General features: G+C 36.5%; 6 protein-coding genes, 1 non-coding gene and 1 pseudogene across 12 annotated transcripts in view; 3 read left to right on the top strand and 5 right to left on the bottom strand.

Moving 5' to 3' along the window:
- Nucleotides 1-24,048: 24,048 nt before the first annotated feature.
- LOC121243441 (protein ASPARTIC PROTEASE IN GUARD CELL 1-like) lies at nt 24,049-26,076 on the top strand. Its single transcript, XM_041141558.1, has one exon. It carries the CDS (start codon nt 24,192-24,194, stop codon nt 25,698-25,700), a length of 1,509 nt encoding a protein of 502 aa, XP_040997492.1. The 5' UTR covers nt 24,049-24,191; the 3' UTR covers nt 25,701-26,076.
- A 16,926-nt stretch (nt 26,077-43,002) lies between these two features.
- LOC121242353 lies at nt 43,003-43,392 on the bottom strand. The gene has a single exon (XM_041140228.1). The coding sequence runs from the start codon at nt 43,390-43,392 to the stop codon at nt 43,003-43,005; it is 390 nt and encodes a 129-aa protein (XP_040996162.1).
- A 10,214-nt stretch (nt 43,393-53,606) lies between these two features.
- Nucleotides 53,607-55,839, top strand: LOC121243442 (protein ASPARTIC PROTEASE IN GUARD CELL 1-like). Its single transcript, XM_041141559.1, has 2 exons — nt 53,607-55,386; nt 55,714-55,839. Exon 1 carries the CDS (start codon nt 53,809-53,811, stop codon nt 55,294-55,296), a length of 1,488 nt encoding a protein of 495 aa, XP_040997493.1. The 5' UTR covers nt 53,607-53,808; the 3' UTR covers nt 55,297-55,386; nt 55,714-55,839.
- Nucleotides 55,840-70,389: 14,550 nt separating this feature from the next.
- TRNAP-UGG lies at nt 70,390-70,461 on the bottom strand. The gene has a single exon. It is a non-coding gene; the product is annotated as a tRNA-Pro (tRNA).
- Nucleotides 70,462-72,074: 1,613 nt separating this feature from the next.
- LOC121242743 (peptidyl-tRNA hydrolase, mitochondrial-like) lies at nt 72,075-109,093 on the bottom strand. 5 transcript variants are annotated; one of them, XM_041140688.1, is made up of 9 exons: nt 108,534-109,084; nt 107,779-107,863; nt 107,175-107,242; nt 107,026-107,076; nt 106,163-106,236; nt 103,868-103,926; nt 103,715-103,791; nt 103,462-103,614; nt 72,075-72,196 (listed from the first exon to the last, which is right to left on the bottom strand). In XM_041140688.1, the coding sequence occupies exons 1-8, from the start codon at nt 108,798-108,800 to the stop codon at nt 103,501-103,503; spliced, it is 795 nt and encodes a 264-aa protein (XP_040996622.1). In that variant the 5' UTR covers nt 108,801-109,084; the 3' UTR covers nt 72,075-72,196; nt 103,462-103,500. The 5 variants fall into 5 exon arrangements, 3 of the variants coding, with proteins under 3 accessions (XP_040996622.1, XP_040996623.1, XP_040996621.1); XR_005935956.1 differs by having other exon boundaries at nt 72,093-72,196; nt 103,445-103,614; nt 108,534-109,085; XR_005935955.1 differs by lacking the exon at nt 72,075-72,196 and adding an exon at nt 103,041-103,341 and having other exon boundaries at nt 103,445-103,614; nt 108,534-109,085.
- Nucleotides 72,326-78,935, bottom strand: LOC121242354 (peptidyl-tRNA hydrolase, mitochondrial-like). The gene is made up of 7 exons (XM_041140230.1): nt 78,905-78,935; nt 77,496-77,563; nt 77,374-77,424; nt 74,985-75,058; nt 72,728-72,786; nt 72,569-72,645; nt 72,326-72,467 (listed from the first exon to the last, which is right to left on the bottom strand). The coding sequence occupies exons 1-7, from the start codon at nt 78,933-78,935 to the stop codon at nt 72,354-72,356; spliced, it is 474 nt and encodes a 157-aa protein (XP_040996164.1). The 3' UTR covers nt 72,326-72,353.
- Nucleotides 86,925-88,586, top strand: LOC121242742 (annotated as a pseudogene).
- Nucleotides 109,094-118,655: 9,562 nt separating the features above from the next.
- Nucleotides 118,656-127,891, bottom strand: part of LOC121242994 (protein CASP) — a 14,184-nt gene continuing 4,948 nt past the window's right edge. The window contains exons 8-19 of one of the 2 annotated variants that reach the window (XM_041141038.1): nt 127,064-127,119; nt 126,268-126,433; nt 125,916-126,008; nt 122,700-122,828; nt 122,328-122,447; nt 121,845-121,925; nt 121,459-121,566; nt 121,206-121,349; nt 121,003-121,104; nt 120,459-120,538; nt 118,982-119,074; nt 118,656-118,901 (exon numbers count right to left, since the gene is read on the bottom strand). In XM_041141038.1, coding sequence (XP_040996972.1) covers nt 118,841-118,901; nt 118,982-119,074; nt 120,459-120,538; nt 121,003-121,104; nt 121,206-121,349; nt 121,459-121,566; nt 121,845-121,925; nt 122,328-122,447; nt 122,700-122,828; nt 125,916-126,008; nt 126,268-126,433; nt 127,064-127,119 — 1,233 coding nt within the window. In that variant the 3' untranslated portion in view covers nt 118,656-118,840. Of the gene's footprint in view, nt 118,902-118,981; nt 119,075-120,458; nt 120,541-121,002; nt 121,105-121,205; nt 121,350-121,458; nt 121,567-121,844; nt 121,926-122,327; nt 122,448-122,699; nt 122,829-125,915; nt 126,009-126,267; nt 126,434-127,063; nt 127,120-127,891 lie in introns of those variants that run through there. The other variant, XM_041141039.1, reaches the window with a different exon arrangement.

Here is a 127,891-nt window from a genome sequence, read left to right on the forward strand (position 1 = left end):
CGCTTTGCATTGGCCGGTACACACTATTACATTCCTGTGTGTTGGGGTTAGCAATCTTTTGAACCTGGACTCCGCCAATGGCCACATGTTGAAAATCTCTTTCAGTTAGGGGCAACACTGGGTGCACTACAAATATTACTTACTTGCAATCTATCCAATCCATTGGTACCATCATCCATTCAGTCATAGCCATTATGTAGTTTCATACATTAAAATATTTATTTTATTTCCTTTTAGTCGTTCATTCATTTCAATTATTTCATTTTCATTCATCAGTCAATTTCATTTCATAACATAAAACATAAACATCAATTGAAACATCATCATTTCATAGTGCCGATCAAAAGATCATCTTTTAAACATCATTTCATAGCATCGATCATAAACATCATCATTTAAACATCCTTTCATAGTGTCAAGCATAAACATCATCATTTCATTTCAAGAAACATAAAGACAATAACTACTATATATAACAATCATTCACATACATACAACTGTTCTTAAGGTACATAAAAAGGGGATTGCCAAATAAGGTTATTACATACATATACTTTAAAACCATTAATATGTTACCATACTTTCATAAACCATCATTTCATTTCTAAGTTAACATTTCATCTTCATTTTCATATCATTTAGAAAACTCTAGAAGAGTATGAACATAATACTTACTTGGATTCTATGCTATTTTCATTTCATATAGTCCATTCATGTTCATGTCATATGGCAACATACATGTATTCGTAACTTTACGTCATTTCCTTTTCAAGTGCATAAGCAACTTGAACATAGAACATGCATAAAACTACCATTTACTTAAACTTCCTTCACTTAGACTCATTCAATTATCCAATCGATCTTCCATATATTCTTTTATCACCGTTTTCTAAATTCTCAAATTTGTAACTTGGGACCTACTTGAGGCCAACTTTTTAACACATTGTATTCAACTTCATTTTAAAGGTTACGATACACTATCACCTTCATCATTCTCTCTCTACATTCGTTTCCATTTTATAACTTTAACCAAGTTATATAACTCATTTTTAATCAATATATACATCCATTCCTCTATTCATGTGTCATATAATCTAATATTTCAATATGGCACATTCTAAAACTTCAACTATTTTCACCATATAACAAAAGACAAGCATAATATACATTTTTAAACCAACTTTGATGCTTAAACATTGTATATTCTTGCATAAGACAGATTATACACTATAAAGTAAATCTTTCCAACACAACCACCGTGCTTTACAAATATCAAACCAACACAATCTCATCTAAGTATACATGTAGAACCAACCAAAACACTCAAAGACATGACTTCTCAAATTCCATATATAAATGAGACATTCAAAGTACACAAAGCTGTCCAATACGTGTAATCAACAAATTACACATGTACCCTACCATTTTTATCACCTAAAATCAACATACAGTTCACCAATCTTGATATACTCAACTTCAGCCATACTTCATTAAAAATCCAGGCCGTGACATCTCACTCCATCTTCACATATGAATACAACTTCTCCATTTAATCCCAACACTTCACACAGCATATAACCACATCACAAACTGTACAATAATCTTGTCACTTCACACAATATACAACCACATCCCAATTACAACACAACTACACCCCACTTCTTCTAAGTCTATCACAACCCATACATCACAATCACATAACTTCACAATCTCAACCACGGCCTCCCTTGAGACATGAAGTCCAACACTACACTATACAATTCTATAAAATCTTCCCACAACATTTACACACCAATCCAAACACAATCACAAAGTTTTATAAGCTTTATATGCACGAACAACAATTGCAACACTTCACATGGCATCTTACTACTTCACAAACTACGCAACCATCCTATCACTTCACACAGTACAACCTCATCACAACTCCACATTTCATCCCACCACTTTACACTACATAGCCACATCACAAGTAATACCATTCACAGTTCACAACACAAAGCACATTACACGTTTTACAATTCACAATTATCAACAACAGAGTACCTTTCACAACACCATTTCAATTTCACAAGCATAATACGTCTTGCTATAAGGAGATAGAGATTTATACCATGATTAGAGGCTGAAATTGTTGCTTGTCGCTTGTCGTCCGGTGGTTTAGCCATGCATAAAGGGGAGTTGAAAAAGTGCTAAGCTTCACGGCAGCTATGACAATAAGGTTGGGTGGTTCCTGATGTGAGGTGGGGGTGGAGGCAGCATTTGCCGTGGCTGGGAGACTCGCGATTAGGGCTGTAATAAGCTAAGTCGAGCTGGTCTTTGGCTTGCCGAGCTCAACTCGACTCAAAATACTCGAGCCCATCCCACAAATGAGCTTGAGTCAAGCCGAGCTCAAGCTCGAGCTCGAATTGTTTATTTATTTATTTTTTAATAAGATTTAATAATTAATAAATTAGATAAATAAGAAAAATCTAATATTGAATTTGTACAAATAACAAGTAGAACCTCTATTGAATTATAAGATTTTAAAAATTTATAAATAATTAATATCTAACAAGTTTATATTTATCCATAATAACAATATATTATATTCCTACATATATTATTAATACATACACATAATATGATAGCATATATCTATTTCATAAATAGTTCCCACATACTAATATATGAAATTATTAAGTCTTATCAACTAATTATTGTACAAATTATAAAATATAGCTATGAAGTATATTCAATATGTAGACATAAGTAATTAGGTTTTATATTATATATTTAATTATAAAAGTGTTATGCTTATATTATTAGCTAATACATATATATATATATATGTATATATACATATGTGTATGTATATATTTATCAATATATGAATGAGCTTTAATCGAGTCAAGCTAACGAGTCAACTCGAGCATAAAGGATAGGGTATTAATGAGATTTAGCCGAGTCGAGTCGAATTTTGTCAAGTATGTGTCATTTACTAATCGAGTGGTTGTCTACTTTCACGGGCGAGTTTTTTTTTCACGAGTTGAATTCAATTCGAGTTTAACCGGGTGAGTACCGAGTGAACTATCGAACAAACTAATTCATTTGCAGCCCTACTCAAGGTGGTGGTGGTTTATGGTGGGGCAGGACTGTTTGAAGGAGAGTTACAGTGGTTCTCCACTGGGTGCAGTGGTTGTAACCGTTGGTGAAAGAGATGGTGGGGGCTGGAGGCTTGAGGCTTGAGGCGTTAGTGTCAGTTCTTCACGGCAGCTAGCGGCAGCAGAGATTGTGGTGGTGTTGGTTGATTGTGGATTGTAGTCGTTAAACTTTCATGGTGGAGGTTTATGCGATGGTGGAAGGTGCTAGTTTTGGGTAGTGGCAACGTCGTGAAGGAGTGCCTCGCAACGATGCTCTGTGGCTGGGGAGATCACAAGGGAGAGGGAGAAATTTAGAGAGAGGGGTTTACTGAGGGGGACACCGGTGGCTGGGGGTTTTCTTGGAAGTTGCTGCAGCGTGATGTGCTCACAGCGACCTGAGGTGGTTGGCGACTGGGTGTGGCTACTAGGTGTTGACAAAGGAGGACGAAAAAGAGGAGGAGGGGCTAGTCATTGGGATGAAGGTGAGGCCGAGAGGGAGGATTGGCTAGTCGCTGGAGAGGCGCGACAACATGCTCGTGGTGGCCTGGGCGGCTACTCACAGTGGTGCCCAATGGCTTGGCATATGGGAGGGCAAGAGAGGGAAGGCGCATGGGGAAGACAGGGAAAGAAAAAGAAAAGAGGAAAGATAAAGGGGAGGGAACTAGGGTTTTGGGCAACACATCCTAATCTTACATATGGGGCTCCTAACTTAAATATGACGGTGTAGATAAACTCAAGCGAAATAAAAAGAAGACTAATAGAAAATAAAGAGTAGAAAATAAATAGAAGGGAAATACACTAAGTGTTAAAACCAAACTTTTTATTCTTGATCTAAAAATAATAATCTTCACCATAAAATAAAATGATAATCTTTAATAAAGATTTTTTAAGGAAATAAAATCATATAAATAAATGAATTACTAAAAATCTATTTAATTTTCGAGGCTCCAAAAATTAAAGAAGCTTAATTTAAAAACTAGGCTAGGTTCAATAACACTAAGAATATCCCATTTAAAATAATTTTAGACTTTTAAAATATTTAAAGGATTTTAAAATACTCGACTCGATTTAAAAATCATCTGCTAAATTTAAAATAAATATTTAAAATTTAAAATTTTTAGGTGAAACTCGTGACCAATCCGAGAGGAAAATGAACAGTTGATCACAATCTCTACTCCTTATAAAAATACCATCCTCAAAATTTGCCTATTCGTCATTCAAATCCATTCATGCCCATCCACACATCATCTTCATGCTTCATTGTTTCAATCACTTCTTGCATAGCACCTTGCATCCTCGCGTTTTGTCAATCCTTCATTGACATGCTCAAGTCACATTTATCTCTAGGGCCACTACACCACCCCTTAAAATTGAGTCGTTGCTTGATTGGTTTCAACTATCAAGTTCACAAAGTTGCTTTGAAATTGTGGGGAGGGACCGTGCCATGTTTAGGTCTCCTTTTTCCCTTGCATGCCATATTATTTTGGAAGCATTACCTATTTCAATGGACCCAAAAGTATTCCTATTTTGTTGGGGAGCATTAGCTATTTCAACTTTCTTTTTATTAAGAATTTGGTTCTATTTTGTAGAAACCTCACATATGGATTGACTTTTGATTGTAATAAGGATATTACAAAGCAATTCGTTATTTCAATCCACAAAAAATGGGATATTCATTTTTTAAGATAAAAAATAATTATGATCCAAAAAAATCAGTAGTGGCATGAAAGGAGGTCCCCAAAAGGAGATTCGTTTACTCATCGCCAATAATCTCATTTGTTCATTTATATAACCAAACACGTCTAAAAAATTATCAATGTAAGGAAAATGATTAATTTTATTTTACAACCCTTTTACAATTTCATATTTTTTTCCCTAAATTGAATATGCCTTTTTGTGGTTTGAAATAACAAGTTACTTATATATATATATATATATATATATATATATATATGTGTGTGTGTGTGTAAGAAAAATGATTAATTTTATTTTACAACCCTTTTACAATTTCATATTTTTTCCCTAAATTGAATATGCCTTTTTGTGGTTTGAAATAACAAGTTACTTATATATATATATATATATATATATATATATATATATATATACACACACACACACACACACATAATTAAGTCTTCATTTATAAATGAATAATACTAAATACAATCATAGATTATGCAAACATCATGCAGTCTTTTTGAAAAAAGAGTGGGATCTATTACTAAAATATTAATTTTTTCATGTGGATTCTATATTTACTCACTTTTTTTTAAAAAGAATGCGGCGTGCTTGTACATTCTATGACTGCAAATATAATTTTTCTTTACGAATATAGAAAATGATATACATACAAACTTTTTTACAATCATTTATACAACTATGTTTTAAATAAGAGTTATTTTTATAAAATAACTTATAAAAATAACATAATTTTCTATAAAATTTCATAAAATTTCCTTATTTTAAAATATAGTCGCATAAATGATTGTAAAAAAGGTTTTGAACGTATCATTATTCAAGAAATATTATATATAGTATTATATAATATATAAAATAATATTTATAATAATATAATATTACAATAACATAAATGCACATGTTACTTTTTTATAATTAATTTTGTTTAATTAACAAATTACTTTTGAATATGCTTAATGCAATAAAAAGTAAAAGCACAAATACCAAGTTTCTACAAATTAGAACCAAACTATTGCTAAGAAAAAGATATGTATTTTAAGGTCTGATTTGGTTTCACAAATCTTTGAAGTCATCTCATCTCATCATCCAAATACTAATTTTCAAATTTTCAAATTTTTATCTTTTTCATCAAATCAATACTTAATTATTACAACTTTCTCAAACTTCAAAACAAAACACAAAAAAGAAATTCAAATTTTTCAAATTTCAAAATAAAAATAACATTAAAAAATTATGTTCTAACATTCTTTTAAATTTATAATTTTTTTTATTCAACTTTTTCTCTCCCTTTTTAAAACTCCATAAAAATCTTAATTCAAACAATTTCACTATTATTTACAAATTATCTTTCTATTGTTTACATATTTTTTTTATCTTATCTCATTTCATATGTGTAACCAAACGATCCATATTTTTTATTTTTATTTCTTGAGCAAGTTGACTACTTTTCATATATAATTAAAAACCATTACATTAGGAACTGTTTCAAGAAAATGAACTTAATTATACATATAAAAAATGTCGATCTTTTCCACTATGAAAATTTAACAGAGAAGATGGAATTTGGATTAATGAAATATTGTCATAGGTTTGCGTCGCCGCTGCCCATTGCGCCAAATTGTGTGCCCATCGATTCATGGAACGATGAATTTTCCTAACTTTCCATTTCTTGAAAGATAGGAGATGATATTTTGTATCACTGATGGTTGGAGCCATGGTCCAATCTTGAACAAAAGTGGAATTGGATATTGCCTCTATGACGGAACTTGAGTCCCCTTCAAGCAATATTTTTTTCAAGCCCAGTCTCTTTGCTTCAGTAATTGCCATCAAGGCTACTTTTGCTTCTCCTAAGTTTGGACTTACACTGCAAATGAAGTCAGTAATGGCATAGATAACTTTTCTTGAGTCGTTCCAACATAGAGTTGCTATTATTGAGCCTTGGTGCCTTACGCCCACATCAAGTCTGATTAGGAAATAGCCAATTGGATGTCTAGGTGTTATCTTTAATACATGATCATTAACATTAACCCAAGCTGCTATGTGATGTTGGAAAACGGTGAGATCAGACTCTACAAAAGACAATGGTGGTGGGGATGAAGGAATCTGGTTGTGGACTTTTTTGTTTCTAAGAAACCAGAGGCAATCCATAGCTATGATGGCAAAGAGTTGAAAGGAATGCTGGTCTTCTTTAGGAATTTTAAGGATAGTTGAAGGATTATGGATGTTTTTTATCCAGAAAAAAAAAGGACTGTCTTGAAAAAAAGGAGATGTCGATTGGCCAATTAGAATGCCTCCAAAGAACTTTAGAATAAATGCAGTTAAAAAAAAGGTGAGGAATGTCTTCTGGTTCAGTATTGCATAGCGGACAAAGAATTTGATCTTCCTCAAGATGAATCACATTGTTGATCTTTGCTTTGGTGGGAAGGATATTGTGACTTATTTTCTAGAGAAATAATTTCAATCTATCCTACACTTACGGTTTCCATAAACTCTTCCAGTTAGGAGATTGATTGTTGAGATTCGAGAGATTGTTTACATTGACAAGAGCAGCATATGCTGATTTCACTGAAAACATTCCAGAGGAGTGATAGATCCAATTGATCTTGTCTTGAACATCTTGGAAATTATGATTGGCCAAATGTATTTTTTGGATTTCTCTTGATGAGTGTTCTGAGACGAGGGTATTGAGGAGAAGAACATTCTATCGTCTTGGTTCTTCAAGAATGAGTTCAGAGACGAACATATTAAAATCAGGCTCTAAATTGTAATTGGGATTTGCATCAGGGATGAGATTGGACATGGTAGAAACCCAAGGATCAGTCCAAACCTTAGTAGAAATGCCATTATTAATCTGATAGCAAATTATAGATCGCAGGAAGTCTCTTTGCTTAAGCAAACTTTTCGAGAACTGAGAGTCATAAGCTTTAGAAGGAACTTCCAGGAAAGATTGAGTTCCAAGGTATTTTTTGGTAATGACTTCCTTCGAAAGGCTTGTTGATCCATTAAGAAGAGACCAGGCATATTTTGTGACCAAAGCAGAATTGAAAGAAGACATGTTTCTGACGCCAAGACCTCCCATGGATTTAGGAAAACAAATGGACTTCCAAGATTTTAGGGTGAATTTCTTTTTTTCTCTGTCCTCAAGCCCCCACCAGAATTTTCGTAAAAGAGAATCCAGATTCTTTATTATTGCCTTCGGGATAAGAGTAGAGGACATAACATAAGAAGGGATAGAACTTGCACCGGCTCTTATGAGAACTGTTCTAGCGGCTTGAGAGTGAATTTTTTATTTCCATCCATGGAGCTTATTTTGGACTTTCTCCATTAATTCCATAAGGAATTTTCTCCTATCAGCTCTATTGGAAAGAGGTAGCCCTAGGTATTTAGAATTTAGGGGGGGAAATTCTAAAATTGAAAGAGCTTTTGACCTCATTGATGGAGGCCCGAGTGGTATTTTTGCTGAAATGAAGAGAAGATTTACTTAGATTGATACTTTGACCAAACCATTGACTGTAAACCTTAAGGCAATCAGAGAATTTTTGTGCATTAAAAGTTGTTACTGACCTAAATAGAAACAGGTCGTCAGCAAAGAGAAGATGGGTAATGAAAGGACCACCTCGAGAGAGCTGATACCCTTAAGACAATTGGAATGTTCCTTTTTTGTGATGAGTCGAGATAGGACCTCAGTGCCTAAGATGAAAAGGAAGAGAGACTACGGGTCCCCTTGACGTAAGCCCCTGGAAGGTTGGAAGTATCCTTGTGGGGAACCATTGATGATAATAGAGTATGTCACCGTGGTGATGCACTCTTGGATCCAATTGATCCATTGTTGTCTGAAACCCACATGTTTAAGGATATCAAGAAGAATGACCATTCCATGGAATCGAAGACCTTTGTCGCGTCAATTTTAATGGCCATTTGACCCATTCTACCATTTCTTTTTTTCATGGAATGAAAAATTTCCTGGACCATGATGGTATTATCTTGAATTAATCGCTCTAGTAGGAATGAAGATTGGCACGGTGAGATGATGTTGGGGAGGATAGTTTTAAACCTGTTAGCAAGGATTTTTGCTATGATTTTGTAACAAACATTCAACAGACTTATGGGTCTGAATTGATTAATGTCATTTGGGTTGCCAACCTTTGGGATTAAGGCAATGTTAGTATGATTGAGCTCTTTTAACAACTTCTCATGGATGAAAAAACTCTTTACTGCAGCAATCAAATCAAGCTTGATTACTTCCCAAAAGGTTTTATAGAAAAGACCCGTGAAACCATTCGAACCACGAGCTTTGGTGGAAGGAAGTTTTTTGATGATGGAAGCAATTTCCTCTTCATTTGAGATTTTACAAAGGAAATCATTTTCCTAATCAGATTTTTTCCTTGGAAACAATAAATCAAAATCCATGGGAACAATAGGGTGAGAGGAAGAAAAAATTGCTTGGAAATTGTCTTGAATCTTGGAAGAAATTATGCTTTGATCAGTCGTCCAATTGTTACTTCCTAGTTTGAGGCAATCAATATTATTACTTCTACATCTGATAGAAGTGGAGACATGGAAAAATTTTGTATTCAGATAAGTGGAAGTAAGCCATGTTATTCTGGATTTTTCTCTCCAAATTGATTCCTTTCTAAGAAGCGACTCATTGATGTTTTCTTTTATGTCTTCTTCTAAAGTGCTTGTTGAGGAATGAGTGTCTTGTTCTTAAAGGGAAGAGAGTTTTAACATCAAAGTTTTGAGATTGGTTTGGATATGGCCAAAGGATTTTTTATTCCACTCCCTAAGGGTTTTCTTGATGGATTGCAATTTCCTAGAGAGGATGAGGGACGGTGTTCCAGTGAAGTGAGAATTCCAAGCTTATTTGATAATTTTGAAAATAGAAAGATCTCAGAGCCAGAATTCTTCAAATTTAAAAGACTTGGATAAAGTCTTCCTATTTGTTGTGTCTAATAGAATGGGAGCATGATCCGAAGCTACCCTTGCAAGGGTTGTAAGGATGGCTTGTGGGAATAGATCATTCCAAGGAATATTAACAATACCTCTTTCTAATCTCTCCTTGATCTGATGAATACCTGATCTATTATTGGTCCAAGTGTATTTTGGGCCCGAGAAACCTAGGTACACGAAGCCAAGATTCTCCATGAAAAGCTTGAGATCTTTTGATTTTGATGATTGAGCAAAAGGGTTTCCACTTGATTTTTCAGATTAGGAGGTGATGGAATTGAAATCTCCTAGAACTAATGATGGACCGGGAAAAGAAGAAATGATGCCTAAAAGAAGGTCCCAAGATATTTGTTTTTTCCTATAAGGTGCAGGGAAGTAAATCAGGTTAAGGAGCCAAGGTTAATGACTAGAATCAAAGTACACCAAAACAAATATTATATTACTAGAGTTATGTACAATTTCAATATCAACACCAGGTCGATATAGAAGCAAAAGCCCCCCCCCCCCCCCCCCCATTTTCCAGTGGGAGGAGAGTACACAAAAGAGGCATAGCCCAACATATTAACAGTACGTACGCATTCATTAAGAGCTAATAAACATTCTGAAAGGGATATAATATTAGGGTTGTGAACACTAATATTTGCCCTGAGTGATCTGATTGCATGAGACTGGGCAATGCCTTAGCAATTCTAGGCAAGAATTTTCATAGTGCTTCTGGTGGCAGTGAAGACCCTGCCACGTCAATCATTGGATTTAAAGCGAATAAATTTGTGGTTTGAGACTGGATTGATTCCAATTTTTCTTTGGCTGTAGAGATTCCAAATTTTCTTTGTTTGCTGGGTTGCTCTTTTCCGGGCGGGGATAATCTTCGAATTGATTGGCCCATCCACTTCCTCTTGATCTTCAATTTTTTTTCGATGAACACTGGAATTGTGGTTCCCAGCATACATTTTTCTAAGGGATTGGGGAATGCGCTCTTCTCTACTAATGGAATTTTCCTCTTCTTCGTAGTATCACCTTGGGTTGGTGTTTGGTATTGAATCTCTACAGTGGAGGAAGGCATTTTCTCTTCAGTTAGGTGTTGAGTCGAGAAGGAGGCAAACTGGGTTAAATTGATTTGAGGATCAGGAAAGGTTGGATGGATAGGAGAAAAGATATTGGTTGGGCTCAGTTGAAAAGTGTTGATTGCAAAACAGGCCTTACCTGATGGGCTGACTAGAAGGGAGGTGTTATGGCTTGGGTTCTGGAAATCATATGGGCGTTTTTTGTCTTTGAGTTGCGAGATGAATTGCTTTATGAGAGCGGAATTGGACTTGGGTTCAATTGAAAGAGGCCTTATGGGATCTTCAGAAGAATTTTGTAAGGCAAGGCTCACAGGGTTAAGAGGTAAATTCACGGGAATTTTGTGTGGGTTTTCTGTGTTCTGAGATGAGGGGTTGTTTAATAATGGTTGGGACACATGGAGTGAGGGGGGATTAATAGGTGATGAGATTGTTGGTGTAGCAGGGATCAAATTATTGAGGGTGAAGTTTTGGCTGCTCACCTTAATTGAATCTGAGCATTTTTCTAGTAAGTTGAAACATTATCACGTGTTGTCTTGCATGAATCCTTGCACAGTGTATTTGGGAGAACAGTGTCACCCTTTAGGGTTTCTCCGTCGCCTGGAATTGCAGAGAAAAGCTTTTTGATGCAAAATTCCTTCTTTTGGCCTTCGTTGGTGTTGATAATGATCGCTTTTCCTTTTCCAAGGTGTTCCACTTTGTTGCTCTTTTTTGTTGGGCCACAAGATCTCGAATTTTTCTGGTACATTGGGATGTCCGGGTTTCTAATACAAACTGGCAGGAGAGAAGGTGGAATGAATTTCGTTTGGTCTAATAGATGTAGCACTTGGGTATTCTGCTGGTCTCTTTGGAGTTCTTCAAAACGTGACTGTCTTCTTGATTCTTGGGATTCCACTCTCATCCAAGGACCAAATGTGGGATCATCGACAGGACTGAGGTAGATGTGGCATGACTGTAGAAGATGACCAATTCTTCTGCAACCATAATAAAATTTCGAGAGCCGTTCGTATTTAAAGCAGACCTTTATGGGTTGCCGATTGGGCCTGGGAGAATGAACCCTTCGTAAAGGGGTTTTTCCATGTTGATTTCTACACGTATTCTGAGATATTGTTTTACCTCATTGGTAGGAAGAAAGGCTTGATCAATTTCAAGTAGATGACCCAGAACGCTACCTATGTTTGCTGCATTAGCTTCAATTATCATTTCAAGAGGTAGCCCGTATATGTGGATCCAAAAAGCAGAGTGGATGAGTTCTATTTCTTGAAGGTTTAAACCTGGAGGCCAACCTTCGAGCACCATGTGGAAGGCCTTAAAGTTCCAAGGCCTTTGTGAAAAAACTTTGTCTTTTACAGTATGTGATGGAAAGGTGAATAGAAAAATGTTGGGACCTAAATCCTCAATAGTAAAAGCATCCTTAATGGATTAGCCAAAGTTAAAGGACATTTTTTATGAATGTAAGAGAAATTTAATTTTTAGCTATTTCATTTACATAAATCTCTACATTGGAATAGTTATTTTTTCATTATATAACAATAAAATAATGTAAGATGAATTTGGTTTTGATTATTCACGTCAAATTTCCACGTTGGATTATCTATTTATTCATTATATAGTAATGAGTAACTAATAATTTCAAAAATATTTAATTTTTTTAATTTTATCATATTTTACTATTCTACCTATTATATATTAATTAATAATCATATTCTAATTAAATTAATATATCACTAACTCAAATTAATATATCAATTGTGATAAAATATGTAATAGAAAGAAAAGGAAAGAGAAATAATTGATAAAATATGTATTTGATGTATGTACAGTAACCTTCAAATTTGAAAAAACTTTTGAAAGTCACTGTAGCTAAATTTCAATTATTTGAAATTTAACTAATCTATTGTGAGCATGTTTTGCTCTCTAATAACTAAATACTCAATAGATTTAGCTTTTAGTTAATCCATTGAAGATGCTCTCCTTGGATAAAGCTCCAAACCGCACAGATTGTAAAGTGGAAGATGTGCTTGTTCAGATTTTTGGAAGAGACTAACTTACCAATCAAAGCTTGGTTTGAGATATTTGCAGCTATATCCGCTTCAAGAACAAGAATGATGCCGTCCCAAGTTAGGGCCGTTGTGTGTTCAATGAGTGATTCCAGGCTTTCTTTTTCTTTTTTTATTGACATTGTTAAAAGGGGATTGGTTGGTCAGGATTTCAGGAAGAATGGTTGGTTGGGTATTGATGGCGATGAGAATCAATTGTGATGGTGAGTTAGGTGAAGGTTCGAAAAGATAGGTATCATAAGGGAGAAAACTACTGTGAGGAGGAAACACCACTGAGAGGAGAAAAAAAAACTCATCATCAAACTATGCCTAAATTAGTTATTAGGTAACTATACATGAGCATGTATTTATATTTTCAACATTTTGATTAGTTAATAGAAAAAACCACCTTCTTTTTCACCCTTGGAAGATCAAATCAGCAATAGCAAAAAGTCAGATCTCCATAAGACACCGTGTAGCACGGTCCCTACTCTCCTTTCATATGTCCTTCATCATAAATAAAAAAGAATAAATCCTTCAATAGAAAAAGTACTTGGGCAAATTCATCCTCACCCTTTTGTACAAAATTTCTTATTAATACATAATATTTGCATTCATTGAAGAAAAAAATTGTACGAAACTAAGGTTATATTTGAATGTTAAGTTGAGCTGAGTTCTTTATAAATAGTAATAAGTTGAGATAGTAGAGTAAATCATGTGGAGTGCATCTAATATGAGTTGAAATATATTTAAATGTTAAGATGAGTTTAGTACTATTTATAGAAAGTTGAAAAAGATATGAGACCCATCAATGATTGGAAAGTTATTGTAATAATTGAATAATTAATTTATTAAATCCTTTATTAATAAATAACAAAAATCAAACATAAATTCTTTCAATGCATGCAAAAAAATTGCAATAAAATAAAAACAAAATATTCCGAGCACTATAAAAAAAATTTCTTACTCCAAATTTATAAAAATAAAATAAAATAATTATCAATAAAATTAAAACAGTATCATACCCACATTTGATTCTATTATTTATTTACATATTATTTAATTAGTAGTAAAAAAATAGATGTAATGCGAGAGGAAAAAAAAAAAAAAAGAAACGCACCTAGACAATTGAGTCATCACTCGATGAAGCGTTCGAGACCCATGTCTCTCGCTCGAGCGGCTCTCGTCTAGACAATTGCCGCTTAAGGCTTTTAATAACCGCTCGAGCGAAATATGCTTATTTCCGTTTTACCCAGTGCCGCTAGATGTCTCCAAATTTTTTTTTTTATCGAAATAAAATAGTTGTCAGTTGTGGTGGGTCCCACTGAGGCAATGAGTTACTTTTGTACTTTTTTTCCCCTTGAATTGAGAAACACCGAATGGGAATTGAGCCTTTTGTTTACTTTTTGTCAATTGTGGGGCCCACAGAGGTTAAAGTTGAAATGCACTCAGCTTCAATTCAACCGTATGTTTGCTGTGTTTAGCATCTAAACGTAAGATGAGATGATTTAAATAAAATATTATTAAAATATTATTTATAAATATTATTTTTATTTTTTTTAATTTAAAAAAATTAAATTATTTATTAAATTTTGTATAAAAATTTAAAAAAATTATAATAATGAGATCATAAAATAAGATAGTTTCTCTATTTAAACAAACCCTTAATATCTAATATGTTCATGAACACATTGAAGAGCAATACTACATTCACCGAGGATATAGCACGAGACCCATTCCGATAAGAGCAAAAATATTTTTTATTTTTTTTCATTTTTTTTTTCATTTTTTTTTTTAAATTACAATATCACTAAAAAATACTCATTAATTTCTAAGTAAAAAAAAAAAAAAAAAGGAATTGTCGGAACCCAACCGGATTGGGTCCCAACATTTGGTGACTCTAGCATTTTCGCGCATTGAACTACCATATGATTGGTACCCTCACAATCAAAGGCACAACGTCAACGACAGAATAATCAGAAGCGTGCTTTATCACTGGGCTAATAATTTAACAAATTTGATTTGATTGATAGAGAAAATCCAAAGCATTCGCACACCATTATCTTTTCATCTAAGAGTAAGGGTGTGGTGGTACCTTTCATTCATCTTAATCACAAAACCTAGTAACGATTCAAAAGTGTGCAAGTTACCTAAAGTTAACATACTCAAGAAACTAACAGATTTGATGCTGTGGTTGATAACACAGCTTGCCCCACCACAGACCAAACTCTTTCCCTCTTTTCAAAATGATTATACCTATAAAAGCTATCTCACTTCCTTTCCTATTTTTTTTTTTAATTAATAATTACTGTACTTGACAAAGAGTCGATGTCTATCATTCTTTTAAGAGTAATACTATATACAATCGTAAAATATATAAATATTTTATAATCATTTTAAAAAATAATAGGATCCACTATTAAAAAATAATTTTTTTTTAATGTAAGTCTTATATTTATTCACTTTTTATAAAGTGATTGTACGGCACTTACATATTTACGATTACAAATATCATTTCTCTTCTTTTAATATCATCTTTTAAAATCTTATCAAATAATTGGTAAATTATGTACTATTCTTTACTTCTTTTGTTTTTAGTATTTAATACCAACTGATCAGATGATGATAAATAATTTTTTTTTTCTAAAATTATAGTTGAAATAAGTGCCAATTTACATGGTCTTGTTAAATTTAATCGGATACAGCCTGTTTAGAAAATGAATGCACGAGATTGTTTTAAATAAAAAATTAAAGTCTATGTGCAGTCATTTTTGTATATTTCTTGCGTGTTTCATTAATATAATTAGCTGCATCACTTTTTTTTAATATAAAATAACTGTTTTTGTCAATTACATTAATAACATACATAAAAAAAAAATATGTAAAAGTAACTATATATAAGATAACTCTAAGACTTTGTTTAGTTCTTAAATTCATCTCAACTCATCATTATAAGTTTTTTAAATTTTAATATAAAATATAATAAATAATTTAATTTTTTTAAATTTTAAAATATTAATAATATTAAAAAATAATATTCTAATAATATTTTATCATTTCAATTTAAGATAATTTAAAAGCGGCCTAAATTTTTAGAAGAATATAAGCCAAAACTCTTTTCAAGTGACTGCTGATTGAGAGAACCAAGTTGTTAAAAAAGAGGGCAACATATTTGTCTGATTTAAATGATGTCTTCTTGACTTTTTGGCTTCCTCGAGCGTGTCTCGTGTTTACACACATAAAGAACTCTTGCTTTCTAAATTGGTACACAGAAAAGAGATCAATCTTGCAATCCCCATGTCCCCACTGATTGGAAGCTATAATTCTATAAAAAGAAAAAAGAAAATGTTTGGATGCCACTATTTGAAGAAAATTATTTCAATCTTTGTCCAAATTTTCTGTTTTCGGAACATATATTAAAAAGAATTAAATTCTTGAATTTAAAATTATTTAAATTTGAAATCCAAATCCAAACGCAATTGCACCCATATAATACAAATGTTCTAAATTTAATTCATTTAGTGCTGTCTTATCACATCTTGTAATAAGAAGTGAAAGATAACATAATATAAATTTATTTTAGTTTTGGCTCATCACTTACTTCAAGGTGTAATGATATATAATATTTTTTTTTAGTAATACTACGTATATTTATGATTTTTATTTATATTTTTATTTATAAGACTCATTTTATCAATTTTTTTTAAATTCAAAATGTGAGTTTCAGATTTTATAATTTTCAATATATCAATAACTGACATGAGGAAAAATAAGTTTTTTATAAGTTTTTCTTAAGTACATTTAGTATTTTTCTATTTTTTTACAAATTTTTATATAATTATATTTATAAATGAGAATATTTTTATAAAATAAGATTATTTTTATAAATTATTTTATCAAAATATCCATCTTTCTTAGATAATGGTAGGCTTATTACCCTCCTACCACTCTTTTACCACTCTATAGTGTATTTGAAATTTTTATTTTTTTATTATTTTCTTTTAAGTATTTTTTTAACATCATTAATCATTAAGAAAAAATTAAAACAATATACAATTTTACCAGTAGTCACTTCCTTAACCATTAAGTAAAAAAATTAAAATAAAATGAAATAAAAAGAGTAGTAAATGGGTGGTAGGAAGTAGTAAGCCTATCATTATTGTTAACATCGTGTTTCGCATACTTTTGACCTAGGCTCCGACAACTCAAGTCTTCAGAAATAGGCCTGCAAAAGATATGATGAAAGACAGCTAGGAGAGGGCGGCCTTGGGGCCAGGGAGTCTCTGATGCCAAAATTAGCAAATTTTTTTAGAAGTTTGTAAAGAAGTGAAAGAGTCTAGGGATCAGAGAGTTTTCTCATACCTGGAGCTCGCTATTTATATTATGGGTTGAGGGAGGTGCAGATCGTGTTTGTCTCCACAGAGTTTCTACCCTCCTACTATTTCTGCTGTAAGAGTTCTTTAATGCGGCGTGGCTCTATAACGGTACCATAAATGTGGTGTGTAACTCGGTAGTGGCGTCATTAATACGGCGTAATTTTCAAGTCTTGCTTTTATCCCTTGTGAGCCTTAGATGTTCTGATATAAATGGATCGAGGGTCTTCCGCATTTTCTGTTGTGTTATGCAAGTTCCCAGATTCAGAACACAGTCGTGGGATGTCAGGCTAATCTATCCAATCGGTTACTCAACTCCTTTCCTTGGTAGACACCTTGCTCCCTATACAGTCCTGATGACCCTTGGGCCGGGCATTAGGCCAAGGCCCAATGGGCTTTATGAAGTGGGGAAGATCCCTTTACAATTACTCCGCCAATTCCTCTTAAGTCTAAGGGAAATTCTTTTTTCATTCCTTTAACCTTTGCTCCACAAGACTACCCGGCCTTTTTTGTTCTAAGCCGAGCAACAGTTTGTCTTCCATTTATGTGGCTATATTGTGATGGTTACGCTTCACATTGAATTGTGTCCCATAGATTCTTTCATCATGACCTCGTGTCAGGCAGTCATTTATTTCACACGTCGTTTCAGTAGATACACTCCGTGGAAGTCACGACAATTGAGGGATTCTGGTACCTTAGGAGACACGTGGAGTTATGTTACCTCGGGAATTCAAACGTCAATCTCGCCTATATAAGGACCCTCCTTCCCTTGCAAAAGTTCCTTACACTCATTCTTTCTTTTGCTTTACTCTCTGCATTTCTTGTTTGCCGCTTGAGTCCTTCATTCATTTATTTTCTTTCAGTTTTCTCCCAAAATTCATTTACTTTTCTCATGATCTTTCATGGTTTCGAAGAAATCTTCACACCATTCTGGACAAGTTGGGTCCTCTGGCGATGCTCAGGCTACCGTTGGCCACGGTGGTGCCACCCCAAAGGAATTGATCGGATTTACTTGGCGATCGTTGAAGGGAACCTATAGCGTCCCTTCAAAAGTAGAGTTCGTGGTGCCTTCCTCCACCGAAGAGGAGGTGGACTTCGAGGGCTTTGGCACCAAGGTTGCGGTGTACCCCGCCATGTTCTTCTGCAGCCTTAAGCTGCCCTTTTGTCAGCTAGTGCGAGAAGTTTTAGCCTTCTTCAAGTTGGCGCATGCCTTGCTTCCTCCCAACTCGTAGTGATGCGTCATCTGGCGTCATGCATTGGAGGAGGCTGGGTCAAACTTCTTGGACCTCACAGCGCGCGAGTTCTTCATTACTCACAACATTTTGAGAAATGGTCGACACCTCTACTACTTCCAGCCAGTCCAAGAGTTGGTTCAGTTAGAGGCGCAACACATTGTCGTGAAGGGGTACAACTGCTGATTCTTCTTCTTGTCGGGCGATGGATGGAAGTTCCCAGTCGGGCAGGTCCTAAAGAGTCGGTTTCCTGTATACGCTGTATGAGACATCCTTGAAGGGGACACGAACTGCCGCCCTAAACTGACCCCGTAGGAGGCACTTAGGCTTAAGGTCGTTTGAGGCTGGTTGGAGGCGCATATGGACATCGTTTCTTCGAAGTCTCTGTTGACCGAGGATAGCCTTTGTTGATATCTGACCCCCCAGCCAACTTGTGTTCCGACATGGGCTTCCCAATAAATCCGGTCACATTGTGTGCCCCTAGTCACTCCCCTAGCCCACCGATAGAGGGGAAAGGAAAGAAGCCCCAAAGGATTTCCTCCATCAGATTTGATTCTAACAATGTTCTCATTCCCCCCGGGGTCCGTTCATTATGGTGCTCGTTATTCGGCCGGAACCGTCGACGCCCAACAAGATGGTGATGATAGAGAATCCTCCTCACGTCGTGTCATCGGTCCAAGGCGTTGTTGCCAAAGCTGCTCTTGTGGTCGAGGTTGTTTCCTCCGATGATGTTGAAGTAATGGGGACTGCTGTTTTGACCGAGGAGGCGATGACACCCGAAGTTCCTGACGAGGGGCAAGGTGAAGAGATCGTCGAAGAAATTTTGACAGATCTTCAGATGATGGCTTTGGCAGGCCAAGCTAACCGAATCTGCGAGATGGAGAGTGGGCTCAAAAGACTATTCACAAGGGTAAAGCCTTAACTTACAAACTCCTCAGACTCTTTGTTTGTTTCCTTTCTTGATCTTGATTTTGACTTGCATGACAACGGTTAGAGCGTCTTGCGGCCTTCATCGTGGACAGCCAAGATGAGGTGATGAGCGAGAATCGGGCACTTTGTTCGCTTGCACAGTTGGCCTTGGACTGTGCGGCGAAGGAGTGGAAGCAAAAGGAAGAAGCCGAGGAGGCCCTTGTCAACTTGATAAGATCCCAAGGCGAAGTCGGCGCTCTTCACATTGAGGCCTTACTTACTTCCGAGGCGAGACAGGTGTTGCAGTAGTCTCTCGAGAACTGACATTTAGAGTTTGAGCGGCTGCAGGCCGAGCACAGGGAGATGTGCCAACAACGAGACTCTGATAGTTGGATGAACAAGCGGTTGACGAAGAGAGTTGAAGACGCCAGCGAGTCTCTGACGAAGAAAAGGTAAACGCTGGAGGGGGAAATGAAGCGAAGGAGAGAAGCAGAGACCGCCAAGGAAGAAACTAGACGGGTTCTAGAAGCTCATGAAGCTACTGTCCATAGTCTGCAGGAGGAGTTATCATTTGTCCATGGTGTTCACGATGACATGTGGCACTTCGGTTATAATGATGACTTAGAGCGGATGAAGACTCACATTTTTCAGAATCCTCAGTTGACCTCAGGGTCCTATGCAAAGCTAGAAACAATTATGGATTGTTCAAACGATACGCACTCCTTTTGAAAAAAGAGTGGGATCTATTTTTTTCATATGACTATTATATTTACTTATTTTTTTCAAAAAGCGTGCAGCGTGCTTACACACTCTATGACTATAAATATGGAAAATGATATACATACAAACTTTTAACAATAATTCGTACAATTATGTTTTAAATAAGTGACATTTTTGTAAAATAACTTATAAAAGTAATGCCATTTTCTATAAAATTTTCTCATTTTAAAATATAGTTATATAAATGATTGTAAAAAGGGTTTTGCATGTATCATTACTCAAGAAATATTATATATAGTATTATATAATATATAAAATAATATTTATAATAACGTAATATTACAATAACACAAATGCACATATTAGTTAAATTGAATCAGGGTCTTGTTAAATTTAATCGGATACATCTTATTTAAAAAATGAATGGACAAGATTGTTTCAAGTGAAAAAATAAGTTATTTTTCTATCAATCTTTCAATTTTATCCATTCACTTTAAACTTATACAATAAATTTTTTAAAAATTCTATGTGTAGTCACTTTTGTATATTCTTTATGTATTCTATTAATGTGATTGGTTGTATCACTTTTTAATATAAAATATCTATTTTGATCAATCACATTAGTAGAGTATATAAAAAATACGCAAAAATAATTATATATAATATAACTTTCAATTTTTACAAAAATATAAGCCAAAACTCTTTTTAAAGTAACTGCTGATTGGTTAGTGAGATAATAATTTTTAGTTTTCGATGAAAGTATAAAATATTATTATTATTTTTTAATTTAAAAATGTTGAATTGAAATTCAAAAAAATTAAATTCTTTATTATATTTTATACGAAAATTTAAAAAAATTATAATAATAAAATAAAATAAGAAAAAAATTTTGCATCTAATGTATCTTGCCAAACATATCATCAAGAACCAATTAGCTTCCCCGATTTCAAGTTGTTAAAAAAGAGGGCAACATATTTGTCTCTACTAATGATGTCTTTTTGACTTTTTGGGTTCCTCTAGCGTGTCTACTCTCGTGTCCGCACACATACAGAACTCTTGCTTTTTAAATTGGTACACAGAAAAGAGGCCAATCTTGCAATCCCCATGTCCCCACTGATTGGAAGCTAGAATTCTATAAAAAATAAATAAAAATAAAAATAAAAAGTTTTGATGCCAATATTTGAATAAAATTATTTGAATCTAGGATTTTATAGTCTAACTTTTCTGTTTTTGGAACATATATTAGTTGTATTTGAATGTTAAATTGAGTTAAGTTGAGTTGAATTGAGTTGAGTTTATAAAATATTATTTTTTAATATTATTATTATTTTAAAATTTGAAAAAGTTGAATTGTTTATTATATTTTGTGTTGAAATTTAAAAAAGTTGTAATGATGAGTTGAGATGAGTTCAATAACCAAACGAAGCAAAAATTCGGATTTAAATTTTCACTATAATCAAAGAAAAATTAATATAGTTTAAAATCTTGAATTGAAAATTATATTAATTTGAAATCCAAATCCAAACGCAATTGCACCCATAAAATATAAAATGTTATAAGTTTAATTCATTTAGTGCAGTCTTATCTTATCTTGTAATAAAAAGCGAAAGATAACATAATATAAACTTATTTTAATTTTGGCCCATCACTTTCAAGGAGTAATGATATATAATATCATTTTTACAAATTTTTATATAATTATATTTAAAAATGAGAATATTTTTATAAATTTTATCACAATATCCATCATTTAAAATATAATTATAAAAAATGTCGTGTACTACAAAACCAACCAACGCACGCTAATTTCACCTTTCTTCAACGGAAAAAATATTAAAAAAATACATGTAAAAAAAATAAAATCTAAAATCTAAAATACACTAATGGTAGCCCCAATTAAAGCTCCATGGCTGTACAGCTGCCCTTCAAATCCAGGGATGTAAAAATAAAAACACATCAACTCGATAATGACAGTTTTGTTCACAATAGTTAATAAAGTAGATAGCACTCTACAGTGGGAGTATTTCATAGGTTTGATGTCATTTGTCATACGATAATGGTACCGATACTCTACTCAATGGGTTTACTTTACTTAATGCAAGGAAGTTATGTGGAAGATACAATAGATATACACATTGATCAAAAGATCAAATGGTGGAAAGTGGAGCACATTAGAGCTTTCTTTAATCCAAAGTTGATATTCTGAAAATTATGTTGTCAACAAATTAGTATGAGGATAAATGGATATAGACTCAAGAAAATAATGGCAACTTCAGGGCTTGTTTGGATGCAGAAAAAATCTTATATCATCTCATTAGTACAACTTTCTTAAATTTTTACACAAAATATAATAAAAAAATTCAAAATTTTCAAATCTCAAAATAATAATAATATTAAAAAATAATATTCTAACAATATTTTATTCAACTCATTTAAAATCATCTTATCTCATCTCATCTCAACAATATTTTATTCTAACATTATTTTCGTGTTTGAAGTGCTTATCGATTCATTCAAGAACAATGCAAAAGAAGTCAAGGGAAAGCTCTAGGTGTACAGATCAGTCTAAACTATGGAGAATGCTTTGGAAGATGCAGGTTTCAAGAAAGATCAAGACTTTTGCATTGAGAGCTTGTAAAGATATTTTGTCTGCACTTAGTAACCTTAAAAAGAAGAAAATTTAGGTGGACAGATATTGTTTCTGTAAGGCAACACCAGAAAATGTTTTATATACCTTAGTTTTTTGTCCTGCCATAAGGGATCTGTGGAAAATTTATGCGTCTATTATGCAGAATATGAATTCAGAAATGGATTTCTTGACTTTGATTACATATGTACCAGAAAAATGAACCAATTCAAACTTCTCTATGTTCTTTCTTATAACTTGGGAAATATGGTTCAGGAGAAACAAAATGCAGATGAATAAAATCTTAATTGAGCCTAGTCAGGTTATTAATCATGTTTTGTCTTTGCAGAAAATACATAAAGATCTCTTGAATTCATTAGGCAATATAGCAAAGAGAATGTGATGTTAGAAGCCACCTCCAATAGATTTTTTTAAGCTAAATGTTGATGGAGTCATGTTTTTCGACTTGAGAAAAGCTAGTGTGGGTGTTGTTCTTAGAGATGACAAAGGAAAGTTGGTGATGGCTGCTAGTAAGATGAAAAATGAGGTAGAGGGTCTTGTACTATGAATTGCTAGATTTACTACAAGGTTTACGACTTTGTGTCCATTTGGATTTCTCCAAAATTGTTATTAAAAATGATTATTTGTTGATGGTTAAAGAAATGAAAAAAGATTAAGATTCCTTCTCAGCAAATAGTAATATGGGGAATGAGTTGGCTCATAGACTAACCCATTATACTTGGAATATTGATAACATTGACATGTGGTGGCACGATATTCCTACATTTGTTGCTCAATCGCGATTGATCAAAATAGTTTGTATTGAATGCTTTATGAATGAATGTTTGGTTATCAAAAAAATAAATAAATAATTTGGTTTTTTCATTTTTGTAAGCCTTCGTTTGTTTTCACAATACATCTCATTTAATCTAATCTCATTATTATAAAATTTTTAAATTCTCACACAAAATAAAATAAATAATTAATTTTTTTTAATCTTAAAATAATGATAACATTAAAAAAATATATTTTAATAATATTTTATTTAAATTTTTATTTTTATTTTAATTTATCTCATCTCTTAAAATCAAAAGACTCCTTAAAATAATATGAAGAGTATATAAAAAATATATATAAAAAATTTAATGTATTTATAATTTTTATTATTTGGATTCTTTTTATTTTAATTTAAAAAATTGAGATCCCAATCCTAGGTTCCTACTTCCAAGGGTTACCGACGCTGAGAAAAATTGATTGCCACTACCGTATATTACGTACGTACCGCCCGATGCCGCATTCGGTTGGATATCAAGCCACCATTTTCCCACTGGTTAATGCCCATTTTGGCCTTGTCTTTATCCTCCCAACATCCGGAGAGAGAGCGAGGTAAATAAAAATTTATAAAAGGCCAACTTCTCGCTTCGTACTCTCTGCCTTTCTTCTCTGTATCTGCTCTGCTCTATGCAGCAGACCTCAAAAATGGCTCCAAACTCGTACCTATGTTTCTTCTTCTCCATCATTTTCGTTGCTTTTTCTGTGATTTCGCTGTTTCCTTTGGCTTTCTCTCGAGACTTACCCGAGATTACTCATACATTCCTTGACGTCTCGGCCTCGCTCGAACAAGCCCGTGCAGTCCTCAACTTCGACCCTGAAACCGTTAAGCCCTTGGTTCAACAAAAAGAGCCCCTGCTACAAGCTCAGGTCGGTAATTCCTCTTCTTTCTCGGTTCAGGTTCACCCACGAGAGGCACTTTATAAGTCCTCGTATGAAGACTACAAGAGCCTTGTTCTTGCTCGACTCGAGCGCGACTCGGCCCGGGTCGAAGCTCTCACCACCAAGCTCCAGCTCGCCCTTGAGGGTGTGAAGAAGTCGGATCTTAAACCTGTGGAGAAGGAGCTTCTCCCCGAGGATCTGTCCACTCCGATCGTGTCCGGATCGAACATGGGCAGCGGTGAGTACTTCTCGCGCATTGGTGTGGGAACCCCCGCCAAGCCTTTCTACATGGTGCTCGACACTGGCAGCGACATCAACTGGCTCCAATGTAAGCCCTGTGCGGACTGCTACCAGCAATCCGATCCTATATTCGACCCAACCTCATCCTCTTCCTACAAGTCCCTTTCCTGCGCTTCCCCGCAATGCCAGGCAGTCCGGGTTCAAGGTTGTAGTGCAGGAAAGTGTCTCTATGAGGTCTCCTATGGCGACGGGTCGTACACCACTGGCAACATGGTGACGGAGACGGTGTCGTTCGGGAGATCTGGCGCAGTGAACAATATCGCTTTGGGCTGCGGCCACGACAACGAGGGTTTGTTCGTTGCGGCAGCCGGATTACTCGGACTCGGTGGGGGTTCACTCTCGTTTCCCTACCAGATCAAAGCGTCGTCGTTCTCATACTGCCTCGTGGACCGTGACTCGAGCAAGTCCTCGACTCTCGAGTTCAACTCGGCTCCACCCGCTGACTCGGTCTATGCCACTATACTTAAAAATGAAAAGCTCGACACGTTCTACTTCATCGGACTCGACGGACTGAGCGTCGGAGGTATGCCCCTCTCCATCCCGGCTTCGGTATTTCAAACGGACGCGTCAGGAAACGGCGGAATCATCGTCGACTCGGGTACGGCCATAACCCGATTGCAGACCCAGGCCTATAACGCGCTCCGCGACGCGTTCGTGAAGTTAACTCGGAACCTGAAATCCACGAGCGGCGTAGCTCTGTTCGACACGTGCTACGATCTGTCATCCCATACCTCTGTGCAAGTTCCAACGGTGTCGTTCCGGTTCTCGGGCGGGAAGTCGCTGTCGCTACCGGCAAAGAACTATCTGATCCCCGTGGACTCGTCGGGAACCTACTGTCTGGCCTTTGCGCCTACATCATCATCTCTCTCAATTATTGGGAACGTACAGCAACAGGGGACACGTGTCAGCTACGATTTGGCAAACTCGCGGGTGGCGTTCTCAGCCAATAAATGTTAGAGCCTTCCGTATGGGGGCAGTTGCAGTTAATTTACCCTTATATCCCCAATAAACTAGGTAATTTACAGGACAGGTAATGTACAAGAAAGTGGGCCCATCTAAATAAATTCCAAAGGAGAGGTTGGCTTTGGCTTGGTGTGGCTCATAGTTATTATTCTCACAAATGTAATATTATTATTGGTATGATCTGGTTGGTTTAGTGGCAGTAAAGAAATTTAGTCGAGTGTTAGGGGCCATTTAAAGTTAGTGTGACTGTGAGTTCACGTTTCGTGCACTGTGTGTTTGGAGAGAGAGTGAAAATAATATTTTACTTTACCTATTTGTCCTTTACCGGAACGGAGGGAAAGAAAATTTATATATATTTTATTTTGTGTAATTTGTTTGGATTGAATTCGACAATTATGATTTAATCAGCAATTTCTCATTTTTTTTTTTTCGGGATACATCTAAGGTATACGGTGATTATCAATCTTGTGTTGCCAACATGGATTTATTTTATTTTTAGAATAAGTGCTTAATTATAAATGAGTAATATTAGATATAAGTTCTAAAATATGTAAGTTTAATGCATTCCTTTAAAAAATAGAGTCTATCATTAAAAATATTAATTTTTTATGTGAATCTTATATTTATACACTTAAATGAGTGTGCAAGACTTGCACGAAATTTATATGAAAAATTATTTTTTTAATAGTAAATTTTTTTTTTTAAAGAGAATGTGTAAGGATTGCACTCTAGCATTACTCTTTATAAATTAAATCATAGGGTTTGAAAAGGAAAGATGGATCTAGGGGTGTAATCGGTCCGATCCAGGGTGGTTACAGCCAAAAATTCCGATCCATCCTTTTTTCAGACCGGACCGTTAGCTATAGGTCTGACACGGTCTCTATGAGCTAGGAACATTTTTTTACTCTTCTTTTTTTGGTAGATAAATTAATGTAAAAATTAATTAAATTAGTAAAATCAAAATTAAATGGGTTCCTTAATGTGGATTATGTAACTAACCCATTAAAAAATAATTAATTATAATTATAATATTAATATTAATAGTTACTAACTTAATACTTTAGTAGAGTATGTATGATATATCTATATGTAATAACATATATTATCATAGGGGTGCTACCAGCATTATGCAGGGTGGGGGCACCCCCTCCCCGCCCCCCATCCCGCACCATGCTGGTGGATGGGTTTCATACCCCACCACAAGAAGGCGGGGGCGGGGGCGGGACTGTTAAGTCTCACATTGCTTAAATATAACTATTGTATTGCTTTAACCTCTTATATACTGATTGACTTAGGAGGTTAAGATAATTCATTAACTTAAATTCAACTTCAAATTACATATATCTATATGCAATATATTTATATAAATATTAAAAATTATAATTTTTTATATTAAAAATGTGAGGTGTGCAGATTGGGGGGTGGGGCCTCGCTGGGGTCAACCCGCCCCCTGCCCCCGCCTGCCCATGCAGGGACAGGGGGCGAGGTAGCGGAGGGCAGGGCCCTACTGCCCACCCCTATATTATCATATGATTTATCGTATAATATATTAGTTAATTAATAACATATATTATTTTACATTTTATATGGTCAAAGATAATAGATTAGAAAAAATTATAGAATTAACTTATACAAATACTATATAAAATAATATATTATATATTTAAAAGATTTATATTAAGTGATTTGGTCGATTTTGGTTTAGTCTGGTTCAAAGAAACTACACTTCGGGACTAGATCAAAAATCAGATTTTGGAGACACCACAGATCAAGATCGAGTAGGAGTGAATTCAATCTGGTCCAATCCAGACCGAACTATTTGGTCTGGTTGGTTTTTTCAGTTGAATAGAAAAATTTACATCCCTAAATAGATCAATGAGGTGGTTTGAGATGAAGTGAATGTAAATGCCTTCAATAATATTTATGAAAATAACCCACTTTGCAACATTGTGCGTAATGAAATTGAGACTTCTTGGCCTTCCAAGAGGCCACATCAAGACGTTGTAGCCCGAAAATATCCTACATTATAGGGACGATATTCCAGTCTGATGTGAGTCGTTCTTTTTACATGGCTGTAATAAGAGAATCACTTTCAATAATTAGGTTGTTAGCAGTTAATTATTGATCTGATTAATATACTTTAAAAAACAACTATATATATATAGTGACATTCGAGGTTTGATATTTTCTTAAACTAATCCGTCAAATCAAAAAAATTGTTTGGCAGTGATAAGGATGCTCCTACATGCATTGCATCGAAAGAGTGTACTCATAGTCCTCCTTCTTTTTTTTTTTTTTTTTTTTTTTTTTTTTTTTTTTTTTTATATTAAAAATAAAATAAAATGAACTATCGGTATAGTCTTTGATGCACTCTTTCGATTTGTTTAGCATTATCTATAGTGATAATACTCATGTATTAAAAGAATAATGTAATTCATCATTTCAACTTCTATCATCATTCTATCATCTTATAATATGATATTTTATTATATTTTACTTCTAAACCTATTATTTAATGCTACATTTGAGATGATGATAGTTAAGATGGAAAATAGATTTTTCCATATCAAAATGATCAAACTTTTTAATATCAGAAAATGTATTTATAAGTCTCATTTTTTACGCACTAACACATTGTTGATGTAGAAGCAATTATGTTAAGAAATTATTAGTGTTTTAGCTTTTTTTAAATCGTAATAGGTCACACTATAAATGATGTGTTAACACATCAATTTGTACGTAGTAAAACTCTTTTCTAAAATGTTATGTATAACACCGGGTAAAATTTGATTCTTTATAGATTTTGCTAAGGGTATGTATTATACTTTATATCTCAAATTAGGTGTTCATATTATATCTTATGAGTAGTAATAGGGTTACTATCCTTTTATTATCTATTAATTACTTATACTGTATTTAAAGTTTTTTATTTTTTTTAACATTTTTTAAGTATTTTTTGACATCCTTAATCGTTAAGAAAAAAATTTTAAAAATATATAATTTTACTAATAGTCACTTCTTTAATTATTAAGTAAAATAAAAAATTAAAAAATTAAATAAAAAAATAGTAAATAGATAGTAAAAGAATAGTAATTTTATCATTTTTTACATCTTATATGTCGAATCATGCTATAAAGTATATTATATTTCTAAATTTTGAAGAAAAAAAAAATTAATAGGATAATTAAGACAAAGGATGGAAATAGCCTACGTGTGTGATACGTGGCATCGAGTGATGAAGTTAATTAACTTAATTTGGATTTTTGTAAGAAGACGCCTTCAGTATTTGTGGAAGCTTTGTCTCTTTCTTGCGAAGTTTTCTTTACGGGTTTTTATTAGGGAAATGATAATTGTATTTATGAGTATAGAAGTGTTGTATAATTATTTTTAAAAAAATAAAAAAATATAAGATTTATATAAAAAATTTAATTTTTTAATAATAAATTTAATTTTTTTTAAAATGATTGTACAACGCTTGTGCACTTTACGACTAGACGTAATATTACACTTTTATTATCATTACAAAACAGAAATGTTATTTATTATTTTACACAACACATCATTTTGTGATTTATTATTTTATTTAAATATATATATATATATCAATATGTATATTTAAATAAAATGAAAAAAATAATAAATTACATATTGATATGTGATGTAAAAGACGATAAATAAAATCTTTCTTACTAAAATCATTAAAATTTGGATTCAAATCATCACTTTTTGTCTTTTTAATAATATATTATGATTTTTATTTTTATTTGAATTTTTAGAAAATAGAAATATAAAATCAAACATATAATTAAAATTTATTTAACAATAAATAATATATGACTGACTTATTACGTGTTTTATATCACTTTATCTTCGTCATCGTAATTAATTTTAGTCCCAACCATCTCTCAATTATTTTTATAGCTTTTTTTTTTTTTTTTTAATTTTAGGACATAAAATAATAATAAATATATAAAATATATTTTACCACATATATTTAAAAATTGAATAATGTTAGATACAATCAAGAATTGTATAAATGTTGCACTCATTTTGAAAAAGAGTAAAATTCACCATTAATTTTTTTATGTTAATCCTATAATTACTTATTTTTTCAAAAGGATTGTGCAGTATTTACGCACACTCTACGACTATAAATATCATTTCTTTTAAAAATCTAATGCCACCAAAGAGATTTATTCAAATAATAATAAATATTACAAAGTTTCATTGCATATATAACTCTTTTTCACGTGAAGATTTGTTAAAAACTCTAATCCGTTTAGTTTAAAAAATGGTCTCAACTCATCTCATATCATTTTATCAACTTCCAAACAACATTTAAATACAAAAACTTTTCAATTTCAATTTTTTTTTAAAATTTTTAACTTTTTCATCTAATTATTATAGCTTTCCAAAACTTTCAAAAAAATAAAATAAAAAATCAATTTTTTCAAATCTCAAATAATATCAAAAAATTATATTTGAATAATATTTTAACTTTATAATATTTTTATTTATTTTTTTCTCTCATATTTTTCAAAATCTCATAAAATATCTAAAATCAAATTATTTTATTATTATTTCCAAATAATTTTACTATTATTTATAAATTTTTTATTTTATCAAACCAGACTTAAGAAAAATCAAACACAATGCAATAATCTAAGTTTTCTTTAAAAAAAAAAAAAAAAAAAATTGTGGTGGGTTTTGTGGGGTCGTTTTTAGGGATGATGAAGAAGAGATCACGTGAATTGTGGTGGCCAGTTTTTGGAATTGGGATTGGAAGACAACCTTTGATTGCACAGAGTGGACAGGGACTGATTCCGTGATTGTCGTTGTGCTTAATGGATTGCTTGATATTTTTCTACTTTCCTTTCATTACTCGACACGTGGCCTTTGAGCTGCCGGGACCCATACTGAGCTGTATTCCTACCATTCCCATTTCCAACTGCTTTTTCTTGACAGCGATTGGGGTTTGGCTTCATTTTATGTGTAGGCGTTTCGGCAGGGCTGTGAGCTGTTGTTTGATTTGTGCTCGATTCAAAATATTTCAAGTTGAGATTTTTTTTTTTTTAAGTTCAATTTGATAAGTTAAATTCTCAACTCGAATTTATTTTACAAATGAGTTCAAATTATTTATTATTTATTTTTTTAAATAAAATTTAATAATTAATAAATTAGATAAATAAAAAAAAAAATCTAATATTAATTTATATAACTAACAAATATAACTTCTATTGAACTATAAGATTTTAAAAATTTATAAATAATTAATATCTAACTAATTGATACTTATCCATAATAACAATATATTATATGCCTACATATATTATTAATACATACACATAATATGATAGAATATATCTATTTCATATATAGTTTCCATATACTAGTATATAAAATTATTAAATCTTATCGATTAATTATTTTACAAATTATAAAATATAATTAGGAAGTATATTCAATATATAGACATAAGTAATTAGGTTACATATTATATATTTAATTATAAAAGTACTATGCTTATATTATTAGCTAATACATATATATATATGTATACATACATATGTATGTATATATTTATCAATATATGAATGAGTTTTAATCGAGTAGAGCTAATAAGTTGACTCGAGCATAAATGAGTGGGTCTTAATGAGTCTTAGCCAAATCGAGTTTTGTCAGGTATGTATCATTTACTAATCGAGCGAGTATTTACTTTCAAGGGCGAATGCTTTTTTTTAACGAGTTAAGTTCGATTTAAATTTAACCGAGTGAGTACTGATCGGACTATCAAATAGATGGGTTCATTTCCAGCCCTAATTAAAGGTACCGTCACGCAATAAAACTTTAGAAATAATATTTAGCATAACCGTCGCGCATTCATTTGAAAAAATAAGTAAATTATATGGGACTCATATGAAAAAATTAATTTTTTAATAGTGAATCATACTCTTTTTTAAAAGAAGTGCATGGTACTTACACAACCCATGCTTGTTTATATTATTGCTCATAAAACTTACATGTAATATAACTTTATTGTCGTGGCACCATTATGTAATATCATATGATTTATTAAAAATTAAAAAAAATATATAAAAATATATTCAAATTAAAAAAATTGTAAATAAAAAAAATGAAATTTTAGTTCCATCTATCCCTTTGTATTTATATTTTTAATAAATCAAGTGACACTGCGTGGTGGTACACATCAAGATGACTATATGAGCGGTAAATTTTAAATGGCCAAAACTACAAGTAGTATTATTCTAACAATAAAAACAATAATGCTAGATGGATGCTGCTAAGTCTACAAATGAATTCCACCGAAAAGAGTATATTTGTTTTTTGTTTTTTTGCTTTTTTTTCATACATTTTTTTATATCTTTAAATATTTTTTTTTAAAAAATTCACAATATCATTTAAAAATACTTCCTTAATCACTAAGTAAAAAAAAAAAAAAAAATCTGTAGTTGCTTTCGGTGGCCTTCATTTGTGGATTAAGCATTATCCAATGCCAGATATAGTTTTAAAGTATGTAAATCTCACACATTTCTTTTGAAAAGAGTAGAGCTCATTATTAAAAGTAAATTTTTTTCATATAAGTCATAAGTTTGCCTACTTTTTTCAAAAGGAATATGTAAGATTTGCACATCCTAAAACTATTCAAATAGTTCCCTATATATATATATATATACACACACTATTCTTTAAACTTTAATCACTGTTTTGAAATTTAATGGTTAAGATTTTGCTTTGCATTTTGAGGAAGATTTAAGGTTTAAATTTTAGAGAGAAAAGAAAACACAACATGTGGGTATTGGGCTATTTAAAACAAAATCAAATATAACTATACATATGACAAGATTTCCGAGAGAGTAATATTGGTCTAAAAATAATATAGATGGAGAGGGAAAATGTATATACAGTTAAATGATAATTATTTAGATTTATACTTATTAAGTTAACTTTTGCCCATTTTTTAGTTACATCTCTCTTAAAAAGGGAAAGAACATCATAGAACGGGTCAAGGTGGAGAGGCCTCCAATATTCTCAAAAAAAGGAAGCTGCAGACCTTTTGAAAAGTACTCTCAATGCAGAGACGATAGAAAGACAAAAGGAAGACAGACAAGATGAGTGGAATAATGTCTTTTTGAGGTACATAAAACTAGTTAAATACCTTGAAAACCTTAATGTCTTGACCATGTGCTTGTCCATAAACCTACACGGTATGTTGGGTATTAAATAATGTGTTATAATATATTATAAAATTTATATATTATTATTTCATTTTATTTCATCAGGGTTGATGCAGCATTGTCTAGATTATTAAGAAATAATATTTGCAGTCTTTAATTGTGTAAACTCTGCACACTTGATAAATAATATTTACAGTCTTAAGGTGCGCAAGCCCCGCACACTTCTTTGAAAAAAGTAGATAAATATGAGACTTATATAAAAAAATATTTTTTAATAGTGGACACCGCATTTTTTTAAAGAAAAAAAATCTATTCATCATCAGTTTTATCATCATCTTCTCATCATCTCATGATGTGGCATTAGATGATAGGTTTGTAAGTAAACTATAATAAATAATTTTCAATCATCTAATACTACATCATGAGAAGACAATGAGAATTGAGATAATGAGTAGCATTACTCTTTTTTTATAATAAGCTCAAGAGTTGATGGATAATATCACATTATCACAATAGATGGTAGGAGTGACATTGAAATGTAATATATAACATATTCCTGAAATAATTAATTAAACATTATTGGCATAACTTTCAAATGAATCAACATTTTCCTAATAAAGAAAGGGCGGATTCTTTAAAATTCTTAGAGAATTTTATCGAGTGAATTTCTTTGAGTTCTAATAATTTATGGATAACGATTTTTCTATATTAACATTTTCGACTTCAAATATTCTATATGTTAATTATTCGACTAATCCGCCATTGAGGTGGGAAAACTCTTACAATTAAGTTTCAAGACAATGGTTGGGGTTTGAAGAAATCCACCTATATAGAGCATTCCAAACATTTTAAAGAATACTAGTTCTATAAGAGTTGTTTTATTTGTAAGTCAGCGTGTATAGTACATCATCTACATCACTCTGATAAAATCTGATTTGTAGGATTCAAATTTTAAAATTTTTGTTATAAATTAAATTACGTCATGTAAGTAATTTACTGAATGTATTATCTACAGTGACTTAAATAGAATTCTCCATTCTAGAATATAGAGTCCCAAAACTTTAGTATTAAAATTTCATGGGATGAGACAAAGGGAGCACTATCTTTAGAATATGAAATTTATCCTCCGACGCTGTCACGCACAAAAAGATTTAAAATATTAAGAATTTGAATTAGAAAAGAAAACGGATTTGATGTGAATCTTTGAAAAAAGCATTAAGTTTTTTGCATGACGACAAACCCTTTCATGTGCAGGGAACCCAAGTGGGGTTGAAAATACAAGTCAAAAAGAAGCACTCTCTTGCATGTTTGTTTGGGCTTGAAGATACAAGTCAACCTTCACAAATTACTGCCAAAGAATGTTTGGCTGCGTTTAGATAGGAAGATATTTTCATGTAATTTATGAATAAAAATAATAAAATAATAATAAAATATTAAATAATAATAAATAATAATAATAATAATATTAATAATAATGAGTACTTGATACTTGAGATATTTGAAGATGGTATTCTCAATATCCAAACTAAACTTTAATCCAAATGAGCCACAGTTTCGCATGTCAAGCCTCTAATCGTGGCAGAAATCTTGGGTATTTTCTTTCTCTTTCTTTCTTACCTGCTTATAATCATAGTGCTAGCTATCTCTTTTCATAAAACACACAATGGTCAAGAGCTTATATTGGAAAATGATTCTTAGAGACTAATGGGACCAAAACTTTTCAATGATTTTAATACATTATGTGGAAAATGGGATATAATAGTCTTCAACCATTTTTAGTCAGCCTAAATCATATCACATGCATGACTTAATTGTAATCTTTTACCTCATTATGTTGACGTGATATTATTCATATATTCGAGATCAATTGTTCTCTACACTACATTTTTGTATTAATTTTATCTTATTGTGGAAATTACTCATAACCTTTGGATCAACTCTAGTTATTTTTTTAAAAAATAAAACTCGATTTATGGATAATCCTGCACCAAGATAATGAGATATAAATATAATATATAACGCAATTCATACATTATTAATGACCCGATTATGAAGATCTTGATTGGGATTGTTTAAAGTTCTTCGATCCTTCCATCACTTCAATATGGTATAGCCTCAAAGTCAAGTACAAGGTTCAAACAAATAGTCAGTCTAAAGTTCCATGCTATTTTCCATGATACCGATCGGCCTACAGGGATAATCATCAAAATTATGACTTTGGGACTTTTGTTATCATCATGAATGTCCTTTTCCACCTAATGGAAAATTTGAACTTCAGTTTCTACGGATCTCATTTAGTAGAAGACACAACGAAAAAGGTCAACTTCCAAAATAAAAAAATTGGAGTTGTTGATGTCGTGTTTTGCGGGCCTGGGCAATTCCACTCGGTCAGTACTCGTGCGATCACCTGCACTGTAACAAAGGGGGACCTCAGGGTCCGTTAATTCTCCGATGCTTAAGCCAGTATGGTGTTGAGGATGAAGATAAATATATTGACGATGATAGTGTTGGATTACTTACCTGTGGGCTGCAGGTAGTGTTATTTATACTTGCCGACCTGATCTCCATGCTAGTGGAGTGTTGCATAACAGGAAATCATATATTCATATTGTCCATTCACTAAGCTATCCTTCTGTTGTCAATTCGTCAAGCTATGAAGTGCTCAGTGTTATCGAGTGCTGTTCGAGCCTTGAACCGCATTGAATGCAGCGTATTTTCTGTCTTGGGCCCTTTCCATCTCATTAATATTGGGTGTGAGCCGCCACAAGTTTTCTTGTCTAGCATTGAATGCTATATCCCTTTCCTCTCAAGCCTTGCCTGCTTTTCCTATCTTGTTTCTTGATGTAAGTAAGATCCGACCTGGGTCTTGTACCCGAGCACTGACCTAGGCACAGTTTGACCCAATCCATATTATGTACCTGGGCTCTAATCTGGGCCTTGCCTCTAGCTCAGACCTTATATATAGGTTTTAATCTAGGCCTTGTCTTTAGCCTAATCCAAGGGATTTTCTCCCTTTACAGTACCTTGAGAAGTTTTAGCACACTCGTGGGCTGGAAATTATAAGTAGTTTTTTTTGGTGGGCGAGTCCCCATGAAGATTTCTAACCAGGGCGAATGCATAGAAGGTGAACGGATTTGCGTGTACTTATCTGCTCTTTCCCCCCATATCTAAGATGATGCGAACCGATCTTTGCCATTAATGAATAATCATTAACTCTGCCTCCATTAACTGAAACTGCTCCCTGGTGTGAACTTCAACGTTACTTGGGATTGGTTCTTTCCACGCACGCGTGTGGTAGTTAAGCATCATTCTGTTTCTCCGTGGCAAATGCATCCCTTCGTACTTCGTGCCGTTGTTTCAGACACCTAACCGTTCCATCGCACTGTTTTTATTCAATTCTTCCCCCTCATTCCTTCCTCTCTTTCTTCTTTGCCATTTCCGTCTCCCCTCTTTCTTCATTTCTCTGAAATTTTAAAAATACGCCAAGCTTTCCATCTACTTTTACCATGACCAAAAGAGGTGAGAATGATCCTCGCTTCAGCTACTTTGCTGGGAAGGGTTGGACGTTGGCCATGACTAGTAATGACCTTCGTACATTTTGCAGAGAGTACCCATCCCTCTAGGAACTGTTCTTGAAATCCCTAGTTCTCGCATTTCGATGGTAGACGAGGATGGCCTGGCGACAAAGGTGGCTCTTTATCCCCATATGTTTTCCAGTGGACTGCGCTTGCCGTTTTGCCGCCCGGTGCTTGATATTCTGGATTTATTGCAATTAGTCCAGATACAACTTAACCCCAATGCTTGGCATTTCATTATGGCTAGTTGTGTTGCCTTTCGAGTCGATTTGGGTGATTCAGAAGATTACCCTGATCTAACTGCTCGGGAGTTTATGTCAGTGTACCGCATCAATTGGCTTCCTAGAAACGTTTGTAGTTTCCAATCTCAATCCGCAGAGAAATGTTTCACTACTCTGGAGAGGCTTTATTCTTCAATAAAAGACTGGCACCGGTGATTCTTTTTGTAAGAGTCTCAGACTGGGAGTTCCCAGAAAGAGAGCGAGAATACGAGGAGTTTCCTGTCTGATCTGTCTGGGGTAAGGTTCTGATTACCAAATCTCTCTCCATCAAGTTATCGGAGAGAGAAGATATTAGGATTGCTTCCATAATGTCCTGGGTAGTGGCTCATCCAACCCTTGCTGAGTCGGATTTGTTGCAGGCCGATGAGAACATTCATCGTTATATTGTTCTTCCCCACCGTGCACATGTGCTAGGTTGGGATTTCTTAAAGGTTCCCCCTTCTCCTCCGAGGGAGAAACACCGTGCAGCTTCTCCTCCTAAAGATAATTGCGCAAAGAGGTCTCGTACAGACGAAGATGCTTTTGCGCCCATTCAACCTGTATCTTCCCGGGATGCTCCTTTGAAACCCTCATGTACCCCTTGGCCGAGTGTTCCCCTTTAAGAGAAGATGGATTCCCACTGAGTGGCTCCAAAGTCCAGTTCTCACCGTGTTGCTAAAGAGAGCAGTTCCCATCGAGCCGCTCCTGAAAGTACTTCTTTTCGAGCTACTAAAGAGAGCAGTTCCTATCGAGCTGCTCTTGAAAGCACTTCTCACCAAGCTGCTCCAGCAAAACCCCCCGAGAGGTAATTTTTTGAGATTTCTAAGACCTTCCTCCTTTTATTGAGTTCGTTTAAACAAAAGATAATAGAATTTTGCCTTCTTTTTTAGGCCCTGCTAAGGGAGATGAGGTTGACATTGCCATTGCCTTTCTTTTTTCCTCGACTTTTGACCACCCAGCATCTCGAGGTTCTAGTCCAGCGACAGGAGCTTCCCTTCCTTTGTGAAGGTTCTTAGTCAAGAAGGGGTTCCACCACATGAGTCGCCAACTCCTTTTGAGGAAAGACTCGTCGAGGTTGAAGCTTCCTTCGGGGAGTGCTTGACTAACTTCCCCATTTCACCTCTACAGGTCTGACTCCCACCAGTTTTCCTTCGATCCCTATTTCAATAGTTTTCGCCACTCCTCTAGTCCCACCCTTGGGAATGAACATGGAGGTTACTCCTATTGGAGACAAGGAGCTAACTCCTCTTGAGACTATGGAACCATGTTCCGAGGAGACTATGGAATAGCCTGAGACTGGGGAACCGTGTTCCGGCGAGACTGCGGAACCGATTCCTTCTGAAGTTCCGGTCTTCTCATCAGAGTTGGAACCGCCTTCCGAGCCGGTCCACCCAATAATCCCAGAAGTTACCCCTTCTCTTCCAATATTTTAGGCACTTGCTTATTGTATCTTTGCTTGAACCTTTTTTCCTTCTTCTCTCCCTTTTTCCTTATTGTTGTATCTTATGCCGAGCTGCTTATTCATTTCAGGAATGTTGAATCCCTCAAGTCGAGACCACTCCTCCATGCCATGAAGACGTTATTATGGTGGAGGACAGTTCCCCATCCGCTTCCCCTTTATTTGGGAATGGTTCTCCCCGCTCTAGGGTTGCTCAGGGGGAGAGTACGGTTCGGGCTGAGCAACGGCCAAGCTCTCCATTCTTGCGCCCCCAAGCTCCCCAAATCGAAGTTCCTCTTCAACACGAGGAGGAATTCAGTTTGCCTTCCATACCTACTGAAGCTATTATGCCGTTGGTATACGTAGAACCTTCTTCCTCTTCTGGGAAAGGAAATTTGCAGGAGCCTAGGCTAGGCTTTAAGAAGGCTTGGGCGGAATCTTTTGAAGCCCAGGCTCGGAAGTTTAGGCCTCTGTTCACCAATGTAAGTGTTTCTTCTCTATATACTGACCTTCACTTTTTGCCTTTTGCCCCGAAATTTGATATTTTCCCGTCTTTTCACGCCGCAGACCAACTTGTTGATATGGTTTCTAGAGAGCGGGAGGCTTGAAGAAGATTTTAGAGCTTAGAGGGCGTTAAACACTCATATGCACCGACAAGGGATGAAAATGGGCAAAGACCTCCATAACTTAACTGTGGAGAATAATTCTTTGAGGGAGGACAACGAGTCCTGCCATCAGAAAATCAGTGCCCAACGAAAAGAGATTGAGGCGATGGAACTGAAGATGAAGGCAATGGAGCATAAGTTTGAAATGATGGCTCTGGAAATCGAGCTCAAAGATAAGGAGATTCGGTTGAGGGACCTGGAGATTGAAGAAAGCAATACAGAGATTGCTTCTAAGGTCCAAGTGTTGGAATTTGCCCATAAGGAGATTGAAGATCTGTAAGTCCACTCCTAGCTTCTCCTTACTGAAAGGGAACCTGCCCAAGCTGAAGTGTAGAGGTTGGACTGTGAGTTAGAGCCGCTCCAAGAAGAGCTGAAGCAGCACAAAGCTGCATTTTCTGTTGTGTCCTATGCAAGTTCTGAAGTTATGAATGTGGCCGTGAGATGTTAGGCTAACCTGTTCTATCGATTACTCGACTCATTTCCTTGGTAGACACCTTGCTCCCTATACGGTCTTGGTGACCCTAGGTCTGGGCATTAGGCAGAGGCCCAGTGGGCTTTGTGAAGTGGGGAAGCTCCCTTTACAGTTACCTTGCCAAGTCTGAGGGGAATTCTTTTCTTCATTCCTTTAACCTTCGCACTATAAGACTATCTGCCTTTTTTGTTTTGAGCCAAGCAACTGTTTGTCTTCCATTTATATGGTTGTATTGCAACGGTTATGCTTCGTATTGAATGACGTCCCTTCGATTCTTTCATCATGACCTCATGTCAGGTAGCCATTTATTTCGCACGTTGTTTCACTAGATACACTCTGGAATTCACGACAGTCTAGGAATTTTGGTACCTTGGGAGACACGTGGAGATATGTTGCCTCGGGAGTTCAGACGTCAATCTCGCCTATATTAGGACCCTCCCTCCCTTGCGAAAGTTCATTTCACTCATTCTTTCTTTTGTTTTGCTCTTTGCTTTCCTTGCTTGCCGCTTGAGTCCTTTGTTCCTTTGTTTTCTTTCAATTTTCTCTCAAAATTCATTTACTTTCCACCTGATCTCTTATGGCTCCGAAGAAATCTTCACACTCTTATGGACAGGTTTTGGCAATCCTCGAGCTACTGTTGGCCACGGTGGTGCCACCCCAGAGAAATTCTTCTGATTTACTTGGCAATCAGTGGTGACTCCTGCCAAACTGGAGTCGTTGAAAGGGACCTATGGGGTCCATTCAAAAGTGGAGTTCATGCTGTCTTCCTCCACCAAAGGGGCATTGGACTCTGAGGCTTTTGGCACCAAGGTCACGGTGTACCCTGCCACGTTCTCCTATGGCCTTTGGCTGCCCTTTTGTTGGCCAGTGTGAGAAGTCTTGACCTTTCTCAAGTTGGCACCTGCCTAGCATCCTCCCAGCTCGTGGAGGATTCTTGTTTCGTGCTGCATCATCTGGCGTCGTACATTGGAGGAGGCCGGGTCAAATTTCCCGAAACTCACAGCGTGCGAGTTCTTTAGTACCCACAACATTCTGAGGAAGGGTCGACATCTCTACGGCTTCCAGCCGATCCAAGAGTTGGTTTGGTTAGAGGCTCAACACACTGTCGTGAAAGGGTACAACCACTGATTCTTTTTCTTTTTGGGCGATGGATTGGAGTTCCTAGTCAGGCAAGCCCTAAAGTGCTTGTGGCGCCCTCGACCCGCACGTGTTATTTTTGTGGAGTTCGTGACATCGGGATGATGACCACACAGATCACGCACCCCAACGACCAGTGCTCAAAGTGTGTACAACATACATTAAATGTACAGTAATATTCGCAGCGGAGAAAAATAAAAGGGTCTTTCTTTATTAAGTATCAGAATTGTTCAAAAAGCAGTAAAATAACTTTACAAATATTTTACAGTCTTCCCTCAGATAATTTAAAGAAAGCAAATAACATAAGGGAAACAAGTCCCAAACGCTAAACATCATAACAGCGACTTAAGCTTCTAGCAGAGTCGGTCCTTCAGGTTCATACTCGGGCTCTGCGTCAAACACTACGGCACCATAAAACGGAACCGTAGGGTAAACACCACTATGAAATTATGACATCTCAGCAAGTAATTAACCAAAACAACATCCAAGAGATTTAAAACACATTTATACAAACAAGTGTTCCCATGCGGACAAAATAACAACTTACATTCATTTTCCCCAAAAATACCATTTTTATACTTACACCAAAAATCTCATTTTTGTCTCAATCATATTTATTATGAATTTACGCATGCACCACGGTCTCCCCTATGGACCGTCCGCACACCCTGGCTCTCTTCGTCACATCACGGGTAACATCCGTGCATGAGACTTCGTAACGAGCGATGCCCAGTTCCGCGCCCAGCGCATACATGGCAAAGCATCCTCTAACCTCGCCAGCGAAAGGTCACGGAATCGGTCCGAGAGCGTTAACATCTCGTCCGTTCCCGTCGTCGTCTTGCGACAACTCAGAGAACGTCACGTCAGTCTGTTACGCTCCCGAGTGACCAGAGGAGCTCCACTGAGATAATGCCCCATCTCGACTTGGGGTTGTGAAACACACGCACCCACTCAACAATATCAATATCCAACAGACTTCGTGACATTACCGCACAATTTAATAAAACGATAAATATGTTTTTCAACATTTTATTGGAATACGCATTTAAATAATTCATTTTACAAATTCTTAATAAACACCGAAATGCAGTTTCACAAATACACGTATAGTCCCATCCTCCAATCCGGCACAAGGCCCAATTACATTTAAAATCTCAACAACTCCGACGGCCGAAGGCCCAATTTTTCACAACACCGTTTAAAGCCCAACACTTCAACAAATACAATATATTTCCAATAAACCAACAATTTATAATTAAACAACAGTTATAAAGCCAATTAATATCACTTGATGGAAAATTACATACACACGTTGAGTGGAATAATCTGAAAGATCACAGTTGTACAAGGCGACGGTGCAACAGCGGCACACAGCAAGATAGTGCCCAAAAACTTGGGTTTTTGTTATACAGCAACAACCAACAATTTCACAACACCATACACGGCAACAATCTCACAACACTCACCATTTACAACCCAAAATTTATCAAGAAACCAAGTGGAACTTTTTTCAAAAATAAGAACAAACACCGCACGACATCTCACTTAGAACTCTCGGATCACACCAAAATTCCCGATTGATTTTCCAAAACAAAACCAAACACACTCGAAACAAGCTTACAAAATTACTCGGTTTCACTCCTCAATTCACAGATAACACACTCAAATGGGGATCCTCAAACCATGAGAAGCCGTGGCCTATTTATAGCCCAAATGCGGCGGTTCGCATGGCGTGCGTGTCGCACGGTGGAGGAAGGAAATAAAGGCAGCATGCCATGGAGAAAAAGAAGTCCTCTCGCGGACGCGTGGCACGGCGGCACTCACGGAAGCCATGCCCATCGCCATCGAGGAGCTTGCGGAAGGACAAGTGACCGTGCGATGCCACGGGTTGACAGGCAAGCCCTCAGGGTGCATGCCGAGCGACACGAGAGAGTGAGATGTAGGTGGAGGTGGCTCTCGGCTGGGATCTACTTTCGGCAGCAGCTGCGTGGAAATTCTATGGAAGAAGCATAAATGAAGAAGAAAAAAGGAGGAAGAAGAAACAAGAAGAAGAAGAAGCAGGGTGCGGCGCATAAAGGGAATAAGATGGAGCCCTAGCTCCATCAAAACGGCGCCGTTTCTTTTAGTAGGGGCTGGGTTCTCACGGGCTGGGCAGTCTTTGGCTAGGGTTCAGTAAACACACACACACAACACACACGGCCCAACATAATAAAACAAAAATAATAAGCCCAAAAACAAACACAAGCCCAAAAATAAAAACAATACAAATAATCAAAATAACATACTCTAAAATAAATTTAACAAAGCAACAAAATAAAATACCAAAACAAATAACAAACAACATAATTAATTAACACATTAATTAAAATAACAAAATAACACCTCAAAAATAATAAAAATAAGGATTAAAAATTCAAGTGAAACTAGAGATCTCACAACCTCCCCTCCTTAAAAGAAATTTCGTCATCGAAATTGCCAAGTTCTTCATTGATTCAAAAACCAAGATACAATACAAAGCTTATCAAAAGCTTGAGAAAGAAAGCAACATTCAAATTACCCAAACAAGTAAGGGTAGAACTTTCTCATATCTACCTCTCTGTCCCAAGAGAAATCCTGAGCCAAATGATCTACCCATGATACCATAACTAATGGTATCGTCTTAGATCTCAACTGTTGCTCCTTTCTATCCAAGATTTGAGTTGGAACAACTTCATACGTGAGATCAGGTCGAAGTTGAATGCTTCCGGGGTCAACGAAACGCGGTTCTTGATGCCCAAAGCTCTTCTTTAATGACGACACGTGGAAAACATCATGAATCTCTCCAAAATATTCAGGCAAGGCAATATGATAAGCAACGGGTCCAACCTTCTCCAGAATTTGAAAAGGACCAACATATCTCGGGCTAAGTTTCCCTTTTTTACCGAAACGCTTAACGCCTTTCATTGGAGAAACCTTGAGATAAACCCAATCACCATCCTTAAATAATAAATCTCTTCTCCTCGTGTCCGAATAACTCTTTTGACGACTCTAAGCAGCTGTCATCTTGTTTTTTATAACTTGAACCTGATTTCTCATCTCCTGAATAATTTCTGGTCCAAGTAGATTACCTTCGTCGACTTCATCCCAAAACAAGGGAGACCTGCATTTTCTCCCATAAAGAGCTTCATAAGGGGCCATTTGAATAGTCGCTTGAAAACTGTTATTATAAGCAAACTCTATAAGCGATAGATGATTTTCCCAACTTCCTTTAAAATCCAAAACACAGGCTCGCAACATAACCTCAAGGGTCTGAATAGTGCGTTCTGATTGGCCGTCAGTCTGAGGATGATAAGCACTGCTGAATTTTAACTTGGTGCCCAAAGCTGTTTGTAAACTTTTCCAGAAGTGAGATGTGAAACGTGGGTCCCTATCTGACACTATACTCTTGGGAATTCCATGAAGACGTACAATTTCCTTGACATATAACCGAGTCAAACATCCCAAAGTATCAGTGTTAGATATAGGTAAGAAATTGGCACTCTTGGTTAGACGATCAATAATTACCCAAATTGAATTTTTCCCACTAGGCGTTCTTGGTAGTCCTATAACAAAGTCCATTGCGATGTCGTCCCATTTCTACTCCGGAATAGGGAGTGGTTGAAGATAGCCAGCGGGCCTTTGATGCTCGGCTTTAACCTGTCGACAAGTAGTACATTTTTCAATAAATAAAGCAATGTCTCTCTTCATACCTTCCCACCAAAAACTTTTCTTCAAATCTCGATACATCTTTGTACTTCCAGGATGAACAGAATAAGGAGCTGCATGGGCTTCAGTCAATATTCTTTCTTTAAATTCTGAATCTGTAGGAATCACCCTACGATTTCGGAATAAAAGAATATCTTCTCTACTTAGATTGAAATGCGTCGGTCCTTGCGACTTCTTGACTCTTTCTCTAATGTCACACAACTTAGAGTCATTTTCCTGCAGAGTCTTTAACTCCTTAAAATCAAGAACTCGGATATCAAGAATTGAAGTCAACACCTCTTCTTGCTGTGAACTAGTAGTAAGAAGTCTCCTTATACCAGAAAGAAGAGAGTCTAACCCTGATGACTCAGCCTCAACAACTGAATAAGACTTCCGACTTAGTGCATCTGCAACCAGCTTTGCTTTCCCTGGGTGATACTTAATCTCACACTGGTGATCACTGATTAACTCTAACCATCTCCTCTATTTCATGTTAAGATTTTTCTGCGAGAAAAGATGTTTAAGGCTCTTATGATCAGTGTAAATTTCACAAGTCTCGCCATATAAATAGTACCGCCAAATTTTGAGAGCGAAAACCACAGCTGCTAGCTCCAAATCATGAGTGGGATAATTCTTTTCATGATCTTTTAATTGACGAGATGCATATGCCACGACTTTTCATTCCTGCATGAGAACACATCCCAAACCAAATTTGGAAGCATCACTAAAAATCACAAACGGCTTATGAGGTTCCGGAAGTGCCAAAATAGGTGCTGTAGTTAACCTCTTTTTCAGCTCCTGAAAACTCTTCTCACATTTATCAGACTAAACAAACTCAACATTTTTCCTGGTAAGAGTAGTGAGAGGTCCAGACAATCGAGCAAAGCCTTCCACAAACCTGCGATTATAACCAGCAAGTCCTAAAAAACTTCGAATTTCGTGCACCGTTGAAGGACGTGGCCATGCCAATACAGCTTCGACCTTACTTGGATCAACTGCTACTCCATCCCAGGACATAACATGACCAAGAAATTTAATCTCCTTCAACCAAAATTCGCACTTGTTCAGATTTGCAAAGAGTTGATGATCTCTTAACTTACCCAAAACCAATCGAAGATGGCTGGCGTGCTCTTCTGGTTCTCGAGAATAAACCAAAATATCATCAATAAAGACTATCACAAAGGAATCTAGATACGGTCGGAATACTCTATTCATCATATCCATAAATGTTGCAGGGGCATTTGCTAATCCGAACGGCATCACTTTAAACTCATAATGCCCATACCTAGACCTAAAGGCAGTCTTAGGTATATCCTGATCCTTTATCCTCAATTGATAGTATCCCGATTTTAAGTCAATTTTTGAAAAAGTAGTAGCACCTTGAAGTTGATCGAATAAATCATTAATCTGAGGTAGGGGGTACTTATTCTTAATGGTTACCTTATTGAGTCCTCGGTAATCTATACACATTCTAAGGGTACCATCTTTCTTTTTAACAAACAACACTGGTGCTCCCAAATGTGAAAAACTAGGCTGAATAAACCCCTTATCTACCAATTCCTGTAATTGACTCTTCAGCTCTTTTAACTTTGCTGGCGCCATTCGGTACGGGGTCTTATGAACTGGTGCCGCACCGGATTCTAGATCAATGGCGAACTCCAAATCACGAACAGGTGGCAAGCCGGGCAAATCATCCACAAATACATCAGAGAATTCCATCACAATCGGAATATCTGCTACAGATTTCCTTTCCGAAAGTGCAGATACCACATGAACCAAATAGGCATCCGCCCCATTAGCTAAGTCCTTGCTTGCTTGAATGGCAGATATAACTGCAGGTTTCGCCTTTATCTTACTTCCTGCAAACTCTAAATACTTACCTCCAGGTAGTTGGAAACTAACAATCCTACTACGACAATTAATGCTGGCGAAAAACTGATATAACCAATCCATTCCTAGAATAATGTCAAACTCAAGTAATTTAAACCTTATCAAATCTGCCTTAAGAGTCATTCCATTTAAAACCAGAGGACAACCTAAGGTAACCTTCGAACACCACACAGTTTCCCCATTTGGTAACTTCACTACCAAAGACTGTGATAAAGGTTTAAAAACCAGGTTGCACATCCTAGCAAAGGTGGTAGAAATGAATGACTGAGATGCTCCCGAGTCAAATAAAGTGCAAGCATAATAATCATATAGTCGAACTCTACCTAAAAGATTTAAAACTACCAATTAAGTCTAACCAACAAAATACCCAAATAAAGTATCTCAAATGATTGAATAGAAATCTATACCTGTGATGACTCCAGCATTTTGGGTTTCCTGAGCTTTATCATCTACCTCACCAGGTGTCACTACGTAGACCCTAGCTTGAACAGTTGGTCTTGGGGTAGTCCTCCCACCACGGTAACCGCCTCGATTCGCCTGCATGATGGTAGGGCAGCTACGAGCAAGATGTCCTGTTTGCCCGCATCTGAAACACTGAATCCCAGACATGTGGCACTCGCCGACATGCGACCTATTGCATTTGCCACATACTGGTGCTCGACCTCCCATTCGTACTCCGGTGGCCATTTGTGGTCTGGCCCCAGTCTTGGAAATAAACTTAGGTGCAGACCCCGAACTACTTCCTTCCTCGAAAACTCTTCTCTTTTGCCCAATTGGTGTAGCGACAGGATCAATAAACTCCCGCTCTGCAATCGAAGCAACCTCTACTGATTGCTGAAAAGTTAGAATTTGCAAGCAAGCAACCTATCTACGGATCTCCCGCCGTAGACCTTCCTGAAATCGCTCGATCCGCATCTCTTCCGTAGCAATCAAATGTGTAGCAAACTTCCCGAGTTCTATAAACTTCCGGGCATACTGCTCGACCGTCATCACCCCTTGTACTAAATTGTTAAACTCTCGTGCCTTTTGTTTCCTCATAGTATTCGGGAAGAAACGATCTTTGAATTCCATTTTAAACTGCGGCCAAGATACCGCCGCAATAGATCCTAACTCCATTTCCAGAAGCTCCCGCTTGGTTCCCCACCAAGCAGTTGCGTCACCTTGCAACAGCTAACTTGTGTATAACAACTTTTGAGTTTTAGTACACCCACAGATCTCAAATGTCTTTTCGAGATCACTAATCCACCTTCCAGCACGAAGTGGATCCTCTTGCCCAGAAAAAGTAGGGGTCCTATGAGCTAAAAAGCGTTCGTACGGACAACCGTTTTGTTGCTCCCTTTGCGGCGGAAAATTCTGTTGAAGAAATTCTGTCATACGGGTTAAAGCTCTAGCCATGGCGAGATTCCCATCAGAGCGAGACAAGTCAATCTCAGGTTCCGGATGCGGTATTCCTGATCGGTCCATCTTACTAAAAAAACGTCCCCTTTAAAACTAGATATTTTTAAATTATATATAAAAAAAAAAAGTTTCTGGAACTATACCTAGGTATTTATACGGTTTTACCCAGAGCCAGACCGCTCTGATACCACCTGTGGCGCCCTCGACCCCCACGTGTTATTTTGTGGAGTTCGTGACACCGGGATGATGACCACACGGATCACGCACCCCAACGACCAGTGCTCAAAGTGTGTACAACATACATTAAATGTACAGTAATATTCGCAGCGGAGAAAAATAAAAGGATCTTTCTTTATTAAGTACCAGAATTGTTCAAAATGCAGTAAAATAACTTTACAAATATTTTACAGTCTTCCGTCAGATAATTTAAAGAAAGCAAATAACATAAGGGAAACAAGTCCCAAACGCTGAACATCATAACAACGACTTAAGCTTCTGGCGGAGTTGGTCCTTCAGGTTCATACTTGGGCTCTGCGTCAAACTCTACGGCACTATAAAACGGAACCATAGGGTAAACACCACTATGAGATTATGACATCTCAGCAAGTAATTAACCAAAACAACATCCAAGAGATTTAAAACACATTTATACAAACACGAGTTCCCATGCGGACAAAATAACAACTTACATTCATTTTCCCTAAAAATATCATTTTTATACTTACACCAAAAATCTCATTTTTGTCCCAATCATATTTATTATGAATTTACGCATGCACCACGGTCTCCCCTATGGACCGTCCGCACACCCTCGCTCTCTTCGTCACATCATGGGTAACGTCCGTGCATGAAACTTCGTAACGCGCATTGCCCAGTTCCGCGCTCAGTGCGTACATGTCCAAGCATCCTCTAACCTCGCCAGCCAAAGGTCACGGAATCGGTACGAGAGTGTTACCGTCTCGTCTGTTCCCGTCGTCGCCCTGCGACAACTCAGAGGACGTCACGTCAGTCTGTTACGCTCCTGAGTGACCAGAGGAGCTCCACTGAGATAATGCCCCATCTCGACTTGGGGTCGTGAAACACACGCACCCACTCAACAATATCAATATCCAACAGACTTCGTGACATTACCGCACAATTTAATAAAACGATAAATATGTTTTTTAACATTTTATTGGAATACGCATTTAAATAATTCATTTTACAAATTCTTAATAAACACCGAAATGCAGTTTCACAAATACACGTATAGTCCTATCCTCCAATCCGGCCCAAGGTCCAATTACATTTAAAATCTCAACAACTCCGACGGCCCAAGGCCCATTTTTTCACAACACCGTTTAAAGCCCAACACTTCAACAAATACAATATATTTCCAATAAACCAACAATTTATAATTAAACAACAGTTATAAAGCCAATTAATATCACTTGATGGAAAATTACATACACACGTTGAGTGGAATAATCTGAAAGATCACAGTTGTACAAGGCGACGGTGCAACAGCGGCACACAACAAGACAGTGCCCAAAAACTTGGGTTTTTGTTACACAGCAACAACCAACAATTTCACAACACCATACACGGCAACAATCTCACAACACTCACCATTTACAACCCAAAATTTATCAAGAAACCAAGTGGAACTTTTTTCAAAAATAAGAACAAACACCGCACGACATCTCACTTAGAACTCTCGGATCACACCAAAATTCCCGATTGATTTTCCAAAACAAAACCAAACACACTCGAAACAAGCTTATAAAATTACTCAGTTTCACTCCTAAATTCACAGATAACACACTCAAACGGGGATCCCCAAACCATGAGAAGCCGTGGCCTATTTGTAGGCCAAATGCGGCGGTTCGCATGGCGTGCGTGTCGCACGGTGGAGGAAGGAAATAACGGCAGCATGCCGTGGAGAAAAAGAAGTCCTCTCGCGGACGCGTGGCACGGCGGCACTGACGGAAGCCATGCCCAACGCCACCAAGGAGCTTGCGGAAGGACAAGTGACCGTGCGATGCCACGGGTTGACAGTAAGCCCTCGGGGTGCATGCCGAACGACACGAGAGAGTGAGATGTAGGTGGAGGTGGCTCTCGGCTGGGATCTACTTTCGGCAGCAGCTGCATGGAAATTCTGTGGAAGAAGCAGAAATGAAGAAGAAAAAATGAGGAAGAAGAAACAGGAAGAAGAAGCAGCAGGGTGCGGCGCATGAAGGGAATAAGATGGAGCCCTAGCTCCATCAAAACGGCGCCATTTCTTTTAGTAGGGGGCTGGGTTCTCACGGGCTGGGCCGGTCTTTGGCTGGGCTTCAGTAAACACACACACACACAACACACATGGCCCAACAGAATAAAACAAAAATAATAAACCCAAAAACAAACACAAGCCCAAAAATAAAAACAATGCAAATAATCAAAATAACATACTCTAAAATAAATTTAACAAAACAGCAAAATAAAATACCAAAACAAATAACAAACAACATAATTAATTAACACATTAATTAAAATAACAAAATAACACCTCAAAAATAATAAAAATAAGGATTAAAAATTCAAGTGAAACTAGAGATCTCACAGTGCTAGTTTCTTGTATACACTATATGGGGCACCGTTGACGGGGACACGAACCACCGCCCTAAAACGACCCCGAAGGAGGCAGTTAGGCTCAGAGTCTTTCGAGCCCGGGTGGAGGCGCATCCAGATGTTTCTACGGAGGTTCTGTTGACCGAGGATAGCCTTCATCGATATCTAGCTCCCCTAGCTAACTTGCATTCCACCTGGGGCTTCCCAATAAATCCTGTCACGTCGCTCTCCTAGCCCGCCGGTAGAGGGGAAAGGAAAGAAGCACCAAAGGATCTCCCCCATCAGATTTGATTCTAACAATGTTCCCATTCTCCCCGGGGGTCCATCTATTATGGTGCTCGTTATTTGGCTCGAACCTTTGGCGCCCAAGAAGATTGCAACAATAGCGAATCCTCCTTGCGTCATGTCGCCAGTCCAAGGCGTTGTTACTAGAGCTACTCCTGTGGTCAAGATTGTTTCCTCCGATGATGTCAAAGTACCAAGGACTGTTGTGTTGGTTGAGGAGGCGTTGACACTTGGGGTTCCTAACAAGAGGGAAGGCGAGGAGATCTTCGAAGAAGTTTCAGCATATCTACGGACAACGGCTTTGGTGGGCCACATCGACAGAATCTGCGAGATGGAGAGTGGCCTCAAGAGACTATTCACAAGGGTAAAGCCTTAGCTTACAAACTCCTCAGACTCTTTGTTTCCTTTCTTGATCTTGATTTTGACTTGCATGACAGAGGTTGGAGCGTCTGATGACCTTCATCATGGACGGCCAAGAGGAGGTGATGAGTGAGAACTGGACACTTTGTTCACTTGCACAGTTTGCTTCAGACTACGCGGTGAAAGAGTGAAAGCAGAAGGAAGAACCTGAGGAGGCCCTTGCTGACTTGATAAGACCCCAGGGTGAAGTTGGCGCTCTTCACATTGAGGCCTTACTTACTTCTGAGGTGAGGGAGGTGTTGCAATAGTCTCTCGACAACTGCCAACTGGTGCTTGAGCGACTGTAGGCCGAGATCAGAGAGTTGCGCCAACAGCAGGACTCTGACAACCAGACGAACAAGTGGCTAACGAAGCAAGTTAAAGACGCCAACAAGTCTATGACAAAGAAAAGGAAAACCCTAGAGGGAGAAAGGAAGCGAATGAGAGAGGCGGAGACCACCTAGGAAGAAACCATGTGGGTTCTAGAAGCTCATGAAGCTACCTTCCGTAGTTTGTGGGAGGAGGAGTTGTTTGTCCATGGTGTTCGCGATGATGTGTGGCGCTTCGGTTATAACGATGGCTTAGAGTGGATGAAAACTCACATTCTTCATAACCCTTTGTTTGACCTCAGAGTCCTATGAAATGCTAGAAACAATTATTATGCAAATGCTATGCACTCATTTAAAAAAAAAAAGTGAGATCTATAATCAAAATATTAATTTTTTCATGTAGGCATTATATTTACTCATTTTTTTTTAAAAAAGAGTGCGGCGTGCTTACATACTTTATAACTGTAAATATAATTTTTCTTTACGAATATGGAAAATGATATACATACAAACTTTTTTACAATCGTTTGTACAACTATATTTTAAATAAATGGCATTTTTGTAAAATAACTTATAAAAGTAACACAACTTTGTATAAAATTTCCACACTTTCAAATATAGTCGTATAAATGATTGCAAAAAGGGTATTGCATGTATCATTACTGAAGAAATATTACATATAGTATTATATAATATATAAAATAATATTTATAATATTATTATATAATATTACAATAACACAAATGCACATATTACTTTTTTATAATTAATTTTGTTTAATTAACAAATTACTTTTGAATAGGCTTAATGCAATAAAAAGTAAATGCACAAATACGAAGTTTCTACAAATTAGAACCAAATTATTGCTAAGAGAAAGATATATATTTTAAGGTCTGGTTTGGTTTCACAAATCTTTGAAGTCATTTCATCTCATGTCATTATTTAAATACTAATTTTAAATTTTCAAGTTTTAACTTCTTCATCAAATTAATACCTAATTATTACAACTTTTTCAAACTTTAAAACAAAACACAAAAAAGAAATTCAAAATTTTCAAATTCCAAAACAATAATTATATTAAAAAATTATATTTTAACTTTCTTTTAACTTTATAATTTTTTATTCAACTTTTTCTCTCTCATTCTTCAAAACTCCATTAAAATCTTAACTCAAAAAATTTCATTGTTATTAACAAATTATCTCATTATTATTCATAATTTTTTTATCTCATCTGTATAACTAAATGAGACCTAAATTAGTTATTAGCTAACTATATATGAGCATGTATTTCAATTTTCAACATCTGTACCGGAAAAAGGAACCAATTCAGGCTTCTCTATGTTCTTTCTTATAACTTGAGGATTGTGGTTCAGGAGAAATAAAATGCAGACGGATAAAATCTGAATTGTACCTAGTCAGGTTAATCATGCTTTGTCTTTGCAGAAAACACATAAAAATCTCATGAATTCTTTAGGCCATATAGCAAAGAGTATGTGCTGTTGGAAGCCACCTCCAGTGAGTTTTTTCAAGTTGAAAGTTGATAGAGCCATTTTTTTTACCCGAGAAAAGTTGGTGTGGGTGTTGTTCTTAGAGATGACAAAGGAAAGTTGGTGATGGCGGCTAGTAAAATGGAAAATGAGGTAGAGATTCCTGGTACTATTAAATTGCTGGCTTTTCTACGGGGCTTTCAACTTTGTGTTTATTTGGGTTTCTCTAAAATTGTTATTGAAAGTAATTGTTTGTTGATGGTCAAAGAAATAAAAGAAGATCAAGATTCCTTTTTAGCAAATAGTAATATGGGGAATGAGTTGGCTCATAGACTAGCCCTGTTGTGCTTGGAATATTAATAATATTGACATGTAGTGGGACAATGTTCCTATATTTGTTGCTCAATCTTTGTGGATTGGTCAAAATAGTTTGTATTAATGATTTATGAATGTTTGGTTATATATATATATATATATATATTGGTTTTTCCATTTTTTGTAAAATCTCGTTTACTTTCACAACACATTTTATCATTACAAATTTTTTAAATTCTCACACAATTAAAATAAATAATTCAATTTTTTTAAAATCTCAAAATTATAATAATATTAAAAATATATATTCTATTTAATATTTTATTCAATTTTTAACTTTTATTTTAATTCATTTTATCTTACCACATCTACAAAATCAAAAGAAAACTTGGAATAATATGAAGGGCATATCCTGAAATATATAAATTTTAATGTACTTTTAATTTTTAATATTTTGGATTCTTTTATTTTAGATGAGTTGAGAATTAAGATCTCAATCTTACCAGAAAAATTGATAAATAATGATAGAATTACTATCTTATTATTATTTATTTATTTAATTTATTTAATTTATTTAATTATTTATTTTATTTAATGATTAAAAAAGTAAGTATTAATAAAATTATATATAGTTTTAAATTTTTTAGTAATTAAAGGTGTTATAAAAATACCTTAAAAAAATCATAAAAAAAAAAATTGAAATTCCTGAAATAATAGACGGATAATAACCTTATCACTTCCTAAAATTGATTGCCACTACCGTATATTGCGTCCGTACCGACGTCACCCTTTTCCCACTAATTAATGCCATTTTGGCCTTGTCTTTATCCTCCCAACATTCGGAGAGAGAGCGAGGCAAATTGAAGGAAAAAAATTGAGAAAAGGCCAACTTCTCACTTCGTACTCTCTGCCTTACTTCTCTGCTCCATGCAGCAGACCTCAAAATGGCTCCAAACTCGTACCTCTGTTTCTTCTTCTCCACCAGTTTCATTGCTTTTTCTGCGATTTCCCTGTTTCCTTTGGCTTTCTCTCGAGACATACCCGAGATTACTCATACATTCCTTGACGTCTCGGCCTCGCTCGAACAAGCCCGTGCAGTCCTCAACTTCGACCCTGAAACCGTTAAGCCCTTAATTCAACAAAAAGAGCCCCTGCTACAAGCTCAGGTCGGTAATTCCTCTTCTTTCTCGGTTCAGGTTCACCCACGAGAGTCACTTTATAAGTCCTCGTATGAAGACTACAAGAGCCTTGTTCTTGCTCGACTCGAGCGCGACTCGGCCCGGGTCGAAGCTCTCACCACCAAGTTCCAGCTCGCCCTTGAGGGTGTGAAGAAGTCGGATCTTAAACCTGTGGAGAAGGAGCTTCTCCCCGAGGATCTGTCCACTCCGATCGTGTCCGGAAGGAGCCTGCGCAGCGGTGAGTACTTCTCGCGCATTGGTGTGGGAACCCCCGCCAAGCCTTTCTACATGGTGCTCGACACTGGCAGCGAAATCAACTGGCTCCAATGTAAGCCCTGTGCGGACTGCTACCAGCAATCCGATCCGATATTCGACCCAACTTCATCCTCCTCCTACAAGCCCCTTTCGTGCGCTTCCCCTCAATGCCAGGCTGTCGGTCAAGGTTGTAGCGCAGGAAAGTGTCTCTATCAGGTCTCCTATGACGACGGATCGAACACCACTGGCAACATGGTGACGGAGACAGTGTCGTTCGGGAGCTCTGGCTCAGTGAACAATATCGCTTTGGGCTGCGGCCACGACAACGAGGGTTTGTTCGTTGCGGCAGCCGGAGTACTCGGACTCGGTGGGGGTTCACTCTCGTTTCCCTATCAGATCAAAGCGTCGTCGTTCTCATACTGCCTCGTGGACCGTGACTCGAGCAAGTCCTCGACTCTCGAGTTCAACTCGGCTCCACCCGCTGACTCGGTCACTACCACTCTACTTAAAAATGAAAAGCTCGACACGTTCTACTTCATCGGACTCGAAGGACTGAACGTCGGAGGTAAGCCCCTCTCGATCCCGGCCTCGATATTTCAAACGGACGCGTCAGGAAACGGCGGGATCATCGTCGACTCGGGTACGGTCATAACCCGATTGCAGACCCAGGCATACAACGCGCTCCGCGACGCGTTCGTGAAGTTAACTCGGAACCTGAAATCGACGAGCGGCGTATCTCTGTTCGACACGTGCTACGATCTGTCATCCCATACTTCCGTGCAAGTTCCAACGGTGTCGTTCCGGTTCTCGGGCGGGAAGTTGCTGTCGCTACCGGCGAAGAACTATCTTATTCCCATGGACTCGTCCGGAACCTACTGTCTGGCGTTTGCGCCTACATCATCATCTCCGTCAATTATCGGGAACGTACAGCAACAGGGCATACGTGTGAGCTACGATTTGGCAAACTCGCGGGTGGCGTTCTCACCCAATAAATGTTAGAGCCTTCCGTAAGAGGGCACTTAATTTACCCTTATATCCCCAATAAACTAGGTAATTTACAGGACAGGTAATGTACGAGAAAGAGGCCCATCTATGCCTGTTTAAAATTGTAACGAGAAATATAGCTTATAATTTATAATTTAAATAATAAATTTTATACGTTAAAAGTTGTTTATTGTTTAATATATATGTATCTAAATTACTTTTAAAATTAGTTATATTAAACTTTTTTTAATTTTATACCATTATCTATATGAGCTTTTTGATAACAATTTTAATTTGATGCTTTTTTAAAAAAATAGATTTTCAACTTTTTAATTGATTAAAGCAATTTTTATAAATTTATCAAATATATCATTTTTTTAAAAAAAAATTAAAATAGTTAAAAGTAAATTTCAAACTCAATCTCAAACAATCTCTAAATAAATTCCAAAGGAGAGGTTGGCTTTGGCTTGGTGTGGCTCATAATTATTATTCTCATAAATGTAATATTATTATTGGTATGATCTGGTTGGTTTAGTGGCAGTAAAGAAATTTAGTCGAGTGTTAGGGGCCAATTGCTAGGTTTGGGGGTGGGATAAGATATAAAATTATCATCTCATCATTACACATTTTTCAAATCTTCAGATAAAATATAATAAACAATTCAATTTTTTTAAATCTCAATTCATATTTTTCAAATTTTAAAATAATAATAATATTAAAACATAATATTTTAAACTCTCAAATAAAATACAAATTTCTCATACTTGTGAGTGTGAGTTCACGTTTTGTGTACTGTGTGTTTGGAGAGAGAGAGTGAAAATAATATTTTATTTTACCTATTTGTCATTTTCTTCAAAGGAGGGAAAAAAATTTATATATTTTTTATTTGAAAAATTTTATTTACAGTCATCAAATGGAGATTGCATGTGTAAATCTTTCATTAAATAAAAAAAAGTATCATTTTAATAAGGATATTATAGTAATTTTAAAAAAATTTAAAGATAAAATTAATTAAGTTTATAATGCAGTCCCCATTTGGAGACTGTGTGTAGCATTACTCATTTTATTTTGTGTAATTGTTTGGATTCAATTCGAAAATTATGATTTAATCAACAATTTCTCGTATTTTACTAAATATCTATTTCTTTTTGTACATCTAAGTTATGCGGTGATTATCAATTTTGTGTTGGCAACAGTGATTTACTCTTTTTTTATTAGAATAAGTAATTATTTATAAATGAGTAATGTTAGATATAAGTTTTAAAGTGTGTAAGTTTAATACATTCTCTTAAAAAATAATTTTAAAAAAATAATGGGGATTGCTTGATTTTTTTTTTTTTTTTACTGTAAATTTCAGATTTATACACTTAAATGAGTGTGCAGAACTTGCACGATATTTATATGAAAAAATTATTTTTTTTAATAGTTAATTCTATTTATTTTTTAAAGGGAATGTGTAGGGATTGCACTCTAGCATTACTCTTTATAAATTAGCCGGTTTGGATTGATCTCACTATTATTCATTATTATTCTTAAATTTCAACTCACAAATCTCACTATTATTCACAAACCATCTCATCTCTGTCTAAATTAGAAAATCATGGGGTTTTGAAAAGAAAGATGGATCTAGGTATGTAATCAGTCGGTCAAAGGGGCTCACGGCCAAAAATTCCAATCCACCTTTTTTCAGACTGGACTGTTAGTTATCGGTTTGATATGGTATAAATGAGCTAGGAAGATTTTTTTTTTACTCTTTTCTTCTTTTGGTAGATAAATTAATACAAAAAATTAATTAAATTAATAAAATCAAATTTAAATGTACTCTATAACGTGGATTATGTAACTAATCCATTAAAAAATAATTAATTATAATTATATTTATGATGTTAATAGTTACTAACTTAGTACTTTAGTAGAGTATGTATGATGTATACATATAATAACATGTATTATCATATGATTTATTATATAATATATTAGTTAATTGATAACATATATTATTTTATATTTTATATGATCAATAATAATAGATTAGAAAAAATTATAGAATTAACTTATACAACTATTATATAAAATAATATATTATGTATTTAAAAATTTTATATTAAGTGATTTGGTCGACTTTGGTATAGTCCCGTCCAAAGAAACTACACCTCGTGACCAAACCAAAATAAGAATTAAACCATATATATAAAATATATAAAATAAGGATAAATATATAACATATATAAAATACGAATGCTAGATAAAATAAGAATAAATATATTTTACTCATATAGAAGAATAAAATACGAATATAAAACACAATATATATTTAAAAATTGAGTAATATTAGAGACAATTATGAATTATACAAGCGTCCTACACTCATTTTGAAAAAGTTTGAGGTTTACTATTGAAAAAATATATTTTCTATATTAACCTTATATTTACTCATTTTTTCTAAATGAATATTCGGTGCTTGCTTATTCTGTGACTGCAAATATTATTTCTTTTAAAACTTTAATGCCACCAAAGAGATTTATTCAAATAATAATAAATATTACAAGTTTTCATTGCATATATCACTTTTTTTCACTTGAAGATTTGTTAAAAACTCTGGCCCCATTTAGTTTAAAAAATGATCTCAACCCATCCCGTTTTATCTTATCTTATTATATCAACATTCAAGCAACATTTAAATATAAACACTTTTCAATTTCAAAATTTTCATATAATCATTACAATTTTTCTAAACTAAAAAAAAAATTTAATTTTTTCAAATTTCAAATAATATTAAAAAGTTATATTTTAATAATATTTTTATTCAAATTTTTTTTCTTATATTTTCTAAAATCTTATAAAATATCTTAAATTAAATTATTTTACTATTATTTATAAATTATTTTAATATTATTTATAAATTTATCTTTCCATCTCATGTGTATAACTAATTGAGACTCTATAAAAGATCAAACACAGTTGCAATAATCCAAGTTTTCTTTAAAAAAAAAAAAAAATTGTGGTGGGTTTTGTGGGGTCGCTTTTAGGGATGATGAAGAAGAGATCACGTGAATTGTGGTGGCCAGTTTTTGGAATTGGGATTGGAAGACAACCTTTGATTACACAGAGTGGGACTGATTCCGTGATTGTCGTTGTGCTTAATGGATTGCTTGATATTTTTCTACTTTCCTTTCATTACTCGACACGTGGCCTTTGAGCTGCTGGGACCCATACTGAGCTGTATTCCTACTATTCCCATTTCCAGCTGTTTTTTGCGTTTTTAACAACGATTGGGGTTTGGCTGCATTTTACCATTTTACGTGTTCGCCTTTCATTAACGGCTGGATACTAATCGAGACAAGCCAAGTCGGGCTATTTTTCGCTTGGCTCAATTAAAAATGTATATATTAGATATAAATAATTAGGTTACATATTATATATTTAATTATAAAAATATTATGCTTATATTATTAATTAATACATATATATATATGTATATATATCGGTGTATGTATCTATTGATTAATATATGAATGAGATTTAATTGAGTCGAACTAATGAGTCGACTCGAGCTTAAATGAGCGGGCCTTAACGAGCTTTAACTAAGTCAAATTGAGTTTTGTCGGGTATGTCTCATTTACTAATTGAGCAGGTATTTATTTTCGCAAGCAAGTTTTTATATTATTTGATTTTTTTTACGAGTCGAGTTGTGGCGCCCCCAATTCCCCTTATAAAAATACACAGGGATCGAGACGCCAGGATGGTGACAACACGGTCACACATCCCAACGAAGTGCCAGTGTGTGTACATGCAACAGTGTACAAATAAAATAACGCAGCGGATAGTCAACTAAGTACCAGAATTTAAATACAAATATTTAACACAATTTATCTTTAAAAATTATACAGTCATCCCAAATATAATACAAAAGGTGAATACAGTAATTGATAAAAACATAACTCACTAAACAGGAGCAATCCCAGATCACTCCTCCACCGGAGCCAAACTAAGGCTCGTCATCATCGTCTGCATCAAAATCTGCGATACCATAAAATGGTACCACAGGTAAGTATAAACCAAACAACTCTCGGGATAAAAATACATTAATGCAACCAACAATATAGCAAAATACAATTAGCCATAAAATACCATTTTTTCCCAGAAAAATGATTATTTCCAACACACGCCAAAAATCCCATTTTGGCCCAAAATGTCCGTAACACATTTTCCCATAAAATGATCCACACAAACAATCCATTTATCGGACACTGTAGGCGGGAATCGCAGGCGGGACTCTACCACCGTCCCTGCTTACCACCATCCCTACCGCGTGCACCGTAGGCGGGAATCACAGGCGGGACACAACCACCATCCCTGCTTACCACCATCCCTAACGCGTGCACCGTAGGCGGGAATCACAGGCGGGACTCTACCACCATCCCTGCTTACCACCATCCCTACAGTTCCTTTACACACAATAAATACTTAACAGAGCACTGTAGGCGGGAATCACAGGCGGGACACAACCACCATCCCTGCTTACCACCATCCCTACAGTCTCTTTTCCTTTTACTCACATGAAAATCCAAATCCAATAAATACATAAACATGTATGCAATACACGAAAACCCAGTTTTCTTTACAAACATGATCATGTATGCAATATGCGATGTACGTGAACAAGTCATAACCAACAACCACAATTCACAATGCAAACAAACACAACTCCGTCCACAATCCATCCGACCCCCGAAACTCCTCGGACTCAGTCCGGCAAAACAACCCAATTCACAGATAATATGCGTTAGTGCAAAAATATATTTAAATCACGAAAGTTCTTTAAGGAAAATACTTACAGTGCAATATAATAATTTCCGGAGGATCTCGAAGTTGCAAGTGGTGATTCCTGAGCAACACCACAGTGTAAAATACACTGTGGCCGTGGGTCACAGATACCCACTTTTCAACGAGGACAAACGAAGACCCAAGATTGATAGGGTAGGGCCTAGGGAGGTCGGTGAAGCCAATGGTGGCGGTGGTTTGCCGTGGGTGGCGGCGGAATGGGCGGTAGAAGACCAAAATGCCCAAATCGGAAATGTAGTTGGTGGAGCTTCACCGGTGACGGATCGGAGGTGGGGTTGGGTCCAATGGGTTGCCAAGAGGTCGGGGATGAAGTGGTAGGAAGATGGTGGCCAATGGTGGTGCGACGGCGGCGCAATGGTGGTGCGACGGCGGCGCAACGGCGGAAGGAGTGCCGCGGCTTCGAAGAGCTACTGGTGGTTAACGGCGGCACGGATGGAGGTGAGGTTGGTGGGGTGAGGTCGCCGGCGGCTGGGGAAGCTAATGGGCTGGGCGGTGAGGGCCACCGCCGGCTCACGGCGGCGCTGGCGTGAAGGTGGCCCGCGGCTTCGAAGAGCTACTGGTGGTTAACGGCGGCACGGATGGAGGTGAGGTTGGTGGGGTGAGGTCGCCGGCGGCTGGGGAAGCTAATGGGCTGGGCGGTGAGGGCCACCGCCGGCTCACGGTGGCGCTGGCGTGAAGGTGGCCCGCGGCTTCGTGGGGGGGCGTGTGGGCTACCGGCGGCGAGGTAGGGGCTGAGGTTTGGGAGGTGAGGTCGCCGGAGGGAGGGGGAGCTGGTCGGCTGGGCGGTGTCGCGCACGGCGGCGCGACGGCGGCGCTGGGAGGAGACGATGGAAACGGGCGGAGGAGAGGAGAGAGAGAGATCGCGCGGGAAGGAGAGGAAATAAGGAAGAAAAAGAAAAGAAAGAAAAGAAAAAGGAAGGAAAGAAAAAATGGAGGAAAAGAAATGAGGTCCAATCCTCATAACTTGGGTCACAAAAATGATCCAACGGAGATGATTTTAAAACCACAAGTCAAATAAAATAATTTAAACGTAATGGTAAAGTCAAATTAAAATAATTAAATCCCACGGTAATTAATTTAAATATTAAAAGCAATTTAAATGCATAACAATAAATAAATATTTAGAAAGCACATAAAATTAATTTTCACCAAATTAAAATCATAGAAATAAACTTACTAAAAATTCAACCAATTTTAAAATAAGAGGATAAATTTTTGAACAATAAAAAATAATCCTTCAGTAAAAATACACTGAAATACGGGGTGTTACACGAGTTCAATTCGAATTTAACTGGGCGAGTATCGAGCAAACTATCAAACAGACTGGTTCATTTTATAGCCCTAATTAATGGCACTGTCACGCAATCAAACTTCAGAAATAATATTTAGCGCAACTAACGTCTAACGCACATTCATTTTGAAAAAGTGAGCAAATTATATAGGACTTGTATGAAAAAATTAATTTTTTAATATTGAATCCCACTATTTTTCAAAAAGGAGTACACGATACTTACACAACTCATAACTATTTATATCGTTACTCATAAAACTTACAGCTAATATAGCTTTATTGACGAGGCACCGTTACGTAATATCATATGTTTTATTAAAAATTAAAAAAATATAAAAATATATTCAAATAAAACAAAAATATAAATATATATATATATAAAAATAAAAAATTGAAGATTTAAGTTCAATCTAACCCATTATATTTATATTTTTAATAAATCATATGGCACTACGTGGTGGTGCCACATCCAGATGACCATATGAGCGGTAAGTTTTAAATAGCCAAAACTTCAAGTAGTATTATTCTAACAATAGAAACAATAATGCATATATAGTTTTAAAGTATACAAATATTGCACATTTCTTTTGAAAAAAGTATAGCCTATTATTAAAAGTGATTTTTTTTTTTTTTTATATAAGTCATAGATTTGCCTATTTTTTTCAAAAGGAGTATGTAAGATTTACATATCTTAAAACTATTCGAATAGTTGGCTCTATATATATATACACACACTATTCTTTAAACTTTAATCGCTGTTTCGAAATTTAATGGTTGAGATTTTGCTCGAATTTTGAGGAAAATTTAAGGTTTAGATTTTAGAGAGAAAAGAAAACACAACATGTGGGTCTTGGGCTATTTAAAAAATTAAATCAAATATAACTGTAAATATTAGAACAAAACTCTTTCTTTCTTTCTTTCTTTTTTTTTTTTTTAATTTTTTTTTAATCTTAAACCATTTTTTATTGCTCGTCATATTTTCTGATGTCTCATATTTTAATTGAATATCATTTAAGTAGTTGATATAAAAAGCCACTTGAAATGTAACACACCATCACGAGTGATTTGAGAATGCTAAGATTTCCGAGAAAGAGTAATATTGGTCTAAAAATAATAGAGTAACACTTTAACTTGAAATAGAGATGGAGAGGGAAAATGTATATACTGTTAAATTGGTTCATTTGCTTGAAATTCATACAAGTCTTTTGCACTTCAAATGATATGATAATTATTTAGATTTATACTTACTAAAGTTAACTTTTGGCCATTTTTAGTTACATTTCTCATAAATGTACAAGTGTAATTAACAAAAAAAAGAAAAAAGAAAAAAGAAAAAAAAGAGAGGAAAGAACATCATAGAATGGGCCAAGGTGGAGAGGCCTCCAATAATCTCAAAAAAGGAAGCTGCAAGTGTGGACCTTTTGAAAAGTACTCTCAATGCAGAGGCATTGAAAGACAAAAGGAAGACAGACAAGATGAGTTGGAATAATGTTTTTTTGAAGTACATAAAACTAGTTAAATACCTTGAAAACCTTAATACCTTGACCATGTGGTTGTCCAAAACCGACGCGGTATGTTGGGTATTAAATAATGTGTTATAATATATTATAAAATTTTTATATTATCATTTCATTTCATCAAGGTTGATGCAGCATTGTCTAGATTATTGAGAAATAATAATTACAGTCATAAGGTGTGTAAGTTCTGCACATCACTTTAAAAAAAATGAATAAATATAAGACTTATATAAAAATAAAAATATTTTTTAATAGTGGATTTCACATTTTTTTAAAAGGAATGCATAAAGGTTGTGCATCTTAAAACTGTATCTAACATTATTTTTAATTATTATATTAGCTTTCTTTTATAATAAGCTAAAGAGTTGATGGATAATATCACATTATTACAATAGATGGTAGGAGTGACATTGAGATGTAATATATAACGTTTTCCTAAGATAATTGATCTAAACATTTTTTGCATAACTTTCAAATGAATCAACATTTTTCTAATAAAGAAAGGGTGGATTCTTTAGAATTTTATTGAGTGAATTTCTTTGAGTTCTAATCATTTATTGATAAAGATTTTTCTATATTAATATTTTTCGACTTCAAATATTCAATATGTTAATTATTCAACTAATCCGACATTGAGGTGGGAAAACTTTTACAATTACGTTTCAAGACAATAAATGGTGTTAACGTTGTATTTCACATGTCTTTGGGCCAAGTTTTGGCAACTAAGGTTTTCAGAATTTGGCCCTGCAAAAGATGGGAAATGAGGCAACTAAAAAAGCGCGGCCTTGGGGCCGGGGAGTCTCTGATGCCAAAGTTAGTAGATTCTCTTAAAAATTTATAAATAAGTGAGAGAGTCTAGGGATCAGAGAGCGTTTTCTCATACCTGAGACTTGCTATTTATACCATAAGTCTGGAGGGACAGATCGTATGGAGTTCGTGTCCTTCATACTGTTCCTTATGTCAGAGTCATTTAATGTGGCGTGACTCTGCGGTAGTGTTATTAACGAGGTGTGTAGCTTGGGTTGTGGTGCCATTAATGCGGCATAGTTTTCCAATTTCCCTGACCCCGCTAGCATCCTTGTTATTACTCCCGTTGATGTCCTTCTTGTTAGAGGATTGAGGGTCTCCCGTATATTACGCCCACTACACGGTCAAGCACTTAAGAGCTAGACACTATTCAAGGGGTTTCCAAATCGACGAGTCACATCCCTTGCAGCATGTTCCCTCATGTAGGTTGCATCCAGAGGAGCCTACCCATGGGCCAGGTTAGAGACTTTACTTGTTATCGACTAGGCCTTTAGTTCTTGTTCCCTTGGTTGCCATTCTCAAGCCCGTTGGGACCGAGGGGGAAAAAATTTCCTTATAGTTATCCAGCTAATTCTCACAGGATGAGTACAGTGAGAGTTATTTTTCTTGAACCCACATTGTTGTTGAGGCCGGGATCCCTTTGCTGACATGCACATGGCTCCAAAGTTTGGGGACGTTCCTGTCGTTTGGCTTCTCTGGTAACGTTTCCCTTCCATTCTTGTTGGCTCGTCTTTCTATAATTCTTATGGCATCATTTTAGTTATATCAATATTGAGGGCGTCAGGCGGCTCTTCGCCTTCGCATCGCTTCATGGAGTGCATTTCCTTGGATTCAAAACATCACATATTTTCCCTTTTTGCCCCGTGGTGTGGGAGATCAACTGTTACCTTTCCCCTATATAAATATAGTCTAGATTAGAGTTCCATTCTCTTTCATCGCATTGAAGCTCTCTCACCATCCATGTTCTTCCAACTTCTTCTCTCTTTGCTTACTCCCTTTCCTTTGTTACATTCTACTTCTGTGTCGATGACTTCAGAGAAATCTACTCGATCCATGGCTTCCGGTGGGGGAGATGCTGACGTTGGGCCTTCTTTCGGGGCAGCAGTTGGCATTCCAATACTCATGCAGCAATGCTGGCTTCACTGGCCCTCACTTTCTAGGTGCTAGAATCAATGCTCTTCGAGGTCCCTGGTCCACACAAGGGTGTCGTCGACGTTGAGGGTCGCTCTACTCGGGTGACCTTATTTCCTTCCATGTTTTCATGTGGCTTGAGGCTCCCTTTCCCTCGCCCTATTCGTGACTTACTGGATCGCTTTGGTCTAGCCCGCTATGAACTGCATTCGAGTGCTTGGAGGCTTTTAATTTGTTACAGCATTTTCTGGCAGCATGCTTTGCTAGAATCGAAACCCAGACGATGCCGACCTCATTGGTCGTGAGTTCCTCCTCACTCACAAGGTGCTGCGGCAAAAGGGGAACATCTACCATCTACAGCTTCAGGGTGATACACGCCCTTGTTAACCTGGAACCGAGATATCGTAAGGTGAAGGACTAGTCTACGAAGTTCTTCTTTGTGTTTGGTCGTGGGTGGGAGTTCCCGGTGGGTCAGGTGAGTTGTCGTGAGTTCCCCATCTGGACCAACTGGGGAAGGATTCCGAAAGACAAGGCAGTGCGCCAGACGACTACCGTTTCCGAGTCGCGACGCATCGCAATTGTTCAAGAATAGGTGCAGAAGAACTCCAGTAGTGTCTTTTCGGAAGTCCTTCTTTTCGAGGAGAGCCTAAGGGGTTCTCTGCCTCCCCTTAGCCACATTTCTTTATTCTTCCATTTTGCATCGCCGTGCTTTACCCAAGGCATGCAGTCTTCTCTGTGCCCTTCCCGTGTAGTTGGATAAGTAGGCCAGGCTGCTTTTTGCCGCGTTGATGGTTGAGGACAAGTCTTCAGGTAGCTCTGGGGCTGATCCCGCTCTCTACCATGGGGAGACAAAGCAGCCTCTGGCTCAGCCTGTCTCCTTGGCCTGTGGGGAGGTAAGCTGTCTAGACAGTCTGGAACTATACCCGTCTTTCTCTGTTGACATTTCATATTTGATCCCTAATTGGAAAACAAGGATGCTATCACCACTTTGTCTTTAAGGGCAAGTGTTAATTTCGCAAACTTGGGCCTTTTGGCCTATGTCTCGATGTGCTCGATATTTCCTGTCATGCCACTGATGTCCGTATTTTTTGGTGCAGTATTCAGGCAGTCGAATGACCTGGTCCTCTCTCTGCAGGGGAGAGGTCAGGACGCCTTAGGCCGACTTGCCCCTTTAACCCCTAAGGAGGTAATTTTTCTAGGCAGCCATGGGCCAGGCTTGCAATGGGAGCGGGGTAAGTATTCGGGCAACCTAAAGGCTAGACCTGCTCTCCTTAGCGGGAGGGTCCAAGCAACTTCTGGCTCAACTCGTCCCTGTTACCTCGCAGGGAGGTAATTTGTTCGGGTAGTTTGAGTTTGAGCATGCTCTCGCTCGTTGACACCGTGTAGTGTTTTGCTCTGACTTTTCCACTTTGAATATTTCGTTCACGTTGGGTAGTCGAAAGACTAGGTCCACACTCCATTAAGGAGAGGTCGAAATGCCTCAAGTCAAACTTGCCCATTTGATTCCCCAAAGAGGTAACTTCTTTGGACGACCATGGGACTAGTCTGCTCTTTCGCCACGATAGGAGTCGGGGTAAGTATTCGAGTAGCCTAAAGGCTGAACCCGCTATCCTCCGTGGGAGGGTCCGAGCGGCTTCTAGTTCGACTCACACCTATTACTTCGTGGGGAGGTCATTTGTTCGGGCAGTATGAAACTGAACCTACTCCCACTCATTGACATGGCAAGGAAAGGTAGGATTTGGGCCTGGCTCCCGCCTGTTGACGCTTACGAGGAAGGTAAAGTCTTTTGTTTTCAGACAGCTAAGGACTGATCCGCACTCCGCCACAGGAGGGATAAGACAACTTTTAGGCCTACCTTTCTATATGGTATCCTGCGATGGAGGTAAGTTCAGATAGCGATATAGCTGGTTTGCTCTTCGCTGCGATAGGAGTCGGGGTAAGTTGTTCGGACCACAGGGGGGCAGGACTCGCTTTCCATCGCGGGAGGGGTAGGACGGCCTTCAGCCTAGTTCTCCTCTTTGGCCCCACGAGATGTACGCTGTTCAGGCAATTTGAGATTGAACCCGTTCCCGCTCGTTGATATCGCAGGGAAAGTAATTTTTGTCAGGCAGGCATTAATCCCACTTTTTGTTGCTGCGGAGGTCGGGATATGTTGTTTAAACCGCCGGGTGGCATAACTCGCTCTCCATCGTGGGAGGGTAGAACAACCTTTGGCCTAGTTCTCCCATTTTTTCCTTTGGGAGTTATGTTGTTTGGACAGTTTGAGACTGGACCCCCACCCGCCTGTTGACGCTCGCAATAAAGGTAAGCCTTCGTCTTCAGGTCTTTGGTCCGCTCATCGGGGCTTCCTCCCTCCTCTTGTCTTGTTAACTCTTCTCCGGCTTCTCGTGAATTTTAACCTTAGCCAAGGCCTTCACCTTCCTCTCTGCTCGCTCTAGCTCATTCTTCCTCAACTCCATCAAGACCTGAAAAGTGTTCTCGGTGTTGATGAAGTTGTCGGCCTGATCCATGAACTCTCACAATGTCACGAGAGTCTTCATTGCCAGTTCAGCCATAAATTAGGATCGCGGCCAAACCCTTCTAAAAGCATCGGCAAGATTATTTTCTCATCTTGGTCGTCACTGGTCATGCTCTCCTTATTGAACCGAGTCAGGTAGGATTTTAGGCTCTAATCCTCTCCCTGTTTGATGGTGAGGAGGTACGTTGCTGGGTGTTGCCTCCTCTGACTCACTATGAACTGAGTAACAAATAGTATGGCTAGCTCGCCAAAACTGTCTACAGATCCGGGCACTAGAGACCCAAACCATACTCGTGCGGGCCCCTTTAGGGTCAACGGGAATGCTCTGCATGTCACCTCGCTCGGGAAGCCATACAGCGTCATATGAGCCTTGAAAGTTTCCATGTGCTCAAGATGGTTCATTCCTCCGTTGCACATTTCCATGGCTGGGACCCTAAACTTTGGTGGTAAGGGCACAACCATCACCTCCTCCATGTAGGGTAGGCCAGTGCTTGTGAGCGATTGGTCCACCGATGACGACGTACCCACCTTCCTTGCGATCTCCTCATATTTTCCTTTGAGACTACGAAGCTCATCTTGCACGTTCTTTTACTCCTCCTACCTATTCGGTCTAGCTTGTGTGTTTCGGGACCCCATGTACTCACTATCGCTGGGCTCTGCTTTCTCATCCTGCACCTGTTGAGGTTTTTTGAGTTCCTTGTTTTCTTTGAGAAGCGTTTGCACCTCGTCGGTCAGCTTCATCACCCACTCCTCCATGGTTTTTAGCCTTACTTCCATGACTTCCTCTGTGTCTCTTCTGAGTTGTCCGGAACGGGTTGTTGTAGGCATGTGAAATACACGTAAGATCTATAAGAATCCCACAGACGACGCCACTATTAACGTTGTATTTCACATGCATTTGGGTCAGGTTCCGCCAATTCAGGTCTTCAGAACTTGGGCCTGCAAAAGATGAAAAATGAGGCAATTAGGAAAGGGTGGCCTTGGGGCCTGTGAGTCTCTGATGTCAAAGTTAGTAAATTCTCTTGAAAATTTGTAAATAAGTGAGAGAGTCTAGGGATCAGAGAAAGTTTCTCATATCTGGGAATTGTTACTTATACTAGGAGCTCGGGGGGACAAATCGTGTCTGCCCCCATGAAGTCCGTTTCCTTTATACTCTTCCTTTTGTCAGAGTTCTTTAATGCGGCGTGGTTCTGCGACGACGTCATTAATATGACGTGTAACTTGAGTAGTGGTGCCATTAATGCGTCATGATCTTCCGATTTCCCTTGCCCCGCTAGCATCCTTGGTAGTCCTTTGATGCCCCTCCTGTCAGAGGGTCGAAGGTCTCCTGTACATTACACCCACTACGCGAATAAGCACTCAAGAGCTAGACACCATCCGAGGGGTTTCTAGGTCGACGAGTCCTATCCCCTGCAACATGTTCCCTCATGCAGGTTGCATCCAGATGAGCTTATTCATCGCCTGGATTGGAGACTTTACTTGTTCTTGATTGGGCATTTGGCTCTTGTTCTATTGGTTGCCATTCTCAGGCCCACTGGGACTAAGTGGGGAAAATCTCCTTACAGTTGGGATTTGAAGAAATCCACCTATATAGAGCATTCCAAACATTTTAAAGAATGTTAGTTCTATAATAGTTGTTCTATTTGTAAGTCGGTGTATAGAACACACTATCTACATTATTTACATGATAAAATTTGATTTGTAATATTTAAATTTTTAAATAGAATTCTCCATTCTAGAATATAGAGTTCCAAAACTTTGTATTAAAATTTTATGGGATGAGATAAAGGGAGAACTATATTTATCTTTAGAATCTGAAATTTATCCTCTGACGCTGTCACGCACAAACAGATTTAAAATATTAAGAATTTGAATTAAAAAAGAAAAAGGGTTTGAAAAAAACATCAAGTTTTTTGCATGACGACAAACCCTTTCATGTGCAGGAGACCGAGGAGGGGTTGGACTTGTCTTTGGACACATATATTGAAGCAGATTTTGGCAAAAAGCAGCACTTTCTTGCGTGTTTGTTTGGGCTTAAAAATACAAGTCGACCTCCATAAATTACTGCCAAAGAAAGTTAATGCAAACAGACCACAGTTTCGCACGTCAAGCCTCAAATCGTGGCAGAAATCTTGGGTCAATTTTCTTTCTCTTCCTTTCTTACCTGCTTATAATCATAGTGCTAGCTATCACTTTTAAAACACACAATGGTCAAGGGCTGTATATTGGAAAATGATTCTTAGAACTAATGGGACCAAAACTTTTCAATGATTTTATGTACTATGTGGAAAAGGGGATATAATAGTCATCAGCCATTTTAGTCAGCCTAAGTCATAGGATCATCACATACATAACTTAGGACCCGTTTGAATAGTAAGATGAGATGAGTTAAGATGACTTATAAATATTAATAAGATTATTAGTTAAAATTAGATGAGATAAGATGAGATGATCTATATCCAAACGGGCCCTAATCGTAATCTTTTATCTCATTGTGCTGATGTGACATTATTCATATATTCGAGATCAATTGTTCTCTGCACTACATTTTCGTATTACTATTATCTTATTTTGTTGATGTGGCTTTACTCATAACCTTTAGATCAACTCTCTCATTTTTTTTTTTTTCTAAAAACTCGATTTATGGGGTAATCCTACTCAAGATAACGAGATATAAATATAATATATAACACAATTCATACAATATTAATGACCCGATTATGAAGATCTTGATTGGGATTGTTTAAAGTTCTTCGATCCTTCCATCACTTCAATATGGTATAGCCTCAAAGTCAAGTACAAGGTTCAAACAAATTAATCAGTCTAAAGTTCCATGCTATTTTCGATCATACCGATTGGTCTACAGAGATAACCATCAATATTATGACTTTGGGACTTTTGTTATCATCGTGAATGTCCTTTTCCACCTAAATGGAAAATTTCAACTTCAGTTTCTACAGATCTCATTTAAAAGGTCAACTTCCAAAATAAAAAAATTGGGGGCATTCCGAGAATCGAACTCGGGACCTCTCGCACCCAAAGCGAGAATCATACCACTAGACCAAATGCCCACTTGGCAACCTAGGATTGAATAAATAAAGTTGGTGACTAAACAAACAAGTTCATCATGATCTTCCTTTACTACTCAACTATTTTTTTCCGCTTTACTTTTTGAATTTAGATTAAAAATCTCAAAACATGACCCCTTTGCATAATCTAAAAGAAAATAAACTCAATCCACCAACGTAATAATATGATTTAATTAAATATAAATTTACTTTTATAAAAATTGACATGATTGTATTAGTTAATTGAATTTATTTTCTTTTAGATTATGTAAAAAGGTCATGTTCTAGAATTTTTAATTCAGTAGCAAAAAAAGGAAAAAAAATAACTGGATAGTAAAACAAAATATATTTTTATAACACCGTGTTGTCTACTTTGGCAGAAATGGCTCGGGAAGGTTGGTTGCCTTCTTGAGTTCTGATGCATAGCCTGGTTAACAGCGGAAATGCCTGTCACAAGACCAGATGGTGGGGAACAAAGATAGTGATAGAAATGACCAAAAACATGTTGTTTTCTCTCAACCATATACCACCACAAGTGTCTTTAGAATATAATATATAGAAAAGTTCTAATACTTAGCCTCATCCCACTCTTATCATGATGATGTATATATCAACCCTTGGATTTGTCATTTTAAAAAACAAGAATTGATCTAATGGTTGATAGGAACTACCACTTGGCATACCTGTGTTTACATACACATACTGGTGTAGCAAGACATTCGGGTGACCCTTGCAAAGTTACTTGAGGGCGGTTTAGTTATACAAAATTAAACCATCTAATCTAATCTCATCTTATATAATTATTACAATTTTTCTAAACTCCAACTAAAAATAAAATAAAAAATTTAATTTTTTCAAATTTTAAAACAAAAATAATATGAAAAAAATAATATTATAACAATATTTTATTCAATTTTTAACAAAATATCTCATCTCATCTGAACTGCATAACCAAACGAGTCAAAGTTTTCTCAGGCTTCAAAAATATAAGTTCAGTTGTTAGTGTTCAGTTTGCAACATTGTATTTTCTGTTCGCATTGATTAATTGCTGGGTGAAATAGAAAGTTTAGGTACTTGCTTTACTCTCCAGTTCATTCCTTAACAGTTCACCACCTGTGAGATCAATTTGCACAACAATTTGCACTAAATGCATCTCGATATAGATATATTATCAATCAGAAAATTGTCTTCTCACCAGAAACCAGGCTGATCGAGCAAGATCAGTTATTCATGCGAACACTCCACATACTACAAATTTCAGCAGAATTTACTCAATGATGAACAAGTAGACTCCAACAGAATCCCATTCTCGCATTTTTCTTTTTGAAGGGAAAGATTTTCATCTACTTCAAAAACTTAAAGGCGGGTTTGGTTACACAAAATCAAATCATTTCATTTTATCTCATTTCATATAATCATTATAATTTTTCCAAACTCCCCCACAAAATATAATAAATAATTCAAATTTTTCAAGTCCCAAAACAAAAATAATATTATAATAATATTTTATTCAACTGTGTAACCAAACGAGGCTTAAGTCTACAATTTTACAGTCTCAAAATTCTATACCTGTAGGAAGAAATAGTTGGGCTCCAAAAGAAAGCACCGTAGCCTTTTCAAAAGGAATAAAAAAAAAAAAAAAAAGAGCAAAGGGCAAAGCACACAATGAATCATCTGGCGTCGAAGCATGCATTCAAGGCCAGCCACTAATAGCTTGACAATCACAACTTCAAATTGCCTATAAAACATAGAGACAATAAGTTCACCATCAGCTTGGAAATAAATTCAGCCAAAAGTTAATAAAAGCAATGATCATTAACTGTGATGCACTAATCTCCTACATGAATAATATCCACCTGTCCTCGATAGCCAGTAATTACAATTTGCGCCTGAAGTTAACCAAGTTGTTCCAGGGTTTTGGCACTGTTAGCAAATGAGGCACTGTTATTAAACCCCTCCAGCAAAAGAATCCGTACTGCTTCCAGGCCATGTTGAAATGTGAAGTTCAACTGCAAAAATAATATTATTACACAATGACATTATTTTTGGTTATGGAATCTATCTACTCATGACTTTCTCCACCATAGATTGATGAAAACAAATTTCATACCTCTTCACGTTCTAGTTTATTGAATGGGCGAAGAACAAAGTTGACTGGATCCATTTTCCCAGGTGGCCTTCCAATGCCTAGTAAATTTTACCAACTTAAGACAAAAATAAATAATAGAGAAGTATGATAGCAATAAGTTTAGTGCTTCTAGGAAAGTACCAATTCTTAAATGAGGAAAATCACGGTTCCCTTTGAAGTGATCGATGATAATCCTCATTCTGCAAGGGAAAACAAGTAATAAAAATTATTCCTAAAAGTCACCTTTTTTATAGGTAAAATAAAATTTTAGTGAATCAAGTACATAGGTGAAGATTGAGCACACAAGAAGTAAACAAAGAGAACACCTAACTACAACTTAGGAGCTAGAATGGATCCAAGAAAATCATGAAACTAGCTCCATTGAGAACAATAAAAGCAGTGCACAAGAATAAAGTGTGGAAAAAGAAGCATCTAAGATCATCCAACAAGTGTTCCCTATCCTCAAAGCTCCGGCCATTCCTTTCCAACCAACTACACCACATGAGATAAAGGACTCATATTCCACACTACAGCAATTTGATGGCTACTCTGGAGGTCTCTCCAACTACCAACAAAATCCACTGACCTCCAGGACATTACCCATGCAAATCTGGTCCTGCTAAAATTCTCATCCCATATGACCCTGACAACCTCACAATAAAGTAATTAAGTGATCAATCAATTCACCACTTTTTTTACGCATATAGCACCAATCCATAACAATAAGCCCATGCTTTCTCAAGTTGTCCATGGTCAGGATTTCCCAAGATAAGCACATCCAAACAAAGAAAGCAACCTCAAAAGGCCGCTTGCTCCTCCATACACATTTCCAAGGAAAAGAAATGTGGTTCTGACAATTCAACCTGTACAGGGATTGAACAGTGAATGCCCCTTTCCCAGAATGAATACAAATCATCTTATCAACCATAACACTACCAGTTCTCAAAGTGTACAGCTAGTTGAAAAGCTCGGATACAGCACCAACTTCCAATCCTGAGCCACTCTTATAAAACAAGCATTTCATTGTAAAGAGGCAATAGAGCTGTCCAAAAGATCTGCCACCGAGGCCTCTGGATCATACGCAATCTGGAATAGGGCAGGAAATACAATCTTGAGGGCCCAATCGCCACACCAAATGCCATGCCAAAACCTGACCCTGGATCCCTATCCAACCAAAAATCTGAACCGGCATGCAAAACCCCTCCAACCATTCCTAATATCTTCCCACAATCCCATGTGCGTGGCTCTCACAACCCCCTCCCCTAACAATTATTCTAAAAGTCACTTTTCTTGGGCCATGGAAAGGATAAGAGAGCAAAGGGTGGTTGTACTGGGTTGCGAAACAATCCTTTGAAGAAGCCATTCATGAATTAAAAACCGTTATCTGTAGGAGATTTCTAGTATCGAATGACAACTTGGAAAATCTGGAACACGACCATAATGTACACTCGTTTTGATAGACATTCAGAGAGACAAGGAATCCACCATCATTTACGTCAGAAGTGTGCAGAACTATAATGGTGGAGGATTGAGTTTTGTCGAGAAGCAGATAAACATCAAGATTTTCACGATTTTTGTTTTCATATAGATAGATATATATATATATATATATATCATTATTAAATGAAACAAACACTTGGAACACAGATAAAATAGACCAGATTATCCAAATTCTTAGACACATTTACAACTGTCTCTGAGCCCCAAAAACTAGGAATTGTTGTTTTCGACACCCTGGTGTCTGACTCAATCCGTTCCTTTTGTTAGTGACTTCAAAGTATGGAATAGGAGAATTTTTTCAATGTTGATGTACTTCAGTGACAAGAGCCTTATTTTCTAGGAATCCTAGCAGTCACATAGCAGTTAAACAAAAACATCTCTCACATGACATAATAATTGCAAATTACTTGTAATGAAGATATCTTAACAGCAGCAGACGTTCATTTTTTGGACCCAAAACCTCTTTATGTGCATGGGTTTCAAAAACCATTCAAGTAATGCCTACTGGCCTTCCTGGGATTGGGTCCCATGTAAAACTTTCTAAGATATGTTGATCCATGCAAGGAAATCCAAACCCCCAGCCTCTCTACACCACGAGTTCTTTTCCATTTGAAAAAAATTAGATGTAGCAGAAATCTGACTCATCATTCATTATCTGCCACAATTTTTTTTCCTGCATAGGAGAGGATCATGGTTCTTGTAATTAGGCGCATATAACTTGGGTTTTAAAGGATACATAAAGTCATCTTTTAAGTTTTAACTGCATAAAATGAGTATATAAATTTGAAAAATATATTCAGGAACATTATCTTGTTTTTTACATAAGATCCTGAATTAAATCCATGAGAGCTGCTGAAATATTAGCAGAAATTGGACATTAAAGCAGCCTAATAATTACCCGTTGTGTCCTCCATGGCCACCTTTAGGCAAAAGCCGCAACTTTGCAAATGGCAAATCTAAGTCGTCAAAAATCTGTGGAAGAGAACCATAAGCTCAGATTCAAAAACTAATGACTCCGAAATAAAAAAGATCCCACGAAAAGAAAGCAAAGTTATAAAGTGTAGGGATGGGTAGGTTTGGGATGGTATAAAGATATGGTGTCCCCATCTGTAGCCCCCATCCCACCCATTGTTGACAATGCAAACACAGGCACCAATGATCACAGCCACGACAAACAATTATCAAGGGGAAAAATCAAGGCTCCAAACAACCACTCAAATTGCTGATTCCCAGTGGCACTTGTTGATGATGAAGCCAGGGCTGGAACGCAAAGGGATGGAGCAAAACCACTGTGAGGACCACCTTGTTTTGCCCTTGAACAACTCATTGTTCCTAGTGTTCAACCTGCTCAGATATGTCGTCTCCTTTCCATGGTGGTTGCGATTGGATCTGAAGTCAATGAGAGAGGAAGGACGGTGTACTTTCAAGGGTGAGCTATGGAGATTGGGGTTCAAGGAGGATGCAAACGAATGTTGAGGGTGGAAATTTTGCTGAGAGAGAGATAGATATGGCTGACAAGAATAGCTTCTGTGCAGAATACGGCAGCTGGCCAAGTGAGAAGGAAATCATGAAGAGGGGGAAAAACTCCAGGATTTAAGTGTGTATAGCGGTGGCAGGGAAATCCCTGATCCTGCCTTGGGTTCAATAGCAAACCCCATCCCTGTCCTGTCCCATTAACTGGGAGGACTAGGCATGATACAATATTTTGAATATCGTATTCAACGTGGTACTGATCAAAATATTAAAACGAAATATTTTGTTATTGATATCGTTTAAAATAATATTTCAGAATAATCGATATATAAATAAATTATATATATAAATATATCTAAAAATTATATTTTAAAATAATAATCTATATATAAATATATATATATATAAATTATAAATAGTCTAGTCTAAATTAGAGGTTAAAAAATAAGCTTGTAATTTAAAAAAATGAAAAAAAAAATACAGGCCGAAATATAGGCCAGTACGGCTGATATTTAAGCCGGTACCAAACGGGTATAATATCTGTACCGGCCGGACGGCCGATACGAAAAATATCGATCGTACCAGCCGGTACGGTACAAAATCCAAAACATTGGCATGATCCCCACTCAGCTGGCAAAACTTGTCATCCTTAGAGCACTCTCATTAGATTAGTTAAAAAGTAAATTAAATGAATATTTAGTTATTAGATAGTAAAATATACTCACATTAGATTAGCCAAATTTCAAGTATTTATAATTTAGCTACAGTGACTTTCAAATTTTTTTTTAAATTTCAAGGTTACTATACATACATCAAATACATATTTTATTAATTATTTCTCTCTCCATTTCTTTCTTTCACATATTTTCTCACAATTGATATATTAATTTGAGTTAGTAATATATTACTTTAATAAGAATATGATTATTAATTAATATATAATAGGTAGAATAGTAAAATATGATAAAATAAAATAAATTAATAATTAAAAAAATTAAATATTTTTGAAATTATTAGTTATTCATTACTATATAATGAATAAATGTATAATCTAATGTAGAGATTTGATGTGAATAACCAAAACTAAATTCAACTTATATTATTTTATTATTATATAATGAATAAATAGCTATTCCAATGTGGAGATTTATGTAAATGGAATAGTCAAAAGTTAAATTTCTCTTACATTCATAAAAAATGTCCTTTAACTTTGGCTAATCCAATGAGAGTACTCCCCACATTGGCTGGCCGAATGGAAAAATTAACTAAAATTTACATAATTGATGTCAAAATCAAAAGCATCCCACATTAGATTGGCCAAATATAAAATGAGATGGACTTCTGCTACAGTGGTTGACCAAAGATGGAGAACCACAATTGATTCACTAAACATTAAAATATTAATTTCTCACTCCAAGCCAATATTAAATATTAGTTTCTCACTCCAAGCAAAAATACTATTTAGTTTATAATTAAGAAAATTAAATAGAATTTTATATGAGTTTAATAAAATATTTTTTGTTATTAGCATTAAATGACTTTTGAAAATATGATTTTTTTAATATTAGTTTAATTAGAATATAATTATTATAAATATTAAATTGGTAGAATTATAAAATGTGATACAAATAAATTAAATAAAAAATTATTAATTTAATAATATTTTATTATTATGTAGAGAGTAAATAACTTTTGAAATTAAAAGGAATAAACAAATATAAAAAAAATCTGATATTGATTAAATTTAAAAAATATATTTAATCAAGCCAATAAAAATGCTCTAATAAAGTACACGAGAAAGAAAGATATCTTACCGCGAGTACTTGCTTTAATGGAATCTTGTAATACGATACAATAGCCCCAACCTACACAAACCAATCCTCGTTAAAACCATAGGAAAATAAATAGGAGAAATCGTCCAGATAGCTTTACTTACAGACTGATCACTTGCATTCACGAAAGTTTGGGGTTTAGCAAACATAACTGGAACGTCTCCAATAAAACCTGCAAGATTGGCTCAAATGATTCCAAGACTAGATATAGAACATAACTAGTTTTGATCCCCTAATTTCCCTTATCAAACATCACAAGCATCTACTTCAAACGTATCATTTGGTAAGGATTAGGGCAGTATTGCAGTACATGGAGGACAGTTAGCATAAGTTATACAGTAATACCCCTGAGGGGTGGATGATAGAATGCAATTACATATATCGTCACAAGCATAATGAATATCATGGTATTTCAGGCTGGGGTTGTGGTGTAGTAACAGAGCAATAATGAAAAGGTGGAGCACAGATTGGACTCTTGGAAGAAGTTGTATTTGTCTAAAGGTGGCAGACTTATTGTAATTAAAAGCACTTTTTCTAATTTATCTACCTATTTTTTGTCTTTGCTCCCACTCTACATAAAGGTGGTCAACCGTATAGAGAAGCTGCAGCGGGACTTCTTGTGGAGTGGATTGGAGGAAGAGTTCAAATTTCATTTGATTAATTGGTCACTTGTATGTATCCCAATTTCTGGGGGTGGCTTGGAGATTCGTAACTTGACAAAATTAAACCAAGCCCTTATTGGGTAAATGGTTGTAGAGGTCCCAAAACAAAAGGGGGTACCTATGGAAGTCAGTTATAGATTCACAGTTTGGGGAGGATGGTGCTTGAATGAGATACATGACACATATGGAGTGGGTTTGTGGAAATACATTATGAGACACTGGGATCTTCCAAAGACATGAACATATTATGGTGAGTGATGACTCTTGTATCAAATTTTCGTATGACAAATGGCGGAGTGAACGTAGCCTACAAGACACATTCCCTGCTATTTTTGAGATCGCACGAGAAAAGGATGCCACAATAGCCGATCTCTTGGTCTTTTCTAGTGGCTCCCCTCAATGGACTGCAAAATTCATTAGGGCTGCCCATGACTAGGAGATGGAGACTATAACTGAGTTCTATGAGGCATTGCATTCTGTAAGCATGACCGAGGGTACCACATATAAGATGAGTTGGAGCCCTTGCAAGGAAGGTAAATTCATGGCCAGATCGTTTAAACAAGTTCTAACAAGCCCTGAAATGACTATATTTCTTTTGGCTTTGCAATAAGTATCCAAGGTTAAAAACTCAAAGGATAAAACGGTCGAGGAACTCTCCCGTTAACACTTCCATGCCAAAAGGCGACGTGGTTGAAGAACTCTCCCACGAGTCTAAAAACTTAAAAGGTTAAAATGGTCAAAACAGTCGAGGAACTCTCCCGTTAACACTTCCACGCCAAAAGGTGATTTGGTTGAGGAACTCTCCCACGAATAAAAAAAAACTAAAAGGTTAAAACAGTCCAGGAACTCACCAGTTAACACATTCACTTTAAAAGGCGACATGGTTGAGGAACTCTCCGACGAGCCTAAAACTTAAAAGGTTAAAACGGTCGAGGAACTCTCCCGTTAACACCTCCACGCCAAAAGACGACGTGGTGGAGGAACTCTCCCACGAATCAAAAAACTAAAAGGTTAAAACAGTCAAGGCACTCTCCCATTAACACATTCACGCTGAAGGGCGACGTGGTTGAGGAACTCCCCCACGAGCCTAAAAACTTAAAAGGTTAAAATGGTCGAGGAACTCTCTTGTTAACACCTCCATGCCAAAAGGCAACGTGGTCGAGGAACTCTCTCAAGAATCAAAAAACTAAAGGTTAAAACGGTCAAGGAACTGTCCCAATTAACACCTTCACGCCTAAAGGCGACGTGGTTGAAGAACTCTCCCAAGAATAAAAAAACTAAAAGGTTAAATGGTCGATGAACTCTCTCGATTAACACCTTTGTGCCAAAAGGTGACGTGGTTTTGGAACTCTCCAAGGAATCAAAAAACTAAAAGGTTAAATGGTCGAGGAACTCTCTCGATTAACACCTTCACGCCAAAAGGCGACGTGGTTGAGGAACTCTCATAGGAATAAAAAAACTAAAAGGTTAAAACGATCAATGAACTCTCTCGTTAACACCTTCACGCCAAAAGGCGACATGGTCGAGAAACTCTCCCACAAATAAAAAAACTAAAAGGTTAAATGGTCGAGGAACTCTCTCGATTAACACCTTCACGCCAAAAGGCGACGTGGTTGAGGAACTCTCATAGGAATAAAAAAACTAAAAGGTTAAAACGATCAATGAACTCTCTCGTTAACACCTCCACGCCAAAAGGCGACATGGTCGAGAAACTCTCCCACAAATCAAAAAACTAAAAGGTTAAAACAGTCGAGGAACTCTCCCGATTAACACCTTCATGCCAAAAGGCAACGTGGTTTTGGAACTCTCCCAGGAATCAAAAAACTAAAAGGTTAAAACAGTCAAGGAACTCTCCCGATTAACACCTTCTTGCCAAAATGCGATGTGGTTGAGGAACTGTCCCAAGAATAAAAAAAAAAACTAAAAGGTTAAAACGGTCGAGAAACTCTCACGTTAACACCTTCACGCTAAAAGGTGACGTGGTTGAGGAACACTCCCACGAGCCTAAAAACTTAAAAGATTAAAACGGTTAAGGAACTCTCCTGTTAATACCTTCACGCCAAAAGGCGACATGATCGAGGAACTCTCCCATGCATCCAAAAAAAAAAACTAAAAGGTTAAAACGGTCGAGGAACTCTCCCGTTAGCGTCTTCTCGCCCGTAGGCAACATAGTCGAAGAACTCTCCCACTAACCCTAAAGGGGTGAAAGAAGTCAAGAGAAACTCCTACTGATGGGCGATATACCACTCACAAGCGAGAACAACATAAAAGGTAATACATAAAGTATGAATAACTTGGGTTGATATCATAATGCAGAAGTAGCAATGAATACTTTACAGCCAACAAGCAAAGTTCAAAAGCCTAAAAAAGGGCTTTAGAAATTCGGTCATTTACAGGGCTAACAAAAAACAAAAAAATCAAAAGCAAATCTCGAGGGGAACGAGAAAACTCCAAACTGAGTAGGAATCAAGATGGGCGGCGAAAAGTGTCAGGCATCTCTGCCGAACCAAGGTAGTCATAGAAATGAAGGGCAACCTCACTAGCTCGAATAGACTTCCATTCCAAAGTATGCAGATTCGTGGTGGGTTCCCGAAGAAGAAGCTCATGAAGATGTTTTACCCCCAACTTGAAGCCTATACCCCTGGCTCGTGTTCAAATCTTGGTGCAACAACCAACTGAGGAAGGACCCGATTAAGGTCATTCTGAGAATTCTTCAAAGTGGATCCCATCTCGGCCAACTTGTGTTCCAAGATAGAGATAGTTTTCTTGGCAGATTTAACAACTTCGTTAAGATGGTGGTATTGACGATCGCTGTCTTTAAGAAGGCCCTTTACCTCAGCCAAGTGTTTCTCGGCTTTAGCTTTCATCCCTTCAACCGGCCCTAGCTTTATAAGCAACTCCCATTTTTTGTCGCCGAGAAAGGCCAGGCGAGAAGAATATTCGGATTTGGACTTAGCCAATCCTTGATTTCTGAGTTCGCACGATCAAGGCTGGCAGCGAAGCCATCACGTTCTTTCCAAACAGGCTCCACCTGAGCAGCCAACTCATCGCGTTCTTTCTTAAAAGCTTATGCCCGGGCAACTAAGTTGTCCCTCTCCCGAACAACTCCCGCTACTTCATTCAGGCGAATTGTAAGGTCATCACATTTCTTCCCAATTGCTACCACCTCTTGACGGTAGTGGTCTGCATCTGCAGAAGAAGTTGCCAGCTCTTCTTGGAGTGAAGCAACTTGGGCACAAAAAGCAGCCAACTCGTCAGCCAGTTGATTCTTCTCACCCTCCAAATGCATCCAATCATCCGCCAAGTTGGCAACAAGATGATCAATCCCCTAAAAAAAAAAAGAAACAAAAATATATTCTTCGGAATTATTGACCAAAGCATTAAAGAGAACGTAACAATACCGGCGCAAAAACACTACAAAACTGTTGAACAAAGGCATTGATAACCTATGCTCGGCCAGTAGGTAGGGAGGTCGGGGAAACCACAGGATGGGAGCTAGAAGAGCCTCTTGGGTTGACAGCCAGCAAGGAGACGTTAGCAAAGTCCCCCTGGGAAAAGGTGGCTTCAATAGCGGCGAACAAAGGGTGGCAAACAGATGGTTCAAAGGGAGAGACCATGCAGTTTTTGGCCTTCCCTATCTCACTAGTTTCATCCTGGCAGGGTACAGCCTCATCGGTCTCGAGACCCTCCTCGGGAGGTGTCAAAGATACTTCGCCGCTTCCTTGAGGAGACACACTAAAAGGCAGAGAAGGAATTGAAACCCTGTTGCCATTGGCAAGGGAGATGGCTGGAGAAACAAACGGCAAATCCGGAATAACCCCACCCAAAGTCGTTGAGGCAAGGGGGAACTAAGTGCCGCAACTAACTCTTGAGCACTACCCTCTTCGTCCCCTCCAATCGAGGTAGATTTGAAGGAGCGTCAAAAGGCAACAAAACAATTGGCGGGAGTGCAGTCAGTAGAGGCGTGCGAGCTTCAAAGGGCAAGAAGCTCGCAGGAGAAGAAGGTGGCGTTATAAGGAGGACAGGGTTCAAAACAAGAATGTATTCTTCTACTAGAGTATCATCACATCGCTGTCGGGAATCATCAGTCGGAGCCATCAAAGGCTGGGCAGCAACTTCGACGGCCGTCTCTATAGCGAGTATACTATCAATGTCTTCCTCGGCCTGCAACATAACGTTATCCAAAGAAAGAGGTAGTGGATCCATAACACATGGTTCTTCCTGAGAAGTGGCCACCTTGGTGCTCCCACATTTCTAGGGGACAATTTTACTTGGCAAGTCCTGAGAAGAACTCAACTTGGTCCTACTCTGTTTTTTAGGAGGTACCAATTTGGTATCTCCGCCCACCGTTAAGGGAGGTAAAACACCACCTTTGGATGAGATGGATTCATCGGAGCGAGGTGAGACACGAGCTTTTTTAACATTTCTTTGTTTCCTCCTGCCTTCGCAGGACATTTCTTCTTTTTTAAATCTCCAGTCGAAGGGGAGCACCCAAAAACTCACGCCCCAAAATATGGGCCCGACTAGGAATCATCACGAACCTCTCAATGTTACTGGGGGTTAAAAGCGCATCCTAGAGGCATAGTTTGGGGTGGGCTTGAGCCCATGACTCCACTAGCCTGACACGGGCCTCTTCATGAGGGGAAAAAATTACCTCGTAGTCATCCTCGTCAGGGACAGGAGACCGATTAGGCTTAATGGGAAATTTCCGATTAGGAACTTCATCGGCGAGAAACTCCTAGCCAGAGCCAGCAATAAAGAAAATTTTATTGGTCCATTCCTTCACATGAGAGTACTTGCGCTCTAAATCAACCAAGACCCGACGAGCCCTAAAACTGCATAGATTACCATCCAGATGCCTAAACCCGTGAAGAGACAAAAACTCATGGGCTGTTAGGTCTAGGTACTCATCGCCCACAGGTTCCAGCACTTGTCACCACAAAACTTAGCAGGCCATCAAGATCCTCCAGGTGTTGGGCACCAACTGAGCAGGAGCAAGCCCTAGCACGTCTATCACGTCCCGAATAGGGTGCACAAAGGGCAAACGAAGCCCCATGGTGAACATAGCGAGATAAAGGGCAACAGAGATAGCCATACCTTTGGCATCGATAGATTTCTAGTTGGGAGCTAGGGTTTTCAACTCGACAGAGTCAGAGATGTTGAAATTATTCTGAGCATTCTCCAACTCTTGTGGAGTGACGATGAAAGACCAGCGAGAACCCACGAAAATGGAAGCCAGCGGATATCTTGTTCTAGGATGTAGCAAAATGGGAATCGACGAAAATCAGTTGAAACCAGTACCAACTACGCTAAAAGGATTCACTGGAGAAGCGGTGCAACCAATGGGCTCCATTACATTGCCAATACCTGTAGGCACAAATCCCTATGTCACCACGGTGATGACTGAGTTTTTAGTAGTGAGAACTCGGTCAGCATATAATGCGATCATTGGGCGGCCCATATTGAATGCATTAAAGTCCATTACCTTAACCTATCATCTAAAAATGAAGTTCCCAATATGCGAGATACACAGACGAAGAGGAATAGGCAAAATACGCGACGAGCAGGTCTTGGCCAAGGAATGTTACGTGCAGGAGCTCAAACAAGGGCAAAGGAAGGTCAGCATGGTACATTATGAAAAATACATGATCCTCCCGCTAGGACCACAGGTAATGGCGATGGAGTTAGAGACCAGGGATGAAGATACCTTGAAGCATGGAGAGGCAGATAAGCCTCTGGAGTTGGTCACCCTTGAATAGAACCATCCCGAAAGCCACGTGAAGATCAGGACAAAATTGGCACAGGAAGAGAGACAGTAACTGATAGATTTCCTCCTGGACTATAAAGATGTATTCGCGTGGAGTCATAAAGATATGTCTAGGATAGGCAATGAAATCATCGAACATGAGCTGCACATAGACCCAAAGATAGGCCCAATAAAACAAAGGAAGAGAAACTTCATTACCGATAAGTACGAAACAATCGCAGAGGAGGTTGATTGGTTTTTAGCAGTTGGATTCATCAAAGAAGCACGTTATCCAGAGTGGATGTCTAACATGGTGTTAGTAGAAAAGTCCAACGGAAAGTGGCGAATGTGCGTGGTTTTTATTAACCTTAACAAATCTTGCCCAAATGATAGCTTTCCATTACTGAGAATAGATCTGATAATGGACGCAACCGCCACTATGCCTTCTTACATTACCATCCCGCCTTGACTCTTGCTACTCTCTCTTCACCCTTTGTCCTCCATCTCGATCATTCCTCTATCCTCATTTTGTTTCCCGTTCACTCATTCTTTCTGGTTGGGTAGTCAAGGTGATCAAGGTGTCTTCAGCATTAATAAAATCATAATTTCTATCCATGAACTCTTGTAAGGTGGAAGGGGTTTTTCATGCCAGCTCGGCCATAAAAGGGCTCCTTAGCCAAATGCCTCCCAATAGTGTTGCTAGCATAATTTTCTCGTTTTAGTCGTCGGTCATCATCTTTTCTTTATTGAAGCGTGTCAAATACGCTTTCATCCTCCCTTTGTTTGATGGTTAACAAGTAGGCGACGAGTCTCCTGCGTTTTCTACTCGCCATGAATTAGGTCAAGAACTGTCAGCCTACCTCTTAGAAACTCTCTATAGAGTTTGGTTGAAGTGCACCAAACCATCCTCTCGCTGATCCTTTTAGAGTCAAAAGGAAAGCTCTACAAGCAATCTCCCCCGGGAACCCGTGAAGTTTCATATGAGCTTTGAAAGTCTCAAAGTGCTCCACGAGATCTTTCGAGTCGTCATATAGGTCCATCGTCGGGACTTTGAATTTCGTGGGCAGCAGCATCGCTAGGATTTTTGTAGAAAACGATAGATTCGTGCTCGAGAACAATTGATCTACTAAAGAAAACGTTCCTATTTTTTTGGCCATCTCCTTATATTTGTCCATCAAGCTACGTACGTCGTGGTGCAATTTCTTTGCTTCCTCGTTCTCTTGATGGCCCTTTCTCGCTCTATTTGCCTCCATCTCTACCCTGTCAGTCTGACTGGGTGTCGCATCCTTGCCTGATTTCCCATTTCGTGACTTAAGAGTCTCATTTTCCTTATGTAAGGAATCCATCTCTATGGTAAGCTTCTTTATCATTTCATTTATCTCCGCAATCTTCTCCTCCATATTTTGTGAAATTTCTCCTTGATCTCTAGTTGCCTGAGACCGAGTAGTGATGGACATGTGAAAAACACATAAAGTGTTAGACTTAAACAATCCTATAGGCGGCGCCAACTGTTTTGGACGTGTTTTACTGCCACCACCTCACGATCACCTGCAACCAAAGTGTAGAGAGCATGGGGGTCTAAGGGAACGCATCCGATGTCTAAGTCAGTAATTTGTGGATAATAATAATAATGACAATAAATCAATCCATTTGCTAACCTGGGTTTTTCCTTTATATAAAGCTCCATGATCTACCTTTGTTCCCGCATGGATGGTGGTTATCATTTATTCAAATTCAAATTTGGAGATGAGAATTCATCTCTTAGCAAATTCGAATAATAACCTCTATTATCTTTTACCATTAATTGGATAACTATCTCATTGGTATTTAGCTTATCTAGTCGTTATTGTTCATAAGTTGGTTTCCTTTATATTGGGATGGGCTCCTCGATTATGATATGGGTTTTAGTCGTTGCTAAGGGCCCAGGCCCATTTTAAGGCTTACCGGTTGAGATATTCTATCCAGCACTCATCCCTAAGGTTTTATATCAACATGTGTTTTCCTGTGTGGGTTTGTTTCTAGTCTCTAACTACTTGACCAAAAAGATTAGGAAACACTAGTTTGAAAAAATTCCGGAGGTGGAGTTTAATCATCTTGATAATAATGCAGTTTATTTTCTTGTTTTGTCTTCCTGTGCGCATGATTTTTATTCAATAGTGCAAATCTTTAAGAAAAATTGTGGATGTACATAAAAATGATTTCTTTAAGAAAAAAAAAAATTACAAATCCTTCCCATGGCTACTGCTCTACATTTGTTTTTCAAATTTTTTTAAGTTGTAGGACTAAAGTATACACATACAAATGAAGATAAAATGGATACTATCAATTTAGTTAAAAATTACTTAGTACTACTATACAAGTGAAGATAAAATGCAAAGAGGATAATCTTAAATTTTCTAAAAAAAAGATGTTTGCAGATTACACACGTATTTTATCAAAGAGAAAAAACATGTTGTAATGTTGTGTATGCATGACGTCAGTACAGAAGGAGAGAAGTTTTGAAAAAAGCTTCTTTGCACGTTAGTTTGACCGCTCTAGTTGATTGTTAGACAAATGTTTTTATTTTCTTTTTATTTAGTGATTAAAGGATGATTTTATATATATTAATATATTTTTTTATTTTTTAAAAATATTAAAAAATATTAAAAAATATGAAAAAAAATGAGAAAAAAATAAAAATATTTATTTTACTTATCGGTCAAGTTAAGTTAGGATGCAGAGCGGCACGACTCAAGAAATTTTATTTATTTATTTTTGTGAAGCTGTGCGGGAGATGAACCAATGATACAGAGAGAGAAAAGCAAAAAGTGTAAACTTCCGTGCCTTTTTGACTTTTTAATTATTTTGTTTTAATTTTTTATTTATTTTCCAATACTTACCAACTTGGTACATTCGTGCATTGCGGGGTACCTTCCGTGCCTTTTTGACTTTTTAATTCTTTTGTTTTATTTTTTTATTTGTTTTCCTGTACTTAGTCACATTCGTGCATTTCGTGGAAGCTTTTCCCTGTAGCAGCTCTCTTCCCACTAATTCATGCCCACTTTGGCCTTGTCTTTATCCAACCAAGATACGGAGAGAGAGCGAGGTAAATAAAAATTTATAAAAGGCCTACTTCTCACTTCGTCCTCTTCGTCTTTGCTCTTCTCTATATCTGTTCTGCTCTATGCAGCAGACCGCAAAAATGGCTCCAAACTCGTACCTCTGTTTCTTTTTCTCCACCATTTTCGTTGCTTTTTCTGTGATTTCCCTGTTTCCTTTGGCTTTCTCTCGAGACTTACCCGAGATTACTCATACATTCCTTGACGTCTCGGCCTCGCTCGAACAAGCCCGTGCAGTCCTCAACTTCGACCCTGAAACCGTTAAGCCCTTGGTTCAACAAAAAGAGCCCCTGCAACAAGCTCAGGTCGGTAATTCCTCTTCTTTCTCGGTTCAGGTTCACCCACGAGAGTCACTTTATAAGTCCTCGTATGAAGACTACAAGAGCCTTGTTCTTGCTCGACTCGAGCGCGACTCGGCCCGGGTCGAAGCTCTCACCACCAAGCTCCAGCTCGCCCTTGAGGGTGTGAAGAAGTCGGATCTTAAACCTGTGGAGAAGGAGCTTCTTCCCGAGGATCTGTCCACTCCGATCGTGTCCGGAAAGAGCCTCCTGGGCATCGGAGAGTACGTCTCTCACATTGGTGTGGGAACCCCCGCCAAGCCTTTCTACATGGTGCTCGACACTGGCAGCGACATCAACTGGGTCCAATGTAAGCCCTGTGCGAACTGCTACCAGCAATCCGATCCTATATTCGACCCTACTTCATCCTCCTCCTACAAGCCCCTTTCCTGCGCTTCCCGCAATGCCAGGCCGTCCAGGTTCAAGGTTGTAGTGCAGGGAAGTGTCTCTATAAGGTTTCCTATGGCGACGGGTCGCACACTTCTGGCGACATGGCGACGGAGACAGTGTCGTTCGGGAGCTCTGGCGCAGTGACCAATATCGCTTTGGGCTGCGGCCACGACAACGGGGGTCTGTTCGTTGGGGTAGCCGGAATACTCGGACTCGGTGGGGGTTCACTCTCGTTGCCCTACCAGATCAAAGCGTCGTCGTTCTCATACTGCCTCGTGGACCGTGACTCGAGCAAGTCCTCGAGTCTCGAGTTCAACTCGGCATCACCCGCTGACTCGGTCACCACCGCTATACTTAAAAATAAAATGCTCGACACGTTCTACTACATCGGACTTGACGGACTAAGCGTCGGAGGTATGCCCCTCTCGATCCCGGCCTCGGTATTTCAAATGGACGCGTCAGGAAACGGCGGAATCATCGTCGACTCGGGTACGACCATAACCCGATTGCAGACCCAGGCCTACAACGCTCTCCGCGACGCGTTCCGCGACGCGTTCGTGAAGTTAAATCGGAACCTGAAATCGGCGAGCGGCCCATCTCTGTACGACACGTGCTACGATCTGTCATCGCATACCTCCGTGCAAGTGCAAGTTCCAACGGTGTCGTTCCGGTTCTCGGGCGGGCAGTCGCTGTCGCTACCGGCGAAGAACTCTCTTATTCTCGTGGACTCGTCCGGAATCTACTGTCTGGCCTTTGCGCCAAAATCATCATCTCCGTCTATTATTGGGAACGTACAGCAACAGGGGATACGTGTCAGCTACGATTTGGCAAACTCGCGGGTGGCGTTCTCACCCAATAAATGTTAGAGCATTTTGTAAGAGGGCACTTAATTTACCCTTATATCCCCAATAAACTAGGTAATTTACAGGGCAGGTAATGTACGAGAAAGTGGGCCCATCTAAATAGATTTCAAAGTGGAACTTGGCTTTGGCTTGGTGTGGCTCATAATTATTATTCTCGTAAATGTAATGTTCTGTAGCACACTTTTTGTGTAATTTTTTTTTTTTCATCAAAATTCGTTTTGAATGCCGCCTCTCCATTTCACACCACTTTGAAAGTTTCACTATCTGACATTTCGTTTCAAGTAAGGAAAGAGACAATCGATACAATAAACTTTCACCAAATCAATGAGAAATTATATTCTCTTAATGCGTAGGAATATATATCTGATAACTTTTCTGAAACGATCTAATTCTTATAAATACGACCTTCAAACGAAACAATAGAAATGAAAAATAAAAAATAAAAAATTAATTTTTGATCCTAACAGAGTAAACTAGATTGTAAGCCCACAATCAAAAACGAAAAAACATAAAATCAAGAAAATCCTAGCATCATACAAAATGAGTAGAAATGGAGAGGCTCTTCTTGGGGGTCTTGTTTGGCGTAGCGACCTTTCTTCAAATACCAAGCAATCCAATCCATGGTGAATTGCAGCCCCAGTCTTGATAGACTTTGAGATCGACTTCTTCCTGTCTCCACCTCTTCTGCCTTTTGATGGCCCTACTGAGCCAACTTGCCTCTTCCTTCAAAGCCACAACAACTCGGTGTTCGTACTAAGCCAGCCTTATCTTCATCTTCTTCTTCGGGTGAAGAACAAGAAGATGATCAAAGCCTCGGAGAAGAAGCTGAGGACAAAGCTTTGGTTTATGGATTGAGAGAAAATCTCAAAAAAAAAAGCTTCAGACTTGCAGATCCTAAGTTCTCTTTTGGTGGTGAAAGGACTTCAGCTTCAAAATAGGGAGAAAGGGATAAGGAGAAAGGGAAACGTGCTTCGTAGAAAAAAAAAAAAAAAATACACTTAAGGTGTGGGGTGTAGTCCAGTAAACAGTGGCTGATGCCAAAAATTTTTCATTCTATTGGCACGATCTGGTTGGTTTAGTGGCAGTAAAGAAATTTAGTCGAGTGTTAGGGGTCATAGTGTGATTGTGAGTTCACGTTTCGTGTACTGTGTGTTTGGAGAGGAGGGAAAGAAAATTTATATATTTTTTATTTTGTGTAATTGTTTGGATTGAATTCGACAATTATAATTTAATCAGCAATTTCTCATATTTTACTAAATATCTATTTCTTTTTGTACATCTAAGGTATACGGTGATTATCAATTTTGTGTTGGCAACAATGATTTACTCTCTTTTTTATTGGAATAAGTAAGTGTAATATTAGATATAAATTTTAAAATGTATAAGTTTAATGCATTCTCTTAAAAAATAATTTTTAAAAAATAATGGAGATTGCTTGATTATTTTTTTTATGTGAATTTCAGATTTATACACTTAAATGAGTATGCAGGACTTGCAAGAGATTTATAAGAAATTTTTTTTTATAGTGGATTCTATTTATTTTCAAATGGAATGTGTATGGATTGCATATTAACATTACTTTTTATAAATTAACGGATTTGGATTGATCTCACTATTATTCATTATTATCTGTCTGATACCGTGGTCCATGTTTATGAGTTAGGAAGATTTTTTTTACTCTTTTCTTCGTTTGGTAGATAAATTAATATAAAAAATAAATAAAATTAATAAAATCAAATTTAAATGTGCTCTTTAACGTAAATTATGTAACTAACCTATTAAAAAATAATTAATTATAATTATATTTATGATATTAATAATTACTAACTTAGTACTTTAGTAGAGTATGTATGATATATCTACATATAATAATATATATATTTATCGTATAATATATTAGTTAATTGATAATATATATTATTTTACATTTTATATGGTCAATAGTAATAGATTAGAAAAAATTATAGAATTAACTTATACATCTACTATATAAAATAATATATTATATATTTAAAGATTTTATATTAAGTGATTTGGTCAATTTTGATATAGTCCGGTCCAATGAAACTACACTTTCGAGACCAGACCAAAATAAGAATTATACCATATATATAAAATAAGAATAAATATATAAAATACCAATGCTAGATAAAATAAGAATAAATATATTTTACTCATATATAAGAATAAAATACGAATACAAAATATCATATATATTTAAAAATTGAGTAATGTTAGATATGATCATAAATTGTATAAGCATCGTACACTCATTTTGAAAAAAATGTAGAGTTTACTATTAAAAAAAATATTTTTTATGTTAACCGAATATTTATTCATTTTTTCAAAAGAAATGTACAGTGCTTACTCATTCTATGATTGCAAATATCATTACTTTTAAAACTTTAATGCCACCAAAGAGATTTATTCAAATAATAATAAATATTACAAGATTTCATTGCATATATCACTCTTTTTCACCAGAAAATTTGTTAAAATCTCTAGTCTTACTTAGTTTAAAAAAAATGTCTCAACCCATCTCATCCAATCTTAGCTTATTATATCAACATTCAAATATAAATACTTTTTAATTTCAAAATTTTTATCTAATAATTACAATTTTTTTAAACTTAAAAAAAATTAATTTTTTCAAATCTCAAATAATATTAAAAAAATTATATTTTAATAATATTTTAATTTTATAATATTTTTATTTAATTTTTTCTCTCACAAATTATTTTATTATTATTTATAAATTTTTCATCTAACCTCGTTTGTATAACTAAAGGAGGCTCTAAAAAAATCAAACACAATGCAATAATCCAAGTTTTCTTTATAAAAAAAAATAATTAAAAAAAAAATTTGTGGTGGGTTTTGTGGGGTCGCTTTCAGGGATGATGAAGAAGAGATCACGTGAATTGTGGTGGCCAGTTTTTGGAATTGGGATTGGAAGACAGCCTTGGATTATCTACAAAAACGAACTGTTACACATGATGGGACTGAATTGATTCCATGATTGTCGTTGTGTTTATTGGGGATTGCTTGATATTTTTCTACTTTCCTTTAGTTACTCGACACGTGTCTTTTGAGCTGCCGGGACCTATAATAAATTGTATTCCTACTATTCCCAACACGTGTTTAATGGGGATTGCTTGATATTTTTCTACTTTCCTTTAGTTACTCGACACGTGTCTTTTGAGCTGCCGGGACTCATAATGAGCTGTATTCCTACTATTCCCAACACGTTGTGTTTAATGGGATTGCTTGATATTTTTCTACTTTTCTTTAGTTACTCGACACATGTCCTTTGAGCTGCCGGGACCCATAATGAGCTGTATTCCTACTATTCCCAACACTTTGTGTTTAATGGGGATTGCTTGATATTTTTCTACTTTCCTTTAGTTACTCGACACGTGTCCTTTGAGCTGCCGGGACCCATAATGAGCTGTATTCCTACTATTCCCAACACGTTGTGTTTAATGGGGATTGCTTGATATTTTTCTACTTTCCTTTAGTTACTCAACACGTGTCCTTTGAGCTGCCGGGACCCATAATGAGCTGTATTCCTACTATTCCCAACACATTGTGTTTAATGGGGATTGCTTGATATTTTTCTACTTTCCTTTAGTTACTCGACACGTGTCATTTGAGCTGCCGGGACCCATAATGAGTTGTATTCCTACTATTCCCAACACGTTGTGTTTAATGGGGATTGCTTGATATTTTTCTACTTTCCTTTAGTTACTCGACACGTGTCCTTTGAGCTGCCGGGACCCATAATGAGTTGTATTCCTACTATTCCCAACACCTGTCCTTGACACGCACCAATATTTTATTTACAGTAAATAAAATATGTCAATTTGTGCGTAAATCAATTGAGATTCATTAGTCTGCCGTGAAACACATTCTGAGGTATTTGAAATTCTCTGCTGACTTGGGCATACTCATTCAACCCAATTCATCCACTCAATTGTTGATTTTTTTGAATATTGATTGGGCGAGATACTCTAATGATAGGAGATCTATCTCTAGATTTTGTATCTACTTTGATAAAAATCTCATCTTATAGAGCTTCAAAAATCAGCCTAGTGTTGCTCGATCAAGTACAGAAGCTGAATATAGGGTGGTTTTGCTCATGCTACTGCTAAATCCTTCTGGCTTCAATCCCTTCTCAAAGAATTTGGTATCTTTCTCAAACAGTATCTCATTATGTGGTGCGATGCATGCACAAAATACGTAGAGATAGATTACCATTTTATTTAAGAAAAGTTTCAGTACAAATCTTTGGAAGTTCGTTTTATCTCCAGTAAAAATCAACTTGTTGACGGGCTCACAAAACCACCGGTCTTTACACGTTTTTCCTTTTTGAGGGACAAACTCAAAGTCATTCCCTCCTTGTTGAATTTGCAAGGGTGTATTAAGAAATCACTGCAAGACCAGGCTGCAATCATGACAAACACACCACATGCAAAGTGATAGGATTAGGGGTGTAAGGTGGCCGGTCCGGACCGGAAAAATCGACCGGACTGAATGGTACGGTCCAGACCGGACCGGACCGAAGAAATGGAGGGTCTGTCTCGGTCCAGAAAGTAGTGGGATTTCGAGGTTTGGTCCAGTCCTGAGGTGGAGATTTCTCGGACCGGACCGACCAAAATTTTTTTTTTAATAAATATATTATTTTATATAACAATTGTAAAATAAATTATGTAGTTTTTATCTAACCTATCCCTAAATATATTATTTTATATAATAATTACATAATAAATTATGTAATTTTTATCTAACCTATCCCCATTTAGAATATAAAATTTTAAATATGTAATTACAAATTAATATTATATTAATCATATATTATAAATTAACCTATCAATTCATAATTAACTAATGTGTGATTAGTGACCACTGACATCTATGAGACTATGACCTAAGTTGCAACTTGCAAGTAAATATAAAGCATGTATGGATGTATGGAATCATGGATAATTAAATTATTTATGCTTATTAGTTATTGCTTCATATACAAAATGTAAAAAATTGTAAATAGCTCATTATAATTTATGCATTAACTTAGAAATATCATAAATTATAATACATTAATATACTCTAAGTTAGTAACAAATAACAATTAACATCATCAATATAATTATATAAGTATAAATTGATAACTAAACTAAATCACTATGTCTATAATACTATAACTATAGTCTATAGTCTATAATTATAAAGAAATCACTATAAGTCTATAAGACTATAAGTTATAACTATATATAGTATTAAACTATTAATATCACTATGACTAATGGCTAATGACTATAAGTTTATAATTAATACTAATATATAACTATACTAATAGTATAATATTAATACTATTATATAGTCTAATATATTATATAACTATACTAAATCACTATAAGTTTATAATTAATACTAATGTATAACTATACTAATAGTATACTATTAATATTATTATATAGTCTTATATATTATATAACTATACTAAATCACTATAAGTTTATAACTAATACTAAGTTACTAGCATATAAGTTTATAACTATACTAATAGTATAATATTAATACTATTATATAGTCTAATATATTATATAGCTATATTAAATCACTAAGTTTATAACTAATACGAATATATAACTATAGTCTAATATTAAATATAGTTATACCAATATATAAATTTATAATTAATACTAATAATAATCACTATAACTAAATCACTATTATCTATTAAAAATTCAAATGTATTACAAATATATATAAATTATAATTATCAATTTTTCAAACCATAAAAGGAATTTTTTAATTATCATTTAAAAAAAAAATCACATTTGATGATTTGTCATTTGAGGGAGTTCCAACTCCAAGTCCCAAATAAACGGTGCCGTTTTCTCTCTTTTCAAACCCTAAAGTCTACGCACAAGCCGCCTGACCTCTCTCTCAATCCCTTGTCTCTGCCTCTCTCTCGTCTTTGTCTCGAGTCTTCACGAATCACAGACCAACGTCTCGCCTCTCTCTCAGTCGAGTCAGTCCCTTGTCTCGCCTCTCTCAGTCCCTCGTCTCGCCTTTCTCTCGTCCCTCGTCTCTTAATCACCGACCCAGTCACCCATGCAGACCCAGTCACCCACGCAGACCCAGACCCAGTCACCCATGCAGCCACGCTACCACGCATAGACCCACGCACTGACGCACTGACTCTCGGGGAATTGGCCTCACAAATTTACAATCACGGTAATGAATCCGAAATCTGGTAGATGGTTTTATTGGTGTTTTTGAATCCGAAATTTATTCATTTAGTGATTATGCTTGTAAATTGTGAATTGTGATTGGGTTTGTGTTATTAACTTATTAGGGTTTTGTGAATTGTGATTGCCAATCACTGATTGGGTTTGTGTTATTAATAATTAGGATTTTATGAGGTTTATAACTTTAAGAAAATGATGGTTGAAGTGTAATGTGGAAGTAATGAGTATTGTAGTGCACATTTATAACTTCACATAGCTTCAGCCTTCATGTTAAAATATAGGGCACATTTACAATGTTACACAGATCACTGATTCACTAGTGCTATATATGTTGTCCAGTTCTAGGTTTTCCCCCTTTTAAGAGTACTATTTTTTCAAATATTGTTAATGTTGATCAATGACTAAACAATATTTTTCAAATATTGTTTTTTCCAGATTGTGTATTTTTAGGTGAAATAGTTTTTGTAAGAACTAAACCCTTAATTATTCTTGATGAGATCATGTAAGAACTAAACCCTTAATTAGTATTTAATTCCCTTTCTTTCTTTTCTAGATGGACTATATTCCAGAATTGATTCTATAAGATTCTACTATAGATGATGTAGAGTCAACACAGGCTACACATGGGCAAGGCATTCCTCCACTCCCACCCAATGTAAGTGCTAATACTAAACCGAATGGTAGTGGTAGACATAGGTCAATGGTTTGTGATCATTTTACAATAATACCAAAAGGTGATCCAACTAAACCTAGGGCTGCATGTAATTACTGTGGTGCTTCGTATGCATGTGATATGAAGACCAACGGTACAAAGTCCATGAAGTATCTCATTGAAAAACAATATAAGAAATGTCTATTGAGACAGACGGATAAGTCCCAAACTACTCTTGGTTGGAAGGCGGGTGTAGGAAGTGATAGTGGGGGATTTGTGCCCATATCATTTAGTGTTGAGGCTTGCAGACAAGCCTTGGTAGAAATGATTATTCTTGATCAGTTACCCTTTAGGTTTGTTGAAGGAGAGGGTTTCAAGAAATTTATACTCATTGTTTGCCCTAAGTAGGTAGGGATTCCACCCCGTGTTACAGTTGCGAAGGATTGCTTTAGTACATATATAAGAGAAAAAACTAAGTTAAGAAGTGCTATTCAAGAGCAACGAGTTTTCCTCACCAGAATACATGAACATCCGTGCAAAATCTTAATTATATGTGTCTCACGGCACACTTTATTGATGATAACTGGAAACTACACAAAAGAATTCTTTCCTTTTATTTTGTTGAGAATCACAAGGGTGATACACTTGGTAGGGCCATAGAGATGTGCTTGCATGATTGGGAGAGACCGAAAGTACTTGCAATCACACTTGATAATGCAAGTTCTAATAACGGAGCATTTTCTTATTTGAAGAAAAAAACTAAGTATAGGAATGACACTATTTTGGAACATGAATTATTGCATGTTCGGTGTTATGCCCACATCCTAAACTTAATTGTCCGTGAGGGGTTGAAGGAATTTGATGAGTCAATTGTGAAGGTGAGATGTGTTGTGAAATATGTTAAGTCTTCACCTCAAAGGTGGAGTACATTTAAAAAATGTATTGGGTTGGAAGAAATTGCAAGCAAAAGTGGCATTTGTTTAGATGTACCGATTAGGTGGAACTCCACCTATCTTATGTTGGAAGGGGCTTTAAAATTTTGAAAAACTTTTGAACGGTTAGAAGAAGAAGATTTGGGGTTCCTTGGTAGTGTTGGAGACTATGATGATGATGATGATGATCAAATTGGTGATGTGGTGAATAGGAGAACATCAAAGAAGTTAGAACCTCCCAATAATAACGATTGAGAGAAGGTAAAGTTATTTGTAAGGTTTCTTGAACTATTTCATGATACAACTTTATCTTTTTCGGAGAATGAATATGTAATTTGCAACTCTTTTTTCTGGAGTTAGTTAAAATATCTTATGCAATTGATGTAGAGTGTGAAATAGGAAGCCTAGTGGTGGGATTAATGGCCACAAATATTAAGAAAAAATTTGACAAATATTGGGGCGACTTAGATAATATGAATATGTTGTTGTTTGTTGGGATTATTCTTGATCCTCGGTATAAGATACGATATTTTGACTTTGCATTGGAATGCATGTATGCTAATGATCCCACAAAAGCTGTTGATTTGAGTTGGAAGGTTAAAAATGCTTTAATCCGCATGTATGAGGCATACGCTGATAATGAGGGAGGCAACAATTCTGATCTACAACAGCAATGCACATGTCCCCCACGTGAAGAAGTAAATTCTACAGATGGTAGTGGTAGTGGTAGTGGTAGAGTTGATAGGACGGTAGAAAGAATGACCATATTCAAGCAACGGTTACAGTCGAAAAACATTTTGGGGAGTAAGAATGAGGTTGATAGATACCTAGCTGAAAGTTGTGAGGAGACATTCCCAAGTTTTGACATTCTTATTTGGTGGAGGGTTAATTCAGTTAGATATCGTGTACTTTTAAAAGTTGCACGAGATGTATTCGTAATATCGGTATTTACAGTGGCCTCTGAATCTACATTTAGCACGGCGGGTTGTGTCCTTGATCATTTTCGAAATAGTTTATCTCCGATGATGGTTGAGGCTCTAATTTGTACACAGAATTGGCTTTGTTCTTTTTCTACTCCAATCAACCTTAGGACTTTAATGAATGAGGTGGAGGATTTTGAGAGGCAGTTGGGTATGTTTCTTACTTCATTTTATAACTTTTTTTTTATAAGTACTTCATTTTATAACTTTTATGATCTATAATACTATATGTTATAAAAATTTATATAATATGTTTTGTGTCTTTATTGTATAGAACTTGTTCGGGACAGTGACAATTCTATGGAGGCTTCAAATACAATGTCTACAACCAATGCAAGTTAATGAGGTGAAATGTATTTTAGCTCGTTAGTTTTCAATTTTCAATTTTGCTATTTGCTAATAATTCTTTTGTTTACACTTTATAGCGTATTGTGAAAATTGAAAAGTGAAAAGTATGCCAAGCCAAAAGATGTAGGAAGCTAGGACTTAAGAGCTGCCAGGAGAATAATTGTATAATTTGCATTGATGTAAATTGTAATTTATATTTAAACCTTTTAATTTTTCAGTTATTTGGAACCTGTATAATTTTTAGTTTTTATTATCTATGCTTGGGAATGGTTTTTTTTTTCTTTCTTCCTTTTAGAAGCCAAATTTGCTTGGGAATATTTTTTTAATTTTCTTTCATTATCTGGTATAATTTTTAGTTTTAACCTTGTTTAAATTGTTTGGATGGATTAGTAGTAAGAAAATCAAGTAGTTATTCCTCTTTTGAAGTTTCTGATGGATATAGATAAAATTTATTTCTTGTAGTAAAACCTTTTATTTAAATTTATTCATTGTAATTTAGTTAGCATATTACTTTATAATTTATTCATTTTTAGACTATCGGTGAATAGATTTGTAACTTGCATTTTTTTTATAAGCATTTTGTGGGTGGCTTTATAAGTTGTATTTTTTTGCTTCAAATTGGATAAAATGTTAGTGGATTTTACTATTGGGCCGAAAAAACAGAAGAATAAAGTTGGGCTATTGGCCCATCTGGAATAGGGTTAGACCGAATAGGACCGACAGGATCGGACCGAACCAGACCGATCCTTATGCCTATTCAGTTCGGTCCAGGGTTTTCTCACCCTGGACCGAATTGGTTCGGTCCGGTCTACAAAACCTTCTCAGAACCGATCAGACCGGACCGAATTCACCCCTAGATAGGATCAATGTCGGATTACTCTCCTCATTCACAGGGACCACATCACGTGAAGCCCATTGCATTTATTATAGGAATTCCATATTTACAGCAACTCAAAATGTGCATACAACCCATACATTTATTATACTCTCTCGGTGGGTCGCCATCAGAGCAATTCCAAATCTCTCATCGTTGCTTTATTTTTTTATTTATTTTTTAATCTTAAACCATTTTTTATCGCTTGTCATATTTTGTGATGTGTCATGTCTTAAGTGCATATCATTTGAGTAGTTGATATAAAAAGGCGCTTGAAATGTAACACACCATCACGTGTAATTGAGAATGAAAATAATAGAGTAACACTTAACTTGAAATAGATGGAGAGTGAATATGTATATACTGTTCAATTGGTTCATTTGCTTGCCATTGCACTTCAAATGATATGATAATTTATATATTATCATTTCATTTCTTTTCATCAAGATTGATGCATTATTGTCTAGTTTATTGAGAAATAATATTTACAGTTTCAAGGTGTCTAAGTCATGCACACTTAATAAATAATGGAAAATACTATTTCCACAGAAGATTTCTACCGAAATCTTGTACCGAATTTCATTTCATTTTATTTTTAATTTTTTTTACTTAATGATTAAGGAAGTGTTTTTAAATGAATTTGTGATTTTCTTGTATTTTTTAAAAATGTTTAAAGTGTTTAAAAAATGATTGAAAACAAGCCAAAAAAAAAAAAAAATTTTGCCTTTCGATGAGGATTCTCTATAAGAATCTTTTGTGGGTGTAACATCACCCATAAATAATATTTATAGCCTTAATGTGCGGAAGCCCTGCACATCCCTTTGAAATAAGGTGATAAATATAGGACTTATATGAAAAAATATTTTTTAATGGTGGGTGCCACATTTTTTTAAAAAGAATGCACAGAGGTTGGATGCCTTATAATTGTATCTAGTATTACTTTTAATTATTATATTAACTTTCTTTTATAATAAGCTCAAGAGTTGATAGATAATATCACATTATCACAATAGATCGTAGGAGTGACATTGAGATGTAATATATAATGTTTTCATGAAATAATTCATCAAAACATTTTTGGCATAACTTTCAAATGAATCAACATTTTTCTAATAACGAAAGAGTGGATTCTCTAAAATTCTTAGGGAATTTTATCAAGTGATTTTTTTTTTAACCGTGGGTGTTCGGGTCAGCTTGCACGCATCTCGATTAATCTTATGGGACCTTGAAGTTAACGACCAGATAAACCTCCAGTGGTCCTAAGGGGACTCGAACTGGTGACCATTGGGAAGCAAACCCAAGGCCTGATCAGCTGAACTACCCCTCAGGGTTTTATCGAATAAATTTCTTTGAGTTCTAATCATTCATCCATAACGATTCTCCTATATTAACATATTTCAACTTCAAATATTCAATATGTTAATTATTCAACTACTTCGACATTGAGGTGGGAAAACTCTTACAATTAAGTTTCAAGACAATAGTTGCGATTTGAAGAAATCCACCTATATAGAGCATTCCAAACATTTTAGAGAATATTAATTCTATAAGAGTTTATATTTGTAAACTAGCATGTAGAGCAAACTATCTACATCACTTACATGATAAAATATGATTTGTATTATTCAAATTTTAAAATTTTTATTATAAATTAAATTACATCATCTAAGCAATTTATTGGATGTATTATCTACACTGACTTAATAGAATTCTCTATTCTAGAATATAGAGTTCCAAAACTTTGCTATTAAAATTTCATGGGATGAGACAATGGGAGAACTATCTTTGGAATATGAAATTTATCCTCTGACACTGTCACGCACAAACAGATTTAAAATATTAAGGATTTGAATTAAAAAAGAAAAAGGGTTTGGTGTGAATCTTTGAAAAAACATCAAGTCTTTTGCAGGAATTCCCGGTGGGGTTGGACTTGTCTTTGGACACATATATTGAAGTAGATTCTGGCAAAAAGAAGCACTTTCTTGCATGTTTATTTTGCCTTCAATTAATAATAATGAAAAAATAATAATAAAATATTAAATAAAAATAAAAAATAAAAAATAAAAATAAAATAATTAATAGTAACGAAGTATTCTGATAATGATATTTTCAATAACTAAACTAAGTTTTAATTCAAATAGACCACAGTTTCGCATGTAAAGCCTCTAATCATGGCAGAAATCTTTGGGTCTATTTTCTCTCTCTCTTTCTTACATGCTTATAAATTATAACAGTGCTAGCTATCACTTTTCATAAAACACACAATGGTCAAAAGCTGTATATTGGAAAATGATTCTTAGAGACTAATGGGACCAAAACTTTTCAATGATTTTAATACATTATGTGGAAAAGGGACATAATAGTCTTCGACCATTTTTAGTCAGAGTCAGCCTAAGTCATATCTATCACACGTATGATTTGGATTTGAAGATAAATTTAGATGAGTTGTGAATAGTAATGAAATGAATTATATATAATAGGGAGATTTATGAGTTAAAGTTGATAAATAATAATGAATAGTAGTTAAATGAGTTGAGATGAATTGAGATGGGTTGTAAATTCAAACTGGGCATCTTTTATCTCATTATGCTGATGTGACATTATTCATATATTAGAGATCAATTGTTCTCTACATTACGTTTTCATATTAATTTTATTTGTGCTGATGTGACATTACTCATAATCTTTGGGCCAACTCTCTCGTTTCTTTTTTTTTTTTTTTTTTTTTTAATAAAAAGAGACTCGATTTATGGGTAATCCTACGTTAAGATAATGAGATATAAATATAATATATAACGCAATTCATACTATATTAATGACCCGATTATGAACATCTTGATTGGGATTGATTAAAGTTCTTCAATCCTTCCATCACTTCAATATGGTATAGCCTCAAAGTCAAGTACAAGGTTCAAACAAATTAGTCAGTCTAAAGTTCCATGCTATTTTCCATCATATCGATCGGTCTACAGAGATAACCATCAACATAATGACTTTGGGCTTTTGTTATCATCATGAATGTCCTTTTCCACCTAAATGGGAAATTTCAACTTCGGTTTCTACTAGGGTTGTAAAAGAAATCGGAAAATTGATAGGAGCCGACCCAGACCGGCTGTTGGAGTTTGAAATAGGTTGAAACCAGCGTAGAACCAGTCAGCCAGTGGTTGAATTTGACAAAAACCGATGTCCAGTGTTTCGGTCTCGATTTGGTCCTGGACCGGACCGCTGAACTGACCGCATCGATAAAATGTTTTATTTATTTATTTAAATTATACATATATGAAACGACGCCGTTTCACTTAAGTAAGTGAAATGACGTCGTTTTAAGATTCGGTGTTTAAAAAAAATATAATAGAAACGGTGCCATTGTCATTTCACTCTAGGGTTTAAACTCCCTGTACTTCTTCCTCATTTCTTTCCTCTCATGCCGTCCTCTCTCTCTCTCTCTCACTCACTGTAGCAGTAGGGCCACCTTCGATTTTTTCTCTCCTTTCACCGTCCAATGTCGGTTGAGATTTACCACCATAAGTGATAAAAACGACCAAAAACATATTCTTTTCTCTCAATCATTTACCACCACAAGTGTCTTTAGAATTATAATATATAGAAAAATTCTAATACTTAGCCTCATCCCACTCTTATCATGATGATGTATATATCGACCCTTGAATTTGTCATTTTAAAAAACTAGAATTGATCTAATGGTGGATAGGAACTACCATCGGGCATAGTAAGATCAATGTTGAACGTGTGCATACACACATTGGTGTAGCAAGACATTCGAGTGACCCTTGCAAAGTTACTTAGGGCTGATTTTGATTATACAAAATCTAACTATCTAATCTCATCTCATATTATATAATTATTATAATTTTTTCAAACTCTCACAAAAAATATAATAAACAATTCAACCTTTTCAAATCACAAAACAAAAATAATATTATAATAATATTTTATTCAACTTTCAACAAAATATTTTATTTTATCATAACTGTGTAATCAAACGAGTCAATGTTTTTTCAGGCTTCAAAAATATAAGTTCAGTTGTTAGTGTTCTGTTTGCAATATTGTATTTTCTGTTCACATTGATTAATTGTTGGGTGAAATAGAAAGTTTTAGCACTTGTTTTGCTCTCCAGTTCATTCCTTAATAGTTCACCACCTGTGAGATCAATTTGCACTAAATGCATCTCCATGCAGATATATATTATCAATCAGACAATTGTCTTCTTACCAGAAACCAGGCTGATCGAGCAAGATCAGTTATTCATGCAAACACTCCACATATTACAAATTTCAGCAGAATTTACTCAACGATCAAAAAATAGACTCAAACAGAATTCCATTCTTGCAATTTTTCTTTTTGCAGGGAAAGATTTTCATCTACTTCAAAAACTTATTAAGGGCTGGTTTGGTTATATACAAAACCAAACTATCCCATCTTATATAATCATTATAATTTTCTCAAACTCCGACACAAAATATAATAATCAATTCAAAATTTTCAAATCCCAAATAATATTAAAAAATAATATTATAACAATATTTTATTCAACTTTCGATAAAATATCTCATCTGAACTGTGTAACCAAACGAGGCCTTAAGTCTACAATTTTACAGTCTCAAAATTCTATACCTGTAGGAAGAAATAGTTGGGCTCCAGAAAGCAAGCTCCGTCGGGGAAGACCAATATAGCCTTTTCAAAAGGAATAAAAAAAGAAAGAGCAAAAGGGCAAAGAACACAATGAATCATCTGGCGTCAAGGCATGCATTCAAGGCCAGCCACGAATAGCTTGACAATCACAACTTCAAATTGCCTATAAAACATAGAGACAATAAGTTCACCATCAGCTTGGAAATAAATTCAGCCAAAAGTTAATAAAAGCAATGATCACTAACTGTGATGCACTAATCTCCTACATGAATAATATATCCACCTGTCCTTGATCGCCAGTAATTATAATTTGCGCCCGAAGTTAACCAAGTTGTTCCAGGGTCTTGGCACTGTTAGCAAATGTGGCACTGTTATTAAACCCCTCCAGCAAAAGAATCCGTACTGCTTCCAGGCCACGTTGAAATGTGAAGTTCAACTGCAAAAATAATATTATTGCACAATGACATTATTTTAGTTATCGAATCTATCTACTTGTGACTTTCTCCACCATAGATTGATGAAAAAAAATTTCATACCTCTTCACGTTCTTGTTTATTGAATGGGCGAAGAACAAAGTTGACTGGATCCATTTTCCCAGGTGGCCTTCCAATGCCTAGTAAATTTTACCAACTTAAGACAAAAATAAATAATAGAGTCTGATAGCAATAAGTTTAGTGCTTCGAAAGTACCAATTCTTAAACGAGGAAAATCACGGTTCCCTTTGAAGTGATCGATGATGCTCCTCATTCTGCGAGGGAAAACAAGTAATAAGAATTATGCCTAAAAGTCACCTTTTTTAGGGGTAAAATAAAATTTTATTGAATCAAGTACATAGGCGAAGATTGAGCACACAAGAAGTATACAAAGAGAACACCTAACTACAACTTAGGAGGTAGAATGGATCCAAGAAAATCATGAAACTAGCTCCATTGAGAACAATAACAGCAGTGCACAAGAATGAAGTGCGGAAAAAGAAGCATATAAGATCATCCAATAAGTGTTCCCTATCCTCAAAGCTCTGGCCATTCCTTTCCAACCAAATACACCACATAAGATGAAGGACTCGTATTCCACACTGCAGCAATTTGATGGCTACTCTGGAGGCCTCTCCAACTAGCAAGAAAATCCACCGACCTTTAGGACATTACCCATGCAAATCCAGTCCTGCTAAAATTCTCATCCCATATGACCCTGGCAACCTCAATAAAGTAATAAGTGATAATTGATTCCCACTTTTTTTTTACACGTGTAGCACAAATCTATAACAATAAGCCCACACTTTCTCAAGTTGTCCATGGTCAGGATTTTCCCAAGATAAGCAGTCCAAACAAAGAAAGCAACCTTGAAAGGCACCTTGCTCCTCCATACACATTTCCAAGGAAAAGAAATGTGGTTCTGACAATTCAAAACCCTGTACAGGGATTGAACAGTGAATGCCCCTTTCCCAGAATGAATACAAATCATCTTATCAACCATAACACTACCAGTTCTCAAAGTGTACAGCTAGCTGAAAAGCTCGGATGTAGCACCAACTTCCAATCCCGAGCCACTCTTATAAAACAAGCATTTCATTGTAAAGAGACAATAGAGATGTCTTAAAAATCTGCCACCGAGGCCTCTGGATCATATGGAATCTGGAATAGAGCAGGAAATACAATCTTGAGGGCCCAATCGCCACACCAAATGCCATGCCAAAACCTGACCCTCTGGATCCCTATCCAACCAAAAATCTGAACTGGCATGCAAAACCCCTCCAACCATTCCTAATATCTTCCCACAATCCCATGTGCGTGGCTCTCACAACCCCCTCCCCCAACAATTATTCTAAAAGTCACTTTTCTTGGGCCATGGAAAGGATAAGAGAGCAAAGGGTGGTTGTACTGGGTTGCGGAACAATCCTTTGAAGAAGCTATTCATGAATTAAAAACCATTATCTGTAGGCGATTTCTCCTATTGAATGACACCTTGGAAAATCTGGAACATGACCCTAATGTACACTCGTTTTGACAGACATTCAGAGAGACAAGGAATCCACCATTATTTACCTCAGAAGTGTGCAGAATTATAATGGAGGAGGATTGAGGTTTGTCAAGAAGCAGATAAACATCAAAATTTTCACGATTTTTGTTTTCATATATATATATATCATCATTAACGAAACAAACACTTGGAACACAGATAAAATAGACCAGTTTTGTTATCCAAATTCTTACACACATTTACAACTGTGTCTCTGAGCCCCAAAAACTAGGAATTGTTGTTTTCGACACCCTGGTGTCTGACCCAATCCACATTCCTTTTGTTAGTGACTTCAAAGTATGGAATAGGAGAATTTTTTCAATGTTGACTTACTTCAGTGACAAGAGCCTTATTTTCTAGGAATCCTAACAGTCACATAGCAGTTCAACAAAAACATCTCACACGACATAATAATTGCAAATTACTTGTAGTAAAGATATCTTAACACTAGCAGACGTTCATTTTTTGGACCCAAGACCTCTTTATGTGCATGTATTTCAAAAACCATTGAAGTAATGCCTACTGGCCTTCCTGGAATTGGGTCCCATGTAAAACTTTCTAAGATATGTTGATCCATGCAAGGAAATTCGAACCCCCTGCCTCTCTCCACCACGAGTTCTTTTCCATTTGAAAAAATTAGATGCAGCAGAAATCTCACTCATCATTCATTGTCTGCCACAAATTGATTTCTTGCATAGGAGAGGATCATGGTTGTGACAGGAGACATAGAACCTTGTAATTAGGCGCATATAACTTGGGTTTTAAAGGATACATAAAGTCATCTTTTAAGTTTTAACTAAAAGCCAGGGATATGGTGCAATAGAAAACTGCATAAAATGAGTATATAAATTTGAAAAATATATTCAGGAACATTATCTTGTCTTTTACATAAGATCCTGAATTAAATCCATGAGAGCTGCTGAAATATTAACAGAAATTGGACATTAAAGCAGCCTAATAATTACCCATTGTGTCCTCCATGGCCACCTTTAGGCAAAAGCCGCAACTTTGCAAATGGCAAATCTAAGTCGTCAAAAATCTGTGGAAGAGAACCACAAGCTCAAATTTGAAAACTAATGACTCTGAAATAAAAAAGATCCCACTAAAAGAATGCAAAGTTAACAAATGTAGGGATGGGCAGGTTTGGGATGGTATAGAGATATGGTATCCCCATCTGTAGCCCCCACCCCACCCATTGTTGAAAATGCAAACACAGACACCAATGATCACAGCCACAACAAACAATTATCAAGGGGAAAAATCAAGGCTCCAAACAACCACTCAAATTGCTGATTCCCAGTGGCACTTGTTGAGGATGAAGCCAGGGGTGGAACACAAAGGGATGGAGCAAAACCACTGTGAGGACCACCTTGTTGTGCCCATGAACAACTCATTGTTCCTAGTGTTCACCCTACTCAGATATGTCGTCTCCTTTCCATGGAGGTTGTGATTGGATCTAAAGTCAATGAGAGAGGAAGGGCGGTGTACTTTCAAGGGCGAGCTATGGAGATTGGGGTTCAAGGAGGATGCAAACGAATGTTGAGGGAGGGAATTTTACAGAGAGCGAGATAGATATGGCTGACAAGAATAGCTTCTGTGCAGAATACGGCAGCTGGCCAAGTGAGAAGGAAATACTGAAGAGGGGAAAAACTCTAGGATTTAAGTGTGTATAGCAGTGGCAGGGAAATCCCTGATCCTGCCTTGGGTTCAATAGCAAACCCCATCCCTGCCCTGTCCCATTAACAGGGAGGACTGGGCATGATCCCCACTCAGCAGGCAAAAATTGCCATCCCTAATAAAGTACATGAGAAAGAAAATGATATCTTACCACGAGTACTTGCTTTAGCGGAATCTTGTAATACGATACGATAGCCCCAACCTCCACAAACCAATCCTCATTAAAACCATAGGAAAATAACAAGAGGAGAAAACCTATCAATTAATAAATAGGAGAAATTGTCCAGATAGCTTACTTACAGACTGACCACTTGCATTCATGAAAGTTTGGGGTTTAGCAAACATAACTGGAACGTCTCCAATAAAACCTGCAAGATTGGCTCAAATGATTCCAAGACTAGATAAAGAAAATAACTAGTTTTGATCCACTAATTTCCCTTATCAAACATCACAAGCATCTACTTCAAGCGTATCATTTGGTAAGGATTAGGGCAGCATTGCAGGACATGGTGGACAGTTAGCATAAGTTATACAGTAATACCCCTGAGCGGTAGATGTTAGAATGCTATTACATATATCATCACAAGCATAATGAATATCGTGGTATTTCAGGCTGGGTTGTGGTGTAGTAACATGACATAATGAATTTCTTGTCAAGGAAGAAAGCAATATAAACTAAGGAGCAATTAACGTTTTGATTTAAGTAACCACGCAGATACTTTATTATTAGGCTAGCTGGTGAGACACAGTGACAACTTAACCACTATCATCATAAGCATAATTCCCAGACTATTAACCGGCCCAATAAAAAAAGTCGAATTCACCATTGGGTTGTTGAATGCATTTTAAATGTGCAATTACTCAATCCCAAAAAAGAGAGAACACTTCACAATGAAGGGCAAACCTTTTCCTAACAGAGCTTTGAAGGAAACGCTGCTAATTGAAATCCCTTCAGCTTCGGCTATAGCATCCACCATCTCAAAGCCCACCTGAATAGAATTCCCTCATATTATAACTTCAAAGTTCAAAGGCCAACCCACATAACTCTAGCGCACTTAACACTCATTAAACAAGCTCGATACCAAATATCAAGTTATCATATTGATAATGATGCTGTTAATAAATAATAATAAAAACTTCCGAATAGCACATTGGACACTGTCCAAAATTCTTACAAGTGACCGAAAGCAGCGTTACCTAATTTTAAAATTTATGGCATAAAAAATTCAAGGGCCAATATCTTGGCCGGATGTTTGCAGGTAACATTTGCTTGAGAATTTTTTAAATTAAAAAAAAAAACTATAAAGATGGATTTTTACAAGATTTTGTGAAAACATTGGATATGTTGGATGTTAGAAGTTTTTAAGAGATGTTTTATTACAATTTGAGAAAGTGATTGTTTACATTTAAAATATGTCAATAGAAAATATGTGAGATATTTCTTTAATTTTGTGAAATTTCTTTTTTTATTATTGTTTATTAAGATAACAAAAATAAGATGTTTTGATAAAAAATATTTATATATATAAAACATTACTTTAGTTCCAAGTTGAACTCTGAAATCCAATTGCATGCATATCAAACGTTATTATATTTGCCTTTAGCTAGACTCCAGTCTAGAACTCAAAATTTTACCAAAACAGAAAGGGTCGTACTAACATTGTGGCGGGTGGCTTGGTACTTCTTGCCGGGGTTACCGAGGCCGACAATGAGCCAGGGGTGCTTGGGCTTCGGGGCCTCCACGACCACCGGTTCCGTCGTCGAAGCTGAGCTCATGGACATGAACGCTGATGGAGCTGAAGCCAGAGGCGACATCATTCTCCAATTGGAGGAGGGCAAAGAAGGAAGCGGAATTAGGGTCCTCCAACGGTGGCAATTAGCAACACGCGTGGTTCCGATTGATGAGATAGAAGCACCAACACTCATACTTCTTTCTGATTGCTATTATTATCTCTTAAGAATTGTAAGACTTCAATGACTCAATGGAAGAAACCGATTTGGGTAAGGTTCAGGGTTTATGGAGATAGATAGATAGAAACCCTAAAGAGTGATTATAATTTGGAAGAGGATGGAGAGGTAAGGGTTTTTACTTTTGTAAATGGGTTTATCTTGCCCAGGAAAAAAACAAGGGGCTTGTTTGGTAGCCGAGAAAAAAAAATGGTTTTGTTTAGACGTCGTTCACGTTCAGCTAGGATTATATATTTATTTTGGAAATGATAGGTAGCCCGTTAATGGCCTTGACAAAACGGACTCCCTAGATTTCCCATTTTTCTAAAAACAAAATCAAGAATAATTATATTTCTAGGATATTTGAAAGAAAAATGAGCAATAATATTTTATTTTTAAAAGCGATTTTACTTAAAAAAAAAACAAATAAATAAAAACTTAGCGGATGGTCTGGATTTTGGAGAGTACGGACCACCCCACCACCATCGGGCGGTCGTCATTACTTCCTTAGGAGGTGGCACACCCACCATCTATGGCTCTTTGATTGGTCATATTTTTTTTTAATTATTATATATATATATATTTTAAAAATTGATTGGAAAGTTCTTTTTTTCTTTTAATTTTTTTTAAAAAAAAAATTAATGTGAAGAAGATAAAATATCACAAGCTCAAAGTGATTTTTCAAGCCCAACGTAAGGTGGGGGTATCGTCGGGAGGGAAGAAAGAGAAGGAAGGAGGGGATAAAATACTAAAAAAGGAAAATGGTGTTAGGAGAAAAAAAATGAGATGTGACATAAAGTAAAAGAGATGTGATATAAAGGAAGGAGGGGCAAAAGATAACGCTTCATAAGAAGTCAACAAAAACATCTTCCTTATTACTTTTGAGACTCATGTTGATATGCACAGAATAGTTGAAGGCAAACCATGGTCTTTTTATAACGCTTTGTTTATGCTTTTGCCTTATGATGGAGCTATGCGACCAGGTAGAATACCATTTGATTGTGAAGTTTTCTAGATGCAAATTCGTAACCTACCTTTGGGCTGCATGACGATGGAATGCGGCAACCAAATTGGAGGTTTTGTGGGATGTGTCATTGAAGTGGATGTTGAAGATGATGGAATTGGGTGGGGTAGGTGCTTATGCGTAAAGGTTGAGTTATCACTGTGTAAGGCTGTTGCTAGGGGCCGATTCATCAACTTTCAAGGATCGAAGTATTGGGTTCATTTTTGCTATGAAAAATTACCCAAGATTTGTTTCGAATGTGGTCGAATTCTTCATGGAGAATAGGGATGTCAGTCTATCCAAGTTGGTAAAGGAGATGGAGCCGCCTCAGGGTTACAATTCGGGCCTTGGCTTTGTGCTGAAGGACTTCCAAGGTGTTGGTCTTACTCATCTAGCAATGGAAGAGGAGAGTGGGGAAAGAATTTTGGGAACGACAGGGGTATGGTGGAGGTGGAGGCATCTGCAAGCAGTATGGCAAAAGGGTGGTTGGAGAAGGATTCGGTTAAGGGACAGTCTAGGCCTATTTTTTCTCATATATAGAATCTGATGGGCAAAAAAGGGGAGGCAATTCAGGTGCGGGATTCACAGAGCAGATATTAGTAGATTCAGAGGGGAGGGAGGTTGTGTTGATACTAATCCTCATTTTGTTTCAAGGGAGAAGTTATCACAGAACAATTAGCAAAGTGATATAGCCGTTACGAGGGATAAGGTTGCTTTTAATGGGTGGGAAGATGATGTTGAGCCACCTAATTCTGATGGGCCAGGGAAGGATATGGGCCCAAATGTTTACCAGGGCCGTGTTCTGAACATATCGGTTTTGAAGGCCTAGTTTCTAATACTCTAACGGCTACTAAACCAGAACCTGTAGTGGAGAATTCGATTTCTGCTCAAATTCTTTTGAGGCAGGGGGAAGGTCGTAGATGGAAACGTCGTGCTCGTGCTCAGGGAATACCTTTCGCCCCTTTTGTCTCCTCTCTTTCTCTTGGTGACAAGTGTACTGCAGAGGTAAACAAGGCTAGTTCTGTTCCTTTAAAAAAACTGAGGAAAACTCATGCTGATGATAAGTTGAATGATAATGATCATCTTTTGGAATTGGCGGCGGCTGCCAGTTAGCCCCGCCAGACATTATGAGGATTTTAAGTTGGAACTGTAAGGGGCTTGGGAACTCCCAAACAGTTCAAAACCTTTGCTTGATAGTGAATGAGAAAAATGTGGAAGTGGCCCTTAAGCAAATGTCTCCATTCAAGTCCCCAGGACCTGATGGTTTTAGTGCAAGATTTTATCAAGAACATTGGGAGATAGTGGGTCAAGATGTATCCCGAGTTGTACTGGATTTTCTCAGAAAAGGGAAGTTGCCAAGGGACTTAAACCATACTCATCTAGCTTTAATTCCCAAGGTAAATTCCGCTAATTCAATACATGAAAATAGACCTATCTCTCTTTGTAATGTTGTTTACAAACTTATCTCTAAAGTTTTGGCAAATAGAATGAAGGGTGTGTTGGATAAGGTGATTTCTTGGAACCAAAGTACTTTTATCCCTAACAGATTGATAACTAACATCATGGTGGCCTATGAGTTACTTCATACGATGTAGTCAAAACAGAAAGGAAGGGAAGACTCTATGGCTATTAAGTTAGACATGTCAAAAGCTTATGATAGGGTAGAGTGAGACTTTTTAGAGGCTTTGATGCTCAAGCTTGGTTTTGGTAAGAAATGGACTTCTTAATTTATTATCATTAATAGGGTATCAGGTGAGGCCATAATTCCCAACAGTGGTAGGGAGGTCAAAGTATAATACTTTCAGAAGTTTGAAGGAGAATATCTGGAAAATGATCAACAGTTGGAAGACAATGCTCTTATCCTCAGCAGGAAAGGAAATTCTTATAAAGAGTGTTTTGCAGGCAATCTCAGCTTACACGATGAGTGTTTTTAAACTACCTGTGCTGCTTCCCAGAAACACTCTTGGCCGAGTTTGGTGGATTCATAAAGGAGATGGAAAATGTATTCATTGGAAATCTTGGAGGTCATTGGGTGTGGTTAAAAATCAAGGTGGCTTAGGCTTTAGGGATCTTAGTAGCTTCAACAGAGCTCTTCTTGCCAAGCAAGTGTAGAGAATGATAAGGGATCCTAATTCACTGATTTCTCGAGTTTTTAAACAAAAGTATTTTCAAAACAATGATTTAATGGATGCTAAATTGAGAGGTTCTTCTTCATTTATTTGGAGGAGTTTATGGTCTAGCTTGGGGCTGGTAAATGAGGGGATTGTTTGGAGGGTTGGCAATGGAAAAAGTATAAAAATCTGGAAGGATAAGTGGTTACCCAGCCCAGTGACTTACCAGATTCAAACTCCTATCAATACTTTAGATCTTGATACCAGAGTGGATGCTTTGATTGAGGAAGGCGGTAGATCTTGGAAAAAAGACTTGGTGGCAACAATCTTCAATGAGGAAGAAGCAAAACTCATATGTTCTATACCAAAAAGTAGTAGAGGATCTTCTAATAAACTGATATGGGCAGGCTCTGAAAGAGGTAACTTCTCTGTCAAAAGTGCTTATTTCTTGAAATCTATTCTGTTAAGAAGGAATTTAGGTGAAGCTTCAACAAGTGGGGGTAAAAAAGCAATGTGGAAAGACTTATGACATCTAGAATTCCCAAGAAAAGTAAAACAGCTAATTTGGAAATGTCTCAATAATATCCTTCCAGCTAAAGATAATCTTTTCAGAAACAATATTATAGAAAACAACGTTTGTCCAATATGTGAAAGAGAGATGGAGACATCAGTGCATGTGTTATGGGATTGTGCTGCAGTAGTTGATGTTTGGGGTGGAGAGACATGCATTTTCAATAAATGGAAAAGACCTTTTCCTGATTTTCAATTGTTATGGTCAGAAATGATTATGAAATTGAATTAGGAAAGCCTTGAATTGGTTTTAGTTTTTTATTTTTTAATTTTTTTTATCACTTATGGGGTAGGAGGAATGCTTTTGTCTTTCAAAACCATTTTAAGAAACCTGCTACAATTGTTGCAATGGCTCAAGCTGATCTCTCTTTATTCAAAGAAGTCAATCAGAAAAGCATCAATAAAGCAGAAGGGTGTCATGGGAGAGGATCTATTTAGAAATGGATGCCACCTGATTGGCCTTATTTTAAAGTGAATTTTGATGCAGCTTTTGACAAAGTTAGTGGCAGAATGGGAATGAGAAGTATCATTAGGGACTCTGAAGGTGGTTTGCAAGCTTGTTTGACAGCATTTAAAGAGCATGTGTCCTCAGGTTTTCAAGCAAAAAGCTCTACTCTTTTCGAAGAGGATGCCAAGGTTGTTGTAGATGCTGTCAATTCCAGAAATAAAGATAAATCTTGGCTTGGTCAAGTGATAGAGGGTTTACAGCAACTGATGAACCACAATCCAGCATGACGATTATCTTTTGCACACAAGTCTACTAATAAAGTTGCTCAGATAGCAGCTAAGTTGGCAATGAGTGGTGTTGGTGAAAAAGTCTGGTTAGAGGATGGTACCCTTAAGGATTTAAATTTTGTTATGGATGATTTAGCTTGTATGGTGTAAGTTTATCATCAATGAAATTGTTTTCCTTTCAAAAAAAAAAAAAAAAAAAAAGGACCACAACTTCAACGAGGCTTTTCCCTCGAGACTTATTCTAGATTGCAACTTTGACTTCTCCTTCAGCTTCTTTAACCTGGCAACGAGAGCTCCCGAGAGAAGATCTCCACCAAAAAATAGATATTTGATCCCCATTGTACAGCAAGGATGAGAGACTGTAAAATAATCATATTATAGTGATTCTCCCCTCCCCAAACTCTCGTAGACGTAGGCATTATGCTGAACTATATAAATCTGTGTATCTCCATTTCTTTTATCTTCCTTGCATTTATTTCTTGTCTACTACCATGAATGTATGTAAGGACACTAGAATGCTGCATCATACCATTGTTGGGGGCTTCAAACCACACCGATGAGACCCAAATTATCATAGCGGGTTGGGAATGACTTTTTTTTCCCATTTCAGCCTATTAAGCGATTCTTTGGAATTAATAGTTGGTACCGTCTGTGAGATTCGAGTTACTTTTTATATCGGAAGTGGAAGAATAACAATTTTCACTCGCTAAATAATCTCAGAAGGAGTAGACAAAAGTTTCTCAAATAAGTATTCTCGACCCTCTAACTTTTATTTTTATGAACAATATTGTTGCAAAAAAATGGGAAATGAATTGTATCTCACCCTTGCATTCAGGTTCATTGCCTGCCCAATCACACTGTGCACTTACAATGTGCATACGGGATGGGCACCCACTGTTCATGAAGGACACGACAAATTGAGAATTATGGAATTGCACAGTGCACATACAACACACACGCTATGCATTGCATGCATAGTGCCATGCACAACGGCGTGGGGGTGCACGTTACGTGCACCCAAGGGGCACATGGCCAAGGGCTGGCTTCCCACCACCCCACACTGGCGACCTCGCCTGCCAGAGACCGCGCCATTGGACTGCAGGACCGAACCAATGAGGATCTCCCCGCCTGGTTCACGCCGTGTGAAGTCCATGGGTTGACAGGATCCATCCTGCCAGCCACAAGGGGAGCTTGGGACAACCACCAGCGACCACCACTAGGGTCATCAGCGGTTTCTGTCTTCAGGGTGATAGTCCACCTTCCCGAACGGCTATAGCAGCTAGAGAACTCACATCCGCGCCACTCAATGCACGAAAGACTCACAACGGCTGGCATGTAAAGCCCGTTACCTTCCTCACAGCACATGACGCACTCTCGACCTTTGTGCCGAAAGCCCAGACAGAGCCACGGGTAGCGGTGCACAGCTGGTTCCTCGCTGTCGAGCACTTAGAGGCTGGTGGATTACAACTCACCAGCTACTGATGTGCTTCAAAGGCCCCCAATAGCCACCACCACGCCGACGTTTTCTATCGTCATCTGGTTGTCCTCGGCGACATAAAACACTAGTGAAACCTCCCCCCATGACCACATGGTTAAAGATGACAAATTCGGCCACCTAGTGAGTTCCTCGGCCATGGACCTTCCTTAGCCATCCCCTGGGCTTAGCTGCCACTCTTCTCGACCATAAGAATCTCAGCCACTGGTTACCCAGCAACCAATATCTCGGCCACTTAGTGGAGAGCACCTCTCACCCAGATAGTAACAACATCTTGACCACCTCTCAACCTTGCGACGAGAGCTCTAGAGATAAGATCTCCACCAAAAAATAGATCTCTGATTTTCATTGTACAACGAGGATGAGAAACCATGAGAGACTATAAAAAAAATCACATTATAGTGGATTCTCCCCTCCCCAAACCTCCGTAGACGTATGGACACCCCATGAGAGACTTTGAGTATATCTCAGGCTCTTTTATCTTTCTTGCATTTATTTCTTGTTCACTGTCATAGATGTACGTACGAACACCACACAGCCGTATCAAATCATCGTCGGGGGCTCCAAACCACACTAATCAAGGCCCGAATCGTCATAGTAGACCTAAAATGATTCTTTCTCCCCCTTCCGGCCTGTTGTGTGATTTTTCGACATTAACATAGTGGTTGACATATTTTAGAAGTTTTGGTCTAATTCTACACTAAACATAATGTGTTGTCAATAAATAAGAAAAAGAATAAGAAATGGCATTTCTATTCTTAAGGGAATATTTGGAAAATGTTTTCCTTACAACTGTCCTTCATTTATTTTACAATTCTACATAAAATTAAGTGTAGTTTTATAAAATTGAGATTTTTTTTTGAATAAAGTGGCTTGATTGCATTAGTTGATTATAAAATGGGTTTTAAAGCAATTGTAGAAAAATTGTAGGTATATCATTACTCATAAAATATCTATTTAGCTTAAGATTTAAGAATAGAGTGTCTATCCATTTTGCATATCAAATATATCTTTAGGTCTCGTTTGGATAGTGAGATGTGAGAAGATGATCTATGAATAATGGTAAAATGATTCGTGGATAGTATTGAAATGGTTTGATTTAAGATGTTTTATGGAGTTTTGAAAAATAAGAGAGAAAAAGTTTAATAAAAATATTATAAAATTAAAATATTATTATAATAAAGTTTTTTAATATTATTTTTATAAATAATTCTACTTAGCATCCCACACACCACACACTGCACCTGTTTTATTTATTTTTTCTTTTTTTCATAACAAGTACGTGGTGTATGGATGATGAGTAAAACAACTCAATTAGTTTAGTAGAAAAAAATAAAAAAAATTTAAAATATGTATGATATGTGGTGTGGGATATTGAGTAGCTTAACCCTATTTTTATTTTGGGATTTGAAAAATTGAATTGTTTTTTATGTTTTGTTTGGATGTTTGGAAAAATTGTAATGATTAGATGAAAAAGTTAAAAATTTGAAATTGAAAAATGTGTTAGTGGTGTTTGGATATTAAAGTGAGATGAGATGAGATGAAATAAAATTAAATGGAATGGGATGGGAGACAGGGGCAGAACTAGATTTGGTGTTTTGGGAGGGTGGGGGGGGTTTGACAAAATGTGTGGTATGTGTGAGTACAAGTAATATTTAATTTTTGCATGTGACTATATAAAAAACAATAATCATACATTATAAGATTGTATACAAAAAATACATGTCTATAAACCATCTTATAAGATAATTTGATTTCCATAGTTTGCTAGAGACCATTAGAAAAAGAAAAGAAAATGAAATATCAACTTAGAATTTTTCCTACAAATTAAGCTCGACGACAATCTTAGAAAAATTTATAGATCAAGAATAAACCTGAGAAGTATCTAAGAAGTAATGATATAAAGTTGTTACATTTTTTTTGTATAGTTTGTATTTATTACTAAGTGAACAAAAAAACATGTGAATAACAAATAAATTTCACAAAGGTAAGTGAACAAAAAACAAATGTGACTATGTGATTGAGTAATGTTGTAAATTTTAATTGTCGAAATAATCTCACGCCAAATGCAGTGTAGCCTATGTAATTGTCACTGTTAGAATTGTTCAAATTAAAATTGTATTCAGTTAGTACTTAAGAGCATGTCAGATCACTAAAGTCTAGAGTTAGAGTGAGAGTGTTTCCGTGTTTAAGTATTATAAACTCAAGAGTGTCAGGTGAAGTGAAAAGTTAAAGTGAGTGTTCCGTGAGTATTGGGAGGGACAATTTTAGTAAAAGTTTTGGAGGCTGACTATTGGGAGGGCAATTTCAATTATATAAATAAAAATTATAATTGTTTATATACTATATTATTTTTTTTTTAAATTTGGGGGTGGTAGCCCCTACCTTGTATACAGTTCTGCCCATGAGAGACTCTTGCTATCCAAAGCGGGCCTATTCTAATTTTCATCAGCAAATGACTAGAACAAACGTACCCCATTGGCCATGGCCAACATGCTCAACTAATCGTACTAGTGAAATCTTGTGCTTGTTTTCAATCTTTAATGTTGTCCAGGAGGCCCTCCATTTTTTTTTTAAATTTTTTATCTCGCTCAACGGACTATGTTATGTCTTTTATTTTAGAGAAATGATATATATAATTTTAAATATATAATTCTTGTGCAATCTTTTATAAAAAAGTAGACTCTATTTTAAAAAAATATAAAAAAAACTCATTTTTTCTTAACAAGACTAACATTTTTACAAAAGACTTATGCAAAATTTATAAATTTGAAGCTTGTACCTCTTTATTTTATATTCAATACTCCAAATGGGGCTTGTAGAGATAGATCTTGTTGGGTGCTCCCAAGCAAAAACACATTCCTCTCGATAGACATGGTTTTTTAGAAACAATGCAAGCCCGAAGCTCCTCAACCTTCATCCCTAATTATCCCGCCACCCCAACTCACTCCTGGGTTACTAAGGTGGTCCAATCCAATTGAAGTATTAAACTCTCTGTTTTGTTCGCAGCAGAGGGAAGTTAATGTATATGTATATATGTACGTACATACATACAACTCTAATCCATATGTATGTATGTACACATGTATGTATTTCGTAGGGTTTCTTTCAACTGTATTTGGAAGATAAACCCAACTCAACTTATATCAATTTTCGGGGGCTCATCCGCATGGACAAACTTGGCATTCCATACATTAGGTGATGGTGGTTGTTTCTTTTTCCGGGACTTGTTGGCACTTGAGTGTTGTTTTTTTGTGTAATAGCTCAGTAGGTCCTTTATATTATCACCACGGTATTCCTCTGCCCTAAGTAAGGATTTTTTAAAAAAATTAAAAATTGGTCACTATTGGACAAGTGACGTCAAGTCTTAAAAAAAAAAAAAAAAATGCATATCAAACCAATTATTGATGAGACTCACTACTTTTTCAATTTTCTATAAAAACTTAAATTCATCTCAATCTACAAAATTTAAACTAATCTCAATGGGACCCCTAATATACTACTATTCGCAAATCAACTCATCTCATCATCCAAATACAGTCGGAAGAGAAACGACATCTTTAGTACTAGGGTGGTGTGCAAGTCTCACATTTTCTTTAAAAAAAGTTTACAAATCTAAGACACATGAGAAAACCCTTTTTTCAAAAAGAATACACGAGAATTGCACACTCTATAACTGTATTTAGTAAAATACCCTTAAAGAAAAGTTGATGAAATTGTCACATTACATGAGTAAGCTAGCTAATCAGCAAATATTAAGGGTTCGTTTGGAGGACTGTGACCGGCTACTAACATCATATTTCAGAAGGCAACCAGGAATTCAGGAATATTTGTTGGCCTTAACCAGCATCATGCATCTGGTACCTCTCAAATTTTTGAATTGCACAAATTCATTTGCATATTTTTTTGGGCACCATTCGAAACGGAAAAAGGAATTTACAAATATTAATTGCACAATCAAATTGGTAAAAAACTAGAAAATAACATCATTTTTGCCTTTGCTGTACATACATAGTATAGGACATCTCCTTTTATAATGTCAATTATCCTTTGTCCTGTTCAGACGTTAGCAAAATCAATCCAATGAAAACGAGTATTGGAGGGACTAAAGCGCATGTGGAAGGTTCAAAGCTTTCTCCCCAACAAGATATTCCTCAGGGCCATTGCTGTAAAAACAGAATGAGTTGGTTGAAGATTAATTAAAAATTAATAAGAGTTATAATCAAGTCATTCGACAGATAATTACCTCAGATGGCTTAGAGCCGACATCCGGTAGAGACAAGTGAACACCAGGATATGCAGCCCGATGGTGTAGAAAAATGCAAAAGTTCGAGCATACCTGCAGAAGTAGTTCTTTATTATATTGATGACTCCAGAGGAATATATTCAAAGCACATGAATGGGAAAAAAAGTGAGTGCAATTTTAAAGTGGAAATAAGATACTAGGGCAAAGATCACATGGTGGCAGAGAAAACGTTAAGAAACAACAAAGATAGATTTCAGTCCCCATTTGTAAGAGTTATAACATGCAAGATTCAGATTGTAAAAGGAAGAGGTCAAAAAGCCAATGATCTTGAACATGAGCACAACTATTGGACCTTCCACTTATATGGTGTATTGGGGGGAAGGAAAGACAGAGCCTTCTAGGATGATGAACGGATGCTAGAGGAGCTCAAAACCATCTTCTTCAACAGTCTCTTCCTTTGGACAGCCTCGATAGACCTTAATCGGCTTAACTTTCATGATTTCATTGTTTATTTCTCTCTTGGATTGCCCTTTTGCGACTTTTAATGATATCTCATCACTTATTACAAATAAAAAAATGGGTGGAGGAAATATCTGTGCTCTACCAGATACATATGCACAAAAGCTAGCCCTCACGAATGCATGCCCACCACTAACGGGGAGAGAGATTGGTCGAAGTAGATAATGCGTAACCAAAAATAGCAGCATGTAAAGTCATGGAATAAACAAATCACAGACACAAACAGCTAGTATGACAAGAGTGCACTTTTTCGCCATGTTTGAAAGGTAAAAGATGAGTTGGAAATGCATAGCATGGGGAGCAGTAGCACCGTGTGACTCTTGTCTGACAAGTTAAAGTTGCTTAGTTTTGTAAAAGCAAAACCAAATTGTAGACACAATGGAACATGCAAAATAAAACAAAACACAAGGGCATGCTTCAAAGGGACTTCTCAAATGAGGAAATTTAGAAAGTTTATCAAACCGGGCCATATATTTAATGTATTTTGTAATGCAGCATCATGCACTTTGTCTAGAGAAATATATGATCCAAGAATGAGCAGATGCTGAGGAACCAAGAGGCAATATGTTCATAAGACAAGAAGTGCCCAGAGAAAGAAGTTTTTGACAGCTTGATTCAAAGTCATGACTGAACAATAGTTTGATCAGAGAATATAAACTGGTAGACCTAACTAGAAGATTAGGAAATGTTAGACATATATCATAAGCATCATCTATCCAGATAAACAGTTGGTAAGCTGAACTGGAGGGACAGTTCGAGGTGCCAAACCTCAACGAGAAGAATTAGGTCACCGATGACACCAACAAGCCATAAAAATAAAGAATCAGGACACTCTTTTAATGATGTACAACGGGGATTTTGTCATTTCATTCCCATCGCATGTTGAGAGAAAAGAAAAACATTTCAGAAGGATAGATGGATAGATTCCAGAAACTCAGAATACAGAACAGAAACATACTTATTGCCAAGAAGAAAACGTCCACTGCTAAGTGTGATTCTATCCCTGAAACCCAACTCTTTGTACCTTTGATCTCTTTCCTGATTACAAGTCAACAAATTCAATTAGAAAGTGATTTATAACCAATAATGCGTTACAAACATTTACAACCTACAAAAGGACAACAACTGATACGATGTAGACAAGAAATCAGGGAATGCACGTTATTAACTGTAATGCAATCCATATAAAATTACAGATTGTCAATTTCAGTTTCATTCACCGGAGAATGTAATATCTCAAATCATCATCATCTTTCAAGACTTCAGAAGCCGCAGAATTTTAGAACAGGAGACCATAAATAACATTCAACTAAAAGAAGTAAAAAAGCACATGGGTTGAGTAGCAGAAACCTTCACTACAATAATTTCAACTTTAACATGGAAAGAAAAGCAAGAATGGCAGCGGAAACATTTGATATAATCCTCAATTAAATAATCCGCATAGGAATATTATCAAAATTTACATATTCATCAAAGAAGCTCAAGAATAACAAGTTAACAACCTTTTTTGAGAATGCTGCAAAAGGATTTATGTCATCCTCATATATCTTCTTGTACTTGGATTCCACATCTGAGGTAAAACCACTTTCAAGATCCTCTGCTTGCTGAAAATGACAATATAATGCAAAAACATGAACCATAACAAACTAAAGGGATGCTAATTAGGAAAAGGTTAAAAAAAAGAGAGGGAATCACAATGAAGCACCTTCTTTGATCCTCTAGAGACTACTTTTTCATGATTGTAATCCTGGACATAACGAATCTTTCCGTATAGTTTGACATTATCAGCTTTTGTCTTTTCCAGCTCCACTGACAGCAACCCAATCTTCTCCTTCAGTTGTCTTATTTCCTAGTACAATTGGAAAAGCAAATTCCAACACATAATCTAACCATCTCCTTATAAAAATATTATATAGAGATAGGAAACTAATAGTGAAAGTTTTCAAAAGACAGAATACCTCTTCCGTCTCTCTCAAGCGTGCCCTAAATCGATCTCGCTGATTACAAATCACCTTAAGCATTGGACTCTGATCTTGATCGGCGAAAACTTGTTTTTGATCCATATTCTGATCCAGAAAAGGTGAATATGAATAAAAACAGAGCAGCATCTCAAAGCAATTATGTAGAAGGAAGTATTGGGGCTGGATCATGTTAATGGCAAAGTAGAGGTTGCAATCCTTGCATTCAGTTTTTCTTCATCTTTTAAGCTTTTTCTTGTAACTTTCTAGGACTTATTGTACATTTCAATGCCCACACGTAATCAAAGAAAATACTGACTGGGTTGTTGGTATCTATTTGGAGAAAATTCTCAATTGCAGAGTAGAAACAAAAGGGTGAGAGCTACCTCAGATATCTCAGATCCCCCAGCTTCCGAAAGGTCCCAGTCATTAAATAGATTGGCTTTTCTATCTTTGGAACTATAGCCCTGGATTAGAAGGGAAAAAATCAGCACAAGAAGTTGACACACAGAAATGTCAGCAAAGTAAACATGTAAGGGTTTCTTTGTTTTTTTTTTTTAAAGTACAATATGCTAAGTGAATAAAGAAATTAAGTTGCAAACATAAGCATGAATAATATAACTTCAAAGGTATGCAGGTACATGTAAAACCATCCATCTAAATCTATTATCGTTCTTGGGAGCGAACAGAAAGACTTTAAAATTTTTTGCATGTTCATGTAATCTAATTAATAATGTCAGGACACTAAACATCACAATCCAGAATATTAACTGAACTACGTGCTGCAAATATTTTGTCACTCAGTAATGAATAACATTGGATATCACTCGAGTCAAATCCAGACACTTTCTCAAGCCATCGATCCGAACCTTCAATATGTCATCTTCCAACTTCTGTATCAGTTTTTGCTGTTCATTAACCTTTGCTGTCAGTTCTGCTATCTTTCCTTCAGCTGTATCCAGCAAAGATGTTTTCTCATTAATTTTGACCTGAAAATGATAGAAAGGTGTCATTTTGTTTATATGTAGAAAGGTGTAAAAACAATAAGAGGCACATTGATAAAATATGTGACAAGACATGGAAATTATGTCTAGATGTTTACTCGTTATTCCTTCTGCACAATATCTAGTTCATAATACACTCATGCATGTGGATTTCTTTTCCCTTGGTATGCTGGTGAATGTGTCTGAGATCTTCTTCCCCACTCTACCAACAAAAGAACTAGCAAGGACAATTCATACCTTCAGTTGTGTGAGTTCGTGTTCCATTTTTCGGTTCTTGTCGAGAAGAAGAGACTCCATTTTGCTCATCTCCTCCCCACTGGTAGCTACTTCCCAATCTTCAGCCTCTATTGAATTATAACCCACTGCCTATACAGATGAAAGTGTGTAAGGCAGATCACGAGAACGAAAAGCATATATGACAAGTACCATAGGAAGATGCAAAATAAATGAAAATGTGTACAATGAGCAGGAGGCAGAACTTGGGGGGGGGGGGGGGGGGGGGGGGGGGGGGGGGGGGGACAATATGTTGTTACTAAGAAGAAAAGAAAAAAAAAAAAAAAAAGCAGACCCATTGGTGTCAAATAACTTAAAATAAAAATTGTAATGCCAACATGAGAGGAAGTCTCAGGTTTAAATGAATCACATAAAAATAATCAACAAGAGAGCATGCTGTTGATAAGCAACTAGTATATTGCTACATCTAGTGACACAAATGGCTGAATTATTATATTGTCTCACAGGAATGGGTCATTGAGATGGTTTTTTCATTGGAGAAGTAACAGTGAAATATGTTTGTAGGATCTAAAAAGCATCTTGTTGGTGAGATCCTTCGTCTCCCGCCCCATTGAAGTTGGTATAGACAACTCCTTTAGAGCTGTAACAACATGAAACGCCACTTGAATAATAAATAATATCTTTAACTGAAAACTAAGGGCATGTTGGCTTATGAAATTCTCAAGAACTGTTTTGTGAATTGGGAAATCTTTTATCAAACATACAAAATTTTCTACTGTAGGCAGAAAAAAGTTGGTAATTTTTTTAAGCCCCTCAGTATCTGTTCCTAATATTTCTGGCGCAATATGCATTGGATTTTACACGAAAAAAAAACTCTTGGATCACGGTTCTTCTCACACCAAACTCTTATCTCATGTTTTTTCTCCTCCACTCCCCTAACGTCTGCATAGAGCTTCTCTTTATTTGTTCTTTACTCCCCAACATGCTACTCTGTCCTCTTTTTTTATTTGATGTGGTGGTGGGGCAGAGTACGAGGAAAAATTGGAAAAAATAAAAGAACGCTTGAAGTGCTATGTCATTTTAGATCAAATCTTAGACCCCTCTCTCAATACTGTTATCTAATAGTTTTTTTATATTTGATTTATTTAATAAAAGAAATTGACAACACTATTATTTCAATAAATTGGAGCATACAGGGTTGATATCGGTTAGGTGGGGTAATGATTGCCAATTCTAACATTATAATATCTGTTAATTGCATAAAAGAATTAAGCCATATATCGATTTGTAAGGATTTTTCTTTTTATTAATGATAAACCATAAATATTATTATAAGTTTCTACACAAATATTATTAATGACAAACCATAAATATTATTTTATGTTTCTACACAAATATTTTTTTTCTGATCAGTAAAAAAAGAGATATTATACATATGAATGAAATAGATATAGTCCTTGTACACAGGACGTATACAAAGGAACTCCTAAATACATTCTAAAAGCGATAAATTAAAGACAGGAAATCCTGAACATTGTCCCCATGTAATACAATAGCGGAAAACCAACACATTAGAGTGTGGAGGAAAAAATTCTTCAACTCAATCCTTGTGCGTTCCTTATCTTCAAAGCAATGCGCGTTCCTTTCCGTCCAAATATACCACATAATACACAACGGAATCATCTTCCACACTGCTGCCACTTGCTTACAACCTTGCAACTTTGACCAACATCCCAACAAATCCACCACCCTCAAAGGCATAACCCAAGCAATATCAACCCTCAGAAAGATCTCATCCCACAACACTCTTGTTACCTTACAGTGTAGTAATAGATGGTCCACAGATTTTCCATTATTCTTACACAAGTAACACCAATCCAATACTACACATCCCCTCTTCCTCAAGTTGTCCGTGGTCAATATCTTCCCAAGAGTTGCACTCCAAACGAAAAAAGCTACTCTAGATGGCACACGAGACCTCCAAATATTCTTCCAAGGGAACAGAGTAATCTCAAGTTGCGTTGTCAAAATGCTATAATATGCCTTAACTATACATAGCTTATGGTTATTAGACCTCCACTTCAAACTATCTCGCTGTGTCAATGGGATCTCAGTGGAATACAATAAACTGAAAAATTCTGAAACAATAGGTAATTCCTAATCATGGAAATCCCTATTAAAAAGGATATTCCACAGATACGCACCCTGAGAGAATACACGCACGTCAGCCACTGAAACCTATTAGCTACAATATGGTATAAGGCCGGGAAAACCCTTTCCAAAGCTTGGACTCCACACCACATATCCCTCCAAAATCTGATACGATTGCCCTCACCAATTGCAAAGCGAACTTGATTTACAAAACATGGCCACCCCTTCCTTATATACTTCCATAAACACACCCCATAGCCCCCACTTACTTCCTTAGAGAACCAACCACCCCAAGCGAACCCATGTCTAGCGTCAATAGCATCCATCCACAATGACCCCCCTCCAAATGATATCTCCATAGCCATTTTTCCAATAAAGCTTTATTGAAAATTCTCAAATTACAAACACCCAACCCCCCATTCACAACTGAGGCACATACAGTCTCCCATCTAACCAAATGAAATTTCTTTTCCTCCCCCATTCCTCCCCATAAGAACGCCCTAAAGAGTTTCTCCACTCTGTTCACCACCCCTATAGGCATAGGAAACAAAGATAAAAAATAAGTGGGGAGATTAGTGAGAGTACTCTTGATAAGAGTGAGACGGCCCCCCTTCAATAAATACACCTGTTTCCATCCAGCCAGCCTTTTCTCTATCTTCTCCACTATCCCATCTCATATGGCTCTATTCTTGAAAGTTGCTCCCAACGGGAGACTCAAATATTTCATTGGAAAAGAGGACACCTTACAATCCAGGAGGCTAGCTAACCTGAGAATATTAGAAACTACACCCACTTTTCTACACAAATATTATTTACGATAAACCAGTTTCTACACAAATATTATTTATGATAAACCATAAATATTATTCTATGTTTCTAAAAACTTCTCAAAAGTTTGTCCAACCAAACATGCCCTAAGCTACTGAAACTTGAACTTTTCCATGCAGCATTGCCACTAAAACTTCAAGGAAGTCGAACCCATTTTTTCAAGATTTGTGTAACATTTCATGAAATCTGAAACCAATTAGAGCGAGATAGTGTTTGATAACAGAGAAGGGATCAAACTACCTGCAAGATTTTCACTTTTTTACGCAAATCATCAACCAATTTCTCTGTTGGCCTTGCATGAAGCTCTTTCTTCATCTCTTCAAAAGCAACTTCCTAAATTGATGAAGATAAGTAAAAGGAAAAAGTCATATTGCAGCAGAAGCCTGGAACTTAACAATATTAGTAAAAGTGATGCAGAGAGAATTAAAGAAATGTGCATAACATCAGATGATGGGATAGTATTGCCCCTTTCAGCATCTTTCAGTCCTAGGAACAGAATTTCCCATGAAGTGAAAACCAGAACAAATTAATTGTTATTTTGAAACATAATTAACTCTTAAAATTGAACAAGCAAGAAAAAAGAGTTGCATACCTTTTCATTCAGTAGTGCATTCAATCTCTTAATCTCATTAACATGTTCTTCTCGCTCATTCGATAAGGTTGTTTCAACATTGTGAAGTTCCAGGTTCAGTTCAGAGATTATTTTCTCCTTCGCACTTAATGAATTCTCAAGGATGCTATTTGAATCTAAAGTATCACTGCAAACAATAGTTTAAAAGCGTATTCCAAAATTAGAAAATTGGAAAACTCAAAGATGAGTATTTAATCACAGAAATTTCCGAGTGACAAATAAGCACACCCAACACAAATTCTTATACTAGCCCATAGTGTTGGGCAGAAAGCCAGGTAAAACCTTATGGTAGAGAGCAAAAATAATGGCCACAAAATTTCATGGGGTCGCTATGCTCTCAAAGGTTTGAACAAATTCAAATTGAATTGAATCTAGAGACCGATGGTGGAACAAGGTAGGGAGAAGGGTGCAAGTTGCAACTGCATTCTTATTATTTAATGATAAAAAAAAAAGCACAATTGAGTTACAAAAAATTATCCCAGGTTTCCTTCAGAGGACAGACAGGTTTCATGGGGTGGCTATGTCCATGACTTCCTTGTATGAGTTTATAACTCTAGCCAGGCGTTTCTCTTGTATACAACCCATGTACTAGGGATATGCCTTGCCTTTATTAATAACATGACTATTTACCCATAAAAAGACAGTTTATGTCATTAAATGACCCTATTTTTATAGCTATGCCATCCACTGAGCTATTGAACTCAAAGCCATGGTCTAAGATGATAGAAATACAGATAATGGTACTGAAGTAGCTCACCTAGTCTTATTTCGAGTGTCTTCATTTGCCGTTTGCAATTGAGAGCGTAGAAGTCCCTGTAATTCAAAATACGCAGTTCATTATGTCACGAAACAACAGTAAAAAGATATGCAAATATATCAGCAGCATGACCATTATAAAAATAAATGCGCCACCATATAACATAATGTATAAAAGAGACTCGAAACCAAATACCCTTGTGGATTAGTAGATGGAAAAAGCATGATATATATATATATCAACTTATAAAAATATATATATATATATCATCAAGTAGCTAAACAGATTCATGCATGTTTATATAAGTTCACAATTGATTGTAAAAAGATATGTATAAATAAATAACATACAATGGTCAACCACTAACCACAGACTTGACATACTGAACTTCTTTAAGTTACATCCTAAAATCCTAACACCCATGCTTGCAGGTAGAAAAACAATGGCCAGAAAACAAGAAAGAATGGTTGATAGCTCCAGAATCCAAATATCAAATGCTTGTCATAGATCTTAAAACGGGTATGCCTCTAAATTAAAGCCCTAGGATTTCAGATCAAAATCCTTGTGATCAAAAGTGATTTCAAACAAAAACCTGGCTGCTTCATGAAACGAAAATAAAAAGGAGTAAAGAAAGAGCTGTCCCAAGAAAATATAGATTTTCTTGAGTTCTGATGGGTTTGCTTTATTAAATAAAAGTTAGTTGATGTTAAAAAAAATAAAGCATTTGTATTTGGACGTGAGAGCATTGATCTTTCTACATCCCATCATTTTGTAGTAGAACTCTGACAGGATGTTTTGATAGGTTAGTGATTCATTATAAAAGAATAC

Source organism: Juglans microcarpa x Juglans regia, chromosome 8D (genome assembly GCF_004785595.1).
Source record: "Juglans microcarpa x Juglans regia isolate MS1-56 chromosome 8D, Jm3101_v1.0, whole genome shotgun sequence".
NCBI classification, from domain to species: domain Eukaryota; kingdom Viridiplantae; phylum Streptophyta; class Magnoliopsida; order Fagales; family Juglandaceae; genus Juglans; species Juglans microcarpa x Juglans regia.

Excerpts from the sequence above, each read along its gene's own strand:
- LOC121243441 (XM_041141558.1), top strand. The coding sequence starts at position 24,192 with ATGCAGCAGACCTCAAAAATGGCTCCAAACTCGTACCTATGTTTCTTC.
- LOC121242353 (XM_041140228.1), bottom strand. The coding sequence starts at position 43,392 with ATGAAAGGCGTTAAGCGTTTCGGTAAAAAAGGGAAACTTAGCCCGAGA.
- LOC121243442 (XM_041141559.1), top strand. The coding sequence starts at position 53,809 with ATGGCTCCAAACTCGTACCTCTGTTTCTTCTTCTCCACCAGTTTCATT.
- LOC121242354 (XM_041140230.1), bottom strand. The coding sequence starts at position 78,935 with ATGTCGCCTTTTAAAGTGAATGTGTTAACTG. Across the intron at positions 72,787-74,984 it reads GGCCATGGAGGACACAACGG|AATGAGGATTATCATCGATC; the intron begins GTAATTATTAGG and ends TTTCCCTTGCAG. Across the intron at positions 72,468-72,568 it reads ATAAACTAGAACGTGAAGAG|TTGAACTTCACATTTCAACA; the intron begins GTATGAAATTTG and ends TTATTTTTGCAG.
- LOC121242743 (XM_041140688.1), bottom strand. The coding sequence starts at position 108,800 with ATGAGTGTTGGTGCTTCTATCTCATCAATCGGAACCACGCGTGTTGCT. Across the intron at positions 106,237-107,025 it reads CGCTAAAGCAAGTACTCGTG|ATTTTTGACGACTTAGATTT; the intron begins GTAAGATATCAT and ends TCTCTTCCACAG. Across the intron at positions 103,615-103,714 it reads ATAAACAAGAACGTGAAGAG|TTGAACTTCACATTTCAACG; the intron begins GTATGAAATTTT and ends TTATTTTTGCAG.